General features: G+C 39.0%; 1 protein-coding gene and 1 pseudogene across 6 annotated transcripts; one reads left to right on the top strand and one right to left on the bottom strand.

The window, feature by feature from the left end:
• Positions 1–25,818: 25,818 nt before the first annotated feature.
• Positions 25,819–123,216, top strand: epha3 (eph receptor A3). 6 transcript variants are annotated; one of them, XM_063499593.1, is made up of 19 exons: positions 25,819–25,963; positions 33,384–33,448; positions 42,684–43,344; positions 76,810–76,965; positions 87,872–88,231; positions 92,203–92,327; positions 97,177–97,339; positions 98,012–98,117; positions 98,870–98,934; positions 100,140–100,265; positions 103,299–103,484; positions 107,072–107,133; positions 108,997–109,206; positions 110,249–110,260; positions 111,997–112,146; positions 112,384–112,577; positions 116,906–117,061; positions 119,107–119,222; positions 120,577–120,685. In XM_063499593.1, exons 1-18 carry the CDS (start codon positions 25,870–25,872, stop codon positions 119,183–119,185), a joined length of 2,970 nt encoding a protein of 989 aa, XP_063355663.1. In that variant the 5' UTR covers positions 25,819–25,869; the 3' UTR covers positions 119,186–119,222; positions 120,577–120,685. The 6 variants fall into 6 exon arrangements, with proteins under 6 accessions (XP_063355663.1, XP_063355661.1, XP_063355658.1 ...); XM_063499591.1 differs by having other exon boundaries at positions 119,104–119,222; XM_063499588.1 differs by lacking the exon at positions 119,107–119,222 and having other exon boundaries at positions 98,015–98,117; positions 120,577–123,216.
• On the bottom strand, positions 81,461–86,089 carry LOC134646316 (uncharacterized; annotated as a pseudogene).
• Positions 123,217–144,179: the final 20,963 nt, after the last annotated feature.

The following is a 144,179-nucleotide window of genomic DNA, read 5'->3' as shown; positions in this document are numbered from 1 at the left end:
AACAGCCCTTTATGGTATAGGTGTTTACTGTCATCCTTCATTTTCTCTGGCCTGGGGATGTCATTGAGGAACGCCTGAGTAAAATGTTCACGTCCTGCTCCCCTCTCAGCACTTAACCCACGTTTTGGCATTTTACAAATCAATGAAATAGGTGGATACAAGTATGACAGAAATAGCTGTGTACAAGTATGACAGTATGTCACAGAGAGAAACAGGTAGCAGTGTATTGAGTATTATGAAGCTATTAGTTCTAACAGATCTGCAATGAAATCTATGAAGTTGGTGTCCCTCAATCAAGATTTATCACTGTGAGGCTTATTAAATAATTTTATCTAATATTCTAAGATGTGATAAGATCCTTCCAAGATTGCATGCCTCTGTCTTTCAGGCAGTCCGCTTGTGTCTCTGCCAGGTCCTACAGCATCCACCCTGTGAAAGACCAGTCTGTCATTGCTCTCTCAAGCACTTTGTGCCAGACATGTGGTTCCTATTTTGCAGCCAGCGCAGCAGATTAACATAAAAGAGGGTGTGTAACAGTTCTTGCATTGAAAACCCTGCCTGAGGCAAGAGGAGGAGAGGCCACAGCTGGATTACCTCATTTAGAATCCTTTAGAACACTGTTTACCTTGCAAAGTGTGCATCTCAATGAGGTATTGCAGTGGCAGCAAGCATAACAGGGTCAGTGGTATTAACAAACAATCTTCTTGAGCGAATGATTTTACTTGGCACCAGGAGACACGGATATAAGGCTGAGAGTCACTGGATAACTCGTGAAATGATACTATGACAACATTTAGTCCTCAGTATAGGCCATACTGAAACAAACTGTATTTCAAAACAATTATGGTATTGCACTGCAACTTTAAGTGGAAAGATACACAGAACCCTATAAAAAAAGTTGGCTTTAGCAAGAATTGAACTGGACATTTCATTTTATTTGAGAGTAGATCATTAATTAAAGCATCCATCAATCCATTCATTTCTTATCAACTTATCCAGGATTGCACAATCCAGGATTGCTGGAGGGCTGGGGCCTGTCCCAGCTGCCGAGGGGTGAGAGGTGGGTTACACCCTGGACAGGTCACCAGTCTATTGAAGGGACAGCACACAAACAACCATTCATACATACAAGCAAAGTCAAACAAGCAAAAGTTTCAATTATATCATTACACCAAGATGTTAGGGATTAAGTTAGCATGTAGTTATAAGTTTTAGGTTATTATTAATATATTGGGTATTTGTAACTTTCGTATTGTTTTTCACCCACAAAGCACAGACCATAGGCTGGAGTTGATGGGAAAAGTAAAATAAAACAAGTTTTTTTTTTAAAGAAACAAATAACGACATCACATTAATAGAGGTGTTGGTTAGTAATTATTATATTAATAGTGTAAAAGAAAATGGTAATAAAGTCTCATGTAATTAATCATCAAACTAAATTTTAGTTATTGTATAGAGCAACTAATTCTACTACCAAATGTGAACTATATTCACAGGTGAGTCCCATTTTCCTGCCATTTCCCTTTGTGTGCCCTGCTGACCTGTTCATGGAGCTACTGGGAAGCTAGATTCATGTTGTTCATGTCTATACATATCTAATGTAAGTCTGTGTGGCTGATTTAAAACAAAGCAGACATTGCTTATTCGATTTTGGCTTACAGCCAGGAGAGCTTTGACCAGTACTGGATTTTGAAAGCACCAGTTGTGCCAGAAGGGTGAGAGGATCTTTCTTACATGCTTGTGTAAGTCAGATCAAAAAGAAAGTGAAAGATTTCATATGCAACACCCTATTTAATATTTTGACATTTATGTCTGTATGTAACAGTCAACAGATTTGAAGGGAAAGAAAACAAGGGTATAGAGACAAAAATAAAAATGGCAACAAGGATCTCTGGGTCAGGAATCAAACTGTTGACGCTGCATTGTGGAATGTGCAGGGCTGGCTCTAGACAACACAGGACCCAAAGCAAGTTTTTCTTTGAGGCTCTCATCACTTTTCCTGGAGCCGAGAACTATGATTATATCGAAAGATGGATTGAGAGCAGGAAATACACAAAGATACAAACTCCTGATCTCTTTCACTGTAAATTCTCAAAACAGTTCTCAGAATAGAGTGTTTTTCAACATTAATGTGACCACCTTTTAAGCAGAAAAAGACAACTCCTTTAAAAAAATGTTGGTTTTTTTTCACCTAAAAATGAAAATGGATGTAATATTATAAATTTGGTGCTTGCATACAGCGGTGTGTAAAATTTATGATCCACCCCTCATTTCTTTATGCTTTGATCTGAAAGACCCAGGTGTTCTTGTGCATAAAAATAGATTAAGAGTATCTGAAAGTAATGTCCTTAAGAAATAGGAAAAATCTTATTTAAAACTTTTACACTCAGGACCTGATACAGGACGCAAGAGACCCATCTGGTCCTTCAGTTGATCCATTTACTGTTTACTGAATGGAATGGTTGTGTACACACACACATACAGAAAAGGGTGGAGAATCCAATCCCGATCAGAGACAAATTTCTACCCTAAGTAGAGGTGTTTAAGTGTCTGGGGGTCTTGGTCAGGAGTGAGGGGAGCAGCAGATCAACAGACAGATTGGGGCTGCTCTGCAGTGATGTTGATGCTATACCGGTCCATCTTGGGGAAGAGAGAGGTGAGCATGAAAGCGAAACTCTCGATTTACCGGTTGATCTATGTCTCTATCTCCACCTATGGTCACGAGCTCTGGGTAGTGACTGAAAGAATGAGACTGTAGAAATAGGGGTTGAGGAGCTCAGCCATCCAGGAGGGGCTCAGAGTAGAGCCACTACTCCTCCATGTCAAAAGGAGACAGTTGAGGTGGTTGGGGCATCTGACAAGGGCGCCTCCTGGATGAGGTGTTCTGGGCATGTCGCATGAGAGGATCTCGGGGGGTAGACCCAGGACATGCTAGAGAGATTATATCTCTCTACTGGCCTGGAAACGCCTCAGTGTTCCCCTGGAAAAACTGGAAGTGGTGCCTAGGGAGAGGAAGGTGTGGGCTTCTGTGCTTAGGCTGCTGCTCCCACAACCTGGATACACATAGCAGAGGAAAATGGACAGTGATGGATGAATGGAATGAAAAAAAAAAACAACAACATTTTTTAGAAAAGGGAAACCAAAGGGATCTAAAAGATCTGGACTGGAAATCAGTGGAAACATTGTCAACAGCCATCTGTAAAATATGGTGTCAGCTTTGTTGTGGTTTGGGGCTACATTTCAGCCAAGGTGTTGGGGATCTTGTCAGAAAAATAGGTGGAATTATGAATGGTTCAGATTTAGATCCACCATACAATACTGTCTGGAAATTCTTTAGCATTTACTAAAAGAATACCTGGATAGAAAATCACACGGTGGAACACTGTCAGTCATGGATTCACCTCCCCAGACTGAGACCTTAACATTATTGAAGCATTGTGGGATTATCTTGACAGAGAACAGAACAACATTCAAAAACGTTGAAAAAAAAAAAGCCTATAGAACTGTTCCTGAAGACTACTTAAAGAAATTACAAGAATGCTTGTTTAAGAGAGTTCAGGCTGTGTTGAAGAGAATATCTGGTCTTATATTATACTACATAAATATTGACTTTCAAGCCTCATAACATTGTGCAGACTCTGTTTTTCTGCATATACTGTATTACCATGTGTGTTTGCACAAGTTTCAATAAATTGCTGCACATGTTTCCCATTGTCCTATCAAAATATAAAGAAATAAGGGATGGCTCAAGACTTCTGCAAAGCATTCGAATTTGTGTGACGGCAGTATAGTTTTTTTGAGGTATGCTTAGTTAAGTTAGGAGGTATGCTTTGCAGATGTATCTGATATTGCCATATTGAAGGTATTCGGAAAAAAAACCACGCACACACATTCTTAATGTTCCTGGAGAAACATTGTAATTAATGAGTCACAATTCTGGAAAAAAAAACAACCATAGTCAGGGGAGTTTCCCTTTAGTGCATAATGGTAAATGGCCTTCCTTCCAGAAAGGCTGCCTATGGTGGGTCTTTACACACTTGCATATTCAGCCTACTGGTGATGTATGCGTTTCAACCATAGGACTGCACATTATTACAACACATTATTCAATTATTAATTAAATTCTGCAGATTCGGTTAATTAAAGGGACCATTTAATATATTAAACAGCAAGTATCTTATCTGTAATGAAACTCTGGCAAAAAAATTTTTAAAAATTCGATCCTTTTATTTTCTTTACTGCTTGTGAAATTAAAAGATTTTTCTTCTTCTCTGCTGCAGACCTTAAGCTATAGGCCCAAGATTTCTCCTGTAAAACCACCTTCTTAATGCATGCACATGGGGGAAAGGCCACATATGAAGGAGCCCTTTGTGAGAGAAAAATGAAAATAATTCTATGCAGTTTGATTAAATCATAATGTGGCAGGTAATGAATCTTCACCTTTGCAGTTCCATTACTCATTGGAGTCATGTTATCAGGCCCTAAATATAACCTCATTACATATTCCATTTCTACCAGTTTGATTCAGAAAGAGAAAAAAAAGACAAAAAAAAAGCTCCTTTCTGAACGTCAGGTGTATATTTCACTTTACTGTTCACACTCCTTTCCTTTTCTCATTCCTTTCACTCCATCTCCTTGAGTTATGGCCAGCAATCGCATATACCAGCCAGATAAAGGCGACTTTTGCAACACGAATTGGAAATAGATGAGAGAACCAGGGTGAAGCTCTTCAATGGAAGGTTCAATTATTTTGATGGTTGGTCTCAGGACATTTTTTATGATGACACTCATTTATTCCCAGTAGTGCTCTGTGGAGACTCACTTACATTATCCTTACTCACTCAGCATAATATATTCAAAATCAGCACCTAATACTGGCCTATACAGCACCTATAATCTAATTCCTAAATTTCCCGTTATATGATGAAGTTTAACTTCAACTCTTAATCCATCTTCAAATGACCCTGTGTTCCTCAGCCACAAACATCCAATTAAGCAAGGTAAATCTGTAATTAGGATGGTGCATAATGAACTTGACCCCTGAGGTGGGGCAGATGATGTCCTAACTAAAGATGATGAGCTAATCTGTTTCGACAGAAGAGTCAAAGGTCACCGATGAAGCTCAGATACGAGACAGGCCTAATGAATAACAATTGCTGGATTAACTGGAAGCCAATCCTTGATGGGGGAGATTTGGCCAGTAATGACCCCTCAGATTTGCACATTGAAAATGGTGGTAATGATGTCATACAGACTGGAAGATGGCCTTATTTTTGAGTTTTTAACCAAACTGATTCTCTGGACTGATATCTCACACCTAAAAGTAATTTTGCAAAATAAAAAGAAGTATTGTTGGGACAATGGAAAACACACTTTCTTGTAAATCATGGCTTTTTTTGCTCTGTAACATAGCCACACACACAAATGGTCACATATAGTAGGCTAAGTCCAAAATTACATCCTTTCACTACCACAAGTTTAATTAAAATTTAATGCAGTTATGCACATCTGAGAACTGTTCAGTTGTGGAAGACTGAGACTGCACTATAATCTCTAACAAGGAAATCTCAAGTCTTATGTTTCACTGCTGAACAGAATGAACCATTAACTAGATGTCCAAGTAACCAAACAATAATAAACTGACTTATTTCTGAACATCAGCACATAACTTGGTGATGCACATAAGAGAATGATGCAGTTTGATCCTGTTCAGCTAAGAAGGGATGTGTTGGTTCAAAAATTACAGCTTGCAAGTGTCTCAGCATAAAAATATTTATTAGGCTTCTTTATTGTACTTTCTTTCTTCTTCTGTCCCAACCAGTCCATATGACAGGAACTTTACGACTATGGTTATCCTGTTATATATTTTTTATATCTTTATTTCACAGTATGAAGCGTGTGTGAAGTGTGTGTGCGTCTGTGTGCACGTGTGCATGTGTCCTTGCTGCAGAGCATCCCTGGGGGTCTCCTCAGCAAATCTCAACAAAGGTCATTGATTGTGGGGGAGGACACACACCCTGCTTTGACCCCTGAGGTCACAGGAGGCCTGTATGATGGAGATATCCGAGAGGGTCAGATAATAGAATAACAATATATATTATGTCTTGTGTTTTATATGCCCTTGTGCACAGCCTGCACACATGCATGAATTCTCCCATTCACTATGTTTGCCCATTTAAAGCATGCATGCAAGTAATTAGTAAGCTTACGTTTGCTTTGTCTGTTAGCTTGCATGAATCTTGCATTTAAAACTGAGCAGTTCTCCTGCGGCTGGATGGATGTGTCACAGATAATTGTGTTTGCATCCCTGATTCTGCACATAAGAGAGGAAATCCTTGTGTCCACAACCCAAATATTGCTTTCTGTTTATCCTATGGATTATAAACTGCAGATAATTAGAGATAACAAGCTTGCTTATAGAATCTGTCAGTGTTGCTTCTATCACCGGGCAATGGTGCCATTAACCTTTCCATTTCAAATGTGAATATTTGTTTTTGTCTTGGACAAAAATGGGAAACTCAAGAAAAATATTATATATATATTTTTTACTTAAGTGCTTACACCAATTCATTTTAAACAATATATTCTTTCGAATTCTCTTTGGTTTGCCTGCTGATTAAAAGTCTCAGCGGTGTCTCTAAAGAATAAAGAAAGACAAGTGGACACACATACTTACTCGGATGTGCAATCTCCTGTTAAAGAAGTAGTTAGACAGGCGTAAAGTATCAACAACAATAATAAAATATGAAATTAAACTGCAATATTCAGCATGGATGTAAAGACCATTTACATGAACTTTAAGGGTTTGCACAAAGTGCTTTTAAAAGTTAGAGAAGGACTTGGAAACCGGCAAAAAATAAAGCTAATTTATCTGTAATTTTCACTCTAAAAAAATGAGATTTATCACTTAAATCAAGTTTAGGTTGTATTTTGTTTAGATTTTAAAATAGCAAACAACGTGTTATTTACCATATTCAGTAGTATATGTTTGAACTGTCAAAAATACATGTAATTTCAACAGAATTCAGCCAACACAGGTTCTCATATTTGCAGCTGCATCAGACACAAGATGCTTTTATGTGTTAAACACTGAGCAGTGTTCTTCTCTCATGCTTCCCACTTGCCCCTCAGCAACAGATCCACATGCAGGCACGAAAGCTGGACTAATGTAGGTCTAATTGCAGCACTGGAGCCCTGAATCATCTCTTAGAATGTTTTTCAGAAAACCTAATCGTGTGGACAGGCAGAGTGAACTAATTATCTGCATGCTGTTTTCCCAGCCAAAGCTTGTAATTTAGCAGCAATTGACCTCCTGCAGTCTGCCAGCAAATGAAAACATGTAGGCCAGTCTGCTAACGAAGGGCCCGAAGACCCCAGGGTTTGTCCGGACCCTGCTCTGCACCGTGGACACAGAACCCCTCACTTCAGTTCCAATTTACTTCTTCACCACCTCCAGGGGAGACTTCATCGTCCTCACACTGTGTAATGACTTAACGTGTCTGGAGCAGAGGAAAGGCCTGTTGGGAGAACAACTCAATACTGTGATTGTCTGGAAAACAGGATGTACTCCTTTCCAAGGTGGTTCACTGATGGCATGTGGCCTTAATGACTTTAGCTGAAGCGAAGACTAGCCGGTTAGGATTTAAAGTTTTACAAATATTGATCCTTTTAGAGTAGCTTTGACTGGCTGTGTGAGAAGGTACAATTGTAAAATACAACCTAAGGTCAAGAAATCACAGCACTGCTTTTGATTTTTTGAAAAGTGTTCAAAGAAAAAGAAAGAAAAAGAAATATAAACACCTCAGTCATTGTTTATCCACTACTTTATATCTGCAGAAATTATTGGTTTGGTGCATGTTTGTCCATATGATTCTTATTGTGATATTTATCGAGTCTAAGAGGTTTTAGCTTTTTCAGTTAATTATTTCTTGAAATAAGTACAAAGGCAATAACATAAAAATCTGCAATAATGAAGTTGCACCGGGCATATGCCTTTGATGCACACACCAAAGTCTGCTTAAAACATGGCCTAAGGCTGTTACTGGGTGACATGAGTCATTGTTTCTTTCCTCACACAGCATTGTTGCTGTGCTTTGGCCATGTTGTGCAGACAACGTTGCATGATCCCTGTACTAACAACTGCCAAATTATGTAGAGTCAGCTAACTGGATACAGTACCAGCATTATAATATAGTGGGTGCTCTTCCAGCATAAAATCTAATGGGCTATTGAGAGGGCTAAGCAACAAGAATACTAATGAGCACAAGCAGGACATCACAACACAAAAGTAGGAATGAGGCCTGCGAAACTTGGCTCATACAAGCAAATACTCTCACTACTTATAATTTCACTTTAAAATTAAATTTAGAGGATAAAATATAGATTGGGACGAATTCTATAAGGCTTTAATATGTATAATAGCTAATCGAATTATTGTAATATATAGGAACAGGAAACATTTTTCTCATTAGCCTCTTTGGGTTGAGATCACATGATTTACTCAACCAGATTCCAACTCATCAGTCTGAAAAGTACTTTGATTGCATTGCAGGTATTTTTTTTTTTTTTACTGATGTACAGTGCTAAAGAAAGTTATAAGATCACCTGTCATAAAAACAAGAAGACACATTTTTTTTCAAAACTTTAAATTATTGAATTCACTAAACAGAAATCACATTTTTCACGATTTGAGCCAGCACACTGGAAATGTCAGAAATTAATCAAGCACAACATTTAATAAGTCCGTGTTAATTTAGGTTTGCACCCCTTACATTGGGCGGTGGTCTAATAAATTTTGTTAAGCACTGTATGCCTTTGAACTGCTGCCTGGTGAAATGTCTACAGCACAAATACGTTTTGATGCATTTATCTGCATTTGAGCACATAGACTATTCATGTAAATAGCCATAAATGCCAGTTACACTTCCACTGCCAGCAGTAAATGTCTAAGCCATAACAGAATCCAAACATGTTTGATTGATAAGGTTATGCTTTGGTTGAGTTGGTGATTTTTTTTGGTTTTACTATTTCTTCAAACATGTAAAGCTATGAGCCATGTGTTCCCATCTTGGAAATTTGAACAATTTGGGGTAAAACAAAATGCAATTTAAAGGTTTACATTAAAGCTGGGGCTTTTCATGTTAATATTTTCATTATTTTAATATAAATGTAATAGTAATAATAATTTAATATTTAATTAAATTTAATATTTAATATGTTTTTTTGTATGCTTGGAAGTAGAGTGAGCAGAACAAAACACTGTAACTCTACTATTGTCTGATAACTCAGTTAGGTGAGTTGATGGGTTACTCCTCATTTAAACTTGCATGCGGCAGTAAGACGTGGCTTTCTTCCAATTTTTTTCCTCCTGAGGTCCAAGATAAAGCCATAATAATTGTAAACCCTCCCCAAAAATAGCATCTCGTCGTACAAGTCATGTTTGTGTCTCCCTTGAAGTGATTTGTGCTTTTTCGTGCACTGTATGCCTTGTATGTAGAGTTTAACTTCATTACTTGTAGCGGTTGCTTAAGTAAACAAGGTTCTTTTTATTAAGAATGAATAACTGCACCACCGTTATGTGCTAATGTGTTTATATATGTGTGTTTGCTGTGAGGGGTGAGTAAGTTCACCACAGACACGTGGTCAATGGTACAGTTACTGTTACTACATTTTATTACAGGCAGTTTCCAATGCCAGTAACTGGCTGACACGAGAGACATCTGTCATCAACATGCAGAACAATAATAACAATGAAAAAAGGATTCATGAATAACCTTCAGACTGGAGAAAGTCATTCAAAGTCAAAGTCATTAATATGGCTCCAATCCCCTGTTTCTAATTAAAATCAAAGGATTTCTGCAGTTTTGTGACTGTAATTCTGGCAACACTCAATTACTGTATTCTGTTCATTTCTTTGAAACCATTAAGAGATGCCCACCCTGTTTTATTGAAAATTTCTTTCTCGTTGTTTATCTATTATTTGTTGATTTCATACATTTCTGAGCTTTGAAGCCAATATACAGTCCCCCAGATGTTCCTTTTTGTGCACCAATAAAGTGGCTAAAACCCTTCCTGATCAAAAAGTAGGGAATTCTTTCTTTTTTATACATACACTTTTAACCATCTGCCTATTATTTTATTATGCTGAATTAAATGTAAGCAGGTTACAGATAAAGTAAGGGTCGAGCCTTGTGTCACTTTACATATTGGTGTAACTTCACACAAAATATGTAATGCAATGCGATAACACGCAAAGTGATTTTCCGATGTATGAATGCTTTCCATATGTTATTTCATGTTGCGTACAGTGAAAGAAATATCAGGTATCTTTTAATACCTTTTACATTTTTGAAATGAATTTCATGAATCCCTATATCCCGACAGCATCAGTGAATGCATGCGTTATAAAACTAAATAGCTGTTTTTTTGTTATTCAAAAAAAAAATATGGTAAGCCAGTTTAGGGATAGTTGTGAAATTGATTTAACATTTGCTTACAAAGCACCTGTGGAATAATGTTAGCATTTATGTTAGCATATGCTATGGTTTATGGGAGCAGTTTAATTTATTTTATTTTTCAACAGGTGCTTGTTTTATCTATAAAGGACACTCTAAAAGAATTGAAAAACCAAAACAGTGAAGTTATGCAGGACAGCAAAACACTGAGTTAGAGAAGGCCTCTACAAGATTCAAGTAACAATTCTAAATATATTGTAAAAACAGTGCTCATAATTGTAAGACTTTCAAGGATATTAGCATACATTGACAGTGCTGTACTGCAACCATTATCATACTATTTCCTTTTTAATTGCTTATCCCAAGGTCTTATCATAATAAACAATATGATGTACAGACCATTGTTCACATTTATAATTTAACAGTCTGGAGTTAAAAGCATCAAATGGCAGTTCGCATTCTACAGTTTTAATCTGCCTCCCTATAGCTTTGCAATGTGAGGACGAATGTGGATCGGTCTGTTTACTTCTGCACCGTCTCTGGCCAAAACACCTCTTGAATGTTGCAAGTAACTGTCAGTAAAACAATGTTTATTTGCAGCATTTCCCACGAAAGTCATTGTTCATCATCCACTGCTCAAAGTAAACATTTGTACACTGAAGTGAGACTCACGCTGAAGCAAACTGCACAAAGTACGGCATGCTGGTATTGTAATCAGAGGATGTAGCTGCATCCTTGTCAACCTGCGGACATATTCCTTATGTTTGCTCAGCTTCCGCTGTATAGAGCTGCCAGTCCTGATTAGTTCTGATTGGTTTCATTTGTTCCTCTGTGTTTAGACATCAATCACAGCACTTCCTTTCCTGAGATTCAGTAATCTCGGCTGCCTCCCAGAAGCAGAGATTCTGGTTATATTTTGTGTGTGAATCTGTTTGTGCATGTCTGTGTATATGCTTGGTTTGTAACCGCGCTGGTGGTCTGGTGTAAATCTATAGGTGATCAGAGAGAAACAAACAGAACATAAATGGCTATGAGGGGTGAAGGTGGGAGTCTGTGTGTTCCTAGTGGAAAGATGTCTAAATTTTGGCCCACTGTTCTGGCAGTATGCCTGCATATATTTGAGCCTGCAAGATTTCAGCCAGCATGTCAGTTTTTCCATATGTTAAGCTAAATACCAGCCAGCCGTATCTAAGAGGCTGTCATTGATTGGTATTACAGTGACTGTCATCTGTTGAGCTAAACAGGAATTGATTAAAAAATGTGTCTATAAACTTGTTAGACAATTATAATTGTTACTATAGTGGTGATGTGGAGTTGTAAATTGAGTATCAGATTTCTACTCTAACATCAATATAAGCAATGAAAATTACTCCTGCTGAAACTAAAAAATCAAACTAACATATTCAAGCATATTTTTTTGCAGAACTTCAAGTTTACTTGGATTGATCCAATATTTGTGTGAAACCCCAAGAAGATATCAGAGTAACTCTGTGGCTGTTTATCCTTGAACAGGCATCCTAACACTCTGACTGCCCTGGTTGCTGTTATTTTGGAATGGGAAAAAATGGCAATGCCCTTCCTTGGATGGCCCACAGTATGATTTATTACTTTGTTAAGAAGCAAAATAATCCTTCTTGAAGTTCTCGGCTCCCACTCAAATACCTTGAAAGAAAGAGGGATGGGGTGTTAGGATGCAACTTTTGGCAAAACAAAGGACGTGATTTTCCATGAAAGCCTGAGGAATGGTGAGGTGGGAGGCTGGCAGAAAAATAAAATAAATGGAGCAGTAGTGTATTAAAGTGAGATCTCTGACATGCAGCTGAATTCTTCAACCTGGCAAGGCTTGGAATGGCCTTGACTTTGAAGGATAGGAGGCAGTGAGGGAAGGAAGTGAAGAAAGACAGGACAAACCATGTGTGGAAAAAGGGGATGGTATTACCCTTCTTCGTTTAACCACGCAGGTCAACTGAGGACTTTTTTTTTCCCGCTCAGTGCAATTACAATGCTGTTCTCTGTGAAACTGCCCATGTGGATCTGGCCCTGGCATACTCTCCAATGGATGGGAGGAAATAAAGGATGGGAGGACAGTGGAAGTATAACACTGGGTTGGCAAATTGAGCAGAATCTAAGTGGTGCCTGAGTACTCTGGCAGACAGCATGGCACCTCTAATCACATTGAATCAATCCTCTGTAGAAAGCCCAAGCCAACATCACTACCAAACTCCACCAGTCTCTCACCAGTGTTGTGCATGAGAGGGCTAGTTGAAGCTAAATTTGAAGATAGCTGTGCTCTGACCCAAGACTATTTAGCAGAAACATCTTGACTCAGAGTGATGCTGAAAACCTAGCTCAAACATTTGTTACTTTTAGGCTAGGCAGTTGTAATTCTGTATTAACATGCAATTCTAAAATCTTTCTGAAAAGACATGGTGAAAGTAGTAGAGGGAACTGGAAGGAGAAATTATATTTCTCCCATACTGGGTATTCTTCAATCACTCCTTATTAATTCTAGAATTTAAATTTAAATTCTTCTTCTAACATTAAAAGTGCCGCTCCCCGTTTGGACAGACATCCTCTCGACTTTTAAGATTAGGTTTATAACAGCGCAAGGACTCAATCAGTTGACCTTGAATCATCCCTTGGTTCTGTTGCTATAGCTTCAGGCTGCTGTGGGAATTCCCATGATACAGTAAGGACCTCCCCATTTTTCACTCTCCATGCATTTATATGCCACTATTGCGTGCCATCTCTGCATTTTCTTCTCTCTCCTATAGTGTGCGTCTACTCTTTGTCTCTTTATGTCCTTCTTTTCTCTCTTCTCTTACTGCAGGCCCATCTAAAGTTGTGATCATCACAGCCTCCAAAGCTCAAAACTGGTTACTAATGTTTTGATTATGCTATAATGGTATTCAAATCTTTTCACTTTGTTAGAATAAGCACACTGTGTTCCATCTACAACAATGTTTTCAGTTGTTGTAGCGTTCACATTTTATAACGGATTTTATATTATATTTATATGGTAAGTAACACATTTTTGAATAGCAGACCTACTTTTATGGTTTCCTTTTATTGTGTGAATCCTATTTCTTTTTGCCAAAAATCAAGGTGTTTGGATTGTAAACCTTTCAGTTATAAACAAACCCTGGTAAGTGCGTCTCACAAATGACATCTCGCTGTAAGAATGTATCTCATACACTATTAGTCTATTAGTCCAGCTGATAGCAATCAGAGGACTATCTTAAGTTTTAAAAAAAATCTTGTCAGAGTAGTTGTAACTTTGTAAAACAACATCTTTGTTGGCATGTCAACTCATTTGAAATTAGCGAAACATTGCTTTATGTGTTAATGCCATCCCTTGTTAGACACTCCACTGACCTGAGATAATGACTAAAGAAAGGCACCAATAGTCATGTGGATTGTTGCACAGATTGCGAAAGAAAAGAGCACATTTGGCTTAAGGCCAGCCCCAATTAATGACAGCAGGTCTGCTGAGAAGTTACAAGAAAATAGTCATTTGGAAGCAAAGTAATGGATGCCATGATGCTAAGCTAAGCGTGTGTCAGAGAAATTGTGCCACTGGGCCTGTGTCACAACGCTTAAGTCTGTCTAACATGCATCCGTGTGTATATTAGCTTGTGTATACACGCAAGCCAGAGACATCATGCAAATTCAGTGCACTGTGTCCTGACACTGACACGAGATACATTCAGCATTCTGCATGTTTTTGTTTTAGTGCTTGCCCTTCTCTGTTGTTACCCTCTGAACCAACAGTGATGCAATGTTGCACTTTGGGATTATAACAGGATTTTTACCGTATGTTCACTTAAGCAGACTAGGTATGCTATACACAAGGAAGGTACTTGCACAATTTTCACATGGGAAACGTATGCAAATAATTTGTGTGATGGGAATAGTGCTATGATTATTGGGCCAAGTCCATAAAGACTTGCTGCTTGTCAAGCAAAATTGGAAGCACAAGTTGGAAGTACAATTACTTAAATTACTTTGACAAAGTAGATTTATTTGTGTGTACTGGGCACATAAGACTTAAACACAGGCCTTAATAAATCTTAATCTGAATCATTTAATGCTGAGGCTGAATTTTTATCCATATTTAAGTAAAGTTTATTTACCCACTAATGTTTATATAACCTCTTACCAAATCTAAGCATCTAACCTGTGCACTGATTTGGAGGTAAGCTAATTAACTGTAGCCACTGAATTTCAAGCCTACAACAAGCCTAACAAACATTACCTCACTAGTTCTGAATGTGTAAGGCCTCAGTCACACAGGCCTAGTGACCTATCTGCAACCCACTAACAACCAGGAATGTCTGTGCACTTTTGAGAGGTTGCTGGCAGTCACTATGAAATCAACTGCTAAAGCCTCATTCACACAGGCATAGTGACCCATGGTTATCATTAGTACCTAGGGAAAAGCGTCTAGCCCGTGAAAAGTTGGTGAGTGCTAGGAGTCACTAGCATGAAGCTAGTCGCAAAGAGATGTTTTGGTCACAAATAAAGCAATAATGAGAAGGTTTTTGATGTAACGCCTCTTTGCAGCTGATTCCACCATTCTTTGTAAGGTGACAGCAACCTCCAGCATCCATACACAAATGGTCAGGGAATGCACATTTTCCCCTAGCAAACTGAGGTTGCCGATCATTCTATAAGGTACATCCGTAGCAGAGACACTGTACCACTGTAGCTCAGTTAATGTTAGATGTATTTGAATCTGGACCTCACTCTAGATTGTGCTATTTAGGAGTAAATTGGTAATCTGCGTTGCAATGCAGCCATTTTTTCCTGTTACCCATTTGAGAGGATAAGAGAAAATGAGCCTTAGAGGTCCAAGAAGCAAGCTTACTGAAAAATAAAGCTTTTTTTTATTAGATTCATTTCAGTGTTGTCACGTTTTAATGACACAAATAGTTATTTATATTATTTTTGTGTTGCATAAAAAAACATCAAGATTTTAGTCACCATATTAAAATCTGTGGAAAGCTGTCAGAGTGTTTTTTATATATTCATAATTGATTATTTTTTACAGGGCAAATACTGGGCAGTTGTGGCTCAGGAGGTTGCCTACTAAAGCTGGTGGGTTGATCCCCAGTTCCTCTAGTCCACTTGCTAAAGTGTCCTTGGGCAAGATACTGAATCCAAAGTTGCCCCTAATGCATCCATCGGAGTTTGAATGTGTGAGTGTTGAGTTAAAAAATGGCTTGGGCATAGAAAGGTGGGTGTATGAATGTGTGTGTGTGAATGAGGCTTGTGCTAAAAAAGTGCTTAGACTTCTTAAAGCGCTACATCAGTAGCAATTTATTGGTCAAAGGCGTACGCAGCAAAGATCCAAATACCTTTTACACTGAAGTTGTTCTTAATTTAATGTAATTTAATTTACTGTGGACACCAGTAGTGCTTGGTTTTGACCATCACAAAAAGGGATCAAATTCTAAAATTTTGAGTCACTAAACAAATCACTTGTGATATTTTTCCAAAGAAGAAGAGGAGTGGAAAGCTGTCTTCCAACGGAAACCACCTTTAGTCATTGTCAGTTTCCTATCCCTGTGCATCTTCAGTAAGACATTTGGACAAGAGAAAACAAGTATGATACAACACAATTAACTTGTGTGCACAGAAAAGATAATCCTCACATTTCAACTAACAATTAAGTATAATTAACATGCCAAGAATACATCATGGTATAGCACAACTCCCAAAATTCACAGCAAATTTTGGCTCCTCACTTCTGACCTGACTATTCGCATTTCAGCAGCACTCCTTTTTAACTGTTTACCTGAACAGGCATCTAATCATCCATAGAACCATAGAATGCAAAGCAAAAAATATCTCCTAATTGGGCACAGTTGCTTCATTTTTCATGTTTGTTTGTGCCTTGCAATTAGGAGCATTTCAGCTGCCAGTTGGACTGTATACTGTGTTTTTGAGGATGAATACATGCTTCATAATTTGAATCACAGTGTATTGCAATCATCCATATATTAGAATGGATCAAACACCCTCTCCTCCCTAGAATTTCAGATATGCAAGAATAATTCATTTATGCATTCATCCGAATGAAATGAAAACTCAAAATACCCATGATAAGCAGCTAGCTCTCAAGAAAGAGAGAGAAAGTTGTATGATTATTCTTTTCACAGAAATATTTGTAGCACCATAGGAGGTTGGAGCCAGAAATATGCGTGTTGATAAATTCCTATGATGAGATTCAGAAACAGCTGGCTGCTCAGGGTAATTTTCTGGTTTGTTGTCTTCTCAATACTTCCCCACTCTCTCACATGAGGTGAACACGCACACACTCACTCTTAGATAGATAGATATGTTGCAGAAGAGAGGCGAACAAGACAAGACAGGCAAGTTGAAGTTCTCCAAAGTCCATACATGGATTCCTTCAGTGGTTTAGCTTGAAACTATCTTGAAGCAATGTCCTGCAAAATACTCTAATCCAGGCAAATTGATGTAATCTCAGTTTTTTCTTTGTAGAGGAAAAGATGAGCCGGAGACACTTAGTCAGAGAAGCGGTGTAGGCTAAAGACAGTCAGGCCACACCTCAAGCCAGGCCAGAAACCAGACACTAAATCACAAAGACTTGCTCAAACTCATATTCAGCCACTGAGTGTGCTTGTTAGCAAAAGCTTGCGAATCCTTCCCCAGAATCATTTCAAAATGACTTAAACAAGACAGGAAGAGCATCAGACACGTTGTACATTAAAGAGTCGCTGTGATGACTGATGAAGGTTTTCCCACTCAGTGCTCTGGTTAAATGTGCTACAAATACATTGCGCTGTTTCGTGTGTGTCATAAAGCAAAGGAGCATAATGACACAGAGTCCATTACACACGGTATTTAGAGATTAGACTAACACTGTGGTTTTGGGGTTTGAGTTGTGCTGATGGTAACCATGTGTTTCCAGAGGACATACATACTTTGACTGTGCTGACAAATAATACACTAATGCTTGCCAGCATACCTGTTCCATGATGAAGTGCCATGTGGGTTTTACGGGAACAGGCTCGGTTATGATCAGCAAAGCTAAGAGCCTTTGCCTATACTTTACTGTAGCTTTCAATAATTCCTAAATGCTTTCATGTGTCAGAGCTTTTGGCAGATCATTTATTTCTTCAAAACACAAATCTGGCAAACAAATTGGTTCAAATTTCGAGAAAAGAAAATACAATGATTAGGCTTTCTTTTCGAGAGCTTAAGCTTAGAAAGACTTAGCACAGGCACATTGAACTGGTTGTACTTAATATCTTAGAAGTGTTATTGTATTCATTTGTATAGTTAGAAAAGCATGAATACATTCAACTCACTCACTGTGGGAAAGAGATACAATGTGTTATTATTCATACGTGGCTGTTTTTATCTGAGTGTGCAACTTAATTTGATGAGTAAGCATTTTGAGCGTCATCAGCAATGTGTAATCATGGATGTGACAACCTCTTATTATGAGTTGAGGTGATTATTTTCAACCGAACAAACACAATCACCCTCAGTCCGAGAAGCACACCAATTATTCACTTGCTCACATCAGCAGCTCAGCATCACTTTCCCTCAAACGTTTTACTTTTGAGTTCTGCGGCAGAGTTTTTGCTTGCTTACGCATGAACAACTGCAGTTTCTATAAAGCTTTTAATGATCCATAACTGCCCTGTAAATGTGTGTTTATAGCTGCATTCAAAGCCCCATCCAGTATGTAAAAGGTGGAGGTTTTGCACTTTTTCGGTCAACAGCGTAGCCAAAGGCAGTATTAAATCTCATAGCTTGTTAAAGTTGTTAGATGATAAGAAAAGTTTATCTTTGCTTCTGTGAAATACCATACATACTGATTCACTGTTAAAGTAGTTGAAATATATTGTGGTTGAGAAGTTTGACTAATGAATAACTATATTGTACGAAATGTCTAGCTGGGTTTCCAGTGGGCTTGTAATTTTCATTTTATGCATAGTAGCACACTCAAGAGTGTTGCCACAAACAAAACAACATTCCCGTGAGACCTCGAGTAAGAACTTAGCCCGGACATTCATAATGTTTCAACACAGGGTCTTAGTAACACAGTTGGGATTAAATTTGTAGCTGTGCACCACACCCATAGGCTTGGTTTTCACCAGGCGTGCCAAATTGTTACAGTTCCACAGGCAAGACTAGAAGCAGATGACAGAAACTAGGGTAGTTTAGGTCTACAATCTTGGAAAAAGATGTTATTATTAGGATTTTCACTTTACATTCTGTTCTGTTTTAGCTTTGGCTAGGCCTTGTTTTGCATCATCTGTCAAAGGGCACATTAATTTTGATGTCATTCTGTATCTGCAGCACTTTCTTCTGTGTCAGACCCCTATTCATTTTCTTTACACGGCTAAATCAACCTTCAGTGTAAATGTTCAGTCTGCAAGAGTCTGCAAAATTTGATGAATAAGTGCTGAAATAATCATATTAATGTGATGTAATTAGGACTCACGTGACACTGTTCAGTGTCACTCAGTGCTCCAGCTGTCTTGCTTTTTGGCTCAACAGCTTGAACTGTTGTTCAGGTAACCTTATAAGCAGCCATGATTAATTAGAAAGGAACACCTCGTTTTGTAGCTTTGGCAGGATTCAAGCAACAAGTGTGTGTGTGTGTATGTGAGTGCGTGTGTGTGCATGTGTGTATCTTCACAAGACTTAAACGCAACAGACTTGCACAATTCACCCATCTTTGTTTTTACTGATGTGAAATGTTTACTTTAACTGTGGATCACTGTGTCTTTTACATGTTTATGGTGTGCAAATATTCAGAGACACTTTGTGCCTTTGCATTTATATATACATACACGCACGTGTGAGTATCAAAAATAAAAAGTGCAGCAACAGTCTAGACAACAACAGCAACAAAGATGCACCAATGAAAGTGAGAAGTCTGTAGAGCCATTAGCCAATTAGCAGCTATTATGGAAGCTGTGCAATGCTGATACACACTCACGCACACAACTTCAGGGCCTGTACTCCATCATCTGTATAATTAAGGTGCTTTTCTCCTGAATATTTTAGTTAAGTGTCTCTGCAACAGTGCAGCAACAAGCCTTCTTTGAGCTGTCTTCCACTGAAGTATGCTGCTCTCAGAGTGAAACCATTAGAAATCACACAGAGTACACAGGCGTGATTACAATTATTCATTCGATGACATTATGTTGGTTAGACCTTCACATTGAACATTTTTACACTGAGATTTAAAATGCAATCTAACTACACTCTGAAAGAATAATCAGTGGAAATACAGAGTTTTATTACTGATTCCTTCTAAATAGTTATTGTTTATTAAAACTAAATAACAGAGATGCAAAATGCTAAACTTTTCAAGTAAAGAATTTAAAAAAGAGTGGATTTGTTTAGGAAGTGGAGTGCACTGCCGTCCAGGTCTCATTTGGCATAGTTATAAAACCTGTCTTGGGGGGGTGGGAGGCATGTGTGTTGGGGTGTGCAGAAGTTTAATCCTAGCAGATGGAGGAGGATTGGTATCCAAGACAATACTGGCAGAAGGAACGCTATAGGGAGTGAGATGGGAGTAAGGACGCTGTCCTTCAAAGGTTGAAGAAAACGGATTCTAATATGAACACATTGTTGTATCAGGACAGAGCCGTCTCCGCGTAGCCCACAAAACACAACCCTTTCATTCACTTGAGCTAATTATCTCAAGCAGAATTTGGCCTGGACTCTTATGTTGCAACACCATGAAATGAGTTTATTATTACAGTACAATTAGTGATCAAGTGCTTCACAGGAGGTTTTTCTTTCCTTTTTCCCCCCCTGTGGAAACAATAGATTTTTCACATATGAAGCCAAAACAGCTTTTCAGTTTGAGTTTAGTTGGAGATAACATGCATATGATCATTATTTTACATATTTATTTATTTTGCGTATTATAAAATCATAAAGGAGTGCAGAAGTAAATATAATTAGATTAGTTATGGATTCATATTCATTAAATTTCAAGTACATGAATCATCGGGGCAGTTTTAAACATTTACGGCCAACTCCTTGAATGTCTCCAAAACACAGTCGAGGCCGTGTGTGTGTGTGTGCATATGCATGTGTGTGTGAGAGAGGGAGCAGAAAGAAAAAAGCAAAAGGAGAGAGAGGAAACTTTCTTTCTGAGTTTCAGAAAGAAAGTTTCTGTCAGCATGTTTGGATTTTTGTGTCTCCTCGTGACAAAACCTCAATGCCATCAAGGAGACCACGTTGTTTCCTCGCTCTCTAATTACCGGCTCTTATGGTCTAGCCTTGTTTAGTTGTCCTACAGTAAATAAACCCTTATGTCAGACTGTTTAGTTTCGAGCAATTCTTTAGCTAAATATGCTGCCAGGTAGGACTGAGTTTTTGTGTACATTCTTTTAGAGGAAAAAAGTATCCACATCTATGTCAATGTGTTCCTTGTTGCTAACGTATACGGTAGACATACGTGAGTAAGGCTGTTAGCTGTAGCAAATTCATGACGGATTTGCTTTCCCAAGGGAGAATCCTCAGGCATGTGGGAAGTTATGTGTTTGTCATTTTGCTAGTTAATTAGTTTGAAATGGTCTGTACGCAACAGCAACACAAGCCGCTCTCTGACAGTTTACGTCTGTATAAAACTTAATTGCATCAGCAAATTATTTTGAGGGAAACCAATTACTTTTTTAATGAATCTAATAACAAAATGCTTTTAACTAACATTTTCATAAAGCCACACATATGCATCAGTAATATATTAATTGAAAATATCTCTTTTTACATTTGTAGCAACTTAAGAAAAACCGAATATATTTGAAATCTTTTGTCATCTTTTAGCTTGGTTAAACTGTGAGAAAGATGTTTATATTGATATTTAAGATTACATTTATTTTCTTAAACATAAAGTGTTTTTGTCTTGCAAACCTAACCACAGAGGGAACTCCCAGGTTTCCTTGTTTGGTGAGAGTTGTGCAACTTGTGCACACCTGACATCCACTCCTTATCACCCCCTGCTGACAACATAAGCCATGCCAATACATTCATTCACATAACAAGGTTAACCAGCCAGCAATTATGTTGCAACCAAATGTAATCATAAGTGAAAAAAAAAAGAAAACAAAAAGTAGGGAACAGGTTTGACCAACAATACCCACTTTGGCTAAGTAGTCAGAGAAAAGAGGCGAGAAAGAAGAGGAAAGACAGAGAGAGGCGGGGAATAAAAATAAACCATTTCCACACTGTTTCATTTACAAGTAACTGTTTTTTTAAATTAAAAAAGTTAAAAACTAGCAGAAATTCCTTGTCTCAATAAAAGGTAATTGAAATGTCATGTCTCAAAATACAGAAGGAAAGACAGAAAGAAAGGAAACTTTTGCACATGTTTACTTTATATGGGATTAAAAAATGCATAAGTGCTTCAGAGGGGGAAAGACGCCAGTTCTTTCTGTCTTCTTTCTGTTTTTTTTTTTTTGGCATCATTCTGTAACTGATCTCAAACCAGGAACATCCCCTGGACAGTCCAAAGCATTTGCTTGCAGCAATTTTACTAGAATGGGCTGGAAATTGTTTATATGTCTTAAGCAATACTTTGAATAGAGCAACATAGCGTTGCACTGCAGTATTGGTCCTTTGATTTTAGTTAAAGACTTTTTGTCTAGCACTGGTTTTGTGCTACATGAGTGGACACAGATTTAACCGATACTTGTGCCATAGCAGAAACAAGCCAGTCAAGAGTCATGCAGGAAAACATAGGAAATTAATGATAAACTGAAGAGCATGCCGATTTCTGCAGCAGCTCCATACAGTTTGAGGTTTTGTTGATGGGAACCGTTTATTGACAGTGTTAACAGAGAACAATAGTCACATTTAACAACCAGTCTTATAAAACAACTGAAAAATCTGCCCCAACATGATTTATAAATTTGGCCTTGTCACCCCCACCCACTAAAGTGTGACAGTATGAGAGGACATGATCATGAGTGGATGTGGAAAGACGCCTTGCTCTGCTTCACTCTGTCATGGCTGGTCATTCAGACTTATCAGAGCCATCTCTCTCTAAGGGTAAGAGTGGGGGGATTTACCACATGAACCATAACCCAATTATTCATTGGTGCAAATCCAGGAAATGGAGGGGCAGTTGGGTTTTTGTTTAGTTGTGTAGTTAGACACACTCAACTGAACACATTCTTCATATGATAAGAGTGAATGCTCCATGTGTGATGCTGTAATTAACGTCTTTTCCCAGCATAAAGATTTCCTTTCCTTGATCTTAGATCACAGACGTTCACGGGGAATTGGTTGCATCTGTGAAAAACACGAAGGTTTTTGTAATCAGATGCTTCGACTCCCTTTAATCAACTTTTAATCAATTTGACACCATCAGCAAATTCAAGACAGGGAATATATAATCCTGTCTATACTACGTTGTTTTCAGTACATTCAAAGAAATATTGCACCTCCATTCAATTTCTGGTAGCAAGCTGACACATGGTACTGTCGAACAAATGTTACTTTAAAAAAGAATATTAGTATTTCTCTTTAATGGATGCATAAAAAATGTTAGTTGTGTTCTTCTAGTCCACATGAGTATAATATTGTGAATAATCCTTCTAAGAAAATAAAAGGATGGGGGGAAAGGGTGAAAAGTTGTGGTGCTGGCAATGGTAAGAAAGCCTCCGTGGTATGATGTTTGGTGTGGGGGGGATAGTGTTACATGCCAGCAGCCTGCTGGCTTCTCCTCCTGCTGTACGCTGTGCGTATGGAGGAATGTGCCGTCTGAGAACCACAGGGAGGAAGAGAGTACTGACAGCAAGCAATAATCACAGTCAGCTTTTCTGTTTGTTTGTTTGTTTGCATGTATGTTACTGCATAAGAAGGCCAAGTCTTGGAGGCTTCAAAGCTGCTTCTAAAAAACATCTGTTCTATGAGTTTGGAACGCTATAACAGTCTTGTCAGAACACATGATGACTTACAATTGCGGCTTTAAATCAATATTTTCCTCCATCTCATACTGGATTGTTCCACTGGCAAGAGTTCAAGATGGACAAGCGCTCATTGAGAAGAGGGGGGAAAAATGCTGGAGTGGATAGATGGGAGGCACCCATTGCATTCTTCCAATTCACCACAATCAGAAACAGATTTCCAGCAATTAGTCTGAACTAACTTGCAGGTTTATTGACTAAAAACATAGTGACAGTGCCTCTCAGACGACCAAATGAAAACGATAACTACTAATTATGTTTGACTGTCAGAATGAAGATCCTTTAAATGCCAAGTTATAATCTTAGTCACTTATATTGAGAACTTGAATTTGTTCACATTCTTTTCATTCTAATGGGAGTTTGCCATTTTTAATTGTGCTCTTTTGTGGCAGCAGTGACTTTGGTGTCTAAAAGAAATAAAATCCTTTCCAGATTTGAGTTTAATTCTTCTAATATTCTACAAACATGCAGAATGAAAAAAAATAAAAGGAGATTCTGCCGTGAAGCTAAAGCCTGTAAACTGTGAGCCCAGAATGACCATCCTTTGAATTGATTGCTAGCTGTGGGGCCTCTTGTATTAATCTCTTTCAGTGTGTAATAAGTGAATTAGTGGGATGTAGAAGATGATGTATGACAAAGGCTGGCATGTCTAAAACCTGCTGTAAATCCACATGCCACAGTCACTTAATAATGCAGTCAGAGACCTCCTGGCATCATTCTTCACTGTATCCATTGACAACCTGAAGCTCATAAATTTCTCTGGTGGTTTTTTAAGCTGACTGCTAACTTATTATTTTTTCTAATATTTAGGTTAAATATACTGGAAACTAACAACTGATTTACAGAAGGATGGTTTAACATCCTACAAGCTACATAACTCACTGAGCTCGACAGATGGCGAAATTAAAACTGCTTTCCTTGATTTGCAGGATTGTGTTATATATGCAATAACTGAATGGAGTAAATGTTATTCTAAAGCTGTGAAATCTATAGGTTTGTTCACATCACATTTAGCTGTGTGTTCAGTGGTTTGTTTTAAAGTTTAGTTTAATTCAGTGACTCCATATTATTATCATTACTTAAACTGGGTACTATATTCCTTAGCAGCCTTATTTATAAATTAAACCTTCAATAGAGGGTAAAACGATATTTATTTTTATTTGATTTAAGATGGTTGTATGACAGGATAAAAGATATTTCATCAGTAAACTGATAAAATGATTTATATTCAGGAGCAGATATTTCAAATCCAAGTGAAGCGGCATTGTTTCTCTGTGTGTGCTATGTCCTTTAACTTTTCCCATACATCACAAGCCTTCAACCCCCCACCACAACAGCTGGCGTCTCAGCAAGTGCCATGACGTTACACTGCCACCCCAGCCTTTCAGTATACATCAAGTATTGTGGTGTCAGGGGCCCCTAATGGCCTTCAAAGTAAAATGCAGACAGTAGAATGAAATACACGTACAACATATGTCCTTCAGCACAAAGATAAATAAAACTTCATCCTACTGTGGGTGAGTATTACAACATGGAAAACAGTATAAACAAATAGGTATTTTGGTTCTTCAGAATTATATGTTTATATAGTATGAATAATAGGTTAAACATCGCTATATAACATAAATTTGTCAATGTTATATTACAAAACAGCCGCATAATATGACAAAACTGTTGTTTTGGAACCTTATTTAATAATCCTGTGTGACTCACTGTTCTTTTGCACTTTTGCAGTGCTTTACAGTTTTTGCCAAAGCAGGATTGACACCATAACATCATACTGTTGTCTGCCCCAGTATCCAGTTTAAAAACAAGAGGTCACTAAAAGTCAAAGCTTAAACCAAAACGAATAAATAAATTAAAGTAGGGCCTTTAACCACAGACATTATGTTATGTTATGTTATTTATTTAATAAATAAAGTTTCTCATGGTGCTTATGTGGCTTTGTTTAAACACGGGCTCACGCTGAATTTTCATTCATAATAGTAACTGAGCCAAATGTAATCCATTATGACCAGATATTTTGGGAGAGCATAAACACTCTTTAAGTGTAAGGAAAGATTTGGTAAAAGAAAACATAGTGCAGACTGTTGTTTCTAGATAAACCCATAACGTTTATCTCAGCCCCTGCTCTCCATTCGAAGTGATTCATGTTACAGATTTCGGTGAAATAGACGATAAAATACGCTGAACTGCTGAATTCGTCATTCTCTTTTTTTCTTTTTTCTTTTTTTCTTTTTTAAAGACGCCTGTGGTAGAAATTCTAAAATGACCTGTGATGAACTTGAACGCTGTTTTGATGTCTGTTAAGACTCTGTAGGACCCAGCGGAAAACTCCTCCAACCGGAGGGAGACGGAGCAAGAGAGAGTGAGAAAGCTGAGTGGGGAGAAGACGTTCCCAGATTAGTCAGTGGCTTCATGGAGTTATGTGTCTCTGATCCGCCGCCATGGATTGCAATCCGCGATCACTCCTTTTCGTTTTACTTCTTTTGCTGTCCTGCGTTATCCCCGCGTTTCCCGTCTTCTATCCCCCCAATGAAGGTAAGGGAACTCAGGCTGCGGACATGTGTGTTTGTGTGTATGTGCGCACTTGTGTTTATGTATGAATGGTGCGCTACGGCACGTATCGCGGTCAGAGCTGTGCGCTCGTCGAGGGCTTACTGTCTAAATTATAGTCTCAAAAATCAAAGGACTATCTAGAGCGAATCACGGTGACACCGGACATCACCGACAAACTGGATCAGATCGCCAGCAGATAGTAATAATCAGAGAGTAAACTTGAATCCAAATCCGAACAAGCCAGACAAGGTAGCGCGATCTCCGATCATTTGGCTAAGAGGTCTTAATAGTTTTCAAATAGAGATGAATAAACTAAGTGATGTCGAGACAGCTCCCAAAGAAGCGTGAATATGGGACGAATGGATGTGAAGAAACTCCGATATTTGTATTTATATGAGATGTGCGTGTCTGTCTGTTTTACCCAAGAATCCATTTGGGGTAGACGCCCCAGTTACTGGGTAACTGTGAGCTTAACTCAGTTTTAAGGCAATAAATAGAATATGAGAATATTCGCATAGTGCGTAAAAACGTGGCTGCTTTTTTAAATGGTTTCGACTCGAATAAAGACTTAAAGTCTACCGTTGTGATCATGTAAATTTGCAGTTTCACGACTTTTTAAAAAGTTGCATTTAAAGCCGATTTCATGATAAATGAGCGACAAAGACGTTGCACTTTATCTCTCTTTAGGTCTTGGTCGCTTTCTAGGTGAATATAAGCTTGTGGCAGTATTTTGAAGCCGGGGCAGAAACAGGCTACGGTAGGCACGTCCACTCTCAGCACAGTCATTTATTTAAACATATGAAACTAAACTACAAACAATAAAGAAAGGGGAAAAAAACTTTACACAATAGAGGGAGGTTTGGTTTGAACTTTGTAAATTATTGGTTTACATCCTGACATCTTTAAAACTTTAACGTGTTCGGGTCAAAGTGTGTGCATGTGTGTGTGTTAAGCAGGGGCAGTAAATGCAAATGCACTCTGAGGATGAGCTCCAACCCTTAGCACTCCACAAGAGACAGAAAAAATGTAATTGAGTTTAGTTTTAATGTCCAGTTCTCTGTGGTTTATGTCACATCAAGTAAGGGATAATGTTTAAAGTTATTCTGGGTAAAAGTCCGAAAGAAAAAATGAAAAATGAGTCTGTAAATGTGAATAGAACCTATTAACACGATAGCCATCTAAATGGTGCTTTATGTGAATTATCAGCACACGCCAGCTCAAAGGTCTCAGTTTAGGATACCCAACAGTTTAAACCTTAATGGCGATAAAGTAATGGAATCCGTCCGTATACTGTAGATGTTGCAGTTTACACCACAGTAATTGAATGTTCAGAGACAAACCCACCCCGTGTAAACTTCCAGATTAAGGCTGATGTTGTTGGAGAAGTTTGGAAAGTTTTGGACGTTAGTTTGTAGGTCACGCCAAAGGATCTGTTTTATAATCCAACAATTATCAAACAAAAAGTTTCACTTGTCGCGCACTTAATAAATGAATTAATTAATCAGGCCAGTCACGTTTCAGTGGATTTTCTTCTGACCCTATAAGTTTTGTGATTTCTTTTAAGCCATCAAGCCTAAAATCGATGTTTTCTTAACGAAAAATGTTTGTGGAATGTAAACCATTCATTTAATGCTAAAAAAAAGACAGTGTCCCCCTTTTTTACGCACAGCATTTGGTGTCTGGGAAATATATCTCTTTAGTTGTTAACGCAATGCAAGAGAGCATACGATTTAATTTATGGTGTTTGACACGAAGGCATGGGTCGGGAAAATGTGCAGTTCTGTGGTGAAGCAAAAAAAATTAGAAAAGAGTCAAAGCCACCCAGGCCTAATGCAAATCCACATATAAGCATTTGATTGAAAAATAAGACTGGTGAAGTTTTAGTTTGGCTCACGATGGTAAAAAAATAAGCAAATACACATTGACCCTAAAAAAATACACAAAATTCCACTGGTACGAGTGTGCTAGTATTTTATTGTGCGTTTGGAGGAAAGGGAGAAAGTGAGACGACACAGAACGCGGAGTGAGTGGGGCGGGGGGATAGTTTAAGAGTTTAGGATAAACGTGTAATTTATACAAGTGAATATCAGAGAGAAAAGAAACGATGAGAAGACACACACACACACACATACACAAACAGATAAACTGACTAAACAGTTTGCATGTTAGTTGGAACAGGGAAAGTGTCAATACAATGAAGAAATCAGGCAATTACGTTCGCCCTCCAGAGTCATAAATCAGCCAGAGAGTGTCAGTATCGAGCTGCCTCGTCTATACAGCACATTGTATAGAAATTCATATAGACTTGTACACCACAAATATGAAGACGACAAAGACGTTTTGAATCACTTGAGCGCTGTTTCTCCGGTTCGGGTTAAAAGTTAAACAGATGGAAACACACGTCTGTTTTGGTCGACTTTGACAGTCCTCACGATGAAAGAGAACTCATATCGATCCTTCACCGGCATTAATTTCTACAAGTAACAAAGTAGAAAAAAACATAGTAATTTACTACAAACCTTAGAATGAGGTCCACACACATTTTTTTCCGTGACACAAAAGAAAATCAGAGGTATCATCACAGAGTATATATGCACTTAAAGGGCTTTCTTGGATCTTTCTTAATCTTTATTTAGATCATAAACTTTTTGCTTTAAAAATAAAGCAGACAATAAACACGCTGGAAAGCTGTACCAATTTTGAAAATACTGATTTTAATAAACATAATGTGACAAATCCGAAGACATTCTTTTTTCATCGTCTTTTACGTTGAACTGTAGGTCACTGTTTACACGACCGAAACATAACGTCACTTTTACTGGCTTTATTTTTTATTTCACGCCAATAAGTTGAAGGTGATAAAATCTACCCTGGCGCAGAGATTATAAAACAGTCCACTTGACCGTGGGGGGCTGTTTGTGCATTTAAAACTCGATGGCCATAAAAACATCTTCTGTGACTTCGTTGACGTCTTACTGTAGTTTATATAAGCTATCAGTAAATTAGGAAATGAATCAAGTGCGTTATAACAAGTAAAGAAAAAAAAAATCAGTAGAAAAGAAACCTCAAGTTTAAAAGGATTACGACAAACTTATGATGTTTTCCTCGCGTCTGTACTTCGTTGAATTTTCCGTCTCCGCACCGCACCTCAGCAAGCATTTTTATTTAATTTTACTGTGTGGTTTTCATTAGGTCTTAATGATCCCGTAAAACTTTAGGGAAAAGTTTAAGGAAATACAGAGAAACGCCTCAGTAATAGATTTCAGCGGAGAGGATTCATTTTCACTTTAAGAAGCCTTTGAGGAGACTTTGTGCTGATATTAGCTATCCGATATCGTTTAAATTCCCCATAATTAGAAGAAAAAATATCTAAAGTTTCGAAAGTCATTAGTTTCTATGCTGTGGTGCAGCATGTCCTTCTAGGTGGTGTAATGCTGGCTCGCTGCGGGACGTCCGGAGGCCTCTGGTATTTTTAGTCGGCGTTAGGGAGGCTTGGCCCGGAGAGCCCGGCTCAGCAGTCCCGCTGGGGCTGATGTGCGTCTCAGAGCGATAGTACTTTTCAGAGGGGATGGAAATGTGCGCAGACGCAAAATACCCCTCACTCCCGTCCCCATGTATTCTAAATGCCTATATTTATATGTGTATGCTGACCGAAGGGTGTCATCCTCATTTTAACGTTTCATCTTCAGAGTTAGGCGAAAAAATTCTGTATTTAGGGAGGCTACATGTGTAGAGATACAGTACGTGGTCATGGTGTGCAGGAGTGCTCTATGCCTTTATGTGTGTAAATTATATGAGAAAGAAAGAAAGAAAGAATGAAACGAAAGAAAGAAAGAGAGAAATGGGAGCAGAGGGGCTGGGCAAGCAGCAGCAACATCAGACAGAGCGACTCTGCTCTTGAATAATTCATAATGGGAGGTGAACACTTCACCCTTTAACACAGACACAAGTCGCCTTGCTTTGCCTGCACTGCGGCCTGCCAACCTTCAGATGCATGGAACCAGGCTGCAAAGCATCATCCACTCTGTCAAATGGCAGATATTGATAGATAAGGACATGTGTTCTATTCTATTCTATTATGGAGGAAGCTGATTCTTTGGTCATGCCCCTCTCTTTAGTCTCTGACTGACTGACTCTTCTTTCTCCCCTCTAACATCAGCTGTGAAATATGTGGCTGAAGTGGAGGACTATTTCATGAGATTTTGTGTTGTACAGTTATTATTTTCATCTGAGCCGTTACTCATGGTAACACTGGCATCAGAAAAAGTACCCTTTCTTGCTTTCTTTGCTACAGTGTTCAACACACAATATGCCAAGCGATATAGGTCACCAGCAAGTGAAAAAAGGATGTCTTCCATTCCTCGGGGCTAGGGTTATGAGTGTGGGCGTTTGATGGTGACCTTAGTTTGCTTTATATATTGATTCACCTGTTTCTACCTCTGTGATGTTTTGCTCCCTCCCAGACAGGCTGGCTGAGTTTGCTATTAATACTCGTAGTTCCCGTTTAGAGGCACTCCCTGTTGGGGCAGGGGCTATATGCTTGGCTGACGCTAGCTTGCTAACTGACTGTGTGTGTGTGTGTGTGAGAGAGAGAGAGAGATTGAGCGAGAGAGTAAAAAGACTGTCAGCAAATGTTGGTGTGTGCACTTGTGTTTGCTTGAATGCGCATGTGTGAGAAAAACTGCACGTTTTGGTCAGGTTCTACAAAAAATGAATGCATACAGTAGATGTGCATGTCCATGTCCAACTACATCATGTGCTTGCAAACGCTTTCCTTTGGAGGATTTCATGTGTTGGCATCATTTGACTACCTCTCAGTATATAGCTTTTTTTGTGTTTCAGAGTATCTCAGTTCTTCTTGCTTCTTAGTTGAGGATGCGTCCTTTGTGTTTGTTGTGCTTTGCATGTATTTGTGAGTGTACATGCATTTGTGCGCATGTGTGGGTTCTGATTTCTTCAGCCAAGTGCAGCTGGAGGGGGCTTTTTACTCCTGCGATACGAGAGCTGTCTAATTTTCTGCTCTCAAATTCCCTCACTCGGCTCAATTTGAGTGTTGGGCTCGGCTCGTTGAGAAATGTAAATTGGAAGCAATGGCCCTGGATGCTGAGCTGCTATTATCTGACATGAACAGATAGCTTCATTAGACTCTAATATGAATGTGTCCACTGCCACTCAACTGGCTCAGCAGTTTAGCATGACTGCAGCTCAGGTGAACATCTATTGTGTTTTGAGTCCAGAATAATAAATCTAGGTGTTTGTGTCTTCCTTTCTATGCTTCATTTTTAAGGTCCTTTTATGCCACATTGGCTGATGTTTACCTGATAAGTCTGAAACAAAGAATCACTTCCTTCTCAAACCTTTTCTGTAGTACAAAACAACGATTCATTCACAGAGAAGTGAGATCGCTTCTTCTTGCAAATTTAGATCCCGGTGCTTGACAGGGGTAGATTGTGTTTGACTTAAAAGGCTTCCCTGTGAGCCAGCGGTCCATCATGACTTGATACATACTTGATATGTGGACATTCTTGCTTACTGAAGCCTTGCACAGGAGAATGAAGGAAGAATGCATTCTTCATATTCTCACAGTGAATAGAGTTACAGCTGTAGGGCCTCTACTGCACTGCTGCTTCACTTTGCTGTATGTGTCCACTTGCATTGCTAAGTGTTTGCTACTTGTTTGAGTGTTCAGAGCTGTCGACTGCTTTGCTCTCAACGGGATAAGTAAAAAGAGGCTGAGTCAGTGTTGCTGGAACTGATGAAGTGTATTGCTCTTTTTTTCTTTATAATAAATGGTTGTCTGTCCTTTACTTTTTTACCCAATTCACATAATCCTAAGCTACATTTTCTATTGCGCAGTAACATATTAAAAGTATAATGTGTCCCAATTTAGCCCACTGTAGGTTTATGTGCTTTTTTTCTCCACCATACCATTGCTTGTCATAAACATTATATTTAAGCATCCTATTTTTCCTCGGTACTGTTTGAAAAACAGGACTAAAAGGGATTAACTGTAAATAATTTACGTCATGAACAACACCAAAATCTTTTTGTGTATTTTATTCTAACTACATAAATCGTTGTTTGAGGTGAGAGCACTCAAAAGCTTTATTAGCTATTGTCTGAGCTTTGTGTCGCTAGACAGAATCTATTGCCAAATTGCTCGTGACAGTTTGGTTGCTGAAGTGGGGCATCCTTTGAGCATAAAGCTGCCTTCACATTCCTCACTCCATGTGTCATGACCCATGCTGACAGTTGTATTCAATGACAATTATTCACTCCACAGCCAAGTGTATACACTAAGAATAGAAAATGCTTCAGCTCCTTTTAAGATACTCTGTGTCAGAGTCAATTTGGCCATCACATCTACTATTCGCAAGTGTACTTCTAATTATGGTCTGTGGAGGTAGGCAATGAAAGCGCTTTCACAAGTAATTTGTGACTTCAAAACTGCTGCACAACTGACATAGTTATTAGTTCGGTCCCTTAAATTCCATAATTTGAATCCTGTTTTGCTAAGCCAGAGCCTGCACTTGCATGATTAAACCACTGAAGCTCCTTGTCTTATTTGTCCTCAGTCATATTTCCTCTATTAGACATGGATCCCCTTCTGCTGCTTGATGTCTGTTTGAAAAGAACAAATTTCTGGCAGTAGACACACTTAAAACTGTTTTTTCCATTCATTCTGGATTGGATTTATATTTTGATTTCAGTGTGGCCAATTGAATTTCGGACCACCTCTGAAACCGGTGATTGCATTTGAATTTAGATCCAATAGAGTTTTGCTTCACCTGGTTACACTCTATTTTCCATGGATATGTGTGTGGGTCGGTAGAATGGGGGTCAGACGGGTCAAAAGAAAAGTCTTTAAAAAAAGAAAGGGAAAAAAAGGAAAAAAGACATCTGGTGCTTTTTGAAAAACTGACTGTACTTTAGTTCAGTACCTTTTCAGGATATTTTCATTGTTTGCCCAGTGAAGTTTTGCTTTGATGCCATACAAAGCAAGGATACAAAGCCTACTTTATTCACTTACCTTCAGAACAAGGATGTGTTGGAAAAGTGAGGGCATTTTGACCAGTCTTTACTTTCTCCTCTCTTCCAAGAGCCCCTTAAGTGTTAAGACTTAGTTTTAGAGTTAAACCGGTGTAGGGACGGGTAGGCTAAGGGTCTGGGGAATGGGTTATATCAATGAATGTCCTCACAAAGACATCAGTACAAGTACTTGTGGTTGTGTGTATGTGCATATGTCTGTGTGTGCGTGGGGGGGCAGCTGAGTAAATAGAGTCATGATCAGTGCTTGAGGTTGGTGAATCCTCCTGTGGGATTAGATAAAGGCTAATTGGGGCTAACAAGGGCTAGACACTCATGTGTTTTCTTTGTTTTTTCTCTCTCTTCCTCACCACAGTCAACCTGTTAGACTCAAAAGCAAGCCAAGGGGAGTTAGGATGGATTTCCTACCCATCGCATGGGGTGAGTATCTTCCATCTCTATATTTACCCACATCATGCCTGAATATGTTTGCATTTAGGAGACAGATCCAATAACATGAATTGAATGTCAGCTTCAACCGTGAAATCAGCTTTTTCAGATTTTTGTGGTTCTCACTATGCCATGTTGAAACAATCATCCAATGAAGATTAACCCACTTTTTAGGCATTTTGTTCATTTTTTTATCTAGCAGGTTAAAGTATTCAGAGCTTACCATACAATCATACTGCCTGTATATGTGTTTGTGTTTTTGAATATATGTATGTATAAGTAAAGATTAAACATAAAAAAGCATACATTTTGGACTTTTGGTCCAAAAACATCTGCATAAGAATTCCAGATTTACTTCCAGCTTCCCATTAACAACTCAGATAGCGTTTAACAGGAAATTCCATCAAAAGTTGACTTGTTGCACAATGTGATATTGCCATGTTAGTATTGTTCCTACAGTATCTTAAATAATGGTGTTAAATGGCCATCACTGACTAGACACACTGTTCTCATGTCATTCTTTTGTTACCTTTGTTCCAGAAATCATTTATAACATTGGTTAACCTTGCAAAGGGGTTTATATTAACCCAAATCGTGTTTTTTGTTTCCTTAACCTCAAGTAGTTTTGGTGATTAAACCAAACAAATTATATCTCAGTTAGCAGGCCTAAACACTGGTCAATGACCCCATGATAACTAGCGGTCACTTGGAAAAAATGTTCATTCCCTGACTGACTGGCGAACGGTTGTGAGATGTAGCTTTGTGTTGTTTTGTGAAATTGGTCATGAACAGTGATGCACTGAAAAGGTTCTTGTGATTGCTTTGATCGCTACCACATTGGCGCGGATGCCAGTAGTTTCTTTGGAAGATGATGAGTTGTCTGCAAAAAATGCACCAATTGCTTGCTGAGAGGTTATGGAATTGTGAACAGTGCAACTTAATCGAAAATGGAGATGGTGTTCTCTGTTTCCAGTTTGTGTTGCACTTTTTTATGTCTCACTATCACTCTGTGGTTACTTAGTGAGTGTTTGCGGACAAGTTTCAAGTTTCGTTGCAAACGATGGGCAGTTGTGTCATACTGCTAGTCACTAAAGCAATCGCAAGGAAGTTTTTAGAGCACCCTTTTTGCGACCGATTTCAATCAGTCAGCAACTGCTTGCCATCCGGTCGGGGAATATATATTTATCCATAGTGACCTGCAGGTTGACAAAGGGGTCATGTATCAACCTCTAGGCCTGTGTTGCTGAAGCCTACACAAGTATTGTGTAAAATTAACAGAATGTGACTGAAAACAAGCAAAAACATTAACTTTATCTAAAAATATTAACTCAACTTTGACTTTCATAAACACATCTAGTGATAGTCCTGTGTTTTCATCTATTCATTTACCACAATGTCAACTCTATGTATTTTCTTCTATTGATAATACTTCTGCCCCACATGGCTAATGGTGCTAGTGTTTTATGGCCTTATTCTCAGAGTAGCACAGCTAGGAAATCACAGCAAGCTGATAGGTCAGTTCAATCAGTCGCCATGGACCAACATTAATTTATAGTCGTATAAACAACACCCACCCACATGGCAATATCAAGTAAACCTTTGATTTGCTAATCCATAATATGCAACACTTCATTTTGTCTGTCTTTCATTATATTACAGAAACTACTGTAACCTTTTATCAAGCATTTTTCCAAGTTTGTTTTATCCATTAATGCAATTGAAATTAACAGGAGCACAAAGAGGAATCATATTAATATTGTTTTTAGTATTAGTATTATTTCATTGGATGTAAAAAAAAAGCTCATATATCAGTCTCTGCTTCTAAAATCCTCCAATGGGCTCTCGTTCAGTGTTTATTTCTCCAACTAGTTAGACTTCTGTGCCTCTGAGCAAGCCCACTGTCTCTCTCACACACACACACACACACTCATTCACACATGCACACACACACTTCCTTCTTTCTCCTTTATTAAGTGTTAGAATTACTCCTTGGCAGTGGCTTAAGGTAATCCAGTCATTTGTTCCATTGAGCTGCCAAACCTTGTTTCTCTCGGCCATATACAGAGCTGGCACCAACAGAGCACTCGGTTTTTTCACGAGGTTCAACCACAATGAAAAAATTACCCAAAGGAAAAACTTAAGGTCCTTAAAATGTGTTTAGTCGAAAGACAATTGCAACCTACACAACAACTGCATGACCAGCTGACAGGCCAGATTGATGTTGTGTTGATAGAAATTATTCACATGTGAGCAGCTAGGGAAATACTCATTGATACGGCTATTTGATCCAGCGCTGGACACCAGAATTTTTGACAGAGGTTAGGCAATTTGTGCAACCATGTCTGTTTTACTTCAAGTTTTTTGCTTTGACCAAGTTCAGATGAAGAGCGTGTGGTTATATAATTCATAAAAATGCTGCAGGAATGTGAGTCAATGTCATTGTTAAATGAGAATAACTCCAGAGAGATAGAGAAGGGAATGGGGGGAGGATCAAAAAGAAGGAGACTGATAGAGGCAAAAGGGATGAAGAGCGAGGGGTGGGGAGAGGGAGACGGAAGCAGGGAGAGGAAAGGACAGGAAGGAATGAGGGAGAGAGAGTCACACACAGAGAGATATTGCTGATGATCAAGTCCTCAAGGTGAATCATCTGTAATTACTCACGTCATCCACTGACTGCGCTCCGATAAGCAGAGTGCCCTGAGAGACTCCTGCTCACAAATGATTTCTCATAATGTGGCAGTGGCACTGAGCCCTCACTCCCTCCCTTTCTCACGCACACACACATACACAGACAAACACTCATTCACATTGATGGAGAGGCCGTGGCTATTGGCCTACCGAGACACAACGTGCTCCGGTCAGAACAAATTAAGAGCTTAGCCTCCCCAGGATGTTCACTCCAGAGCCACCGACTGGACTGATGAGTGCATGAGTGTGTGTGTGCAAGTGTGTCTGTGTGCGTGTGATCCAGATATACAGTTATCTGTCTTGGAAGCTGGCTGATTGCTTAGCAGTGTCCAGGGGGCTTAGCCCATCACTAAAGAGTGTTAAAGATTACATTCTTGCATGCTTTGAAAGCATTCTTCAGCAACAAACCAACACCCTAGACACTGGCTGTGCATACAAAATAGAATTAATGGATAATTACAAACTAAAGTCCATTCTTCATAAGAAGGAAGAATACAATGTCCTTTCTGGTTGTACTTGGAACTTAGATTCATTGTTTTTCAAATAAATAAAGTCGCTGCAGCATTTAGACCCAAAGTGTTTACTACAAGTTATAGCTTAACTCTAGTTTGATTTTTTTCGGATCAAATGCCAAGTTTATGTCAGTTATTTGCTACATACTACATTTTTTATTATCAATGTGATATGAAACTAATCAGCAAAAAATAAAAAAGTTTAAAAACTATCTTTACAGTAAAACCGTTGCCTTGTAATTGTTTTTACATGGGTTCAACAGTCTACATTACTGTGTCAGACTTTAGTAAAAGCGCAGTAACATTTGTATTGTTGACGATAAAGAAGCTTGACATCTGTAGAATAAAAAGCCAGTGCTCACAGTATGTGAACTTTGCTTATAGTGTCTGGACTTGCACAAAAATTGAACCAAAACCCATTCACACCTCACATTCCAATTCTCAGGTCTGGAATGAGAGGGTGAGGTGACAGGCAAATAATAGCAGGGCTGATTATGCTTTGGGATCAGGCCCACCAGTCAGCCTACTCTTTCTCTCTCTCTATCTGTCTTCTTTCGTTTTTTGACAACTGCTGTTTCAGCTTCTTTAATCATCCAAGTGCTTAAAAGCCCCCGCGAACTGCGTCTACTTCATGTGCAAAATCAGCCTGACCAGATAAACTGCTTTAAAGAGAGAAAGAGAGCGAACCTATCCCTAAACAAGGATTAGTTTGGTAATGCAAGAGACCAGAGGTGAGGAGGAAGGGGGAGGGTAAAATGAGTTATTGTTACTTTCGTGTTCCTGAGATAAGTTGGCACAAATCCTGAGGAGTTTATGTTATTACATCCTATTAAAAATTGTATGCATTATACAACTGTACTGATAAGCACAGTCAAATTTTGTACTAAAGCTCCCTAAACTATGAAAATCTTAGACCTCAGTGTTACGAAAAAGCATTAGTAACAAGTAAACATATATTTTACCAGTGCAGTGAAGATCATGACATTTTTAAGACAAGCGTGTCTTAAAAAATGAAAAAAGTAAAGAAAAAGAACATTAAGAACTTTGAGAATTACAGTACTTGCATTTTTCTTTCTTGAGTACTGTTTAAATATAAATGAACAGCATTTGTGATTCAAGCATCCCCAAACAATTGCCATCAGCTAGTCTGTCCTTGAACAAAAAACAAACAATGATTAGTCAGGCAAAGCTCAGGGTTGCACATAAACAAGAGATGGGATGAAGACAAGGAGGGATAACATAAACATTCAGGTTTTCCTTTGGCCGGACAGAGTGATGAAATATCCTCTATTTGATCTGTTGCAGTTGTTGAGCCTGTAACCCCAAAGACCTCTGTGCTCTAAGCTTCTGGCCCAGCATTTGTTGCAGACACTCCGGCTTTTAGGATCACCCTCTCCAGCTGTAGAGATTTAACAGAACGTTGTAATTATTATTGTTTTTTTTTCCGTTCAGTAATCCAATATTACAAAATCACAAATAGCCAATTTTGGCAGATGAATAAATAAAGAGCTTATTTTAAAAGTAAAAACCAAAATGTGAACCATTCTGGTTTTGATTTTAACACCAAGTAATCGTTTTTCTCTCCCAAATTAAGTTGAAATAATTATCAAAATCTTTAAATAAAAAAATGTATTTTACATAACTTGATTAAACTGAATTCTGCACTATGTTATAAATTATCTAAACTATAACATAATGAAACATTTGCTATGTTAAGCTCTTGTTGAGCAAGTTAGACTTGTGATAAGAGCATGATTGAGCTTGTTTTCTTACACTTAACAAGACTTGCTTTTAATGTATTGCTGCCCTTTACAAGTCCATATACTGGCCCATTAACTACCATTGACTTGAGTGTCTTTGAAGTGGATAAACTGGTGTGCTGAGTCTGTGACTCAGAGATGTGCCTGTTGCTGTAGGTATGTCCAGAGCAGATCAAGTTACCACACTTCATTTTACTGTCCCTTTAGCTACTTCACCTACAGCACAGATCAGAGAAACCAGGGGCAAGATTACACTGAACTTTGTCCCAGCTGTGACCATCAGGGGTCAGGGTCAAAGGTCACGTGGACTGCTGTAGGGTCCTAGTGTTGTTATATATCAATTAGAGGGCAGGGGGATGGGAGTTACACCCTCAACCACTTGGAGAGAAACAAGGGTATAGCTGCTGACTTTAGATCTTTTTTTATCCTGACTGACATTCAGCGTTTCTTGTGTAGGTGGAAGAGCTTTCATGTATTGCAATGAGTGATTAATAGCAATATTAGTGGAAATGTTGGGTCTAGAAAAAAATTTAAGTAAATAATCTCAAGTTCTGCTTATTCATCCAAGATTGGAGTCTTGAACTTTGATCATCTGTCTCTGGTTTGCAACTTCCTTCTGGTCACTGTTGAAACTCATGGGTGCTGTGGTACACCTCCACTGAACCACACAGAATGTAACAATCAACTAAATACGGATAATGATGTTAACATATTCTCTATTTCTTCTTATTTCTTTTTTACTTCTGGTCTAAAGGACAGAGAGTTGTAACTTAGAAATAAAGTGAAGTGATTTAAGGTTAGACAAGTTAACTCCTATGATGTAATGATTAGGGACAATGATGGGGAGACATTTTTATCCCTCTCATTTACTTTGGCAGAAAGTTGCTGAAGCTGAGTCATATTCTCATATAGCCTACTTAATGCACACATGCGCAGGCACATACAGATATATACTGGATTTGATTTGAAAACCTTTCTGTGTTTGTGTTTGGCAAGCTTCTCAGTAAGACAGCTTACAGACTGCCATCAGTCATAGTTGCTTTAGATTAAGCCCAGTTTGGAGCATACTGGTCGAGTATAAAAAGGAATGACACAAAGCTAGTAGCTCACACTGAGATCTGCACTATTGAGAATAAACAGGATTCACACAAAGGCTGTCTCACTCCAAACTCATTACACAAAGAACTGATAGTTGAACAGGGCAGTCTGTTACCTCATTGTAAAGTACAGTAGGTAGTACCCCTACCTGAAGGGGTACTCTATGAGCCTAACTTGAAGAAGAAGTACAATGTCTCACTGGACTTGTCACCTGTTAAAAAAAAAGGAAAATGGAGGAGAAGGCTGTTTGCAGAATGGTAGAAGTTCATAAACTGCTATATTTCATTCCTGTTAAGTTCAATTTTATTTATATTAATGCCAAACCACAACAACAGTCACCCCAAGGGACTTTATATTGTAGGGTAAAGACCCTCCATTAATAGAAAGGAAACCCCAACAATTAGACGACCCCCTATGAGCAAGAAGTTGACGACAGTGGGAAGGCAAAACTCCCTTTTAACAGGAACAAACCTCTGGCAGAACCAGACTCAGGGAGGGATTGCCATCTGCTGCAACCTGTTAGGTGCGATGGGAGGGAGGACAAAAGACCCACTGAGAAAGAAATCCTGAGATTAATAGTAACCAATCTGGTATATTAAGTTGTGATAAAGACATAGTGAGTGAAAATAGGTGAGTAAAGAACAAACACTAGGCCTATTGCAGCGTAACATAGAACATTCAGGGTCACCTGATACAGCCCGAACTATAACCTTTATCCACAGTATGATCCTTTGTTAATCCTAAAAAAATGTATTTAAGGTATAAAAATTGAATAAACAACAACTGAAAAAATGTTGATGTTTTACATGACAAAACTGTAGTTTTTCATCCAATTTTTGGAAAATAACTGTTCTTCCACTGTAATATTGAATGATATATGCTGTATTATGGGATTAATATGCTACAATTTACTCATATGCAGTATGGTTCTATCCTCAGCTTTAATCTTTTTTGTTGCCGTTCTTAGCACCTTCACTAGCACAAGTCACCCAATTTCATGTATTTTTAGACAGAACGCAAACATCTGTCACTTCTCTTTAAAGCAGGTCGCCACAAAAAAAAGTTAAATTACTGGTTGAACTCTCCTGGCAGAAACACGTTGCTTTAACCATGACAAAAAGCACACATCTATATAAAGGACAAGCATAATAGGATATATTATTATTCTTATGTTCACGGAAGTCTATTATCTTGTAAAATTTAATGTCAGCAAAATCATTAATCAAAGTGGCAGTCCTTGCCTTCACTTTACTTTTTGTTATGTCAAAGTCTTTCAACATAGCTTTTTGCATGTCATCACATCATTTTTATGCTTCTGTTTAAAGTCGTGCTCTTACACCTTTGAGTAAAGCAAGGTGAAATGTTAAGTTTAGCTTTACCTCTCTATATTTAGTCCCACTCACTCCTGCAGACATTTCCCTGTTATTGTTAGACCTCCAAAGAGCTAGGACTACTGGCTGATGAATGACGTGATACCAAAGACAGGGTGATGGGGGAGACTAAACACCAAAGGAGTATCGGCCCTCAGTTTTCATTTCACTTTATCTCCTGCTTTCTTCTTTTTCCTTTTTTTTAGCGCTTTCCTTTATTTCCTCTTGTTTTCTCTCCCCTGTCCTCCTCATTCTCTCGCTCTCAGGGGTGTTTCATTAACTTTGCCGTGAGATGAAAAGTGAGTGGCTATCCCTCAGCCTGAGAGCCTCTTGAACATCAGACATTCATACATATGCTTTACACCCGCAAACCCCCACACACAGGCAGACAAAAACATGTAACAGAGAACCAACTCCTTCTTAGCTCGTCATTAATTTCTGAGTTCAGCTGAAGGCACCTGCTGTGTTTGCCTGCTATGAGACTTTAAACACTTCACATGAACTTTATGTGAGTGCGTGTGTGGGTTTATGTTACCATTAATGCTTGTGTGTGAAAGGAGCAATAATTTAGGTTCCAGTTACCACAAAATTCTTTCTCTGTATATCTCTCTGTCTCTGAAGAAAGTGCTGCTCATTTAGACACACATGCATTCTGGATTTCACCATGAGAAAATATACACAAAAGCATCCATTTACGCCCATTTGTTCTAATGACTGCCATTTCAGCCACTATGAGCCCGCTATTTCAGGTGTTTGTCCATTCATCATCACTCCGATTCAGCGTTGATTTGCCGGGACAGCAAAGCCAAAGCACATGATCAATGAGTCTACCCGCTGTGTTGAATTCAAAAGGAATGACCCCACTTTCTTTTTCTCCTCTCCTCTCTCTTTGCTTTCTCCCAGTGGAGGGAAAATGTAAGATAGACACAAACGTTCCTGGTATACACTCTCATCTGTCTATACGTCGTAGCTCCTTTTGTTTCATAGTGGATTCAGCACGTTTCCTTTAGTAGAAGTAGTACTGTGATGCAAATAACCAAGACTGCAGCTTGAAAGTCCTCACTTTTAGAGAAAAACATTTTAGTATAAGGGTGGAAAAAAGAAACACTATGAGATTTTGTTAATATTTAACATTTATTAAGCTGCCTCACACAAATTTAAAAAAGATTGAAGATCACATTTTCTAGCTTTTTTTCTTGACGATATTTTCAGAGCCTTCTAATGTAGAAAATTTGGCAAAGCCAGCAAGTTTGCTTTTAATTAATTTCAACAATTTACAAGAGATCTGGTAGTGTGATTTTTCACCCTTAAGTGTTTATTAGATGCTTAGTATTCAGCAAGAATGTTTCTGGATCTAAATAATTCATCCCTAAATGCTTACAGGGTGGAGATAACTTTATTTTTTCTCTGCTATCTTCCCCTCCTTTCCTCTTATTCCTCCTTCTTTGACTGCAAATTCTCACTTTCCTCATTTGTTCTGTCTTTAACTCACCCCATTCCCTTTACTCCCTTTGCTTCTCTTTTGACCCCAAACTTCCCAATCCCCTTGCTTTCCTTTTTTAAATCTAATATATTTTCACTTGATCCTTTTCATTCCTCATAAAAAAAAATCTGTCTTTCCTGTATCTACGCTTCTTCTACTTTTCCTTCTGTTGCATCCATTCCTTGTTATTTATCGCGCTCAATCTTTAAATCTACCTCCTCCCCTTTTTTCTGTATTTGGTCTCTCTTGTCTATTACTCTTCCTTGTCTTCCTCTGTTTCTCCCTTCGACCTTTCCTTGTCTCTATTTTTTCCAGTGGGAGGAGATCAGTGGGGTGGATGAGCACTACACTCCCATCAGGACCTTTCAGGTCTGCAATGTGATGGACTACAGCCAGAACAACTGGCTTCGGACCAACTGGATCCCTCGCCAATCTGCTCAGAAGATCTATGTGGAGCTGAAGTTCACACTGAGGGACTGCAACTCAATCCCGTTGGTACTGGGCACCTGCAAGGAGACATTCAACCTCCTCTACCTAGAGGCAGATGATGACCAGGGCAGCCACTTCCAAGAGCATCAGTTCTCCAAGATTGATACCATTGCTGCTGATGAGAGTTTTACTCAAACTGACCTTGGAGATCGCATTCTCAAGCTCAATACTGAGGTACGCGAGGTGGGTCCCATGACCAAGAAGGGTTTCTACCTCGCATTCCAGGACGTGGGCGCCTGTGTAGCTTTAGTGTCAGTAAGGGTTTACTTCAAGAAGTGCCCACACACTGTGAGGAATCTTGCCTCTTTCCCTGATACTGTGCCCATGGACTCCCAGTCACTGGTGGAAGTCAAAGGCTCATGCGTCAATCACTCCAAAGAGGAAGAGCCTCCTCGAATGTACTGTAGCACAGAAGGGGAGTGGCTTGTGCCTATTGGGAAGTGTCTGTGTAACCCAGGATATGAGGAGAGAAGCAGCACCTGCCAAAGTAAGAAACATATTTTTTTTGCAACTATTTCTCAACAGTACTCTCACACATGCCTTGCCATGCATTGATTCTGCATGTATAAATGCACGTGTCACTTCTCTTGTACACATATCCCTTATTTGAACCTTTGGCCTAAACAAGCAGATTTTTTTAAAGCTGTAAAAGTAAACAGTGTGGTATCAGGACTCTCACGCTTCATATCTGTCAGCCCAGAAGGTTTAATGTCAAATGCACTCTCTGTGTGCATGTGTGTATGCATTGTTTATGTGAGCTCTTCAAACTAACCCCAAATTCCCAGGGTGCTAGGTGATTGGTCGGTAGTTATACGTGCATATTCCCATACATGTGAGTAGAGTGTTGTCCAGGTCCAGGGTGCAGCATATAGAGGTTCAATAGTAATTTTCTCTGTGACACATCATTAGCTATGGGAAGATTTTAACCAGAGCAGAAAGATGGGACTGATAACACAGAAGAAAGGAGTGGGCTGGAGTGGATGGTGAATGATGGGATAGCTGCGGTGATGGTTGTGGGTGTTGGTGAAGGTAGCAATGAGTAGTCATTTGATGTGGTTTCAAAAGTATGCAAATCCGCATGCCTAAAATTGCCTTTCATGTCCTGACCAACAGGACTGGTCTTCCGTACTATCGTCACACATGTTATGCAGGGGACTATTTTTTGTTGCTGCTGGATGGTTTTTAAAGTGAGCTTGTCAGAATGATTGCAGTGATACTTTGGCTGCTAGAGTTAAAGAGCTGTGCTTGGCCAGTGGGGTGACACCTTGCTCTGCAACACATCTCTACATGAGAGTTTAAAGTATAGTAGACAACATGTAAAATGCCTCTGATTGTTGTCGTTCCTCCTCACATCATTTTGCCTAAACAACTTTGTCAAAAGAAGTAAAGTTATCCATTTTGGGATAAAAAGGGATTAGCATAAAAAAATGAAAATAACAAAGTCTTCAATATCCATGGTGTAATGCATCATAAACTTCCCAAACATATATATTTGGATCTGGGTTTTAAATCTCGTAGACATGTACACAGATAGGACATCATTACACCACTTTACACAAAATTAAATTTCCTCTGTTTTGCTTCTGTGGCTGCTATAACAGCTTTCATCAATTACACTCACAGTACTTCATCGGTGTTTCCATGCATAAAAAAAAGAAGAAGTAGAAAGTGGTCTCTGGTGTGAACAATACAATGCAGATGTGTTCAGTTCATATAAATGTAAATGCCACTATGGATATGATTACATTATATTACATTTATACATTTTTGTTTGACCATACAAAATATAAAACTGTTCATAGTGGCAAACAAGACCAAAGTTAGCTGAAGGTTGCTCTATGATGCTCTATATCTGCTCCTCTTTACTTATTTTCTGTGAGATCTTCTCTGCTTAAGAAGCCAGACACAGCATCCATCTGAAAGCAGCCACCCCTGCACTGCGGCTGTCCCAGAATGACTTTAAAGTTAAAACGGTGTTGAAGTTTCTGAAAAGGAAATCCGTCTTTAGCATTCTAGGTTATTATAGCGGGTCCCAAATGGTCCCTTGTTCATCAGTTCTCTCTTTTCCAGAGCCATGCCCAGTGTTAATTAAAGATCAAAGATGGTCTCCCAGGTCAAGCCCCTGCTGTCAGGGCCAGGGGGAAGTGCTTTTTTTTTTCTGTTGCTGTGAACTCCAGGCCAACCTGTCTAACTGTACAGATAGGAGGGAAAACTTTTTCCACACTTGTCAGTATATTTTTCTGAATTTACTAGTTAAAAGCCAATGGTATCTACTGCTGAACCCCTTTGTCCCCAGTGATTAACATCTTCAGAGTGATTAGAATTTCTCCCAAGTGTCACCTGTGATTTTCATTTTTGCATTCCATTTATTTTGGTTTTGTTTTTCCAGCTGTCATTTTTAAATTACACGGAAAAAGTGTAATTTTTCATTTATACCTTTCTTATTTTTCTGCTTCTTGTCCCTATATTTGAAAGAGTACGACATGTCATTTCAAGAATGGGACATTGTACAGACAAATGGCTCACCCCCCCCCCCCCCGCTCCCCCCTCCCCCCTCCCCCCGCTCCCCCCTCCTCTCACTTCCTGCCTCTGTGAATTGTGTGAATGTTTAGATGTATTTGACAATCTCTTATTAGTTTCAGAGTGGTCTAATGGACTCTAATAAGGTCTTATGTTACCATGGAGTGGGACAGCTGCACCAACAGGCCCCCACAATCCCTGCATGCAGCCGTTGGGGGCCCCATCATGCAGCTTGCTCTCCAGGCCTTCTGTGTTAACAGATAGATGGCTGAATGGGGTTAGGTCATCCCAAACTGATAGCAAAAAGAAAAAAAGACATATTTACAGTGCTACGAACAACAAGCCACAACATTTTCTGGGAAAAAGAAAATGGAGAAGTGGAGAATAAGTAGCACTGTATATTGTAGAGAGATACTTCAGTGATATTAATTATAGACAAAGAAAACTCTTCTGTTGGTAAACTCTTCAGAGGCACCCCAGTGTCCTGAGAAATTTCCGTTGCTATTTGACAAAAATAAACAAATATGTTATTAAGATGCTTAAAAACACAGACAAACATTGAACTGATGAAACATTTATTTTTTCTGGCAGGAATAATAAGGTGGATTTAAAGACAAAAATGCTTGGACTAAGTATTGTTGACTTTGACAGTGAAGATTAAGCACCTTTACTGAATACTTTATGCTTTGTTTTCTTTGATGAGATGCCTTGTTGCAGCACCTCCTCTCCTCCTTCTCTACTTTGTTAGTCTGTCTGTCTGTTTTTGATCGAGCGAAGGGGGAAGAGAAAGAGTTCGCAAGCAGTTGCTTTTGTTTACACAGACTCCAAAGTGTGTTTAAGGGCTTTAATAGAGTAGACTCTAGCATTAAACCATCATTATCTTTCTGGACTGTGTATGTGTGTATGTGCGTGTTTGTGTCCATAGTCAGCGATGTTTGTCAAAGCAAGGATGTTGTTTCAGTGGCGCCTTCAAAGGAGCATGTGAATTCTGTCTGGCTTAAGCAAAGGGACATGGCAGTTATGCAAGCATGTGCATGCTCTTTTGTGCATCTGAGTCAGACTGTGTGTCAATATAAACTTTACAATATTCCGCTATATATATATTTATATGTCTATGGTTTGAATCCATGTCAGAGCAGCGACTTTTATCCAATTTTTGTTACGATGAAACTCTGTGAAAAGATAAGATGAAGATTATAATACAGTACAATGCGAATGGATGTGTCGCTGATCGCCCGGATTACTGTATGTTTTGTGAGCAGCCTTCAGCCTTTCCACACAGAGAATGTGAGGCCAGATTTAATCTCGCTAAGTCAGTCTTTCATCTGTCATTAGAACAGACTGGAGCAGGTGAACCAACTCCTATCTACCATCAGTGTGAAATTCCTGCAACCTTAATTTGATCCTAAAACAGCAAACGCATGCCAGTTTGTGTACGCGTGTGTGACTGTGTGTTTGCGCGTGCACGTTGCAAATGCAAGCAGCTGTTCGCTCATACGTTGACGAGAGACCTAAGTTTACATTCTTGCTGGATTTATCAAGACACACAATCCTGAAACCTTCCAGTAACGTAAAGCTTATTACAATTACACAGACAAAGTGTCACACATAAGCCTCAGTTGTTACTCGCCAGCATTGCTTACCATATGCTTTCACGATAAGAGGAGGAAGGCGAGCTGTTTTAAAAGTGGTTTTAACTTCTCTTTTTAAAATCATTTGCCACTGGCGACTGGACCAACACCAAATAAAAGTTCATTTTCCCTTTCTGTTTCCTTCCTCTCCATTCATCCCAGCGCCCGATCGACTTGGCTGCCGGATCAAAGCCCGTCGTCCATCTCATGTCAAATGTTTTATTTCACTCTCCACTCTTTCACTTAAGTGATTTAGCTGCTGCCCTCGTGCACTGAACTGCATGGCTTTCAAGCAGACATTCTGGACTCACATTATACATCTTTCACTGACACTGTCACGCAAACCTGCAACAGCTTGGTCAAAGAAATACTCAAGTTTAGCCTGAAGATATTCAACACCGACTTTAGCCTCTTATAAGACGATTATGTATAGAAAGACAAGAAATTAACTTCTTCCCTGAAACACTTATTTGTTGTTTATTCCCAATCTACTGACTCGCTATCATGCAATTTGGATGGCCCATATATTATCACCATAACAGGAAAATATATGGCCAATCCAATTTGCATGAAGCTGGTTGTAAGAGCTAAATGCCAGCATGGATTCACTGTTGTTCTTTTTGTGACAAATGTGCATCTATTTTTGTTTTGGAGTCTCCCTGCCCCCTAGTGATCAGAAATCCTTTAATGCAACTACATGTTTCATATAAAAACCCTGGATTTATAAAAAAAAATATTAAATTGTCAATGGCCCATGTATTTTATGCACACACACGTGAGAAAAATACTCTTAATATCACTGCAGAGCTCCTACAGTTATGCTTAATATTTTTCGTGTGTGTGTGTGTTTTTTCCATGCTGTTGCTGTAGTGTCTTTGTTGTATACTTTTCTGTCAGACTGTTAAAGTTGAGTGCTGTGAATTCATGGAGCTGCTGGCTCTCCTCTGGTGCTTTGGAAGGACTCTGTTTGTTTGTGTTGGCCATTATATAACTGCCCAGCTCTCACAAAACTTGTCACTTGTACCCGCAAATTTACACAAACCCACAAACCAATTGAAATGCACATATACGTAGCACTGCATTCAAAACTGCATTTATTATTTCTAATCCACGACAAAACTAAAATTTATCATGCCTTCTTTTCTGTATTCAGGTACATTTTTACACATCTGTCTGTTGTAGCACTTATGTGTCCAGTTCACTGAGTGGTGTGGTGGGACATTATTCAGTTTTCCAGCAGCATCCTCCTGCACTTCATATACCGTCCTGCCCACATTCATAATGAAGAAAGCAGCCTAGCTCAGTATAGCAATAGCCTGTACTATTCCGCATTCGGTTCTTTGATGAAGGGCACCTCTGCTCTTTGTGGTTGAGAATGGAGGTCTTTTTTAGACTATTGCCACACACAAATTTAAAAATCTAATCCAGGCAATCACATCAGTTAAATCTGTCCCATGTGTCACTGTGTGTGTTTGCGTGTGTGTGTTTGGATGGGTGAATTGAGCATTATACAGTACACGGCTCTGTTCTAACACTGGTGTTCCATTGCATCGGTCTCCTCATCTCTTGTCAGTTTAGCTTAGTGGGGATGCTTTTTCTGCTGCAGCGTTTTGGCTGTGTGCTGCCTGGCGTGTAGCCGCTTTGGAGCTGAAAAGAAGAAAAGAGGCTAGAGAAGAAAGACAAGGGGTGGATTGAGTGCTTCGGAGAGAAAGGTTCAAGATCATGATGCTAACTCTACATTATATGTAGTTACACAAAATTTACACCCCACCCTGATGTAGATCAAAATTCATTTTACACAGTCTTTGTTAAAAATAGGTTAAAAAAAATATCGGGGGGATTCATATCAACCACCCTGCCACCCTTATACTAACTCTCATTTCACAGCAGCTAGGAGACTATACTGTATGTGTGAATTATGTGTGTGTTTGTGTGTTCAAGCAGGTAAAAAGGAAAAACACAAAACAGCGATATAATTATAGATTTTATTGATCTGTAGTGTAAGTGGACGAAAAACCTCTTGAATATGCTTGATCTTGAATATGCTTATTTACAGTAGGGTGTATATGGTGTATATGAGACAAAGAGAGAGAGAGACCACATTCATCCACTGATCCATGTGCAGCCTGAAATATAGCAGTCTCAGTTCATCTTTAAATCACTGTGTACTTCCTTATCTCTTTGTGTAGTCTTATAGTATATTGATGCATCGTTTGTGTGTGTAGGTGTGTGTGTGTGCATATGTGGCTGGCATTCAGGAAGCAGTAGCCAAGGAAGCAGGAAAGGTTTGCTCATTCTTGGTATTATTGCCTGTTTACTTTTCTCTCTATGGGCCTTCCAGTGCAGGCTGGGGGTAGCGGGTAAGCCTGTCAACCCAGAGCACTGGTGCTGTTGGGACTTCAAAGCTTTTGGTAACCACAGGCTCAGGAATTCAAGTTAACACACAGTCACAGACAAATATACACAAATGCACACACAAAACCGTGCCTGTAGCAGAAACAAGAGGGATAGATAGATGGGCTGTTTATTTGTTGGAGAGGCCCCTGCCAGTTGACCGAACCTCTTCACAGCGACCAGTCTTTGTGTATGTGTGTAATGCATGTGGGTGTTTGTGCCTGATCTGTTCACAGAGATAGAGTGTACAGGCAGTATATGTGTCCAGACAGAAAACAAATACACAAAAGAAAAGAACAGCATATGTATAGATGGACATGCATAGCTGTGATTTTGGTGTTACGGCCATATCCACAGATGCAGCCCATGGGCGTAGCTTAATACTGATGGATGATAACAGTGGATTTAGCAATACATTTTAATCTCAGGGCATCTAGTACTCCCATTTTGCCAAAAGCTGCTCTATCATAGACATATGCTCAAAGTGTCTGTTTGGCTTCAGTGCCTTGATACATCAGCCAAAGTTTATCACTTTGTGAAAGTTTGGAAGTTTTGTGTTTTGTACTTTGCTTTGTTTGGCTTTCACCTGACAATAAATTTCATCTTCATTTGCTTTTAGTGCTTGTACAAGTATGTGGTTAAGTTTAGGAAAATAAGCTTTGGGGAAAAAAAGTTTTAGGCTACTTAGGCATAGACAAAACATTTAAATATGAAGCCGAGGGGGCCTAAACAACAGTTATATGTTGATTCATAATTAGGATCTTCCTTACCATTACCAAAAAAACCCCCATCATAATATTGTCACCAAATCCGCGACTGCAACAGGTTTGGCATCAGTATTTGACCACTCCAAGAATGCATGTGAGCATTTGTGTCATTGTTTCAGTGGAAAGTCAAGGACTGAAGGATGGACACCAGAGGAAACATCCTGTGTGATGAAGTAAATGTTTAGTATATATGTAATGTAACACAGGAGGGAAACGGTGCAGTACAACACGGCAGTCACTCCATCATTTCTGATAGATGAGAAGCAAGTAGTTGGAAAGAGCTGGAGGAGGAGATGGGGAGGTGAAGGCAAGGAAGAAAGAAAGCAGCTGTCACTGGGATGTAGACCCCCGCTGATAACTGGTACTGAATGTCGGTTTTATGATTTGTGATGTCACCGGCATTAATTTGACATCTGCGTCATTCTTTCTGCTTTGCTCCACAAATTGTTTTCCACTTGTGCTATTTTGAAATATTTCTGCATGTTAGCCCATGAGGTGATTATCCACGATAGTTTAAAACAGGCAGGTGTGTCACAAGATGAAATGACTATGTGTGACATTTACAAAGGTCAGTGCATATTTAGTTTTTCTTTGGAACTGCTTTACTTATTGTAATTTAACCTATCACCTTAACATATTCTACTCAGTTGTATGTTCACTTTTTATTTAAAAAAAGACGAATCAAAGGAAAACACAATATTATTACAAAATCTTTCTTGATAAGGAATTCCAGAAACACCATTAGTAAGCAAGCCTTTTATATATATATATATATATATATATATATATATATATATATATATATATATATATATATATATATATATATATATATATATAAATTCTTTCTTGGGAAACTGGATGCAACATAATCAGAAGCTCATTTGTATTTCAAATTATTTCTCCACTTTCTGCAATGACTTTTTTTTGTATATCTGTGCAACCATAACCAAGCCCCATTACCACTTTCAGTCGGTAATGGAGCTGACTGACTGCACAAAAGACATATTAGAGGACCATATAATGTCAGAAAATACTATAATGAAACATTCATTAGAATGCTACTACTACCAATAATATGGCTACTTATACTAGAAATTGATATTCAGCGTATGCTTATATCACATTCTTAATTAAAGTTATGAATAAAAGAGGCCTAATAATGTAAATCTATTTTATGTGATCTCTGCTGTCCTTGGTGCTGAAGCTGCAACCTCAGACACTTCTAGAGGCTGCGACTGTCAAGTGTCTCACTTATCTAAGCCCACACTGCAGGCATGTATAGTGACACTGAGTAGTTGTCAGAAGCATCATCTTATTGTATAGATGAGATGCGTTCAGTGGAGAGAGGCCTCTCAGTGTCATTTCAGTTGAAAAACCCTAGCGTCACCACATAAATGTCTGTCTTCGAGCAGCTGTCTGATCTTGCTGTGCTGCTGCATCACAGATGTCAGCATAACAACCTTTCCGTTTTAACAAACGCTACATTCTTTAATGTCAGCCAAGCAAAAAGGAAAAAAAGGAAAAAAGAAAACAAAAGGCAGTGTCTGTTTTAAAACTTCTGAAGGTTAGGGCACAGCATGGAAGTCTGGTGGTAATTCTGCAGTGAGGCCTGAGTCAGTTAATGTAGAGACAGTTACCGTTGATGTGATGGCACATTAGAACTGATGTACTTATTTGTCAGATACCTCTCTTGCTACAGAAGCCTCCTAGACATTCAGATGTTTTATTATAGCTGATATTTTTTTCTTTTCTGCATTCATATGCTGCTCTAGTGCTAAGTTATGTGACACATATCAATACATCATAATCAGTATTATCTAAAACCTTGTCAGACTGACTTTGTTGTGGAAGGTTGTTGTGTAAGATAACAGTATTTTAGACTTGGCTATAGCCAGTTTAAGTCAATTATTTGTACTGCGCAATATACAAACAGGGAAACTCTATATGCTATATATGGTAAAGCAGGTAAACATCATAGAGGTAAGACTTAATTAGCATACTATAATACAATTGACGGCTAATTTGACACAGCAGCCTACAGTCTGCAAAAGCAACCACAAATGATCTGCAAGGGCAACAAGGACGGCACAATGTCCACCTAGCCCAATTCCTTGTTACACAAAGTCAAATCAAGTTTATTGTTTTATTTAGCCCAGTTTTGATTTAACCCTGTGTATCCCATAGCACCTGAGGGCAGCTCTTCTAAATTCATACAATTCATTGTTTTTCTGTTGCGTAGTTTCTATGATTGTCTATGTATGAAAACGTTGTTATACAGACTGTTTTTTAATCTATGTGAATAATATCAATTCTCATATGTCAATTACATATTTTCGCAGTATTTTTCAGTTTTTCCTCCTGAGTCACCTCAAATGCCTTGATGGCATTCGTCTGTAGTAAGAATAGCCTGTCAGTGTGTCATGTCTATTTACTCTTCAAGAAGCTGAAAATCTTTGTGAAAGGAGTCCAAGGAAAGGCAATGAGTCAATGGAGCGTCAATTCTGTTCAGTGACAGTGATACTGAGGTGATACTTTACTGCCTTAGGTGCTTTTTTTTGTCAGTGTTAGCTAATGACTGCCATTGGTGTTAGGAATTGTTAGCCTCTGTTAGGTGGTGTTACTGAAGTGTTATTTGAAGTAAAGCTAATCCTCTCAGCAGCTGGTTTCTATGAAATTAAACTGTTCAGTGCAGGGAAAGTATGCTCTTTTTTTTAGGATACTTGAGTCCAAATTATGGTCCTGGTATAATTTTAGCTTATAAACTGGTGTTGTTGTTGTTGCTATAGTTGCTAATGGTCAGCTGTCCGGAGACGATTTACTTTCCTCTGCAGGAGAGTTTCACATCTCATCTGCTAACAATAACTTAGCTAAATGCAACAATGCTGTTTATGTATGGGGGTTTTTTTTATGCTAAAGTATTGATTGTAGTTCAGGACATGAGGCTTTAAGTAAGGAGGATGGAATGAGATGAGGGAGGAGAGTGCCTACATAGAGGAAGGAGGAGAAGATGACAGAGTGAGCAGGGACTATTCATCCCAGGGTCCAGTTGCCTAGGTAACCCTCTAATTTATTTACTACTCTGCCATTAGTCAGTCACCAACAGCTGCGCTGGATACTTAAATCACTCACTTCGAAGTTGAGAAAAGTTTAGTGGGACGTGCTCACAGTTTTTTTTTAAATGATATATATATAATTTTTTTTTTCACATTCAGTCCTCGAATGTCTATGGTCTCTGGTCCCTGTATATCTAAGCGTGGGGCTTTCTTTTATTCCTTCTTTACCCTCTTTTGTATATTTGAATGTGCTTGTTTCCTTCTACGTGTGTTTGCTTGTCAGTCATTGACCTTACTACGTTGACCTTGATGCTAATATTGTTTGCGTCTTCCATCTTAATCACTTCTGAAAGATGTGGGGCTTCACAGTTCCTCTGGGATCTATATGTGCTTATGTGAATAAGAGTGAGAATTAGCACGTGACGTACAGTAAGCCTTTTAGTGTTACAGCGATCATTAGAGAGAAGGTGCTTACTATGACAGCAACTACTGACACATGTCGATACACACACATATTCTGATACCAAATCTGAGTCTGTTTTTACTGGTGGAGTATTATTTATTTTTTGTGTCTATTCATTCTTTTATTACATCCTTTTTGTTTTTAAATGGATGCCATAAATGACTGTCCGCTTTATGTTTTAAATAAACCCCAGCAGAAGTTGTTTTAATACAGCACTTCTAGCCTTTAAAAAGATTTTGTTTTTGAGTTTCCAGATCCAATTTCTGTATTTCTATGCCTAAGGGGCAGTTAGTTGTATGTAATAACAGAATACGTTGCCTTTGAGAGTAGGATTAAGGCTTTGATAAAGACGTGCCTTACTTTTCTGTATGTTGAGCTGTGCTTTTAGTTAAAGAGGCCATGATTGGATTGGTTTCCATTTTGAGGCTGTACAGGAAATTGACTGAACCAGTGCCTGCTGCCCTGAATTTAGGTGTACTTTGATTTTGTTTACAAGTGTGGATGAAAAACATGATGGGAATATGTCTGTGGTTTTATATGTATATATATTGTGCATCTGTGGTTAAGAGAAAAAAATGACTTCCATGTGTTTTTGTTTTGACCCACAATCTTAAGTTTGCTCCTGGAAAATTATAGAATTATGACGACAAGCACTGTGGAGACAACAGTTGAAGTTGAACTTTAGGCTCCTTTAGTTGGTGTAAGAGCTCAATGAAGGTGGCAAACCTGGTAATAATGTCAGATATGTCACGACCAGGAGGTCGAACGCTGGAAAGTGGACTCAAATACAGACACCATACGGAGGCTTGGAGGTATAGTGAAAAAAAAACAAACATTTATTTTGGCACGTGAAAATGGCACATGCAAACAAAAATACTAAACATGAATTAAGGGCGAGAGGGAAAACACTAAACCTCTGAGTTTGCTCAATTACAATACTAACGTAAAGCTTCACACCAGGGGACTAAGAACCTGTAACAGACACTGACTGGCAAGAACTTCAAAATCACTAAATACTACACAAAAGTACTCTATGAGATGCTGTGATGTAAGCAAAACTACGAAGCACTAGTCTTGGCTAGAGCAATCTCAACGATAATCAAACATGTAAACAAGAATCACATCGCGAGTACGGCAGCAGAGTCCAAAAGAAAAGGTCGCTCTTAATGAACTGGGGAAAAACAGCCTGGGCTCGATACTGGGTATTTTCCGGAGCAGGCACACTTAGGTGGAAGATTACAGGGCAACACTCACAGAGTCACTGAAACAAAGGAGAGCAAAGTCGAAGCGAGCCCCAGCAGCAGTCCGGGGAGTGAAGGCTAAAATGCATTAGTCTTACTTTTCTAGGTGGAGGTGAGGCTTGGGGGGGAAGAAAGGTCCGGGTGAGGCTAAAACAGTTCACGTCACTCACGATGAGGTGCTGGGCAGGGAGGCAGGCATGTGAGTACGCCAAGAACAGAAAACAAACCAGCGACTGAGAGTTGAGCAGGTTTATGATGGCAAGATCCAAATTTCCCTGAAGCTGCAGAGGGCGAGAAGACAAGATAGCTCCAGAAGACACACTAAAACAGGATTTACATGACTGTGACTTTCACTGATGAGGGTTAGCTGACATTCCCACAACGAATGTTTGAGAACGCTGGTCTTAAGAGCCTGCCAGCTGATTACACACAAGTGCAACAAACGAGGAGGTGTGGTGACCCCTGCCCACTGATGGATTCACTGGCATGCTGGAAAATCCCGCACTCACCCGGACCATGACAAAATTGGCCGAAATGAGTGGTACTTCAAGGTAGATCTGAAATTTACCTGAAAAGGTTTATTTTATCTCTTTATTTTTGGTTTTTATTTAGTTTTTCTGACAGTCCATTTTGCTGAAAAAAATCAGCGAATGTCACAGACAAATAAGTGTACTTTACTTACTCATTCCTCTGTGCATTGCCTTCTTCTTTATGTAAATAAAGTAAGCAGAGGATAATATATATCTGTTTTGGTGCCCCTGCAGAAGTTTCTGATGTCCCAGACATTACTGTCTTCCTGAAATGATCCATAGACTCAGACGCCACGCATCCTTGCTTCTTCCTCCTCCAACAGTTGATAGAGATAAAGTAAAAGGTCTCTGCACTCATTTAATGCATACTCTAGCCATCCCCATCCATGCGCACGAAGAAGAGTGGTGACATTTTACCTTCATCAGTGGCGGTTAAGTTAAAAATGGTGTCAAATGGAACGACATGCCCTGCGGTGTAAATGTGCATGCATCTGTGTGTGTGGAAAAGTGTTCATCTGTGAGAGAGGAATGGGTCATTTGTGTGTGAGAAATATGCTGCTGCTGTGTATGCATGTGAGTGCATGCACAGTTTTTGGTGCTGATTAAAGGCAGTCAGGCCTCAGTGATCAGGCCTTCTGCTTGCACTTCGAATGCCAAACACAACCAAGGATTCCCAGTGCAGTCAAGCATAGAGTTTGCAATGCTAGACCACACTGGACAACCTTAAAGGCCTGCAGCTGTGTGCATGTTTTTCATCTTTTTATTCTCCTTTATGCTCTTCACAGACAACATAAAGCTATATAGATGGGGAAAAAAAGTTTTCAAAAAGCCATTTTTTCTCCATCTTCCAATTTTTGGCATCTAAACAAAGCACTACTGAGTGTGCGAGTCTTAGTGTATATGTATTTCTTCCTAAGCTTTAACTCTGATTTGTCAAGCAAACTTTTAAGCCATTCATGCTGTACGAGCAAAAGTTAGACTATGGGAGTTTCGACGCCACAATTCATCACCCTGACATTTAAAGGAAACGTCTGTTCCAAGAACTTGGTCAATATTAATGTTTTTGTGTTGCAAGTTCTTGCAGACTTATTGAGCCATCACAATAATATCATGATAAGATGCATGATGCAACACCTATTTCAAAATCATTCGTACAGACCTTTCTTTTTTCTTTTTTTTCAGCATAGCCCCATAATGCTGTCTTTTATTAATCCAGGATTTGTGTGCCAGGAAGTGTTTGCACTGCCAAAAATGTTAAACGCCACTTCCCTCAAAACAGAGGTGTCTCTGTGTGCCTTTCTCTCAGCCTCTCCTCTTCTAGAGGCTTGAGTGAAGTGTCACTTATACCAGGACAAAGAATCCAACCTTTAAAGGTTGAGGGATATTGCAGAGATGACCTTTCTTACAATTACACACACTCACTACACACACACACGCACAAATATGCATGGAAGGTTGGGGGGGCAGTGTGAAGATGAGCAAAGTAAAATGGCAGACAGCAATGTCCAACAAGATTACTGTACTCATCATCCACAGATTTCCAACCTCCACCAATTCATTTCCTTCCGCCTCTGTCTGTTCAAATGGATGGCACCAGACATTTGTCAAGGTGAAGGTAGAGCGCCCCATGCCTAGCAATACAACCAACCAATTTTTCCATTCTTCCGCTCTGCTAGTCTTTTGCTATTAAGTGTTCAATTTCAGCACCTGGAGGCAATGCCAAAGAGCAAAGCCTCCAGGAATGTTAGAGAAATCTCACTGATTAATGCAACACCCCTGCACTCACTCCTGCCTGTTTCTAGTGGCTTTGTACTGCTGTTGATGCAAATGCCTACAGTGATGTGCACTGTGCTGATACTTGTGTTGCACAAAAATCTGTTTTGTTTTGTCCTGTCCATCTAATACATAAATTTCATAAACACATAAACAGGAAAGCTGATTCCCTAAATTGAGTTAGAAATTAATTATGCAGTGTGACACTGCAATATTTTTCTTGTGTATGTGTGTGTGTGCATTTAGTATTATCAGATGTCAATACAATATGACAGAAAAGCTCTCCAGTGAGCATGTGACAAATATGAATTAGTAGAATAATAGCAGCATTCAGATAATGGACAATAATAGAACAATAATGATAATAATAAGAAGAAGATATTAAAGAAATTTCCACTTTTCAGACTATTTATTTTCATTCTTGGTGAATTGCAATTTCCTGGTCAAAGAGCCTCACTCGTTGCTATGCATGTGTGTGTGTGTCAGTGGGGGTGGGCTGAGGATGACAGCTCAGTGCCAGAGGTAATTTAGGTGTATTGTATTGATGAGACCTCAACTCTAATGAGCTTTAGCCAATTAATCCATCGATTTACATGTAAATGGCTCCTGAAAGGTTACTGGCTGTGGCTGCCATCTGCATGTACTTACCATGCTAATGTTGTGCTGAGTGACACTCAACGCGAATGCAGAAATTTAGGAGCTGAGAGACTAAAAGTGTCTCAGGGAGAGAGAGAGACATGACTGCTTGATCTTTGATAGATTGCGCCACATCCCATTATCTGCAAAATAGGGTGTTAATTGCAATGCCATACATCAACTATGGGTGCACACACCTTTTAATTAAGAAACAAACATCTTTGATCTGTCAATCTCCCACTAGACCCATGCACATGAGTCTGTAGGAGGTTTTTTTTATGTAGGGTCAATATTTTTTTTACTTCATTGATATTCATAATTTGAGTTTGAGCAATGTAATTCAAAAAAGAAAACAAATTAAAACTCTTTTCCTCTTGAGATTGATATATTTATAAGGAAAATGGTCAGTTATTTGTGTTTTTGTCTCAAAAGCTAGAAATAGTCATAAAATTTATAATGATAAGAAATAATCTTACCATTCTGTACTCTGTTATATCTGTGATCATGAAAGTGTCATTTGGGTACGACATGATAAACAATTATTCTGCATTCCTCTCTTGCAAACCTATTCTAGTTTTACAGTAATTGATATTTCAAGTATCATTTTTAAGTTTCCTTCAAGTGTGAAGAATAGCTCATCCTAGCTGGCAGAAAATGCGATCTGGAAGTCTTTCACCTCAAATGCTGTGCTCTTCCCGAGTCTTGCTATCAGCTAGCTTACTGGCTGAGGTTCAGTGTTAATTACGAATGTGCTCAGCTTAACTGAGATACTCAGTAAATTGTCCCCAGGTGGGGAAAGAATAGGCTCTATCGTCATTTCTCATAACTGCAGTTGAGCTAATTATGATGGTGAGTGTGTGCAAGCGGGTTGTGCTGGCAAAGCCTTTTCTGTCATCTGTGTATGTTTAGGGCCACTTGAGAGTGGTAGCTTCTACATGCATTTGTATGTGTATGATTTGGTGTGCACTGTGTGTGTGTATGTCTGTGTATATGTTTATGTATATCTGTTTGGAGGGTGTGTGTGCGAGTGGATATGATGCTTTGAAGCACTTTGTCTTTCTGTGTGTGTGTGTGTGTGTGTGTGTGTGGGTGGGTGGGTGTGTTTGTACATTCAAGCATGGCGAGACTACAATTGGCACATGCTAAAACACGAAACTTCCAAAGCCAACAGTTCTGTTAAGTGAGATGTGCTGTGTTATAATGATGCCATCTATCATTCCTTTCATCTCTCCATTCCTTTATCCCCTCACTCCTCCATCACTGTCTCTGTGGCCTCATTAATTTAGCCCGGACTATTTATGGACCTATAAAAACAATAAGGAAAGAGAGTAAGGGTTTTACTGGCAAAAAAAGATACTTCCAAAGCATGGGAAAGATGAGGAAGCCTGTCAAATTAGATGGAGCATACCACATAATTTTCAGTTAATTGCACTTGACCCTTAACATCTGGTTAACATTGGACAATGGTTACAAATACCCAGTATTCATTTGAAAAATTAAAAGTACTTTAGTCAATATTTCATACAAAAACTAAAATAAATAAATGGGAATTTACTCTGGCTATGCAGACAGATTTTTAGAAAACCAAACACAGACTACAATGCAATAATTTGAGGTTAGAATTCATTAATATTGAAGGTAGCATTGTAGGACAATTAGAGCACATTCTTAAACTTTCACAAACTGTTGAACTGTAAAACTTCATATCAATTTTAATATGAGCAGCCATGCCTCAGGTGGTAGAGCAGGTTATCCTGACATTAGTGGTTTGATCCATGACACTCCACTTAAATGTCTTTGATCAAAACCCTCAACCCCAAATAGCTCATGATGGCAGGAAAGCTCAATCATCTTTAGCATGTCCGTGAAACAAAGTAATTGAGAAGCTATTTTTTACTGTTTGTAAAAAGCACATATTTAAATTGTGTTACTGTGGTCATTTGTGTATGTTTACCCTTACATATACAAGTTTGTACTGGGTGCACTTACTTCACCTCTGTCACAAGTATGATGTAAGTTTAACATGCTATAATTTGTCTTTAGAAGCTGATGCCTCACTTTGTATATTTGCTGCACCCATAACCATATCAACCCAATAGGCCTCTATTGTTTCTTCATGTCTCAAGTTCAATAAACTTCAGCAGTGAGATGTAGAACATCTGCAGCAGCCTTATCTCTGTTTTCCAGCTGAAAAAATAAAGGATTGTTTCAAGAGAACTGTCAACAACAACAGATAGACAAAAGTCTGGTACTGTGCTTCTTGATGATGCCAATCTGGAATTGTGTGATCAAAATAAAAGACATTAGTGTGCGAGTAAGACAGTGTTTAAAATACATCTGGGTTTCTGATTACATGAACATGACTGTTGCTTATTTTTATTTGTAATCTGTCAGTGGAAAGCTGATTGACAGCTGAATTAAATTATATTATAACTCACTGTTAAAAACACAGTATGATCAGAATTAGATATGTGGGGACAAAAATAAGGTCATAGTTAGCCTGGCTGACAACTGTGCAGTTATTCCTTACCCATACCCTGTAGTCCTGGGAATGTTCTCCCTACCATTTGAGGTCCAGTGTCTTTAAACTGCAAGACTTTCTGTCAGCCAGTGAACCTGGGTAACCTGTAGTGACTAACAATGAAGTGTAAAATGCACTAAAGATTAGTCTGTGAGGGATTGTAACATGCTTGCTGGGTCTTTTAAAGCTTAAAAAAATGGGCTTACATGAGAATACATAGAACTAAGGGTAGGCCTAACAGGAGGCCGCTCACATGTACTGTTGTCAGATACACTGGAAGGATGATTTTATGTTTGCTTAAGCAGCAGAGTACTCTGAAGGTTTGAAAGGAGATCTGAGAATATCATCATAACTCAGAAAATCCCTCGTTGGTGCAACTAATCAATTATCTAAAACGAAATAAAGAGTGTGATGAGTTCAGGAGATAACGTGTAAAGATCCTGAAGTTGTTTTCATGTTTCTATGCATTCTGCATCTGCCTGAGATGACAATCGTTTACCAAGTTTCTTTTTAATGATGGATTACCCTGAGTAGCTGTTTTTGGGAAGAGTGGGGTTATCACCCTGCTGTAGAGTGAAATACCATGTGCTCGCCCAGCAGGATAACATTCCTGCTGGCCCCACGATTTCCTCAGGTCATTCATGCAGTTCTCATCCCCACTGTAATGGCATTGTACTGGGGCTCATCTGCCCCACTAGGCCCCCCACGCTTCCCCCTTTGGCCTCCCTGACAGCACTGCCCTTCAGCTGCGTGTCAACCACACCAAGTCCACGATGGTTGATGGGAGATCATTGGGAGAATGGGGTCAAGGATGGGGTTAATATAGCTTTTAGTTAGCTTGAATTATTTTTTTTAAATGTTGTTTACATGCATTTTTTTTTCACCACAAGTATTACTTTCATAAGTTTCTGGCAAAATTTGAATTGCTTATCACAAGTGCATATGAGGCGTGAAGTATAATTCATAAACTAAAACGTGAGGGGAAAAGTTAGTGGCAAAGAAGAAAATCAATTGCCTTAAACTACACTTCGCTCTCGATTTGTCTCTTGATTTCATCTCTGTCTCAGCTTAACATGAAATATATGTATTAAAGTGGCAGGCACATAATAAAGGAAATCCAAACCGCCTGGTATTTTCTGAGTTAAATGCTATTTGATCTCTTTACATACAAAAGATAATTTCATGACGTTGCCTGAGCAAAGCAGAAGAATTCACAGCATCTGCTGCATTGACAAAGTGGATGTGTGGAGTGAAAGCAGAGCAAGAAGAACAACATCTGCCACTACTTATAAATTCAACAACGAGTATGCGTCACACATCTTTTCTCAAAGATTCTCCTTTTTTCCGGCATTGTGTGTGTACAAAGAGGGCTGTTCATCATTATTCAAGGACAGAGCTGATTAAAGGTGATTAAGCCCTTCCCATCCATCACTCTTGCCTTTCAGCCTGTCACTAGCCCCAGTATTAAGGGGGGACACCAGCGTATGTATGTGTGATTGTCTCTGGGTGTGTGAAATGGGGGAAACAGACAATGTCCATCCAGCTATGTGTTTTCCTAAATATTCGCCATTACCCTAATTGCAGGCCATTTCTCAAGTAGAAAGAAACAATATACATGGATCCTTAATAATGTTGCTTAATGCTAAAATAATACACAAAAGGTTTCAAATTGTGGTTTCAGCTTAAATGGCCCATGGAAGCACATTCTTTACAAGACTCTTTAGCAACCCTATGATGAATGTCCTCTTTCTCCCTTGATGAATGATGCCAGTGAGAACCTTTCTGGCTCCTGCCATTCCTCATAATAACAACTTTAAGTAATGCTAACTAATATTTTTAAGAAGGGAAATTTTCAGGAGGAAGGATTAATTAATTGATTTACTGTTGTGGTTTCTGGTTCCTATGGAAAATACAAGAGAATTAGTAATGCCGTCAATTAAATGTTCCACAAACAGTATAGACTGTGGGAAAAGAGGAGCTTAACTAAGTTGATGCTGTCCTTGGCAGATTGTCATTGTATTCATTAATTTCACATAAGGCACTCGGGATAAGACCTTAAAACTGGATTTATTTGTGTCTGCAACATGTAACTGTTCCCATGGCAGGTAAAACTTCTGAAACAGTTTTTAGACTATCATAACGTACTATAAGTTTCGAGCTTTTTGAGATAGAGTGAGGGAAGTTTTACACAGTGTGAAGTTCATTGTTGATTGTGTATATGCATTCATGTACAATATGTTTGTGTCACTAGATTGTATTTGTAGGGATGCAAAAATGATATAAGTGGTGTCTGGAAATGTTGTATTTCTTGTCTCAGTTTCCAGTTCCATCAGCGTGACTAACTGGCGACACAATATACATGATTGAGTTTATCAGTTAGTGTGCAAGGTTTGTATGAATGCCTGTAAGAATGTAGGACCCAGAGCAGAGCATATTTTGTAATTGTCATTTAACATTTGTTTCCCACTGCAATGTGCTGGAGCTTCACAATCTCCCACTAACATTAGCTCTGCAGGGCGCCACATTAGAAATACACTTTTGCTGAACCTGCACTTCTCCAAGTATCTCAGCCTCACTATCACCAAACATCATCTTCTCTGCATCCCAAGGCCACAGAAAGTCACAGAAATAAAAGTTTAGGAAGGCATGATTGTGTCAGTTCTGAATAAATGAAGGTGATAAGCTTTTCAGATTTTTGATTTATTAGCATTGTTTAGGATAACTCTTTAGTCTTGGATACTTTTATACCCATATAAAGCACACATTAATTACATTTGATATAATAATGCTCTATGATACAGCTTACAGTTTTTTTCATTCTGCTTTATCTTCAGTAATCTATGGCTCCGCCTTGGTAATTAAGTCCACATTCCCCATGAACCTACCAGGTATTGCAGCTATATGACAATGACATCATAGTTAAAATATGCTAGTGTAGCTCTTCTTTCATATTTATAAACTGCATATATTGTTCCTCATCCTAAACAGTCTTTGCACGTTTAATAATTAAGGTTTTGCCATTATTTCAATTTATCTTAATTTGTTTCCAGTGCATTGTTTCACAGGGCTTTTATTCATTCCCACAGCAACTGTGATTGTGTGCGGTTTTTCTGTATGCGTGTTCAAGGAGTTTGTTTTAAATGGACTCATGTGAATTCTATCTATGAGTCAGTGCTGACTCATTATCCCAAACCCACTTTGCACACAACATCTTGTTTACACACTCAGCAGGATTTTGTGTCTGTCGTTGTATGTTTGGACATGTGCCTTTAATTTGATTAAAGTGGGTGTGCGCTCATCTGAATACACATGCGCTCATAGGGATTAAATGTCACACACAGTAACACATAGGATGTCGTGTAATCACACCTGAAAATAATTACAAATGTATAAAAATAAGCATTACTCGCTGACATTAACTCACCTTACATGTGTGTACGCTGCGTCAGCCGAGGGTGATGGGAGACTGAGAGTAGGGGCAGAGAGAAGAGCTGGGAAGAAGAGGGTAAGACGAGAGTCCTGATGTGTATTTTGATCGTGCCAGGATGTCTGGCCCTGTCTGTGGTTCACCTGCGCTGGTCTGTCACTCACACAAGCCCACACACGCACACGTAACCTCATAACACTGATAGGAATAGTCAAAGCATAACATAAATACACACATCTCAATCAAAAGTTTCTGTTTCATAGGAAGGTTTTAGAGAGGTTTCTCCTCATTCTGTCTCTCTGTCTTTCTCTCTGTGTGACCCAGTAACCATTGCCCATGAGTTTTTCTCTCTGCCTCCCTCCCGCCGTCTCTCTCTCCCTCTCTCCTCTTTCCTAGCAGCAACACATGGTGGGACACCCGTGGTGAGGTGTGTCATTTGAGGAGTGATTTAGTGCTGTTCTACCCCAACCACTGCTGAGCCACCTGCCCCAGGAATCCTGCTGCATACACACACAGAGACACACATTTATACACAGAAACAAGCATATGATGGACATGTACTAACAAAGTGGTTAAGCACTACCAAAACCTCTAAATGCTCTGGTCTCTACAGCCTGATTAGACCCCATTGTGCTATTTTCACAAATTCTTACATACCAGCTCTGAGTGGATCATGAACTGAGGCATTCTTCTGTGTATTCCCCATTTTTCACTAACTAATTAATCTTTTACAAGGGGACCTGTAAGTGGCCACTGTCCAGTTTCAAAGATGTTGAAACACTGTTCACTAATTATATGGCAACAATTTATTCAAGCTCCTCTAAAAGTAATCCAAAATATGCAACAGCATTAGTATTTGACATTATTTCCTTGAGGAGATGTGTTTTTTTCCATTACAGCAGTATAATACAGTTACTGGCTGTAATGGACAGCATTAAAAAAAGCTGGATTTTGCACATTGTAGGACAGCAGATGTGTTTCTGTTTAGTTACGGTATATAATGGAATAAAGCATAAAACAACACTAATCTGAATGGTCAACACTGTAAGTAGAATGGGCTTCAACGTTGGTATAAAGCTGACAATTTCATTATTATTATGTTTATATGAAACCTTGATTAAATTGCCTGTTATATTCCCTGCTACATATGGGGAATCTTATTGGCCCCCTCACGCCTGCACTGTACAAATACATTCTGACCTTCCTGTCTCTGTCAGAAATTTATGTTGTGTTGTTCACTTTCAAGGTGAGAGCTAATGAGGTATGTGCAACATATCTGATTTAATGTGATTTTGTGAGATAACATTGCAATGCACTAGGGTAATTAAGTCTTTAAAATCAGGTGCATCCTAGCTTTAGATGAAGAACCTTTTTTTTTTACCATCTCTAAATACGTGAAAGCAACAGTTTTCTACTGAATTTAAATTTCAACACACATGGATGTTCATTTTCCTTCCAAAGTCCAAGACATGGCAAAACACACTCTTAGGAAGCATGATCTAAGAAGGCTCTCACTGAAGCCCAAGTGAAAAAACATTTTTAGCTTTACACAGTGGAAACTAAAAGTGGATAAAATTGCTTGAATTATATCCCTGTTTTTACAGTAGTTTATGTTGTTTCTCTTAGTAACAAATGAAAACCAGATGTTGGTGTGTCAGATTACAGAACGCCAGTGTTGTCGCTATTTGTTTTCAGAATGAAAGACTGCATAATTGACACATTATTAAAACAAGAAAGAGTGAATCGACACTAAGTGCTGATCAGTTTTTAAACTTATATGTGTTAATTCGGCAATGAAGCATATCAAAACTGAGAAAGCAACCCCCAGGATTTACCAGTTTCCAATAAATATTTCTCTCTTCTATTTAAATCGTTTCCCAACAACCCCTCGTCAGTACTGGTTACATAGATCCCATTGAGAGTAACACTGTGGGCTATATGAAAACCAGAGTGTCATATTGTCTGAAGTGAGAGGAGCCCAGGGGCTCTTTAGCATATGGCAGCAGCTACATTCTGAGGCTTGTGCCTGAGGTGCCTGTCAGCATAGTCATATGCGATGTGTGTTTATGTGCGTGTATTAGTATGCATCTGTCTGCATGTTTCCTTCAGCTGTTCTCAGGTGTTCTAGCAGTAAAGTGGTCTTTCCTCTAATTCCCCACACACGCACCTCAGCAGGCAGAGTAACATGTCCCCGACTGAGGCTCAGTGTCAGCAATCACATGGATGCCTATTAATCTGAATTACAGTACTGAGGGGACTTCAAACTGGAGTGAGAACGCATGAGCCATATTTATAAGACATCAAATAAATATAGATATAGATGTAATGTTGGGGAAGCCTTTAAAATAAAATTTGTATCATCATGAACAGAATGCCTCTTTGTAATCACTTCCAGTATACAGTGTTATAGTGTAATATGCATCATTATTGTAGTATTTCAATATTGTAGTCTTGTGTGCAGGCAATCATCACATCAATTACTACTAGTTGTTAAAGTATTGCCGACTGAGTGCATTCGGTGAAGTGGGTCACTGTCATTGCACTTTCATTGTGTGTGTGTGTCCAGCAGCAGTGCAGCTGACCTATTTTCTTTTAAAGAAGAGAGCATGTCCTCTGCGGCAATGGTCAATAAAACTGCCCTGTTGGAGCTTAACTCTAAAAACGGGGGGGGGGGCAAACAAGGATTTCTTCCCCTATACACACACACGCATACGCACACACATTATCCATTCTTTGTTATTGTCTTTATCTGTCTGCATCTTAAAAAATAAATTTTTCCTGTTAAGAACCCCCAATACGCATAAAACATACGAAAAAAAATTATCGTTCATTAAAAACAGTTTCCAGTTCTCGTATTCGCTCTTACAGTAAACGATTTCAAATGATAAATATGTTTGGCTTTGAAGTATTTCTTCAGAGAATAACAGCGACACAGAATGTTTGACATGCACTTAAAGAGAGGATGTTGTGAGTTTCATCATCTCGAATAATGGATTGCTTATGCTCAGTACTGTTATTATGAAGTTTTTTTCAATAGCGATATAAAAAAAAACTTTCTGGAAAAATAAACTAGAAAATAAAGCAAGAGATGGGAATCTGTCAACTACAGATCAGTTTCTCATAAACAAGCTTGCAAATAGTAATGCAGTTGCCATTTGTTACTATTGCCATAAATGGGTTTAGGGTACTATAGCCTGGCCAGCTAAATCAACAAGATGACGACATGTGTACATGACTGGTTATCGCTAGTGTTAACAGAAGCACAATAGCCCTGTAAAGGATGAGGGGAGGCAAATGGGTTTAAATGCTGATTGGGTTGACTGCTGTGTTGCCAGGGACTGTAAAAGTGGAATGTCTATATATGTGTGTGCACTTGCATTTGGGCAAGTACGAGGGCAATAACAATCAAACACAGTGACTGCATACAAACAGATAAACACCCCACATGTGTTGAATTTAAAAACAAGGACTGCTTTTTTTGTCTTGTGTGGTGGATAAAGGCAGAAAAGTTAATATGATGATAAAGAGTATGATATCTAGAAATGAGTTACTCACTTTTTATTGACAAGCAACATTTCTGCAGACATCGGGACAATGAAAAAAAAGGGCTTATGTAAAGTGTAGAAATTTCTTTTATGGGATCATTACAAATATAAGACCTAAAATCCATCTGTTAAATGTACACACTTAGTAGGTACACACTTTTTATTATTTGCAGCGAGCAAACTCAGTGATGTAGCATGTAGTTAAATAAATGGTGCACTGAATATAACCTGTATCATAAACGTGTAAACAAGAATTGAATCCAGGTTTTGGGGGGACGCTCAGCACTTTAGCAAAAGTCAACCCCTAAGAAATATTTTGAAAAGGTTTTCTAGAAACAAGCATTAACTATAAAGTAAAATGCCTATATTGTCTGGTAAATGCTCATAAAATGAGCTCAAAAGAGGTAAAAAAAAAAAAAAAAGGGGGGAGTAATTTGCTAATAACATTGTTACCCTAAGTTGTTCAGCTGATATCTGTCCACTCATTTTCAATAATTAGGGAAGGTGAAATCATTCGTGTCTTTGGAAATAGGTTAACCATAATTCATTGTTTATTGATATATAACAAGCATTTCCTTCCTTTAATGCTAGAGATGGAAAATTTAGTCCCCAGGGTCTATGTCTCTCACACTTTTATGCCTCGTAGTATGCGTGGCAGGTACAAATTAAAATCCTGAGCCAGTCGCAGAATAGAGACATCGCAAAATTTTTTCTTGGCAGAAAAACCAAAGTATATAGCAACGAAAAAAAGTGAGCAGAAAACTTGTTTCTTTCTTTCTATCTCTCCTCCTCTTTCTATTTTCTCCACTATCACTCCATCAAGTGCAAGGTTAAACTTCTGCCTCCTTACAGTCACATCACCCCTTTATTATTGAAATTAACATAACCTCACTGTGTGTGTGTGTGTGTGTGTGTGTGTGTGTGTGTGTGTGTGTGTGTGTGTGTGTGTGTGTGTGTGTGTGTGTGGGTGGGTGGGTGTGTGTGTGTGGGTGGGTGGGTGGGTGTGTAGGGGTGTGGGTGTATGAGGGTATGTGTGTGTATGTTTCTGAAGTTTGTTCCGGCTGGTGTGCCGGTTGCCCTGGATTTTCTTACTGACCTGGCTAATCTCTGGAGTGTGGAGTGTGTAGGAAACAGTTATTGCATCCTTGATGGATACAGCAGGGAGTTGATCCATGCCTCTGCATGTGTGGGGTTAGTAGAGTCCTTGCCCTGTTTTGTCCCAGTTTATTGTCCTTCACAGCAGCTTTGCACACATACATACGCACACATGCTATTTTAATAAAAGTGCCCTTGTCAAATCAAATGCAATGTGAAGTAATGTGACTTAGAGTAGCATTCATTGTATTTGCTAATAATAAAATGGAAAAAATAAATTAGCAAGACATTTTAAATTCCTGATGATGGGGAGATTTTTTTGACCTATAAAATTTGCGCAGATATAAACTGTGTTATGATTGTTTGCTAAAAAAGGATAAATTGAATATACAGTGCAAATGTATGAAAAGAACGACAAAAATGTGAAATTTACTATAAATATGAGATTCAAAACATGTCATGTTTTCATCTCAGTGCTTTTCTGATTTAAAAATGCTACGCTGATTTCACCGTGTAGCATCTCAGTAAACAATATATTCTAATTGGCATCTGTTCTGTTGATTTTGATCATTTTCTCTCAAACTGAAGCTTTTGTGAATTTGAATGGGAGAGGGGGGGAAAAAGGCTTGAGTTTCCTCTTTTTATTAAATCAAGAAGATTAGACTGATATATGAAGACCGATACTTGCTCCAATTAAAATCTAATATAGTGCAGTTAGCACACTGCTTGTTTTATGATTACATTACACTAATTAACATGATTTTAATTTGCTGGAATTAATGAAGTTTTATTTCAAAGGCTACATCTGGTGAATCTGCTTTTAGAAAACGCAAAGAATGATCCGTTACTTCACATAAACCCTGTATCATATAATTCGCTTTTATATATATTTAAAACAAGCACATATATAGTATTTGGTTTGTTACTATGATAATGTGCCTTTGAGTATCTAACTTCAAAAATATATGCTTTTTTTGCTTGTGTGTCAAAGTATCAGTAGTATAAACCGTCCCCCTCCTCTTCATCCTTTCTTCAACTCATCCTATCCTCCTCCTCCTCTTCCTCCTTTCATCCTCCTCTATTTCCTTTTGTCCTCCACTTACCCTCTCATCAGGCTGCTTTATTATGCAAATCAGTGTTGGACCGCATCACTTAATTAAGCTTTACTATGCCAGTTTGCGTGTGAAATCTAACACACATGTACAAAGCACACTCTCACGCACAATAACACATACTCATCCTAACTTTTAAACAAACATTAAAGGAACTGGTGGCGGTTGGGAGGTTTAATGATTGGTATTCGGACTCTGAAATCATGCTCACAAACACACAAGCAGTCCCTCTATGCAGCAGAAGCACCTCTTTGAGTGAGCGCAGATAAAAAGACTTGAATAGCAGGGTTTTCCCAAGTCATTAGCCTGCAGTTAGTATCTATACTCCAATCTGGCCCTCTGCTGCTCACCTTGCAATGCCAACTGCTTCATTCCTATTGCTCCTAAAAGTGCTACTTATGAGATTGTGGTGGTAAAACTAAATAGCATGGTCTGAAACTGATGTACCATGTATAGGTGCTCGTGACAGAGCTAGCTCATTAATTAATTTTAGTGAGGAATTTGAACTTAGTCTTAATTAAATACAGCAATACCAAAGTTTTTAGATACAGATTGGTTTATTTACTGGTATTAAAAAGTAGCAAACAAGTATTTATAGTTTAAATCTACAAACTAGCAAAAAAAAAAAAAAAGAGAGAAAATAAGAAACTGTAATAAACTTGTTGTCACTTCTACATCCCCTCTTCTTCTTGCAAGCTATTCTGTGCAAACAAGTGACCCAAACAAAAACAATAAAATGATCAAAAAATATGACCCTGAAAGTTTAGAGCCTAATAAAACCCTTCTTGTTATTTAATTTGCTTCAGTAGCTTTCATCCCATTTACAAAAAACCTGAATTGGAGGCACTGTTAAAATGAATTCTTGCTCCTGACCTTCTGGAGGATTGAAAATGTAGAGAATAACTTCTGCATTGGTCCACAATACTGACTACTGACATCTGAATATATTCTCATATGTCCCTGTAGTGATTAGCAGGGTAAATGACATGATAATTGAACATAAAAGAGATAAAAATGTGTAGTAATTTGCCTTGAGACACAGCCTATCAATTCTGATGATTGTTTTCATTTATATTTCTGACAAAATGAATTAGTTTTATTGGGTTACAGACATATTAACTTCAGCAAATTGATTGCAATTCAGCGTACTGGATATCCATGCTACTCTGTATATCAGAATTCTGAGTTATATATTCATAAATTAGTCTTTCTTACCTCAATAAGACTTTCTAGGGTATATTTTGCAGGTTTTTTTAAGGTAATAAAAATGGCAATATTAGTGTATTGTAGCCGCTTATATCTAACATTTCATGCCAAACTGAAGTGCATTGAAAAAACTTAAGATGGGAAATCATAAAATAACTGCAAAACTGCACTTTGAATATAAAAAAAAGCATGTGTATTTTTATGTGTTAGTCAACAGTTTGCTTAACATGTTTCTACATCAACACCATTATTAGGAAGACAAAAAAATCCCACCAAAATATGCCATGCTTTCATAAAAGACTTTGACCTTTCTGAGATTTCTGTAACTTGTTACTGGTTCTGCCTGAAGCAGGATTTCATGGCAGGGGGCAAGATGTTTACTGTTGCCATGTCTCCAGTAACATTACAAGTGGCTCCGGATAAGACCGCCAGCCAAATGCCTAAGCTGTCAAAGTAAATAACTTTTCTATTTCAAAGAGAGCTATTCCAATTAAGGAAAGAAAGTTGGAGCAAAAGAATGAGAAGGAAAAGCCGCAGAAAAGAACTCAAGGAGGGAGTGCAAGATGAAGGGGAGGCGGACATGGAGGGAAATGGAAGAGGAGGAGAGAAAGAGTGAAAGTCATTGCAATCTTATTGGAGTGAAAAAGAGAGGTGGTTTGGAAACAGGAAATCAATTGTTGGGCCTGCGTTTTGGTTTGGCTCTGTTTGCAGCTAGACTTAACCTTGAAGTGTGTGAATGGGAGAAAGCACTAGGCTGGGATCAAGACTGAAGCCTGATGAAATGATAGGGAGTCAAGGGCAGAGCACTTTCCCACTTTCCCACTGTAAATTGATTGGTGTAACACCAATCAATTTGCAAGTTATGTTCAGGGGTTAAGACACTGATCATGTGACAAGTAACATTCTGAATGTCATCACATTTTGATAAAATTATCACAAGGTAGTTTAATAAAATGAGCTTAATATCTTTTAATAGTGTAGTGATTTGGATTTTCCCAGTTCTTTACCTTGTTGCTGAGTTTTGGCAACCTTTCACAAACAGACTGCAGGTTCCACTTGAAAGCTGTATATCACAGATTTTCTACAAAAAAAAGTGAAACAGTATCAGCGTAACAGGATTTTTCTTCTCCTCGAGTGTCTTTAATGAAAGGTGATAAAAACATTGACCGGAAGTCTTGTACAAAATGAGACCTTCCATCCTAAACAGCAGTCAAATCATGTAGAATTGTTGAAGTACTGGACTGGACACCAAATTGTTGTTAATAATGATCACTACTGGTAATGGTCACTACAAGTAAAAAACAAGGAACTAGACCCACAGTCCAAAGACATGTAGTTAGTGGGGATAGGTTAACTGGAAATTCTAAATTGCCCATAGGTGTGAATGTGGGAGTGAATGTGAGCGTGAATGGTTGTCTGTGTCTATGTGTTAGCCCTGTGACAGACTGGCGACCTGTCCAGGGTGTAGCGGAAGTGGATGGATGGATGATGGCTAAACCATCTAGTACAGCAGTCCCCAACCTTTTTTCACGGACCAGTTTATGTCCGGCAATATTTTCACGGACCGGCCTTGCGGATAAATACAACAAAATAAAACCAATACTTGTACCAAATAAAAAGAAGATCTAACACACAGGAAAAGACCCAGGGAAACCGAGTTAACGATGAAAACGATAAAAAAAAAATAACACTAAAAACAGATAAAAACCCTGAAAACCATAAATTTCACACCCGAGCCTCACCCCAGGGGTTGGGGACCGCTGATCTAGCACTTATGCTAATTATTGGAAAGGAAGCCCCTTCTTGTTTGCAGTGGTCATGGATATGTTGATAAATGAGGTCAGGCAGGAGACTCCATGGACTGTGATGTTCGCAGACAACACTATGACCTGTAGTGAGTGTGAAGCGCAGGTGAAAGGGAGCCTGAACAGGTGGAGGTATGCTCTGGAATGAAAGTCAGTAGAAGTAATGCAGAAATCATGTGTGTGAATGAGATGAAGAGTGGTGTAACAGTGAAGATCCAAGAAATAGAGGTATTAAATGTACAGAAGATGAGATTAGATACCCAATGTCAACCAAATTTAAAGCAATGGACAATGCACAAGAAAGGTGAAGAAGAGAGTGGAATGGCTGGAGGTGAGTGTCAGAGGAAGTTTGTGTCAGAAGAACACCTGCAAGAGTGAAAGGGAAGGTTTACAAGATAATAGTTAGACCTGCTGTGATGTATGGTTTGGAAATGATGGCTTTAACAAGAAGACAGGAGGCTGAATCGTAGGGTAGCTGAGTTAAAAATGTTAAGGTTTTCATTGGAAGAGACCGGGATGGAAAAAAATTAGAAATGAGCATGTCAGAGGCACAGCTCAGGTTGAGCATTTTGAGACAGAGTTAGACAGGAAAGGCTGAGATGATATATTCGACAAACGATGTTGAAGATGTAGGCAGGACAAAAAGAGGAAGACCACAGAGAAGATTCATGGATTTAGTGAAGGAGGACATGCAGAGGGTTTGTATTACAGAGGAGGATGCTAGGGATAGGGTGAGATGGAGGCAGATGATCCGCTGTGGCGACCCCTAAAGGGACCAACTGAAACAAGAAGAGGAATATTGATTGAGCAGAATGCATTCCCAGTTATTTTTCAACCACCGTGTCATGTGGCTTCTGCAGCTGTGTATGTGTACATGTGTGTACATGTGTGTACTTCTGTGCGTGTATAACTGCTGTTTCAAAGTGTGTAAAAGGATTGTTCCATCTGCTGATATGTAGAAAGTAAAAAGACATCATGTTATACCTTTATGTGTGTGTGAGCATTTAAGACCATCAGTTGAATGGCTGTTTATATGGTTAAAGAAACGAGTACTTGTAGGAATAGTGACAGAGCCTTTGCATGCTATTGACTGCGAATAAATAAAAGATAATTAATGGTGGAAAACCTTCATATTTTTCTCTGAATGTCAGTGTAACACTTCCTGATTGGATGAGGAGTTAATCCCCTGGGTACAAATATGATTTTACCATCAGTCTCTTTTAGAGCGGCTTTTTATTCTGGCAGACCTGTATTATCCGTTTCCAGCAGTTGTAAAAATATGGTTGTGGTCATGAAAAAATCTGTACACTGACACATGAAAAATCTCATACTGTAAGTAGAGCTTTAGTTCTCTAAGATTCTCTCTGTATCCAATAAGTTTCATAGATGTGTTGAAAAGTCTTCAGTGTTGACTCGCCAGAGTCATTTAGTATGCCCTGCAATGGACTGGCCACCTTTACACGCTATGCCCCGCCTCTGGCCCTGTGACGAATGGGATAATGACACTGTAGCAGTTAAGAAAATGAATAAATGGATGGAAGATGTGAAGTTCATTTAGTAGGTGCAGAGGTTAATAAAGCTACTCAGTAATTTAATTTTAGTTCCACAAATTTATGAAATTTATAAATGAGCTCAAGTACTTAAGATGTGTATTAATCTATAGCTGGAAATAGTCCAAGCTAATTTGCAATGGCTTATTGTGCGAGCAAGCTTTGCTTAAAAAAAAATAATAAATACATGTATATATACATGCCTTTTTCGTCTATTTCTAACATGTATGCAGGGGGAAAAACAACTTGATTTACATTCTCTGGCAATATCCATGCAAAACTCTAAGCTATGATATAAATGACTTGGAAAAAAATCTGCCACATGTGAAAAATAACTTCTCCTATGAATATGCATGTGTCTGCATAAGTGATTTGTTTCTACCCTTGAGTGAAGTTGGTATAATACAGTACCTAAAAGAAAACAGATCTACTTGGACTTGAGCCCAGTGACTTAGCTGGCCAGTATATATGGTAAATGCATCTTTGTTTGGTGTTATCCAGTGGTGAATTGTTAGTGGCATACATACTCTATCAAAGTCTGCTCATGGCTAGACTAATCAGTCTCTCCCGCTAGTATGAGACTAATGCATTTTAACTCTTGCCTATTATCTATAATTCTCTTTTATATTCCACAATTCTGTTAACCCAGCAATTTCCTCTGCTTCTGTTATACGATTGGCTGTCAGGTGTAATTTCCTGGCGTGTCTTCCAATCAGGGTGGTCTGTTTTCTGTGTGTCAGCAAGTGTTGGGGTTGCCCTTCCATCAGTAGGATCATACTGGGGTGTTTGAATCAGCTTCACATTATATTACTCTCTCACACAAGCATGCATGTACCCTCTCTTACAGACTACCACATTGTGGAGGAGAGGTAGTATTTAGTGCAGCACAGGGACCTTGGTGTGGCAGTGTCAGTGATGGATATGGCAGTAGGATCAGCAGTGTTGGCTTTTGCAGAAGTGTGTTGTCCACCACTGGGATCTGTCAGATCTGTTCTGCTGAGCCCACACATTCTGCTGGCTGGCTGCTATTGCTGCTAGCTATTTCTTTAATCGTTTGTGTGTGTGTGTGTGTGTGTGTGTGTGTGTGTGTGTGTGTGTGTGTGTGTGTGAGAGAGAGAGAGAGAGAGACAGAGAGAGAGAGAGAGAGAGACAGAGCGCAAGCTTGTCTGAGTATGTGCACAACACTGGGTTTACAAGGAGCATATATTACAACTGCAATTGGTTATAAATCCAGCAGAAAATAAAAAAGGTCATCAAATACACCTTAATGGCCATAAAAAGACAAACACAGTAGCTGTTGGTTTAAACTTTTTCATAAAAAGTGAAAAATGCACAAAATAAACATTTAAACCTGATTACTTCCTTGCCTCGATCTTTCTGCACATGGACTCAGTCTTGGAATACATTATGCTCTTTTTTTCCTTCTAAACAAAGAAGACTTGCAAACTGAAATTGTCCTCTGAGACCTTGTTTTTTTATTTTTAATTTATAAGCTGTAAGAGATGAAGAATTAAAAGCAGTACTACGCTAAACAGACGATAAATATCTGTCTTCAAAGAGCTGGTGAAACACACGCCTAAGAGATCCATCCATAAAAGCATGCCATAAAGACACACCTATGAGCTGCCATAAGTAAAAATCGTACTATATTAACATTATATTAGACACATCCCAGCTAGACAGCTTATGCACACTTAGCTGAATTGATTTAATAATCACTTTGACTTTGACTTGCATATGTTTAAGAAAATGGATAGATGGATAGGACATTCATACAGTATTCCAATTCTAAGATATAAAATTTCTGCCATTTTTGTGGCAGGAACTGGAGGAATGGTTATAGGAGCTTGAATTTCCAGTTACTGTGTTTCGGCAGTGGAGATACCGCTCATGCTTGGAAATACAGTACTGTTGATGGTGAACTCTAAATGCAGTTGACCATCATGGAAAGAGACAGTTTGTATGCCTAAATGCTTTTTATCTCACTATAACTCTGGATAAGTTGACAGAGGTTTGAACCTTTGGTGGTGGGAGAAAAAGGGAGCACTGAATAAAGTAGAGTGGAACTAAATATGTAGAGAAAGGAAGAAGAACAGAAAAACACAAGGGAAAGTCTTTTTTTTAATCTTCCCCCCTTGATCTTCCATCCTACACAGAGAAACAGACACACATACAGTCTACTTTCACATGCAATATACTTTACACAGGTAGAGTGTCACCCTACTTGCACAGATTGCAACAGATTAGTGGTGAGTAGGAGTTAAAAGAGCTGCTGAGTGCACATTTAATACCACAGATATTTAAAGAGAACATCCCTTTTATCTGAGGGGACAATCTGCATTATTCATGTTGTGCCCTCTGAGAGTTGAAGGGAGGAGGAAATAGATGCAAAGACATTTCAGAGAATTATTGTTTTTACTAGCAACCAATGGATTCCTGTTACATTAACAGCAGATATACATTCTGTCTCCTTCCAGCACTTTGTTGGTGTCAGTGTGTCTGTGTGTTTGTGTGTGTGTGTGAGAGAGACAAAGAGAGTGCATTAAACATGTCCAATCTTTCATTTTTTGACTTGCAATTGTTGAAGGTGCTCTGAAGAAGAATGCAGCTATTACATAGCTGCCAATGTGCTGGTTCAGCACGATGCTCATGTATCTGTCTGTGTTGTTTTTGTTTTCAGTGTGCAGGGCAGGCTTCTACAAATCTACTCTCGGGAATATGGAGTGCTCAAAGTGTCCACCTCATAGTTTCTCTCACCATGAGGGGTCTCTGCACTGTGGCTGTGAGAAAAACTACTTCCGTGCTGAGGGAGACCCTGCTTCTATGGCCTGTACTCGTAAGTGTGCATTTTTCCCCTCAGTGTAAATAGCACTAATATTTCCTGGTGACCTATCACATAGTGAGTCAGTGAGTCTCATATGTTGCAGTGTGTATTTTGTGTCACTAATATAAAGGTTTCCAGACATTTTAAACAACTTATTGTTTTGCAGTCGTCTATGTTTGCCCATGAAAATAAACACCTTCAGCACAACATTGGAATTCCACAGATAACACACTGGGAAAACAGTGAATAAGTGGACACAGGAAGATAAAAATCCCTCATTTTTTTAAAAGGTCACATTTTCTACCACCTTTTGCACTTCCTGTGTGAATCTCTTTGCCTCCATCTCATGCAAATGGATTGCAGATGGAGACGACTCCTGCAAGTATTCAAAAATGCATTCTCTCTAAACCAATAAATCACTGCATTCCCTGATGTTAGGTTATTGATACATCCGTTACTAACGGGGCTAGGAAGAAAAAAAAACTGTGTGGGGAATGGTGGAAAATATAAATCAACGCCCGCAGCCACAGACAGAATGCTAATTAGAACGACAATCACAGCAGGTCCCTGTTGTGATTATCTCAACATCATCTTGTCAACTACGCAAATTTCATCTCATTGGGACAAACTGAGCAACGCTAGAGCTGAAAATGAATAGATAAGTTGTTAGGAGATAATGATCGTGATTATCTCAGGAGAGGTCTTTTACTGTTAGCGGTGTGATAAAGGTTGTTTCAAGCTGACTTTGGAAATTTGTTGGCAAGAAAATTTCAAAGGTCAGAGGGAAGGTTGAAGAAAAGGAGAAAATGTTTCTATTTTGTTCTTCATTCAGTATGAAACATTGCATTATTGCTATTATTAAAATGTAACAATGCAGTCCCTCCATGTCGCACAGTACCACTTACATATGACATTAAAAAATTACAGTACGTTGCTGTTCATCTTGCTGGTTATTGCAGTTAACTTGACTTTTCCACAACCGTGTTGTAATGTTGACCGACTAATAATTAAAGATTAGGGCCACTTTTTCCTGCTTTAGCTGGCCACTTCACACATTAGGGTTAGGCGTTTTGTACATGATCATGACCGTGCCATTGCCGATGACCGATAGCATTGCTGCAGGGCAGCAGAGGAAGTTAAACTGCACAATTATGGTAGCACCGTTCATGACACACAAAGTGTGGCCCAAATGTAAAAGGCGCAGAGATGAGAGCTGACCATAATTAGACAGATATCAGCTGAACAGCTAAAACTGTATTAATTCATCACATTTTCTGGCTTGTTACTTTTTTAAATTAGACCTATAGTATAGCTGTTCTACAGTTCTGTTTTTTTTTTGTTTGCTTGTTTGTTTAGGTGTTAAATATTTCATCTGTCTTCCCTTTGGTCTTCACCATGCGCTGCATACAAACAGTGGAGAAAAAAAAAGTTAACAAGATAAGCGAGCATCTGCAAATGAAAGTCACATAATGGGGTTATTTAAAAATCCATCCAGCAGTCAAAAGTATCTTCTTCTGTTTTCTCTCACTTGATGCTGATGATGGATTAGTGTAGCTGCTCCACGCTCATTAACTTCAAAGCATACAGAATTCTGGGTGTAAACTTGTGTTTGCATGCCCCTGCATGCCCAGACATGTCTTTTTTTACAAATATTGCTTATACAGTGGCTTGCAAAAGTATTCGGCCCCCTTGAACTTTTCCACATTTTGTCACATTACAGCCGCAAACATGAATCAATTTTATTGGAATTCCACATGAAAGACCAATACAAAGTGGTGTACACGTGAGAAGTGGAACGAAAATCATACATGATTCCAAACATTTTTTACAAATAAATAACTGCAAAGTGGGGTGTGCGTAATTATTCAGCCCCCTTTGGTCTGAGTGCAGTCAGTTGCCCATAGACATTGCCTGATGAGTGCTAATGACTAAATAGAGTGCACCTGTGTGTAATCTAATGTCAGTACAAATACAGCTGCTCTGTGACGGCCTCAGAGGTTGTCTAAGAGAATACTGGGAGCAACAACACCATGAAGTCCAAAGAACACACCACACAGGTCAGGGATAAAGTTATTGAGAAATTTAAAGCAGGCTTAGGCTACAAAAAGATTTCCCAAGCCTTGAACATCCCACGGAGCACTGTTCAAGCGATCATTCAGAAATGGAAGGAGTATGGCACAACTGTAAACCTACCAAGACAAGGCCGTCCACCTAAACTCACAGGCCGAACAAGGAGAGCGCTGATCAGAAATGCAGCTAAGAGGCCCATGGTGACTCTGGACGAGCTGCAGAGATCTACAGCTCAGGTGGGGGAATCTGTCCATAGGACAACTATTAGTCGTGCACTGCACAAAGTTGGCCTTTATGGAAGAGTGGCAAGAAGAAAGCCATTGTTAACAGAAAACCATAAGACGTCCTGTTTGCAGTTTGCCACAAGCCATGTGGGGGACACAGCAAACATGTGGAAGAAGGTGCTCTGGTCAGATGAGACCAAAATGGAACTTTTTGGGCAAAATGCAAAACGCTATGTGTGGCAGAAAACTAACACTGCACATCACTCTGAACACACCATCCCCACTGTCAAATATGGTGGTGGCAGCATCATGCTCTGGGGGTGCTTCTCTTCAGCAGGGACAGGGAAGCTGGTCAGAGTTGATGGGAAGATGGATGGAGCCAAATACAGGGCAATCTTAGAAGAAAACCTCTTGGAGTCTGCAAAAGACTTGAGACTGGGGCGGAGGTTCACCTTCCAGCAGGACAACGACCCTAAACATAAAGCCAGGGCAACAATGGAATGGTTTAAAACAAAACATATCCATGTGTTAGAATGGCCCAGTCAAAGTCCAGATCTAAATCCAATCGAGAATCTGTGGCAAGATATGAAAACTGCTGTTCACAAACGCTGTCCATCTAATCTGACTGAGCTGGAGCTGTTTTGCAAAGAAGAATGGGCAAGAATTTCAGTCTCTAGCTGTGCAAGCTGGTAGAGACATACCCTAAAAGACTGGCAGCTGTAATTGCAGCAAAAGGTGGTTCTACAAAGTATTGACTCAGGGGGCTGAATAATTACGCACACCCCACTTTGCAGTTATTTATTTGTAAAAAATGTTTGGAATCATGTATGATTTTCATTCCACTTCTCACGTGTACACCACTTTGTATTGGTCTTTCACGTGGAATTCCAATAAGATTGATTCATGTTTGCGGCTGTAATGTGACAAAATGTGGAAAAGTTCAAGGGGGCCGAATACTTTTGCAAGCCACTGTATGTGGAGGTGCTATTTGAAGTTTATTATGAACCTTATAATAATGATATTGACTGCATGCACCAATTGGTAAATGAAATAAAATTCACGTTGAGTTATGAGCTATTGCGCTTACTTCGATCATTGTTGATCCACGACATCGTCGCTCATCAGCACAACCCTATCACGCAGCACAGTTGCAGACAGGCAGGTACGCAGCCCCTCCCCTTGCTAGCAGGTAAGGTAGCTGACCTTCAGAATGATGAACAACACTTTGAGGGATTTGGAGAGGTCACTGATGCTCCAGTTTATACATCACGGAAGCATTAAATAGCACATGATAACATTTGTCATTTAACTAAGGTGTTTACTGCCTAGCAGCTATATATATAATAAAACAATAATGTTAATGGCACAGCCCAGTGCATCTGTAACATTAATAAACAGTGTTAGTTTAGTAGGATAACAAAATAATTTGTGTTGAAAAGCAGAGGCACCACTGTTACTGTATTTGTGCACAACTCTGAGTATTGATCTGAGTATTTGAGTATTGAGTATTTTCATGGGTGTTAATTCTGAGTTTGAAGTTCTAACTTGCAGTACATGCAGTACACAGCAAAAATGTACATTGCTGAAAGTAAATTGAGTTAACTGACTGTGGTGGGGCGTGGCCTTCGGTGCCGTGCAGGGAGGGGGGACGCACCTGCACGGCATCCTTAATCACGCCCGCCCAGTTAAAAACACGGGGACTCAGGTGTGTTGTGGTGTGGTGTGTTGTGGTGTGATGTAAATAAAATGGCTCAAAACACTGATCCCTGGACCCGCCGTGCCTTAATCACACCACACTGACTTCTTGGAGGAATTTAATTTTCAATGACGAATCCAAACTGTTAAAGTTAAAGAAAGTATAAGTGACTGAAACTTCTTCCACAGTAGTGTTACACCTTTAGCTTTAACACATTATGTTTGATTTCACGTGCCAGTCAAGATGTGTTCAATCATTTTGACTTTTACTTTAGCTTCCCTGTATGCATGCGCATACAAGCAGTGCAGTGCATATACATGTATGCACATATGTAAAAGCTAAGCTGAAATGCAGACTCAAAACTCTGATGTGGTCAGTGGATGTTATGTTAGTTGTACATTTTTTTACTGATGTTTCAGACCTGTTTTTACCATTTAGATATTTAAATGACTGACTTTTAGAAACTTCTTGTGTGCAACTGTATTTAGAGTTGAAAAGTTTGAATCATGTTTATTCTGCCCTCGCACTTAACTAGGCAGACAGACAACCATCATCCCATGTAGAAAAACCACACGGTTGTTCCTTTCTGGCGGATTTATTTGATTGGACGCATAGCATGGCTTTGTTGAAATACATGAACGGATGAATGGTAAAACTGTAAACAAACACAAAATATCACGTGTGAGCTGACATAAGCAAACACTCTTACAATTGGAAGATGCTAAGATCTGTTACTATGCAAAGCAAAGCAGAACGAAACAAGCTAACAAGCTAACGTTAGCGGTTAGCTAGCGCTAATTAGCGTCTAGGCTAATGACTAATAAATAACATCATTGAGTGAACTTACTCTGTCAAAATATCACAAACAACTCACGGCAGTTAGTGCTAAACATTCACTCGTAAAACACAACATTACTGCCAACTTACAGACTGTGCTGGCTTAAGAGGCAGCATAGGCAGGCACAGGAGTAGCAAACCGTCCTTCTCCCGTTAGACAGGAAGTAATGAGAAGTAGCACTTCCGGGAGGATGTCAAAATAAAATGAACAGTGTGCCAGAAACAAATAAACACTGCGTGAACTTATATAAGATTACATAACATGAGGGGCGACTCATAAGGAGCCAGAACACTCCCCGCCTGACATCAGTAAGATGTCACACTTGGACCCAAACTAAACTTGTTGCACAGCATCTGATACAAGAAGAACAACGTCCATGACTGGCCTAAAATAAACTTTTGCTTTACCATCTTTCACCACCTTGACTTCTACCTTCATTTAAAAAACCATTCAACTGCTGGCTTCGCGAGAGGCCGAACAGGAAGCTGGTGGCGTTCTCCATGCTCCCGCTCCGGTGCAAGTGGTGGGAGCAGTTGGTTGGAGCAGCGGGTGGCTTAGCGAAGCCGCTGGAGGCAGATGACACTGCTGGCTGCGGGCTGCCTGTCTCCTCCTTATCAGGGCTCTGCTCAGGTGAAACCTCCTTCACCGGAGAGAACTGGCAGGGTTTACCTGTTGCCTTTTGAAGGATGGCGGCTTGTAGAAGTCATTGCTGTCCCCCGACCCACTGTGAGGCACGAAAACTCGATGGGTGGCGCCCCCACCAGGCTCACCATATGACTTGATGTCCAAAGAGAAGGAGCGTTTCAACCGCATGCTGCCTTCTGAGCCGTCGGCGAGCTGCAGGCCACTCAGAGCCTGAGCCAGCAGGCACTCCTCGGGGGCATTGGCTAAAACGCACGGCAGGGTCAAAGGTTCCAGCAGTGTCATGCCAGGCGTTGGGACCGCATCTTCCGGCTGAGCACAGGCCTCGCTGCTGGGCTCCGGAGGATGGGGACACTTGGGTTTGGCGTCCGTACCAGGAGGACTTTTTATCTTCTTCTCAAAATCCAGCAGCTGACCCAGGAAGTTAAAGTTGGGCGAGATGGTCAGCCGCTTTTTCTTCACAAACCTGTACACCTCGTCCAGTGATATGTCCATCCTCTTCATGATGTAGGCGATGGCGATGGTGGCTGAGCGGGAGATTCCTGCCGGGCGGTGGACAAGGACTCGGGCGTTGGAGGCTTTGACCTTCTCTATGAACTCCACCAAGCGATCCAGCCACGGCAGGATCTTCTCACAGAACGAATTGTTGACGGGGACTCGGAGGAAGTGGGAGTCTGGGATCAAGTCCGGTTTGGGGCAGGTGTTGCTGGCGTTCAGGACGTAAGCAATGTCGTTCTGCTGCATCAGGTCCTTGTTGAGGACGTCCCTCTGGCAGCCCAGGTACAGGTGAGGCAGAATGCGCGTCGGCCCAATGTTGGTGACGGGCAGGCAGGGTTGAGAGATGCAGGAAGGAACCAGGGTGGACTTCCCCTCACAGGGACCAGGAAAAAGGTGAGAGAACTCGGAGAACCCACCTGAGAGCAGGTGTACAGAGGGGAAGCTCCTCTCCATCTCAGGGCGTTTATTTAATGTGCGGCGCAATGACTCTAAGCGGCTGAGTGCTTGGTTTCTGTTGTTTGGGAGGCGGGTTCTCGGTGTACGGAAAGGAAGTGGAGCTGTCCAGCTATTTGCATCGTCTTGGTAAAAGTCTCTTTCCATAATTTCCAGAAAGGCTTGGTCCTCATAGGAAGGGGCCAGCTCATCATCCTTTTCACTTTGCTGGAATATGTGTTTCCCTACTTGACATGAACTGTGAGTGTCCCAGGGTTTGTTGTGTGACTGTGGCTGCTCTTTGACATGAAAACTGTTCTGACAGGGTGTTAGGAGACTTGGACGCCCGTTCTCTAGAACACTCGTTCTGTATGTGCCTATGATGGCTGGCTTATGGGCTCCTCCTAGGCATACATCCCCTACAATAACCCACCCAAGTGCAAGTCTCTGGGCAAATGGAGCATTGACTGGTCCGTTTACTCGTTCATACACTTTGTGCACTTGTATTATGTCTCGGCCTAACAGCAACATAATCTCGGCCTCAGGGTCTAGGGGCTGCATATGACCTGCTAGGTGTTTGAGGTGCGGATGGGCTAGAGCAATCTCTTGCGTTGGGATTTCATTTTTATTGTCTGGGAGTGAGTCACACTCGAGCAAAGAAGGCAGAGGAGAGCTGAACTGGCCATCAACGGACTGTATAAAGAGGTTCTCAGCTAAGCAGCCATTTGTGGTGGAAACCCCTGTACATGTCTTAAGTGTATATGGCGCTAGGTTGCTCATTGGGATGCCAAAGGTGTCGAAAAGATTTGACTTCGCTAATGACCGATTGCTCTGGTCATCTATGATAGCGTAAACCTTGACTTTTTTGTCTGGATGCCTCTTTGGATAAATGTAGGCTTGACATATTTTTGAGCAGGAACGCCCCCCACCTAAGTCCCCACAAACTTGAGTGCATGCTGAGCTAGTCTCCAAGTCTAGGCTACTCTCCCCGCCATGCTCCTCCCTGTCCTGGTCTGGGGCAATGTTTTGAGCTTTTGTGTTTTGTGTCCATGGAGCTGGACCTGCATGCAGCGCTGCAACATGTTTGTTGCTGTTGCACTCTAGGCAAGTAATCTCTTCCTTACAGTCTTTAGCTTGGTGAGCTGAGGAATCGCAGCACCTAAAACAGATGTTGTGTTCTCTGAGGTATGCCTTACGCTCATCTAGTGTCTTTTCTCTGAAACCTCTACACTTCTTTAATGGGTGTGGTTTCTTGTGGATGGGACACAGTTTGTTTGTGAACTCACTCGTGCTTCCTAAGCTTGGTTTGTGAGTTTTGTTTACCTCTGTTTTGTGGACGGCAACAGGCGGTCTTGACTTGACAAATCTTGTATAGTGGTTGTCGTGAGTTGTTGGATAGGACGTGGGACCTGATACAATAGACTTAAAACTGGGGTCATTTCTCATTTTCGCTTCATCTTGTATGAAGCGACAGAAGAATGAGAATGGAGGGAAATATACATTATGTCTCTGCTTGTATTTAGTCCCCTCTGACATCCACCTGTCTTGAAGATTTGTTGGCAACTTATCAACTATCGGGGCAATGCCACGTGATGTGTCCAAATACACTAGCCCAAGTAAAGAGCCGTCTGATTTGGCTGCATCAATTTCAGAAAGTAGGTCGCCAAGTTCTCTGAGATTCTGGGGGTCTTTGTTTGACACTCTAGGAAAGCGTTCAAGTCTGTCAAGGAGCGACTTCTCAATAGCCTCAGAAGTGCCATAACATTCTTCTAGCCGTATCCAAACTCGACGTAGGCCCTCTGCTGGATTGTTGAGATGGACAGAGCGTATACGTTTGGCATGCTTAGACGACTCTTCTCCAAGCCACCGGGAGAGCAAATCTAACTGTTCGCTAGGCTTTAAGCTTAACCCTTCAATAGCGTTACAGAAAGAAGCTCTCCATGCCCAGTAGTCCTCTGCTCTGTCTGTAAACTTTGTCAGACCATCTGCCACCAATTCTCTTTTTGCCAGAAACTTAGCGAGATTAGCAAAGTCACTGTTCCCGTTGTTGAATTGCGTTGGCTGGAAAGGTGGAGTGTAAGGGGAAAAGCTCGTAGGTTGAGCTGTAGTACTTACATACCTTTGGCCACATTTTCCTTGGGTATCAGCAGCTGTTGTCAGATGGCTGCCAATCTCATCTTTGATGTCCTGTTGATTTACCTGCGGGATGTATTGAGGTGAAGTGGCTGGATCAGGAATTGGACTGATGTCACATTGTTTTATGGGCGTAAAGTGTTTAGGGTCCGGCAAGTCTTCTCTGCGATGCTCTGGTGAAGAATATCCAAGATAACTCTGCAGTCTGTATGACTGGGTTGAAGCTGGAAGCTGGCGTAGAGCGTGAGAGTTCAGCGCTGGTTGTGAGTTCTCTTGACTTGATTCCCCATATTGTTTTTCTGACACACGAGATGACCACTTTTCCCCGCTTACCTCCTCTGCTATTGCTGCTTCAAATACATTGGCTTCAGCAAGCGCAGCTTCTGCTTCCTTTTCTTCTTTTAGTGCTTCTAATGTAGCACTTAACTCTGCTTGCCTCATTTTCACCTCAATCTCCCGTCGTGTAAACTCTGCTCTGGCGCGTGCTGCTTCGGCCTTTGCCCGTGCTTCGACTGCTGCTTTGGCGAGTGAGCTGCGGGATCTGGATGTTGATCCAGAGCAGGTGGACCGGACCTCGAGCTGCTCCTCCTCTGCTGACAGCATAGTCACGTCTGGGTCAGATGTCTGGTAGACTGTGCCTCCTGAAGTAGCCGTTTCGCTAGTCTTTTTACTATTCTGCCCTCGCACTTAACTAGGCAGACAGACAACCATCATCCCATGTAGAAAAACCACACGGTTGTTCCTTTCTGGCGGATTTATTTGATTGGACGCATAGCATGGCTTTGTTGAAATACATGAACGGATGAATGGTAAAACTGTAAACAAACACAAAATATCACGTGTGAGCTGACATAAGCAAACACTCTTACAATTGGAAGATGCTAAGATCTGTTACTATGCAAAGCAAAGCAGAACGAAACAAGCTAACAAGCTAACGTTAGCGGTTAGCTAGCGCTAATTAGCGTCTAGGCTAATGACTAATAAATAACATCATTGAGTGAACTTACTCTGTCAAAATATCACAAACAACTCACGGCAGTTAGTGCTAAACATTCACTCGTAAAACACAACATTACTGCCAACTTACAGACTGTGCTGGCTTAAGAGGCAGCATAGGCAGGCACAGGAGTAGCAAACCGTCCTTCTCCCGTTAGACAGGAAGTAATGAGAAGTAGCACTTCCGGGAGGATGTCAAAATAAAATGAACAGTGTGCCAGAAACAAATAAACACTGCGTGAACTTATATAAGATTACATAACATGAGGGGCGACTCATAAGGAGCCAGAACAATGTTTTTTTTTGTAACTTGACATGTAATTTGACATGTCTTTCAAAGTTAGATTTATGAGACTTGCAGATATCCAAGTTATCAGAACTTCTTTGCAGTCAAATCGTGTGTGTATTTTTCTTTTGATTTCTCTGGCTCAAGCACATAAATATCTGCGATGCAGATAACTGAGACAGCCGCTGCGCATAGTTTGGGAGTGAAGTAAATTCAGCAAAACAAACTAAACAAAGCGTTTTATCTCAAGACACAATCCAGTAAGCCCATTTGAATCTTTTTTTTTCCTTCCTCTGCCCTCTCAGTTTCCCCCACTGAGCTATTTGGCAGTTTTGCTATGTCCCCCATGTAATTAGTCATAGTTTTTCATATGAGTATCTGGAAATCTGTTTGTAATAAGACAGATTTTATGTTAGTCTGAGTGAGTCAGACTCACTTGCTCCGACTGTGCCATACTCCTCTTATTTCTTACGGAATTTGAAAGTGAGATGTAAACACATACATACTGTAGTAGATTCACTGATTTATATGAACATAACCCTAGTATTACGACAACTCATTTATTGTATAGCACTCATAGTAAGAATTTTCTTCCATGAAGCTGTCCAAGTAGGCAAATAATGCATTGTGAAATATATATATTTTTGTCTTTTTGCCTTTTTGTGAATTGTCTTCCTTATGAAAGAAAAAGGAAAAACTTTGGGAAATTTAAGGAAGAATAAACACCAAATCCAGCTATAAATGGGTGATTTTTCACAACCCTGCTCCAATTCTCAAAGAGAAAGACATAACAGCAAAGAAGTAAAATGACCATATAGTTGGATTTAAAGTTCATGTTACATGTTCTGTGTACTATACTTAGCATATGACTTTGCTGTTAAATGTAATTCAATTTAATGCCAGTCTACTGACTGATGTTAATATTGCTTTTCATCTGTTATGCTGCTGCACTTTTCCTTTCTTTGTGTTCTTTCCTTTCAATCTGCCTTTTTATACTATACTAATCTTTTTTTTGTTTGTTTTTTATACTAATAAGCATTCTCTCCTTCTGTAAATCCAGTGACCTCCCTCTCGATCTCACCTCATCTCCTTCTGTCTACCAGGACCTCCTTCAGCTCCCCGGAACGTAATCTCTTCCATCAATGAGACTTCTGTTATCCTGGAATGGAGCTGGCCTGAGGACACCGGAGGGCGCAGGGATATCACCTTCACTGTCCTCTGCAAACGTTGCCGTGCTGTTGCTGCTAATGGCAGCAGCAGTGGGACCCAGCGCTGTGAACCTTGCCGGAGCAATGTTCGCTTTCTGCCAAGAGCCATGGGACTGCACAACACCACAGTGACAGTTGGCGACTTGTTAGCCCACACTAACTACACATTTGAGATTGAAGCACAGAACGGTGTGTCATCGCTGGCGCCAAAGATGAGACAGTACGCTGCCGTCACCATCACCACCAACCAAGCTGGTGAGATGTCATGATGTATGGGTGGCTAGCTAAAGATATGAGCTGAGATGATTGACTATACACAATCACAGCAATCATTTTGAATCATTTTGGATATTGATTGAAAGTTGTCTGCATATAATCAATAAAAAAAGATAGATCACTGATGTAAAAACATAGGCCCATTCTCCAACGACAAAGAAAAAATAGCCTCTGGCAGATCTTAGGTTAAGGAGGTTGGTCATCTCCTGCTGGTTGCAAGATTTTGCTTATCTCTATTTTTAGCTGGTCTGAGGACTGGGAACTATGGAGTGGCTGATTCATGCATGAAGAAAAGTGCATTTAATACAAGTGTATTATATATGTAATAACAAGTACTGTGTGTAAATTAAAAAAATAGCTACCATGTTGATAACATACACGAGCTTCTCCCCCTCCTCCCCCTGTGCTTCTGAATATTCTCATAACATAATACCCTAGCCTATGGTTTATATACCTCAAACATATGTACTACAACCATCAACCCTGGACATTTACAAGGCGATCCCAGGCCGCTATTCTCTTGTTTAACGACCAGGATCGAATGTCCTCCTCCTTTTCCAAAATATAACTCCTCCTTTTAACATACTCTCTTAACGTGAGGATGGGCTCCTAAAACTCCCATCAATCTTTTTATACAAATATCTCTCCACACATCCAGTTCTTACAAGAAAAAGACGGCAAAGGAAAGCAGTGCCGTGAAATTCCAAGGGTAAAATAAATCTAGCTGCAGCAGAAAGTGCCAAACCTCAGAAATCCATGACTCTAGCAAGGAATGCGCAAAGGTCCCAGTCTAGTTCATCAGCTTATTTTCTTCTTTTTGCCATTCCTTCAGTGTTCCCCTACACATTTTGCCTTTGTGTTTGGAAGCTCAGCATTTTTTTTCTCAAGCAGTGTGGTTCCCTACATCCCCCCCACCACCCTACCGACCTCCTTACTTCTACCTGTCATGTCCCAAACCAACCCCACACCCAGTTTTCTAATGTGTTCCTCTATTTTTCTGTATGGCTCTTCTTCTAAACCTTGAAGGTTGATTTAGCACCTGGAAGGGTGGTTTTTTTTTTTTTTTACAGACCAAACAGATGTGAATTTCTCTCATAAGCTGTCATACAGCAAGGTCAGACTCCATCACATCGATGATGATAGGCAGATGGCAAGAGCTATGAATTTAAACAGAGTCAGAGTAGAGATGCCTTCAAGCAAAATGCAATGAAACCTTTAGTACTTCAAGCCTTTTGCTTGTTTTAAAAGTTATATGCAAATATCGAGTCTTGGTGCCTCTGCTTTATGAATGAAAGAGACGCTTTCTCTCATATGTTACAGGGTGTACTGATTATTCTTAGTATCAGTATCAGTAATGTAGTCCCCTTGGAATTCACATGCCTGTAAATCAGGAAAGCTGTGTGGAGAAAAATGAAAATCAAGTAATGTAAAATGTTAAATATTATAACAACAGATCCAAAATTGTAAAAACAGCCTCACACCTGTGGGTACGCTCAACGGGAAATACCATGAGGGTTGGATTGTATTGGATAACTGATTCAGATCTTGCTACTTGCAGCAGTCTTTGTGAAATGTCGTGTTGGGCTGACTTGGTGACAGGCTGATTTTCTTGTGATAGAAAACATGCATGTACTACAGCATGTAGTTTAAGCTTCAGAGAGTTCCAGGAGGGAGACTCAAAAGAGGCACTGCATAGAGTAAACAGTGTACTTATGGAAACTTTTAAACTAGACACACAAATACAAACGCAGGAGCTTTGGTATATATAAATCACATACCATATAAAGAGTCTGCTGTGTGTGTGCCTTTTAAGTGACAAAATAGGGATAAGCGTTAAATGTAGATTTTAAGTGTCTTTCTGGGTGCTCGTATGTTTAAGTGCACATGCATCGAAAGTTCAGATTAAAGCAAAATTAAAAATACAAATTTGGATAAAAAGATAAAAAATAAGCACATTTTTAGTAAGCATTATAATGTAAGTGTGTGGTTAGTTAGTGGGATTCTCTCTGCAATCTGAATATATATTAGATTTGAAGAGGGCTTATCAACACTAAGAGGTCTGTGTGTGCACAGAATATCAAAAGCCATCTTAGTGCCTAAGTGATAATCAGATGAAATGAAACTCATCTTTACTTACCATTTATCAGTGTGCTCACATAGATGCAAGCAGATTTACACACCGAGAAGGACAACATACACACCTCAGTACTATACCCTCTGTCCCGGCTATACACACTTACAATCCCCTCTCTCTTTAACAAATATCTCAGCCTGCAGCTGCACACTCTCCATCAGCCCTCAGAGTTTACAAGGATTAAGTATGTCAGTGCACTTGCCCCACCCGTCTATATACTTTCCCTCGAATAAACACACATACTTACACACCAGCACACACGTATAGATGCCAAAGCTGTTAAAAGCTGGATTAAGTGTTTCCCTGGAAGGAGCAGTGTGTCCTGGTTGTGCTGTCAAGGTGCTGTCAGACAGTTCTCCTCCTCTCGCCTCCTTTGCCCTCCACTTATTTCATAACTATGCTAAGAACAGAGTAACTGTGATTCAGATGCAGAGTAATCTCTAGTTGCATATCTCTAGTGATATGATAATATGGTTGGTGATGATGGCCTTTAAATAATGAGAAAGTAAAGGCAAAGTTGTATATTTTCTCTCATTTGGGCAATGATTTTTGCCATTGAATAGCATCTTGTTTAATTTAATTTCCGATAATAATTACTTCTAACTGTGTGCCAGTGTTGTAGAGGTCACTGGTTCAACATCTGCAGCATGGCCCTCAAATTACAAGTGAATGACAAAGAAGGACAGTTTTTAACACCAGTACAGGCCTGGTATACTGTATCAGTTATGCCTCAGACAAAAAACAGAGTGACAGCAAATTAAGTGCTTAGCAGTAGACATGCCGAGGAAGATAGAAAGGGAAGCAAGGCAAAGGAAACAGAGGAGTAGAGGAACTTGAAGCTGCCTCTAAGCGACCCAGACACAGTAAATCATTACCACCATAAACCACAGAGCCAATAAAAAGCACAGCCTCACCCCACTATCAGAACCAGAGGGAGAGGAGAAGAGGAGGAGCAGGGGGTATAGAAACAGATTCTCCCCATCTGGATTCATTACAGGAGAAAAAATAACTTCCCGTGGAAATACACACGAGTAAATGTACACACACACTCAGACGCATTCTGCAGCCATATAATCACAATCAAGAAAGGCTTGAACATTTCAAAGACAAACATGTTTTTTCCTGTGGTCTAATAAAATTAAAAGTCGATGCCTCAGATGCCGAGCTGGCCCTGGAGCTGCCTGGCAATTAGAGAGCAGTAAAAAAGGGAAATGAGAAAGGGAGTGAAGAGAGAGACACAGAACGAGAGAGGGGTGCGAGTCTTGATAGAAGGAGAGATGTGCTGAATTACTAGATTGGGACCATGTGAACTCCCTGAGGCAAAGCGGTGCATGGGCGAAGGATTGGCGAGGAAGATTGGCGAGAGAGAAAGCGACTAACCAAAATGGATGAGGACAGCAGAGAGGAAATTGTTTATAGTGTTTTAAATATAAGTGATGGAGGACAAACTACTATACTCCGATCAGAAATAGCAGAAATTATCGTGCTTTTGCTTGTTTTTGGTAAACATGTAAATCTTACTGGTCCTAATCTTTACTTAAAATGACAAATATCGATACACATTTTGATAAATTTAAAACCAGTAGAAATTTCCGATATGTTGATCCAGTGCAGTTTCTTGTACATTACTTCACACGGTCTTGTTCCACTCACCACCCTGGGCCTTTGCCTTAGAACGCCACCCCACCAAGCAGCAAACTGAATTAGGCTAACAGGAACTATAGACAATTGCCAGGATTCAACACTGTGGACTGAACTTCCACTGAACCTTACACTAACGGAACTCACTCTCTGACTGTCTATGTCTCCTGCCCAGCTCCCTCTCCAGTAGCAGTGATCAAAAAGGAGAAGACAACTCGAAGCAGTGTCTCCCTGTCCTGGCAGGAGCCAGAAAGACCCAACGGTATCATCCTTGACTATGAGATCAAATACTACGAAAAGGTTGGTACAGCATATATCACTGTTAAAGTTTTCCTTGTGTGCATTTGCATCATAAAATGTGCCTCTCTAAGAGAAAAATATCTAACCCTAACTCATTTGGGGGAGTACACCTAAGATGGGAAGATTGTAAGCATTCTCTAAAGAAGAATGATGCTAAATTCAGAAGATAAAAGCATATGGCATGGTAATTCGTGAGCTGCTTGTGAATAGATTCTAGTATTTTATTATTTCAATCCAGCTGTGTCTCCAATTTAGGCATCAAAGAGAAATAAATACCCCGAAAACTGGTCACTTGAATTTCCTGAAAATATTTCTCACCAGGGGTATAGACTGAAAAGGTTTACTTACATTTCCACCTTTTTAGGCCCATGTAGTATATCCATCAGTCTTTCTCTAACATTTGGAAGCACATGCAGGACTTATTCTCTGGCCTAGTAGACTGAATTTCTGTGAAAATAATAAAATTTAACTCAACTCTAACCCTTATAGTCTTTGTAAATGTTATTCAAACTAATGCAAGTTGTAGTGCTGATTTTCTTTGACCCTTTTTCTAATATTTGTGCTAACCTAAGCTAATTGCTAAGTTGATGCTATTTCCTGTGTGTTTTCATACGCGCACTATTCCAAAAAAAAAAATATGTACTAAATATTTGGAGTTTTGGGTTTTCAGGTACAATTTAAGTTAATATAAATTGAAATGAAATGAAAATGTAGTTGTTGTTATGTTGTGCATAATGTTTTATTTTTACAATAAAAGAAATCTCTTCATCAGAAGACCTCCCTTTCCACCAAGTTTTCTTTTTCATGTGACAATTTTTACATTCTTGCTTGTCTTCCTTTCTTTTTGCTTCTCATCTCCTCTTTCTATCTATCCTTCCATCTCTCATGCTGTCCTCCTCTCTAGTCCACTCCTTAATGGAGACAAGTTTTATGGCAGACAGTAAATGCATCTGTGGGGTCCCTCATTCTTCTGTGAGGGAAATTAGTGCAGAACGAATTACACTGGCTTTCAGCACCAATGCTGGGCTATGGCTGACATTTGATGGTGAAATTAGCCGTGGATGCAAGTTTAATCACTCTGGCAGATTCAGTGTGTGTGTCTGTGTGTTTGTGTGTGTATATGTGTGCGTGTGTGCCCCAGATCAGTTTGCTTGAATGCCAACAGTGGCCCCTAATCTCTTGATTAGTAGGCTGACAGAAGCTGTTTCCTCTCTAAACTCTGGTCTCTGCTCAGCCATCCCTACCTAAGATGTTAAAACAAGGCCGGAAAACAGTGAGAGGAAAAGTTAATGAGTGATGCTGGGTCAGAGCTCACTGCAGGTCTTATTCTCAGCTGTGGTTTTCCAATTGCACACACATGCTCACTTATCACCAATGCACGCTCGTTCAAAAAGGACAGGAAAAATATGAGGGTGGAGCTAAAGTAAAGCATTTTGTAATAAAGCCTTCTGGGTATTTTGCTTGGTAACCGCATTATCTTTCAGGAAGTGCTGGAGACACAAACACGCATACCCACAAAGCAAGTTCCCATAGGATTCTCCTCACTAGACATACATACCCAGGGATTTTAAACCCCTGACAAAAGGCTCTTCCACGCAGAAGAGCAAACTTGGAGAACCATGGTAGATCCCAAGACGAATGCCAGACAGAGGCCTCTTCTTGTTGTAGGCACAGGGACACTGAGGGCAACTAGCATGCCAAGGATAAAGGCCACAGAAGGAGAAACACTGGAACACGAATTCCCCACACCAAGACCACACCATGACTCACTTATGAGACAGAAAGAGGCTTTTAGAGACACATGCACAGACACACAGATATAATTGCATATAGACATAAACAGGATGGTGAAACAGAACACAAAAACAGACTAAGATTAAAGAGATTAAAAGAGAGAGCTTTTACCAAGAAAGTGATGTTCAGGTTTACATCAACAGCCAGATTTTTTTTTCTTTTGCTGTGGTTTCCTGTCTGGATTTAAACAAGTTTAAAACAGACATTTGCAGTGAGAAGAATCCAGTAATCCAGTAGAAATTTACCAGTGACTCCAGCCTAGCATCTGTCACTGTAGAAACTGCAGTCATACCAAAATATGCCTAGCATATAGTGCATAGAGTAATCAATCCTCAGTGGACCAACATATTTGGGGGGGCTGAACCCACTGAAACCAAAAAGGAAAGTTATAAAATTACAGCCTTGTTGTTTTTGTTGGGTGATAAAATCAAATACTGTTTTATATAAACACTTCATAGTTTAATTTTGGACCATAACATATTTCACTGGTAAAATTTGGATAAACAGGAGTTCTCTACTGGGATGTTAATGTGAGGCAAAACAAAAATGTTATTTGTCACAAGTCATTTCATCTCATATTGTGGGCTACCGCTCTAAATCCTGTGATTATTGGCCTTCCTAATGCACCAAATTGCAGCATATTTTCTGCTAACTGATAAAAATGTGTATTTTCCAGACATCTGTGTAAACTTAATAGACCACGTCACTTCAGTTCTAGATGAAACCATGTGAAACTAAGGCACTAAGTAAAGTGTTAGCTGCTTGTTTAAAAATAATCATATTCCTTTGATATCCAGTATTCAAGAGATGTGAAATTTTATATAGCATAAGTGAAAAAAAAAAGCACTGGATACAAAAAAGTGTTTTATTGCAGAATGGCAGGAATAATAATAAAAAGAGAGATACTTTTTTTTAATCCCAAAAGTTGAGGTTACTGTGCTACAGCAACCAAACCTAAAAAAACAAACAAAATAAAAAAAACAGAGCTGTAAAAAATATCGCAAATATTGTGTCAACATAGAACTGTTCTGAAAAGTTAAAAAAAAAAAACATTAAAGAGAGACCTCAATAAATCACTATACATTGAGGAGCTTAAATCTAAAATGAATACTACCTGGGAAGGGTTATACCAGACAAACAAGCCAACTCATTATAATTAAATGAACCACAGCTAACCAGTTTTCTACCTCTGGCTTTGCTCACTTTGCTCTCGCTAGCACACTTGTAAAACTGATGGGTCAGAATGTCTGAATTGGAAGGGCTGCACATTTTATGTCCCATATTTGGGAATGGGGAGGTTTCGTAATAATCTTGGGAATTCCCAACTAGAAGGCTTCCCAGAAGAAGAGAGGTGTTTCATCTTTTGGAAATCCCATGGTAGCTCCATGCTCTCCGTGTCCGTTAAACAAGCTAAAGGGCAGACCGATAAGACGGTTCCTAGTGCACTTTGTGGAAATCGAATTTGTGCGAATACACTTTGCTAATTATTTTTGCGTGTTTTATCACTATAATCTAAAGAGCCGAGAGAGAACTCCAGGTCCAAATTAATTTAGGCTGTTTATTTAGTCTTAGACAAAAGGGATTTTTACTAAAACAATTCACAAGACTTCTGCTGTACATCACCCATTTTAGGATCTGTATGTTTTTGCCTCTGTGTCTTGTGTGTGTGTGTTTTAAGTTATAATTTACTGCAGCTTTGTTTATGTTATCAAAGCATAATTCAGCACTGAGACCATATTAAATCCTTACAGCATTCTGGTGTCCAACACACAAAAAAGTACATGGAGGCTCATGCAGAGAACAGAAAGTCCACAGTCACACACATACACACTCACACATACATACACATACACACACACACATATATGTATCTATCTATCTATCTATATATATATATATATATATATATATATATATATATATATATATATATATATATATACATATATATATATATATATATATATATATATATATATATGTATGTATGTATATATATATACACACACACACACACACACACAAAGATACTTGTGCCACACCTGTGTATGATTTTCAGGGGATGACATGCTGTCCTGAACAATGACAAGCTGTAAGAGATTTATAGCCGTGATGAAGCGTTGTTCCAGTGCAGGTCTGGTGTATCAGTTACTGCCTCACACACATGCCCGTTTTAAAAAGCTTTGTGCACCATAAAACTCTGATCTAGTCCATTAATAAGCATTAAGTTTCTTTTGGGGACTGAATTTTTACATGCCAGGGTCTTTGAAAAAAGAGAATATGACAGTGTCAGGAATTTTATAACATTGGGTACATTGCAAAACATGTAGCTCATTTTTAGGATTGCTGAAGTCATCCCTAATAGGTTGTCATTAATATTAACAAGTGGCCTTGTGCGGTTTTCCTCTTAATCCAAAGTTTGTTTTATACCAGAACTGGGTCAGCAATAATGTGCCTGCAGTCCTCTGTGGGCATGGACAAGTCTAGCAAATTTTACCCAGGACAGTTGAAGGCTATAAAATACAGAACCGTGTGCGTGTGTATTCTGTTATACAATGAGATCTTGTTTTGTACCTCTGTAAGATGTACTCAGTGTTAATTAATTTCATAGAGTGCTACTTTCTACCTTCCCACTTTTTCTTTGCCCTCTCTTTTCTTTCTGTTTGTTTTTTTTCTCTCTTTTTTCTTTTCCTTCCACATCTGGAAACAATCTGCTGAATACAGACCTGGTGTGTAAATCCTCTTGTTGTTTTATCAGTGGAGATCAGTAGGAGAGAAGTCATAAAACGTAAAGGGCATAATTTATCAGATTTGCAAGAATGCTATCAAACTGTCTGGGATGTTTACGCATTTGCATCAGTACAAAAACAGAGATACATGATATACTATGGAAAACTTTATATATATATATATACATTGTATTCATTATTAGTTCACACTACTGCATTTATAAATTACATAGTATTAAATCAGTATGTTAAATGAATATTTAATTCCTCAAAATGATTTGATTTCTCATCTGTCATCCTGTTTCTTTGTTCTCTTTTTTCTACAGGAGGAGCAGGAGACCAGCTACACAATCCTCCGTGCTCGAGGTTGTAATGTGACCCTGAATGGTTTGAAGCCCAACACTGCCTACTTGCTTCAAATCAGAGCCCGTACCGCAGCAGGATATGGAGCCAGCAGCCCCACTTTCCAGTTCGAGACCAGCCCTGACTGTAAGCTCAGTAGAGGTTAAAATGAAATTAAATTATATGATAGTCCATTAGCCTTTTACATACAATTTTTTATTTTGAATTGTGGGGTTATGAAACCTCTCTGGCAGGATGTGTGCATGTTAATTTTTTTTGTTAGGAGACTTTATGTCCAGTTGTGTAGCAGCTGTTTCAAACATGTTCGCTGACAAGAACAATTTTCTTTCCTTTCTTGCTGTTGGTGAAATTTAGATATTCATGCAGTAACTTTGGCAGAATTTCAGAAGTGAATTCAACCATCACATTTTTTATTGTAGCAAACATGCAAGTGCTTTGGAGAAAATGTGAAAATACTGCCCAAGATTTTTGCTTTACTTTGTCTCTGTTACACGCCTAAGTTGTTTCATTTAGCTGTTACTGTTCCATGGGATAAAAGCTGTGAAAGCACATTATTGTTTATATCAATTTTGCTGCCATATATGTGTAAGTGTCTCTAGAGTGAGCTGAATCACCTTTATCTGCTCTTGTGGGAACTAAATAGAATATCTTATTGAATCAAAGGTATATTTATTCTTGATGTGCATGCAGTACGTTGGAATAGGACTAGCAGGTAATTGAAGTTTGTGTTGTGATGTGCTGTAATGTTAACAAAACAAAGTTAGCACTGCTTATTAGTTGTTTCTTTCTGTCTTTCAGCAGCCTTCTCTATCTCAAGTGAAAGCAGCCAGGTTGTTTTGATTGCCATTTCTTCTGCCGTAGCCATCATCCTGCTCACTGTGCTTCTCTACGTCCTTATTAACAGGTCTGTCCACCAATCACTTGCCTGGATTCTCGCCTTGAGCATTGTCTCCTTTAGTCACGCCATCTGTACTCTCTCCTTTCAGCACTATGTGATCAGTTGATTCTGTGTGCACTTTTCAAAAATGTACTTTCAAAATCTTAGAAGAAACAACTTAAATAATGTGCCATAAAAGAGGGCAAATTAAAAAACACCAATTAATAACCAAAGGAACTTTTACCGCTGTGGTTTACAAGGTGTTTTAACCTTGTTGATGATTCCTTGTAATTGTGATGCTATCATTATTCATTAAATATTTGAGAACGTGTTCTAAATTTGTTCAAAGAAGTTCTTTTTAGAACAGCTTCGTCAGCTTTCTCAAGAAGTACACATTCTGATAGCCTGTATGGTCCTTTAAAGTCCAGATCTATACACACTTCAGTTGAAGTTGCTCTTGGCTTAGTTGCCACTCAATCAAAAAACATGAGCATCTTCAATAAATGGAATCTTTTCAGTGCGTTCATGCACAACACGGGTGTTTGAATGCCAATGTGAGCGCGGCTGAAGTTGGTGGTCAGCAGGTTTCGGAAAGAGTATAAATCCACATCACATTATAAGACTTACTGATACTCTTTTGGGTTATAAGAGCCAGAAGTATATACACACAGACATAAGTATGCACACATGGATCTTGGTAGCGTTTGGGCTGGGCTTGTGGGCGAATTTTTATTGGAGATGTGGCACTACTTCTGGTCTTTCTCTGTTTGCATTGGCAGGTTTTGTTGCCGGAGCAAATCCAAACATCCTGATGAAAAAAGACTGCATTTTGGCAATGGACACTGTAAGTACTGGACTTTGTTTATCTGAGAATTGGCTCTGTCTCTCCTTGCCGTACTTTACTAGTCACTGAATACAGATAGAACTAGCTAGTTACATAACAGATAATTTGAGGGATGTTATTTGAATATGCATGTCCTTCTGAGAACCTTTTGACCAATAGCGGTTGTTTTAGAGTAGATATGTCAAAGCTTGAAGTGGATTTCCCCTTTAAGTTTAGATATATCTTTGTTTTTTCATACGAGAAGACAATAATCAAACAAGACCATGTTATGACCATGTTTTTTAGCCCATTTAGAAACGAGTACTTGAGGCTTCATTTAAAAGGAGAACAAAATAACACTGTTTTCCAAACCAGCCAAATGAAGTGGCTAAATCTGCACTTTAGTTTCTACTTTCCAAATAAAAAAGTTTCTTGATATTATTTCTACTATTAGAGTCAGTACTAAATAAATAGTAATTTAAATTTCTTTTCATGCTACTTCCTCATCCCTTTATTCCTTGTTTCTTCTCTCTTTCTGTCTTTACGAGGTGTTATTTATTTGAAATAGTCCTACCTTTAAATTTGACCTAGGCCTCTAGAATTCCTCAGGTACTGAAGAGCATCTGCCCACTGCTTCATGAGTAGTTTTGGATGGGTCAAACCCAGAGCATAAATTTTAACACACAGGGACTACTAAAATACAGCTGTGTTACATATCTTCCCTTTGTTTTCAAGTTTATCATAAAATAAAACATATCTCTGAAACATAGTGTTTCTTAAACTTGATGTGTTATGAAGGGTATAATTCCTCTTTGTGTTATTGTTCCTCCATCAAATCTCAATAGGAGAGACTCTCTGGGGAAAGAGAAAAGAGGGAATTGTAAAAACAAAAAAACAAAAAAAAACCCTCTTTCCATTAAAACAGCTAAAAGTGTCTTCATATCCATTTGATAAGTGACTGTTGCTTTAATGCATAATATATTAAGTGAGAAAATCTCAGCCTTGCCTGCTCCTTGAGGGAAATTCTTCCCTAAAATTCAATCATTGAAATACTCAGGACTATATTGTCTTCATGGTTTTGGTTTCATTGTGCAGGGTTAGTTGGATCTTTTTGCCACCCTGTGTGTTTCCTAGACTCCTCTGAAAGTGCAATTTTACTGTAAGCTGTGCTATTTTGGAGTTTTTAACTAGTTGGTAACTAATGCAACTTTCCTGTGCTGCTGCAGTGCGTCTGCCAGGGATCAGAACCTATGTGGACCCCCACACATATGAGGACCCGAGCCAGGCTGTGCACGAATTTGCCAAGGAACTGGATGCCTCCTGCATTGCCATAGATAAAGTGGTGGGAGCAGGTGAGAATAGGCAAAGGAAAATGTATGGCCAGATGCTGCTGCTTATATAGATTCCATATAGGTTTGGCAACATTGCAAAAAATTCATGTCAATTCTAACATTTTCAAAACAATTATCAAAAATGAGCTTGGTGGGATATAAAAAAAAGGAAATCAAAAAAGTTTTTCCCACTTACGTATCACAGTTACTTCCTTTTACTTTTGCACTCTTTCATGCTCTATTTAAATGACAAAGACAAACCAAGTGCACAACCACTTTAAGGAAAAATGGAGTATATACAGAGCTCCTATACATCTATATTTTCATAGCAGTGAGCTAGTTATCTATGCGTCATGCTGCACAGCTGGGAATGAGAAAGCATTCTATGCCCCAGCTTGACATCTCTTCTTTCCAGCCCTCACCTAGGATGGAGGGAAAGGTGGTGAAATGAGAAAACCTTCAGTTGGTTCATGTCTCCTTTAACCCTTTCTTTCCTTCCTTTATTTTTTCTTTCCATTTTCCGTAGCTTATGCTCCAGTTCGTAACTCCCGATGTACAGTAATTGCAATAGTAATTGAAGCCTTGTCTCCTCTTTTCCTCTCCACTCATGTACTCCCTGATAACTTGAGCAGGAGTGCAGACGGGAGGGTAATGCATTATGATTCATGTCGAGTGCAGTCAGAATAGATGGAGACTAAAGCACACAGCACATAACAGCAGACTGGTCTCCAGAGTCCCACCAGCCCTTCACACTGTAAAACTGTCAGGACAGCCTGAGAGTCTATTACCTGAGTATACACTGGACTCACACTCTGCAGTGCTAACCACAATATATTTTTCATACATAGCAGACACAAAGCACAATGAATTTCACAGGGCTGCAATGATACATAGGAGATAACTGTTTATATATTAAAACCACATATAAGAAGCAAAATCAGCTGTTCTCTTTTAATATAATAAAAAATGTGGTACACGTTTGTGCACAGTTCATTGTGGCTGTCATTTTGATTTTACACAAGCATTAACTTCTTCAAATCTGCATGACCATTTGCAAGAAATGCACACAAACTAATGTCCATACTTCATTAAATATTATTAAATACATTCAATTTGATGTTTGAGGCATGAAAAGTGAAACAGCAGTGAAACATGATCTATCGAAAATGCAAATAGATGAAGAGTAGCTCCAATTTATCATCATTCTAAACCAGTATTAGCTGAGTAATACCTTAACCCATAGTCGATTTACAGCAGAAAAGTCTATACTGTACTATACATTTTTAATGTGTACAGTGCATAGCTGATTCAAAGTGTATTTATTTTAGTGTTCTTCCATAGTAACACAAAGAAGGGAGAGTGCAACTTTGAGAACATGTTCTGGACAATATAAATAAAATGACAAGTTGACAGGGTGATTACTTTTGAAAAGCAACTTAGTAGTTCAGAGCAGTTTAATTTTAGAAAGATGGACAGAAAATCCCTGAACGATTTTCAGATAAAAGCCAGAAACCTTATATGAGAAAACCATAAATTTGCAGATCCAAATGTGAGATGAGAGGAGAAGAAAGGGGACTTTGGCCTGCTCTTGCTAATCTATTTTAACTTCATAAAATGTGAACCGAACACCAGAGGTGAACATTAAAGCTCCAGCCATGATGTAAACATTTTTGTCCGTCAGCTTCAATGCACCCTGCCACCCATCTGTGTGATTTTTATAAAGCCACATAAGCACTCTGAACAATATACAACATACCTTCTCTTTCTCCATTCCTGCCTCAACTCCATCTGTCTTCATTAAACACGTTAAAGGGACTTTGATCCTCTTGCCAATCGGTGATTGTGTGTTAAAAGACATGAAACACATGCTCCACTCTGCTTACATGGGTTAGACTTTAACATCAAAGTGAGATACCTAGCTCTACTCATAACAGGAAAGGAACGAGTGTCCCTAATCAAGCTTTAATAGACGAAGATCTTCTTTCTCTGAGTGACCACATAAAAAGGTGCCTTGGCTTGACCTGCCTGTCCGCTGCTCAGGACCAGAGGTGCAAAGCAGAGAAGGAAAGAACAGGGATGGTCTGGGTATTTAGACAGGTTATAATTATTCAGGCTTAAGTCCTTCCAGACGCCATTGCTTCAAGTCCAGGATTTGACCCATGCTCTCTGATCCAGAGCAGCAATGGGATATGATTGTACTGGATGAAGAGTGAGATCTGCATATCTTAGTTCTGACATCACCATTCTTGAGCACACTCAGCATGCATGTACGTTATGTTCAAACACCCACTCACATTCAGTACACACACACATATATATACACACATATACACACATCCCTCATCTTCTGCAGTCCAGCCAAAACTCTGTCTCCAGGACTGCCTTTGAAGTGGCCAGCATACCTACAAAACTTACAGTACCTTCTGGATAGCTCCCCATTGCATGCACACACTTACAAGTAGTAACTGAAATTCATGCATCCCCTCACCAGCGAAGAATGCTAATTGAGCTCTCCCCGAGTGGATGTTAAGTCATTTTGTGTTTTAATTCGACATATAAATGAAGCTGAAAAGTTGTATTGCTGTCTATTCACTTTGTTATTTTGGCTATGGTTACACGCAATGCATTAATCAGGAAATGCTGTTTTTTGTCCAACATCAACCAAAGCATTTCCTGATTAATTGGAGTTAAGTTATTACAGATGGATATTTTAAGATCCTTCATGATCTGCAGCTTTGTCTGAATGAATCACTGACAGGCAGCTGTAAAAATCATATGTTGTAACACCTTAAACAACATCTGAACCCCTGTTGTACATCAGAGCAGTCAGGATTTTCTGCCTCATGCTATGCTAGATGCTGGGCTCTCAGTGGTGAAGCTGACCTAGCCGTAGGTTTAAGGAGTATCAGCATGCAACCTGTCTTTGTGGTTTTACTGCTGATCATGTACTCTGGTCCAAGAGAGCTAGTTAAGTTAGCCATATTCACTCCAAAATGCTTTTCATGGCGATGTCATAGACGTCATACAGAAAACTTGCCTTTATTTTATCTTTAGGTGAATTTGGAGAAGTCTGCAGTGGTCGCCTGAAGTTGCCCAGCAAAAAGGAGATCTGCGTGGCCATCAAAACTCTTAAAGGTGGATATACAGACAAACAGAGGCGGGACTTCCTTTCTGAGGCATCAATCATGGGACAGTTTGACCACCCTAACATCATCAGGCTGGAGGGGGTGGTAACACGCAGTAAGTTCCACGACAAACTGAAGAGAATTGAATTACCAGGTGCTATTTTGATAATTATATGTTATCCTGGTTCTTAGAGAATATTAATCTATGAAGCACTTACTTTTTCAGAAGCATGATGTTTCACAGAACACAACAATTTTTAGTCACATTCCATAAGAGAGCAGGCTTCTCCTGAGAGTCTTTTTACCGATTCCGGATTTGCAGTTGTCTTTGACAAATGGCTCGAAAGTGGCTGACACTTCTGTGAAAGAGCAAAGGAGTTTTATTGAGTTGCCGTGGTGTAAATCTCTGCAGATCAATGTGCTCTGATCAAAGCCTGTGTCCAAAGCAGGCATAAATCCATAAATCCATATCTCTGACTAGCTTCCCTCTGGGCCTCTTTATAAGACTATCATTAGCACACAGAAGGCCTCTTTAAAATGGAATGACTGCAGAAAAGGGAAATAATGAGTCTGAACTTTGTCGCAAAGAAACAGTCCTGGCCTCTATATTTCCCTGCGGCACTTGGCTTGTTAAGTAGTTCTGCCAGTATTGTTATTCTAAAGAGTAGAATAAAATACCAAGTGAACTTGCCTTCTCTTTATTATTCTGGATTTTAGGTTCTTCTGTTCCGTCTCATTTGTTCTTTGCTTCCTCGTCTCCACCTTGTCTTACATCAACTTGTTTTACCTGCTTCCCTAACTTATCTTCTTAGCAACTTACTGCCGTGACTTGTAATCAAAAACAGCCCAGTCTTACAATGTAACGTAATTTCCAAACAGCAATGAACTGGGCATGTAAACCATATTGTTCTGATTATGCTTCATCTCTACAAAGAAAGAAGAAAAAAAAGAAAAAAGAAAGGAGGGAAGGAAAGGAGGGAGGGAAGGAATGAAGGATGGAAGGAAAGTAGAAAAAAGAAAGGAGGGACGGAACGCCAAAAGAAACAAAGGAAGCAAGGAAAGAATGATAGAAGGCAGGAAACAGGAGGGAAGGAGGGAAGCAAAAGAAAGAAGAAGCAAAAAAGAAGTTAAGAAAGGAACAAGAGAAGGAACAAAGGGAGAAAGAAAGTAATGACAGTAGAATGAAATAAATAAACAAACAAACAATAGAAAGATAGAAAGGATGGAAGGAAGGGAGGAAGGATGGAAAAATTGAAAAACACGAAGAAATAACACAAAGGAAGCAGGAAGGAAGGAGGGATGAAGGACAAAACAATAGAAGGAAGACAGAACAACACCAGTTAATATCTTATAACGTATCATTTTGAGTCAACAGTAACACAAATTATGTTACTAAACTGTCACTTATGCAGTTTTTGTAGGAGAAACTTGTTAAACATGCTAATACGCATGTATTTGTAAAATAATGTCAGTAAATAAGGTCAAATAATAGAAAACAGTAACCAGAACAACAGAAGCTAATCATACTCCTTCATCCAGTTTTGTCTCTTTTAGAATAATTTTTCAGTTAGAACGTACGGCATGGTTCTGCACTGTACTGATGAATGAAATCAGTCCACTCTGAAAGTGAAAGTCTGTGTGTGTGTGTGTGTGTGTGTGTGTGTGTGTGTGTGTGTGTGTGTGTGTGTGTGTGTGTGTGTGCATGTGTGTGATCCCTCATCACACATTGTTTGCCTAATACATCTTAAACCACTCTTCCTGTTAACGTCCGACCTGTGAGAAATGCTGCAATAACACAAGACTGCGGTTTCATTTTCTGGTTTGAGACTAATAGGGGAGGCCCCAAATTCACTACTTCGCACATGACATTTGGAGAGATGCCCTGAGCACATGTGCATAAGTAGGAGCAGCATGAGTGCAGGGCATAGTTTTAGGAGGTCCATTTGATATGCTCCCACACACAGACACACGCCTACACACACACAAACACACACACAAATGCACACTGCTGTCGGGTGATTTATTAAGCTGCTCCTGTTAATTCTTAATAATCCTGAGACTTTCACACCCCATTTACCTTGCTGGTGCTTTTGGCTGATCCACAGGCTGCATATTTGCAGGAGCACACACACACGCACACGTGCACACTTCTTGCTCAAGCTCATACATCCACACTTGCACACATACAAGTACACTCACACTTGGGTCCGCAGAACAAAGGGGCTTGGGGGCCTTTATCTTTGTTGCCAATGTTGAAAGTAGAGAGAAAGAGGGGAAAGGAAGGGGCGGAGGACAGGAGGGAGGACCGGGTGCGTGCATTCCCGTCTGCAACTATAAAAGCAGTTCTCTGTTAAACTGAACAATCCATCACAGCCTTTTTGGGACAGGGTGTGGGTGGAGGGTGTTGTACTGGTCCTGTGACGGTGTTTAAATGATGAGAGATTTTTGCTCTAATTGTAAGTGAAATTGGTGCAACTTTCCTGAGACATGCTGTTCTGTGAGTTTACTCTCCCTTTTTAAAAAAAGGCTATGTCTTACTGAGAAACTCCTTTTTTTTTCCAGGTAAAAAGTTGGAAGAAACAATTGCTAGCATAAATTATCGTGTGCATACCTCATAACACAGTGGGAGTCAGTTTATTTTTATTTTGTCAACTTCACTTATGTAGCTACGCTTACTCTGGTAAGATGTAAATAAACAGAATCAGTTGAAATAGATTCAAAATCTTTCAGAGTCATTTCAAGCTGAAATTCACAACATCTCTTTTGTTTAAATGTGCTCTGATAAAGAAAATGAATTACCAGTACAATGCAGATTCATGAAAAGGCCCCTTTCTTAAAATTTCCATTGAGTTTAATAGATTGCTTCTTTTCACAACTACTTCCGTCACCCTCTCCCTTCAGCCTGCGCGATTCCTGAAAAAAAAGTCCCTTTCTTTCCAGATGTGGGGTTGGTTCACATTAATACATGCAAGAGGGATGGAGATGAGAGGGAGGGATGGGGTGATGGGGAAAGAGAGGCAGGTATGATAGAGAAAAGGTAGGTCAGGAATGAAAGAGGAGGGAGCAGGGCACATTAATCAGAATAAAAAATGGAAAAGAAGAATATGGCTGGTGGTAAGTCAAGAGTGAAGCTGAGAGAACAAAGCCATCTGGGGCACAAACAAGTCCTGACATGGATGCTGTTCATTTAACCATGGCTGATTTAAAGCTTTCTTAAAGAGTTTTTTCCCCCCTTTCCCCCCTCTGTAATAAACTTTGTGCTGGCCACAGTCTGATCAGGTACAGATGATAGCAGGCAGCATGGATTTACAGCCAGATCTTCCACAGAAATAAAGATGTCACACTCTGACAGGTGACCTGCTGGGACCCTAAAACTATGACTAGGATCATTTCATTCTGGTGTGAGTGGGCGTGTGTGTATGTAGGCGTGCATGTGAGTGTAACTGAGAGAACAGAGAGTACGTTCAGCCTGGTCACTCTCAGGGTCTGTGTACATCTGTTTAATGTCGAGGTACAGCTCTTAATGTTGACTCATTATTATTTTGCTTGTTTCAGAGAATAAATCTAAAATCAATACAATACTGGCACAAAAGAGGGTTTTCTTTCATTGTTTGTTGTTTTTTTTAAAGTATTCAGGATGTTATTGCACTAAATGTTTTTAGTCCTATGATATGGGAATTTATTGAAATCTTCCTGTTGTAGGTAAACCTGTCATGATCGTCACCGAGTACATGGAAAATGGATCTCTTGACAGCTTCTTAAGAGTGAGTAATAATTAAAAACACACTTATGGAATTTTAATGCACTGAAGAGGTACAAACCCAAACCAGTTTTGCAACGAACAATTAATGGCTAGCTGAAAATTAAGAAACATTCAATGTCAGCTTTGTCATAGGTTCTTGTTTTATAATTTATGTAAGTATTATTTATATTTTATATATGAAACGAATTAGGACAGTCAGCTAATATAGTACGTTTTAACACTACACTATAACACATTGCACTGTAGACACTATAAAGTACCTGAGATATGCTGGTTTTAGCAGATTTCTTTCAGCTGTACTCTTCTTACACCTTGTCAGCGAACAAAATATTTTGAACTGCTCTTTCAGCCAGGACTGAATGTGATTCTTGCCATGCCTCTGTCTCTTACAGAGAAATTGACCTGCCTTACTGAAATTAGCCAAAGCACGGCAGCCAAGCCGCAACACTGGCATGAAAGCATGTGTACTAATGCCTGTTTTAGCCTTTTTCCACATGCGTCTGCAACACACGTAGACAAATCCAGGACGTGTAGCTGTTGTCTGCCGACGTTTTTACAGAGGCCTGCACTTCATCATTGAAAATGTGTCATAAACACACACGCACGCACACGGAAATTCATAGCTTTGCGCTTTAGCTTATGTCTGTGTTATGAATCTACAAAGCTTTGAAGTGACTAAACCAGGTGTCCTGGCCACTAATGGTTCAAAATGAAGTGGAAGGTCTGGTTGATTTTTAGAGAAAAACATACTTATTATACACTCAGAATAAGCCATTTCATGTGAAAATAAATCTTTATCAATGTATACAGACAAGCCATACTAGCTACAAAGAGCCTAATGAAAGCCTATTGATAGATAGTTTTGAAAGAAAAATGTAAAAGTTACTTCAAAAACTGTCACCATGCAAAATTTACATAACTTGCAGTTACTTGGAAGAGATGATAATTTAAATTGAATTTAAAAACATAGAGAAGAATGGATGATTGCCTTAAACAGACAACACAGACACATAAACCATAGGATAACAGTATTTATGCTCAAATTCTAAATGGAATGAATTTGACAATGCAGGGCAGCAGAAGATACAAAGAGCAGCAAGAACAGACAAAATGAAAGCAGTATGGATACTGAGCACAAAAGGACAGATCTTCCTAAAAGAAAAAAAAATTCATATGGCTTTCCTCATGTTTCCTCAGTTTATATTTATCTCATATCCAGATAGTAGCAGCAGATCACAGAACATATATGCCTAGTTATGAACTCTTGCCAGTTTGAATCAGTGTAAACACCGCTGCTTGCCAGTGCAAACAATAAAATGTGCTTTGTGTTTACATCTCACCCACTATATGTTTGACTGCTGCAACTCAACACCTGGCAAACATTTGGCTATAAAAATCCATTGGATAATGTGCCATGGAAATGCATTATATCCCTTTTTTCCACATTATATGATTTTCTGATGAATATACAGCGTTCAAACATATATATATGTGGATGCCAGTTTTCATATTGTCTATGTGTGTCATCACATATGTAGCATATGAAAACTGCTCCACAATAACAGCAGTGATTTATTTAAAAAAGAAATTCATTTTTATGGTCTAATCCTTATTTCCATACATTACTCTGTATTTGGCTCTGGGATTTCATAGTTGAAACGAAAGATGAGGTACATAATGTCAAAGGTGATTTTTAAAGGTTAATGAAAATCCTGTGGACAGTAATGCAGAAAAGTTTCATTTTATGCAAATACCCCAAAAGGTCAGATTCCCTTTGTGTACTATATAATGTATGTTAACGTGTAACATAAAGGGAAAAGCACGCTTTTCTTTCTTTAATTATTTCTTTTATCTGTCTTTTTAGAAACATGATGCCCAGTTCACAGGAATCCAGTTGGTTGGCATGCTGCGCGGTATTGCTTCAGGCATGAAGTATCTGTCAGACATGGGTTACGTTCACAGAGACTTGGCCGCTCGAAACATTTTGGTCAACAGCAATCTGGTGTGTAAAGTGTCAGACTTTGGCTTGTCCCGGGTGCTGGAGGATGACCCGGAGGCTGCTTACACAACTAGGGTGAGTTGGAATACAAATACAAATAAAACATTTAAAGACAACACTGTTTTATATAAATTCTATATACATCCTCTCCAGCAAAAATAATCCCCCCACCAAAAAACACACACAGTCAGGTTTTAATTTTTTGGGGGGGATGTCAATACAAATGGACAACACACTCCATCCTCTTCCGGTCTTTGTCTTTGTCTTTGTCATCACACATACACAGACACAGATACTGTGCACCTGTTCCCCTCACATATCACAGCAAGGGTGAACGACACTTAAAAAACTAGTTGTTAAAGGGCAGACATAAATCCACATATCCCAAACTGGAAGGTCATAGGGAAGACCATTAAAGCCCCATGTGCCATAAGACGATGCGTCTCATTGAGAAGAATATAGTTGGGCTTTGCCACTGTCATTTGCTTTCATAATGTGACAGAGGTTTTTACTTCTTAGATTTAACTTTTTTCAGATAACTTTTTGAGGTATCCTGCATAATCTGTTGGTGTCTGTATACAACAATGGCAGGAACTGCCTCTTGAGGCTGCAGCTAGTAGAGAAGGCATCTACTGGCCAGATCTATTGGGCTGATTGCAACTTATAAAAGCCGTTTGACAGGCTAATAAATTCTGAATTGGTTGCTTTTTGGTGATACACAGTAGTTGATAAAGTTCATCCTTTAGGAGGAAAAGCACCGATACTTTCAAAAAGTATCATGTCTCGCTTTTAGAGGCATATTTAAAAGGGTAAGTGCCAAGAAGACAATTTCAGACATTTACAGTGCTTCTTACGATGATGGAAAATATGTGTTTCAACTTACCTTGGAAATCCACTTAGGATACTTCCCATAACGATGTAATAATAGCACATAGGCAATGGAAAATTAGTATTATGAGAAAGATCATAAAAATGGAATCCTACAGATGGTCTCCCAGTAAGTTTGGGCAATTCAATTTTTCAGAAAGAAGTGTATGCATGTAATTAGATTTGCACACCTGTGGTGAGAGAAGCTCTAATTGCTCTGTTTGTGTCTTTGCATCTCTACATCCTGAAGAAGCATAACCTGGTATGCATTCATGTATTTTTAATGTCATTAGACCTGTGAAATAAAGGCCTTTGATTGCTTTTTTAAACCTACCTTGAGTACCAGAACCTGGATGTTTTATGCCATTTATTGATTTATTGATTTCTTTCCACTATTTCCATTATATTTAAAAAACAAATTATCGTAAAAGCATTTCTTATTCGCCTTAGCATTAGATGCTCGAATTGAAACACACCCAGTAGGCAAATTATGATCCAGACACTGATCTTAACCTTTGGAAGTGTCTGCGTGTGTGGCCATTCTCAACTGAGGAATCTGTGGTCTTAACCATGCGTGCAGCCTTTTAGACAGAGTATAATTTTCTGGCTGAGAATGGCTTGTCAAATAAACAGTCAGTGTGCCGTTTGCCTTTCTCCCAGAAATTCATAATCTGAAATAATGAGACAGAATAATAAACTCTGCCGCATTAAAGTAACTGACAATGCTAGCACATGTGGGCTTCAGTGGATTTTTTTTCTCTCCACTTCTTTAGTCATTGTTTTTTAGGAAAAATCAAAAGTTTGTGGTCATACGTGCATGTTTACATGCATGTGCGTCCCACGTTTAAGGGTATTTCTGCACATTTTAGACTTTAATATCTTTGTGCAGCAGCTGGGTATGGTATAGGTGCAAGAGCAGAGTGTATTTTCTTGTTTATATTTATAAAGTGTTTCTTTGTAAACTGCTTTATGTGTGCCGCCATTTGTTGGCTGTCTGCATTTCATTCTCACATACATTCCCCATTATTTCCATAACCTTCAGTATGGAAATAGTAATAGAAGAATGTAAAGTTTAGAGTGCAGCATGTGTGACTGCACAGCATTAGGCAAAACCCAGCTGATTGGGCCAAGGTTTCTGTTAACTTTGGCTACCATCAGCCTCCTATCCTATGATCCATTTTGTTCATCTGTCTTGATTTTTAGCTAAAATGACAAATACAGCTACACACTCTAGTAAGGGGTTATCCAGGGCACCTTGGATTATAATTTGATGAATGGGTTTTTCTTTCTGGCTTTAACTTTCTTTAAGACTGATGATAATCCATTTTGATTAAATCTTAATATAATGTGTTTTGTTACAATAAAGTTCAATGTCCCCTTATGTGACAGTTTAAAGTCTTTTTTAGAAGTCTTAGACTTTTTTTTTTTTTGCCAGTCTGGGAAAACAAATTAATTAAAGACAATGAAATGAAAGTAGAAGGTAAAAAAAAGCTTATGCATGGCCCACCTTTCTGTGAGGAAACATGAACTTTAGACTCTTCCAGACCACACTGGAAAAAAATAATAAAAATATTATTTTTACAATTGTTACAGTTTTGAATCTGAAGCTGTGATCTCCACACTTAAATCCAAACCACAAAGCCCACCAGGATTTAGGGGTTTCAGAACAGCCTAAATAATATTCATAAGAAATATTCTTGCATCGGACACAAACCTGCACCTCAGATCCAAATTCTGGTTTTCAGAAATTTTGCTCAAGAATGCATCCAGTTTTAAATATTTATATCCACGAGCAGTACTAAACTTTGAAATACTATTTTTAAAAACTTTTTAAAGATTTTAAGATGTAATATCAAAATTATCCAAAAAAAAAAAAAAACACAATTTCAGGTAGAAAATTAGTTATGCTCAAGAATTATTGATGTTTTTCAATGACAGATTGAATGACTGAAACTCAAAATGAGCTCAATGAATGACCTCTCATTGTCTGCATTTCAGGGAGGTAAAATCCCTATTCGGTGGACTGCTCCAGAGGCTATCGCCTACAGGAAGTTTACATCTGCCAGTGATGCTTGGAGTTATGGCATTGTGCTATGGGAGGTGATGTCATATGGGGAACGACCATACTGGGAGATGTCCAATCAGGATGTAAGTTCTATTTATTTGCAAAAATTGCATTCCTTTAATAGGTACACATCCACATCTGCAGGGCTACCACCTTTGCACATTTGACAAATTTCTGTATCTCAGACGAGATACAGAAAGACGTACTCTAGTAAAGTATTCTTATAAAACTGAGAAAAAAATCACTTACTATTACAATGCATTTTGTTCTGAATATTATCTGCCTTTTTTCAAATGCTGTCCGTGTTGTTCCTCATAAAGGTAATAAAGGCTGTAGATGAAGGTTACCGACTGCCCCCACCCATGGACTGCCCTGCCACCCTCTATCAGCTCATGTTGGACTGCTGGCAAAAAGAGAGGAACAATCGGCCCAAGTTTGAGCAGATAGTTAGCATCCTGGATAAACTCATCCGCAACCCCGGTAGCCTCAAAATCACAGCGAACACCACATCCAGGTATCAAAGCCATCTTACGTGTATTTGTTTTCATTATCATTTTTAGGTGCTTGTCACTTGCATATATAAAACTTTACACTTAAGAAAATACGAAAAAAAAAACCCCAGAACTGCTGGTCAAGACCATGCAAGGCTGGTGAATGTCTCTTAGTCTTGAATGGTTTCTAAGTTGCTCTTTTTTTCTCTTCTTCTTTTAATTTTATTGCCATGTACTAGACAATCCAGTACTCTATTTTAGGTCATATAAAGTTCTGGCTGGTGATCACTAGACATATTATCAGCATATTTGTGAAAGCTCTACTTCTCAATAACATAATTTAACATTTTTAATGTCATGAAAATTTGGGATGGGGAAGTTTCTTTCACTCGTCTTACCACCTGTACACAAAGGAGCTCAATATAAACACCGCCTATTTCTTCTGCTTGTAAGATTTAAACGCAAATTAGCACCACTAGAAAATGTATCAGATATCTTTTCTGATATTTTCAAAAATGTTATCTTATTTGTTTCTCACATTACTTTCTTTTTTGCCCTTGTTAATGCTTTGTTCCTTGCCTTTATTGAATCAGTCATTTTCTCCCAGGGGTGTGTGGGTAAGCAGGGCAACATACACTTGTCAGTCCTGGGCAAGAAGGGATACAGGCATTGGGTCTGCAGCAGACGGCCATGGTATTATGTAGACGTCAAAGCTAGTAACATTGACTAATGATTTCTTAAGAAAGTGAAAATAGGTCCCTTGGAGTTTGCATGTAATTTTCCTGATTGGCTTTTAACACTGGGTGAGCACAGGCTGGCCGACAGAGGCTGGTGCGTTGATTTATGAGAACTCTCTGTGCGTATGTGTGTATGTGTGTGGTGGCGGCGGCAGTTGCACAGCGGGAGCAGCTGCACTCAGCTCCACACACCTCGTTTGTCTCAGGGCTGTCCTGGCTGGCTAATGCAATACCCCCTCCTCCACAAAGCCCAGAACAAAGCCTGTGAACCAAGTAGAGCATCTGGAAACTTCGAGGGTGGGACCTGGTCAGTTTACTCTTCCTGCATATGGATGATGAGAGAGTCAGAAGGCCAAGGTTGACTGTCAGGGGCTAATTATGGGCCAACTGGAGTCCAGTAGAGGTTAGAAGCCATTGTGTATCTGACTTAACTTTCAGGGTGTCTAAATTACACGAGATTGCTGCAATCGCACTTTCTAAATCAAACGTAGGTTTTTTTCTGCACAACAAAGCATGCCAATGGCTGCTTACAGTATTACCTTTAAATACATAACACTCAAAATTTTATCAAATCTAAAATATTTATATAGAGAATATCTCAAATATCAACCTTTATCCAAAGAGGCCAGGAACATAGGTTGGATAAAAGGACTTGGGAAGCAACAAGGATTGGTGCCTGGACTATGCTTGGCAATTGAAATGGGCAAACATTCAACTGTGAATGGAAACCTGATAGTAGAAAAGAACACAGGCATTTATCACAGAGAGGTATATGTTGATGAGAATATCTAAAAAGTCACAAGTATGAAAAACTGGATAGAAGTTAAATAGAATAGTTGCCATTACATATGATGAACAATACTTCAATTCAGTTACCAAAAATTCTTAAACTGTTAGCACAGACACTACCAAAACGCCACAGTGAAAATAAATTGAACAAAGAATTCGAAGCACAGTCACGTATTGTTGCTGAAATCAAATCAAAATGTCAGTTTAGCTTTCCTCAGCCCACCAGAGTACTGGTTAAAACTACATGATATCATCCAATTTGGCAGTGGCAGCAAAGGGCTGCAACTGAAAGGGCTAATATTACCCCTAAATATCAGTCTAAACTGTCCTTGAATTGCCTTGGAGCTGTCACGGTTAAAGGTAATTTCATTCCCTTTTTTGTGAGCTCAAAAATCAGAAGATGGCATAGTGCTGATTATTTGGAGATTAAAACAAGGAGAACTACAGAACAAAAAGGGAAGCTTAATGACAGCGAAAAAAGGGAATATGTAACCCGACTCCCTTTCTCTCTGATGTAGTCATATTTTCGTCTATATTTTCAAGTGGGTGTTTTGTGCTTTGATATATAGTATTAAGTAGACATTACCCCCCCGCCCCAAACCCCAAGTCTCAGACAGATGCTTTTTTTATGATTTTCCAATTCATCACATATCTCTGTTTCCTCACCAATCATTGTGTCTCTTGAGCTGCAACAAGATGTTGCTGAAAATGTAACAACAAAGGAAACATTGAAAATGATAAGGGAAACGAATCAAGGTCATCTGCAGTTTACCTCTCAGTGGAGACAGCAGAAGGGAAAAAATGAGACAAAAAGAGGAAAAAAGATCAAAGATACAAAGAAAAAGGGGTGTAGGAGGGGAGGGAAGAAGATCAATAATCCTGAAAAAAAGAATTTTTTTTTATAGCCCAAAACTTTAAATGGAAGATAGTTATCTTTTCTATATCTTAATTGATTTTTCCTGATTTGTTTTCCAGCAAATATCAGCAAAAATCTCTATTGATTCCTCTTTCTCTTTTTTCAAAAAGAAGTAACACATATGTAAAATATTTTTTTAATGGGTTTCTACTGTCAGAAGATTCACATATTACTTTCTTTTTGTGCTCATGCAAACCACCCCCTCCATCTAGCCCTCAATTCCCTCCTTTGCAGACAAACCATCTTTCCAGGGGGTCCTGGGGGCCCTCAGCATTTTGACAACCCTCTGATCTGGCAGGAAAAGACTCAATCACTGTAACAGCACCCACTCCACCACCTCAAGTGCATCTTTTTTTCTCCTTCTTTTTCTTCTTTTCTCCTGTCACCACTTGGGATACCATCTCAATAATCTCAATGTGCCTAATATTTTGTTGGCTTAGTGTGCTGTTTCTGACACCATTGCTCAGTGGGAGCTATATGATTTTTGGTTCTGGCATCATTGTGATTATAGTTTAATTATATTATATTGATTTAATTAAAGAAAATTAAATCAATAAAATACATTTTAATTAGAGCAGGTGAAGAAAGCACGTAACATATCTTATGAAATTATACCTTTTTTTCTGTAGGTACACAAACCCTGGCACATTTAGAGTGGCTTTAAACTTCCTTGCCAATTTCCAAGTCAATTAGGCAGAGGTGGACTTTCTGGTATTCTAATGAGTTTGTTTACAGTGCTATGAATAGTTTTCCCCAAGGGAGCACTATCTGTTTTTTGTTGTTCTTTTTTTTTTGTCCTGCTTTGCTGTATTCCCTTGAGCGCCATACATATCTTGGCACAGGTGTATTTATCTGATCTTTGTGACAAATGCAGTGTGTCCTTAGTTTCTGGAACCCAGTTTTAGATGATACTCAGAAAATCAAAATGAAAATGCACAATGTGCTACTACTGGATTGATTATTGTGTTATGAGCTGTAGTTTGACCTGATATGGTTTGGCTTTGTTTCCCGTTTGCTGCACTAATGTGCTCAGGTTTCACAGTAGCTGAGGGAATCACATTTGTATAAACATGAGTTGCGGTATCTGAAAGTCGACATTAATAAAGCACATTGTTTCCTTGGGCCCTCTGCACTCTCCAGCTCTAATGTACCTTTCTTACTCTCTGTGAGTCTTTTTACCCGTCATTGTTCCTCAGCCCCCCTCTCTTTGGCAAACATCAATCAGAGCTAGTCACAACAGTGCCTGCAGTTTTTCCTTCACCCTCTACTGTTGACTGAGCATTTTAAAGCCCAACGCAGTGCATTTAATATGATTTGATCCAATTGAAACCATCAAGTCTAATCAAATCTAATGTTACGTTCTGCTGCATGGTACATCTGCTACAGGAAATAATGACGGAATTAGCCAGAAACATTGCTAGCTCAAAATAATAAAAAAGGACAGTGAAGCAATGACTGCTGATGATAGCATGAACAATGAACAAAGGCTGATGTCTGTTGTGAAAATGCAGTTGCCAAACTGTTTCTCAGACTGCTAAGCATGCAGACCATTTTGCACACACACTCTGACATGTCTGACATGCTCCAGACTCTGTAAATGGTGCAATAGTGTATGCTTGAAAAGACAATATAAGAGCATACACCCCAAAAAAATATACTTTATATATGCTTTGTATATATGTTATATATACATAGTTGTAGGACTAGTTCACTGTGACATCAGCTGGCTGTAGATAAAACAGAAACTGTGATACCTGGTGGTGTTTATTCTCCTGTTTTCCTTAAACTACAGTATGATGTGAACTCTAATGACATCTAGGACATGGAAATCTTACAAGTGGTTCATCATCACTTATTGATATGTTTGCTTCTCCCTTGACCGCTTGTTTATTCTTCTCCTCTCTGTCAGGCCAGCCAACTTGCTGTTGGACAGAAGCAGTTCAGAGGTCCCCTCAGTGGGAACGATGGGCGACTGGATGGATGGAATGAGGACCTTGCCCTGCAAGGAGGCCTTCTCTGGGGTCAGCTACAGCTCCTGTGACACACTGGCCAAAACCTCCACAGAGTAAGGCAACAACACACACAGACACACACATTAGGCTTCTTTGCCTATTCATGTCAGCAGTGTTTACAGGGCCCAAGTATCAGAGGTAAGGCCCAGGAATTTGAAGAGACTCTTGGTGAAGAACAAGCACACACATTCTCTTGTTCTCACTAAGTAAAGAAAGCTATAGAGCCATTACTAAAGGTGTCCAGATGAGACTCATGGTAACTCATAAAGACAGGTCTTTAGCTATGCTTTCAAGGCTGCAAGTATGACCAGAGGGGAAGGTGAGAGCATTGAAAGAAAGAGAAAAAAAAAAGAGAAATCAAAAAAAAGAGAAAGAGAGAGAGAGAGGGTAGAAGAGTTGTGAGTTCCATGAGGGAATGGGAATAAGAGAGAAGCTATTGAGAGAGAGAATGAAAGGGGAGATTTGACAAGATAAAAGAGTAGCGAGAGGGGCCTTTGAAAGAGAAAATGAAGGCATAGCTGTCAAGTAGGTGTGCAAAGACATGGCACTCTCTGTGCTGTAAAGCATTAAAATGCAAAGAATAGAGCAAGGATAGATTGCTCGAAAATTATTTGGCAGCCACATCCAGAGAAATCACAACTGGCGAGCACACAATATAGGACCTACAGTATGTTCACTTGGTAAGAAAGTAGGTCCTACAGTGTGTATTGTTGTTCGGTCCCTTTCTTTCCCTCTCCCTGTCCTCCTTTTTCCTCGCTCTGTTGGCCTGCTGCTAGTTTAATTGATGTGGAATGTGACAGAGTAAATAATTGGACATTTCTAATCACTGTGATCAAAGCAGCCATTCTCTGCGTTGATAGCAGTTGTGGGGGCAATTGGGGACTGGTGGTCAGTACTACAAGCAGTTGTAACTCAATAACTGTACAAAGCAGGGAGTCATTAACTGTGTTGGGCTTAATATGCTGGAAAGAAGGATTGTGTGTTGTGCATGAGTTTAAACTATGTTAAATTGGTTGGAGCTGATATTAAAAAAAGCTGTTGTTTAGCAGACCTCCTCACAATGCCAACTGTAGACTTCATTGACTTGTAACTGGAACAGAATAGCTTTTCCTGGAAATATTATACGTAATGCTCTGTACTACCTTAAGACAAGCTCAAGTGTGTTTATTTTCCACACAGAGCGCTTAATTCTTGCTGTAGAGGAAATATATACTTTCAGCTTCCTGTAATTTTTATTATGGTTCTTTTCTTGTGTAGGAGTACTACACAAAATGTTTTTTTCTCTTCTCTTATAAGTCACTATCCAATGTGATAAATAAATGTGTTTAATCTATGAAAAAGTTATCTTAAGATGTTATATTTAGTGCACAGACTAGGTGGAAATCCACAATCAGTATTGACAAAATACATCAAAGACAAATTGCACTGAAGGAATCGTGCACTAAACATATTATATTGGTCTACAATGCCTTTTCAGTGGCTAGATGCTAAATTGGATCACTGCAGTATTAATCCACTGAAGGCTTCATCTAAGGCACCTAAGCTCAGCTACAAGGCAGAAGCCTTGGCTCAGACTATGAATTGCACTGTATAGATTTCTGTATTGATCTGTACAGTCTTAATCTAGTCCTTGATATTCAGCACAAGGCCTGGCAATGCTCTGACCTCAGAGGAACAGTTATCATACTCGGCCGCAGTGTGCTGAGTCATCTGTTGGAGTAATTGATTAATCCTTTTTCAAGAAGAGAAGATGGACTGACATATAAATACTGCATCATTTGGAGTATTTTTTTCACCTGTACACTGTCGATGTCAAAATGTTTTCAAATCATTTTAGGATCTTTTTTTTTTTTTACAATGTGATAGACACACAAAAAAATAAATCAGTATACAATATAATCACAATCTATACACTTTATTTTTATTACCCATTAAAGAAAACATTCTCATGGCAGACAAGTCATCATTGATGTCTTGTCTGCCACAGAGGTGAGATAAGCAGTTTGTGTTTATTCTTACAAAATGTGCTAATACCACCCATAACAATAATATCTAGTTTAATGTGTTAACATTGCTGGGCCTGGCTGTTTCTCAGTAGAGTGGTTCTGACGGAGGTCCACGTCACACAAGCCACTTGCCCAGAATGGGAGCCATCCATGGGGATCACCACTCTCTAACACCCAGCTCCTCTCCACCCTACTCAAGCTCTGGATGGTGGGTGGAGGACCAAGGCCTAGGTCTAAGATCAATAACCTCCAGAACCACTGATGGGCTTTCACTTGTCTGACCTTTGAAGGGATAGTTAGTTTTTATTGAGTGGTAACTTCATCCCATTTTAGGCTGTAATTATAAAAAAGAGTAAAATGCAACATGTTCTAAAACAGGACTACTGATTTGGTGCTCAAAATACTAATACAGTGTAAATGTTGATTAGTATTTCACACATAATCAGCAGTAGATGCTGGTTTCAGCCTCTTTTGCATGCTAATGACCAGAAAACAGACAAAATGAAAAACTTATAAATTACAGATTATTTATTTATCTTTTTTGTTGCAAAGGTAGATAGTTGTAAACCCAAGTATTGTGTCAACTTGACAACAGAAAATAATTTGTATAATCAACACTGAAGCAACTATCCCTTAAAATCGTCACACAAAGTAAGGCAGAATCTGTAATTTGGATCACTGTCAGTTTCTGGGTTTTCAAATTGTATCTATATTTTTTAACTCTATTTCAAACTAAACTTTCTGCTTGCATATGGAAAATAAAAGCATTGTTTTGATTTTTTTAAAAAGCTCTAAAATGGCTGAAAGAGTTTCTTGCAGTAATGCCATAATCCCACTGCTTCTACTAATACAATACAATATTTAGGAGAAAAGAGTCCTAACATGTGCTGTGATTGCTGTGTACTGTAAAATCAATACTCTGTGTACTGCTTTGTATGTATTTTAAAGCTTTTGGTAGTGTATGTTTATTTTTGAAGAAATGGTGCAATATTTAAATTAAGCTGACTAACTGCTTTGTCTATTTCAGGTTTACACTGTATAACACTCTTAACAACTGTATTCTAGTTAACTCAAGTGGTCTTTTCTTTGAATGCATGTAAAGTAACCAACCTTCTAAGAGCTTTTAAGAGTATTAACGCTTTAACAGAACCAGTTTATGAACCAGTGTCGTGTTCAACACATGTCCCTGTGCTGCTCCTCTTCACAAAATTATGTGTACCTGTCAAAGAAATCCAGCTTAATGCAATGCAGAAGAGTAGTTCTGTTCTGCCACTGTGGCCCTCGCATTTTATTGTTTTCTACCCTGACAGGGTCATAATGGCAGCTGTCAGTGAAGCCTTCTGGGAAATGCAGTCCTTTGCAAATGACAGGCGCACAGGGAAGCGAAGGGAGCAACACTGGGAGCATGCCACTATTGTCACACGGATGTCACATTTACTATCACTAACGCACACGTTTCAATTTTTTTCCTTCCCATCTTTCTCTCTGTCTGATTTTGTCCCATTTTTTTTCAACCACACTCTGCCCCTCTCTCCCCTTTTCTCACTTTTCTTGCAAACCAGGGATCTAAAAAAGGTTGGAGTGACTATTGTAGGACCGCAGAAGAAGATAGTGAGCAGCTTGAAAGCCCTAGATTCTCACAACAAGAATGGCCCAGTACCTGTTTAAAAAAATGGACCCGACAAATGAAAACCACCAGAGACCTATCTGTTGGTCTGTGTTGACAGACTGTGTTTGCTAATTGCACTCTAACACAGTGGCTGCATATTCAGACTGAAAATGGCGGAAAAATATGGCATGATTCAAATGATGTCTTTCATTGTTTCATTTGAAAGATGTCCTGGCAGAGAAGTGGAGAAGAGCTCAGTTCAGTTCTACCTGCTAGGTAACTGGCTGACTCAACCCTCTGCCCCTCTGTGCCCATGTTGAGTTGCCTTACAGACTAAGAGGGGGGTAGAGAGCAGAGAAAAGAGAAGAAGGTCAGAGAGACCTGATCAGGAAGACAAAGGAGAACTGTACTGGGATGCAGGGCAAGGACTGCATTAACATATAGCCGGACGTCTCCATGATTATGGCTTACCCACAGCACGCCCGAGAATCAGCCTGTAGTCCAAGGCAGTGAAACAACTGAAACACCTTGCAAAGAAGAGTACGACGGACAGCAGCAGCTGTCCCACTTGTGGAGCCCTCCTGGAGTGAGGAAGTCTGAAGCGTGAGATTTTGTTGCAACTACCTTCATTTACCGTCTCTATCCATACGAGATCTCAGCTGGAATGGACACACCGAGATGCTAACCGAGCCATTTTACTCTGTAGCTCTGATCTATAGCATTTGCATTCAGTAGACATGTCACTTAAAAGCAATAATGATATAATCAGTGGAATAATTTCATTGTATGGAAGCCATGAGTCTATCACATGTAAAATGTATTGAATGCTGTGCTTTAAAAATAACAGGGGCCATAAATCACTTCACCCACAGATTTTTCTTTATGGTGACATCTGTGTTCTTTGTGCTTATGAACAGATATTGTACAGTTTTAGTGCAGTTCTCCCTGTAACCCCTTTGTGTGAAATCTCAGGATGTATACTTCCTTATGTTTTCTCAAGCAAGGACAAACTGATGGGAAAAATGGAGCAAACTAGAACTGAGAATTCAGGTTAAGAAACATGTGCAAGAAAAGGGGAAACAGAGGGATGATGATGAGAGAAAACAAGTAAAATCAATGTCAGCCCTCTGCTTCTGCTGTTGATGTATTGCAGAAGTGTAATATACTCAGAGCTCATGTTTCTTCTTTAGGGAAGACAAGTTAGCATCATCAAACTCCCACAACTCTCATTTTCTTTCTAAAGAGTGGAATTTTTGCCTGTGTAAGATCAGTTTAGTAGGTTGAGATTAACACTGCCTATCTGAGGTTATAGTCCAGTAACTTAGGTTTGAATTCATAATTTATTAATAAAAGCCATTTAGGAGTCGTCATTTTGTTTGATTGGAAAAATTTGTGTAAAAAATAGTTTGTTATATTGTAAAATTAACTTTAACCGATTATTTTTGGTGTGTTTAATGCAAAAAAAAAGTTGAGTGCCTCTTGTAGTTGGACTTGGTTTTGGTTTGACGTCAAGAAAGTCTTGGCCTTCTTTCTCTGTTCTCTTTGGGATATAGAGTTGGTTATTACCTAAACTAACTAGATTTTGCCCTGAAAGAGATGCAGCATATCTAATAGATGATTGCTTTCTGAGATAGTATCCAAGTACGTCATATCTCCAGTATGGGCTTTCCTAAAAGCACCTTAGAAGACCTTTGTACAGTGAAGTACTTTACGATGCTAGTCTCCTGCTTTGATGTCACCCAGTCAATCCCTCAGTGCAACATGTACCCAGATTTTTTTGAACTGGCACTTTGGTACTTTGTGCTTTTGGTTGGGTAATATGTAACAAGAAGGATGCAATATTTAAGTTTCTTCAAGCACTTAGTACGCAGTATTGCAGCACTTTGAAATGAAATGTTATTGCCTTGGCGCTAGATTAAACTTGTCTAACAGATGGGGTGATTTTGGTGCTTTTGGGAAACCCAGCCTTGGTCAGTCTGTCAGTCCTGTCTTCTTTTCTTTGGTCTACCTGTGGATGCTACTGTTGCTGCTATGTGTTTTAATTAGCATGTACATAATGTAAACCATTGTTATTATGGCAACTAGCACTACAGATCCCACTATATGTACATGTCCATCCCTTTTTTGTACAAATGTTTGTATGTATAAACGCCTGAATAAAAATTGTGCAACATTTTTAATTAAAAAAACAGAGAAAAAGCATTTGTATTTTATTTTATCTTGTTTTGAATTATATTTGTCAGCTTTGTTTTTTTTCTACAATAAAAAGGCAATTATGATTACGTTATTTATTTGTTAACATTATACAGTGCATTGTTCGTTTTTTGGGGGGGGTGGGGGGAGGGGCGTAGAGTAAATACTGTGTCAATGCTGTCTGTGTTTTGGTTCTAGACTTACTTTATAAAAATGACACAGCTGAGAGAGCAATACTGTTATGAGCCCTATATCCAGATTCCTAAATTTATGTTTCAAGTCTGATTCGAGTGTCTGTGTGAGAGTTTATGTGTGGAAATGTAGATCGCCTTGTCTACTAATGTAAAATGATTTGTAGTGGAAACATTTATATTTTTATAATAAATATTCTCAAAATATTTTCCAAAAAACGGATGATGACAGACCTGCTCCTGTGTTTTTTTTATTTGATCATGTCATAGTCATGCAGGCCGACATTTTTTTATTATGAGCGCATGATTCACATGTTAAATAGATCACAAGTGGAAGTTTTTTAAATCTAAAACATTATTAAATGTCTTTTTTTCTTTTTTATAATTTTACACCCAAGAGAATTTTTAAATCAGAATTCAAGCAATCCCAAAATTAACATTTGAAGTATACAGTCTAAATGATCACTGATAGACACCATCAAAAACCGCACTCATGGAACTGGTAATAACAATCTAGGGTACTTTACAATAAGAAAATAACTGAACCTTTCCTTTATTTTAAACTCAGTAGGTTTGTGAAATGTAAATAAAAATCAGGTAATTTATAATGTAATTAAAATACACAGAATCAAAATTCCAAATTAAAGAAATTATTAGATCTTAGAGTTTAATTAGAGTTGAGAAAATGTTATTATATTTAACTTGGTTTAGCTTGTTAGTTAAATAACCATTTCAATTTAGTTCTTATAACCATGATGTCCTATCTATCTCCCCTCACCCCAACTGGTCATGGTCCATAGCTGCCTGTCCCTGATCCTGGTTGTGCTGGAGGTTTCTTCCTGTTAAAAGGGAGTTTTTCCCTCCCACTGTTGTCAAAGCACTTTCTGAAAGGGGGTCATGATTGTTTGGGTTTTTTCTGTCCATTGTTCTTTGTATTATTGTAGGATCTTTACCTTACAACATAAAACGCCTTGAGACAACTATTGTTGTGATTTGGTGCAACATAAATAAAACAGAATTAAAGAGAGTACACGTGTGTCACATTAATTTTCAAGAAACTTTAACTGCTGGAATGAGTTCAACATGATGTTATAAGAACATATTTTACCAGCAGGTGGGGTATCAGGATGAATCATACCTTTATTGGAATGGTTAACGAAGAAATCAGTTTCAAAACTATGATTGATTGATTGCAATTGATTTAAAAAAAGACACACAGATATATGCAAACATGACTCTGCCACTTAAATAGGAATCTCAGATTGATAAAACAAGCCAGCAATTTTGTAATTATTCATATTCTGTCTTTGATATCTACCTATAAACACTTACTGGGATAAAAGAATAATTCCATGTGTGTATATTAAACAAAGTATTAAGATTCCAAAATTCCCCAAACCAAACCAAATGATGTATTTTTCCCATTGTATCAATGCACACCAACTTTTTAAATAAACAACTTTTAAAAAGCTTACATTTAACATTGAAACATTTTGTCATTAATTTGTAGTAATCTGTCTTTTACTAACATCCTGTCTGTTATAGGTTTGTCACAAGACACATTCCAAACCACTTATTACTCTACTCATCCATGCTGGACCCACCTCTTCCACATCCTCCACATCTGTTAACCAGCTTCCCACCTCTGCCTCTGTTTTTAATCTCTTCCACTCTCTTCCTTGTGTCCACAGCCACATCTAATAAAGCATTTTGCTTCCGATCAACCATGGTTAAAGTTGATTTGTTTCATGACTTTAATGCGGAAGATCTGTATTTTCTCTCTATTTTTTTGCTGACTGGGAGGAGATGAGATGTGTCAGAGAGGGGAAAGAGTGATGGTTGCTCTGCTCAGTGTTGAATGCTGACACTATCCAGATGGTCCCAGGCAGATGTGCACAGTGAAATAAGAGGACATTGCCCTCCTCAAACAATGAACACAGTATGCTTGACACCGCCACCAATTTTTCTCGTTTTTTATCTGGAAGACCTTTGTGGCACTGAAATCGCAAGGGTGATGAGAAAAAACAGAGGGAGAATGAAAGTGGGGGAGGTACAGAGAGTGAATGTTAACAGATTACGAAGCTACAGACCAGAGGATAGAAGGCAGGTGTGCTAAACATATGATGCCGGTGGTAGTTCTGCCTAAGCAGATAAGAACTTTTCAAACAACGGCATACTATAACGGAATAATGCAAGAGAAGCCAACAGTATTCATCACCCTGCTTGGCAGATACAGAAAGCACGGTTCCAGTTGGAGAGTAATGATAATGAGAAAACAGAGTCATGATGTGTAAAATTAATTTCTCACTTTGAGCAGGGGTAACATGCAATCATGAAAAATACAGCTTTGCAGTAACATGCTGGTCCTCTTTCTAGGATCTGCCAAACACCACTGTTTCCATTTGGCCTCAGACATTTCAGAACAGTCAATGAAACTGTTATTGCTGTGGTTTTCAAATCATCTCCCCAACCCTGTGTGTTAGACACCAGGACAATGAAGAACAATAAAAAAAAATGTTTTATGTTGACTTGAGGCCAGTGTTTTTAATCTGGTGTCAGTCATTTTTCCATCATCTTCATGGGTCCGTAGTTTGTGTTTACATTTTCTGCTGAAGTTGTGGTTAATTCTTGAAACTTTTTGGTGTACACATCCTGTGGAGCTTTTGTAGCCACATAAATACAGCTGATGGAAATTAACCTGATTCTTATGGAGAAAGAGTCCTATCCTCCCCATGTAGAGATATCTCCTTCCTTTGAACCCTGTTCTGTGGCCTACCCTCATCGCTCTGTCTCCCCTATCTTCCCTTTTGGTCTTTGGTAAAAACAGGTCTCCAGCTGTGTGCAGCTGCTTTACAGGGCCTGACGACATGTTGCAAACTTCTGTTGCTCTGGTGAGCCAGTTCTCCGGCCTGCTGTGAGGATGACATCCTTGTAACTTTACTTCCCGGATTTAAACTTCACTGAAAAGGAACCAGGGTGTCATGTGTTAATTATCTTTGTTTCACACCAGGTTTATCTGTCTGCAGTAGCATATTATGAATAAATACAAGCTGTGTACCTCCAGTGTTCTTCAAAATGTGCAAGAGCACACACAGAGCGGGGCAGTGCTGACACAACGGAAATCTTATATGAAAACATATACACTGCAGGGACCACTAAGCTGTCACACACGTACCGGTGCACACATTCAAAGGTACTGTAGATGGATGTTTGTTGGTGGCTTTGTAATGTCTGTGTTCTCTATGGAACCTAAACACATCCTAACTCTTCAATCATTTTATTACCACATACTGCGTTATCATCACAGCACACACTAACACACAGGTCCCAGGACTACAGTGCTCAGACTGCTTCTGTCATTTTAACAAATGGCACCATCACAAAGGGAAGTGAAGCTATCATCACAGCCTCTACACCACTACTGGATATTTGTCTTTCTAAGTGGAAACTACAAGTAGGTGTGCTTTTTGATCAACTTGGGCCCCAGGTGGAATCACTGTCACTGAGTCGTCTCAAATGAAATGACCTTGAAAAACTTTTTGTTGTGTTGTTTGGTTGAGTGCATTCTCAGCGCAAAACCTGTGTTGTGATTTCTTTTTGGATTAACGTTAACATTTTAGTGTTTGTACATGGTTTGATTTTTTGATTTCAAATGTTAGTAGTTCTCCAAAAGGATTATGTATGTGCGTGAAAGCCAATTTAAAAATGTGTTCTTTATAGACCTTAAAAGTGTATTTAAACTACTGTTTTTGTGAATAACTGCATGGATACGCTTACCAGTTACTTTGTTAGGTATGGCTGTTCAGCTGCCCGTTAACACAGGTATTTGATTAGCCAGTCACATGGCAGCAGCTCAATGCATGTTCAAAACAACCTCCTGAAGTTTATATTACACATCAGAATGGGGAAGTAAGATTATTTAAGTGACTTTGAATTGGACATGGTTGTTGGTGCAGGGCAAGCTGGTATTTCAGAAACTACTGATCAGCTGGGATTTTCTCACCCTACCATCTCTAGGGTTTAGAGAGAACAGTCTGAGAAAGACAAAATGTGTAGTGAGGGCAGTTCTCTGGGTGAAAATGCCCTGTTGAAAGTAAAAGTCAGAGGAGAATGTCCTGCCTGCTTTGAACACATAGGAAGGCAACAATATCTCAAATGACTCATTACAATAAAGGTATTCAGCAGAACACCTGGCAACTTGTTAAACCTTGAAGAAGATGAGCTACAGAGAAGACCACACCTGGTGCCAGTCTTGTCAGCTAAGAACAGGAAGGCTATAATTTGCACAGGCTCACAAAAAATTGGTCAAAATGATTATTTGAACATGAGAATGAGTTCACTGCACATAAATGGCCTCCACAGTCTTCAAATCTCAATCCAACAGAGCACGTCTGTTTTGTGATGGAATGGGAGATATGCACATGAAGAAAAACAAAAGCCTGCAGCAACTGTGTGATGCTATCATGTCAGTATGGGACAGCATTTCTTTCCAGCACCTTGTTAATTAATGCAGTTCTGAGGGAACTGTACTAGCAAGGCGTACTTAATGCCTATGCAAATTTTTGTGTTTAATTTATTTATCCCAGCCTGTCACCCTTAGCCTCTGTCGTATAGAGGGATGAACTAGTTTTTTTTTGCAGTACCATTGGTTGTTGCTTATAGAGATTATTTAGAATGAGGTGTTCCATGCCTGCTAAATAATAGGATATGCTAGACTACACAGTTGTATCGCTTTTGCTTACAGGACCTCAATTGTCGCTAGAACCCTGCCATATTTATATTCATATTCACAGTCTATTATGAAATAATCACACTATATAATTTTGATTACTGATTTGGGATATTTAACAAATCAGTATGGGGTTAACCTCTAGAGAAGGTGTTATTACCACTCTGTCTTTTAGTGTTAATGGCAGAACGAAGGCCACAGAGTGGCTGGTCTTGCCGCCTGCTGACACCATTGTCCATACCAGGGAGAATTGATTTTCCATGAAAGCTGAATGATGTGAAGGGACTGCTGGCCCTCTGATGTCAGCACTCTGTCATCTCTCTCTCACTCTGCATTTTCTTTGTCATTCACCATTCTCCTTTCAGCTTTTCTTCTCCCCCATCTTTTTACCCTCCCTCTCTTTTCCTCACTCTTCTCCTCCCTGCCAGTTTTCCTCATGTTTTTCCTCTGCTTTACTCTTTCCTGCTCTCTTGCCTTTCCTCAGCTCCTTGCTTCTCTCCCATCACTTAGTAAGTTCCATAGTCAATTTATACATGAACAGCTCATTAGTAATAATTTTATTATAAAGGAATCAGCTATAGTAATGCCTTTCATGCCTTTTCCTTCGCTGTGTGATATTACAGAGCTGCTTTTTGAATGCCATGATGTGGTGTTAAATGGCACTCCAAATCTTTAAGGCTGGGCTAAGGGTCCAGTCTGAGTTGTCCTTAGTTGACACTACACTGTGTAAACTGGCAAGTAAAAGACAAAAACACACAATTTCATCATACTATGCTGGCCTCATCTCTTTTTCTTTCCATAGCAACAGGAAGGGTGATTACATGACAAGATCATTATCCTAAGAAAAGAGTCAGATTTCCACTGTTGTTGTATTTTTGCATCATTCGCTTAATTTCACACAGTTGAGTATGGTAGTCAGTTTGGAACAACATGGATTTTATCTAGTTCATATTCTCCTTCGACCTTCTCCTTTATTGTCCTAATTAAAAAACATTTGTTGATTTAACAGTAAGTAGTTTGCATTTTGTTGGACTAAAATGAAAGTATCTGTTATGTCAATAATGGCTGAAATGTGGCTATAATGATTATACTGGTGTTTGCTATAAGTAGCTTAATAAATTTTTTCTTTAATAATCAAACTAAAATGTAATGACAAAGGAGGAGCACATTTTTTTAAATTCTATTAAGATTTCCTCTGATGTACGAGCACTTTTGAAAAAAACAAAAAAACAAAAACAAATAAAACAATTAGTGTGCTCTCTTTCTCTCTCTTCCTGTCTACTTTTATTCTCTTCATTGCACCATGCTTCCATAAACATATTAAAGGCATATATCACCAGGATCAAAATCAGTGTGTGAGAGGCAGCAAAGGGCTGATTTACTGCTGGGTTTCCTCTGTGTCTGCTAGTTTTATGACTGGGGTCGAGGGCCATGGACACAGGGATACATTTCTGACAAGGTCTCTCTATGACTACTGGTATTCTCGCCACTTTTCATGCCTTTTCACTGTGTTTGACCTCGGTGAATTGCAAGGCCACATGTTAATGCTACTATTGACTTAAACAGCTGAGTTTCAGAAGATATTGGATCCAAGGATCACCAGCTGCTACTGTGGTTAAGGGATGGCCATATTTATTCTTTAGTGGGTTGCCATAATGTTGCAACATTATTTCCAAATGTACTTGAGAGAAAACATGTAATGTACCAAAGAGTATGGGTCAACATCATGACAATTTCAAGATCTATCAAATTTGTATTTTTACAGTACTTTTTTTTATATAAGTGGTGACCTGTTTTCAGCTATTGACATCACTAAATTGTTTCTGCAATATTATGTTATTTTTAGTTTCACCATTTCTTATATTATCTAATTATTCTTTTTCTACTGCACAAAGATCAAAGGGCATGTTTTCATTTATATACAAAATCTGGAAATGATTTGTGAAAAAGCTGGAGAAATACAGTACATATACAGTACAAATACAATACATGCAGTATAAGAGCGATAGCACACTCGTGGTTAAGTAATAAATAATGAACTTGATGATAACAATCCAATCTTCTAACTTGTTTAAAAACACGTTATTTGTTGATGACACAATTTATTTTAGCTCTCTGAAAAATTTGGAAAACATTCTGAATGCAGTGGAAATTGAATTGAAAGTTTTAATAAAAGTGTTTGACATACACCAACTACCAACACCAGTGTTTTTTTTAACCAGAACTTATCTTGGAAGGCTCATATAAACCATGTAAAAACATAAATGCCCATAGAAAAGATCTTGAATCAAAAAACATTATCCATACTCTATTGTTCCCTAACAGCTCCATATATGTATGGGGAAACATACAAAGTAAGCAGTAATCCAGTTTATATCCTACAGAAGAAAGCTATGCATACTCTATATTGATCAGATTAATAACAAGCCAATCCACATATGAGTCATTAAACTACCCATCTTAAAATGTAATGATTTACTTGATTTCACTGCACCAATAATGTAAAGCACAAAATAATTGCCTTCCAAATTGTATTGTGAGGTTTTTTGAAATTAGATCGATAAAGTTTGAACATAACCTTCCACAGGAAACCTCATGTTCAAAAAAGCATTCAAAAGAAATTTAAAATATAAAAAAGATGTGTATCTGTAAAAGGGTCAAACTTAGAGCAACTGTGATGGGGAATTAATACTCACAATGTAAATTTAGAAAATAAGCTAAAACTTATTACAGCCATTTTTAACTTAAGTTTTCCCATCTAAATTAATTATTTGTTGTCATCATCATTATTATTTCTTTTTTTTTAGTTAATAATGACCCCAAATTTAAAAATTACCTAAGTCCCTAAGCACAAACAGTCACAGGCTAATCATGACTACCCCAGAAGGACTAATCCCTGAATCACGATCTAACCAGTGAACCGAACAATAGATCTGTGCTTGCACACACGATAGAAGCAGTACGTAAAGAGCTTTCTATCCATGTGATTTATTGTCTTTTTTATTCTTTCTTTCCTTCATTCAATTTTTCCTCTAACATGTTTCCATGTTTGGTAAAACCATATGAAGTTCTCCCCTGTCTTTCCTCAAAGTAAGTCAGTTTAACACACTCCATCCGTCAACTCTCAGTTAGTCCTTTAAACATCAGCCATATCATTCACAGTGTGATCACAGTGAAAAAGAAATTGTGGAAACTTAGATATAAGTGTAATGGCATGCTGAATGTATTTTGTTGAAAAGCCATAAATGTTACACGGTTCACATGTGCGTAATCTGTTTATATAGTCAAAAAGTGTAATTGTGAGTAATTTATGTGTAATGTTTGTGAGTATGGATCATATTTCATTTACAATCTGAATTATACAGACTTGATGCTATGAAACTAGCTGATGACTGACTTGCAGAAAGCTGTGTCTTCTGGCTCTGCTATAATGTTTTTCCCTTGTCCCTGCTCACATATACATGTAAGGGAGGTTAAGCTATTTATTTTTGTGTTAATTCTGCCTGACATTTACAATTACCACTGTGTTTGGTTGCAGCCAGGCCTGCTTGAATAGGGCTGTTGACTGTCAAACTTGGTTAGATCTCCTTAGATCTCAGCCCTTCTTTCATGGGGACCTTATTGTTTTTGTGTGCGGAGGAGGGAAGTACGTGTGCGGAAATCCTTGCTCCTAAGTGTGCTCTTTATTCTATTCTATTTTAGTTCTAAACGAATGTGTAGGGGCAAGTCTGGCCAAGCTAGATTTGCTTGTCAGTACAACTATAGGGGTCATTGTATACCTAAATCTACCAGTGGGCAAAATTTAGTCACTATTCCCAAGATTTCAAGGTGCTTCATGCTAAAAGAAGTAAAAATTAAAGAAAAGTAGAAAAACAACATAGAATATAATAAAAAAAATATTGAGGTAAAAAATAAAAGCTTAAATGTACCTTCTTCTTGTAAGTCAGAATCAAGTTCGACTATAACTTGTGAGATGGATCTATTATGGACAGATAAACCCAAATAAAAGAGGTTAATTTTACCTGCCATGATCTATCAGTATAAATGTTGTAATAAAGCACATTTTTATACTATAACAACAAGAGCTGCAAAACAAATTTAACCAGAGGCATTTTATGTTTAGTGGGACATTCAGTGGACCTTTTGTCAGTCATGTCAACATATGCACCTGTATGTTTGTAGTCCCAGTGAGGACCTGCAAAAGACCGGATGCTTCTCATGGCTTCAATGAGAAATGATAAAACCTTCCCTCTTCCGATGATTGTCATAAAAGGAAAAAGACATTAACAAGCTAGGCAGTATCAGCTGGCTTGTCATGCTCTCTGATTCTGACTTCCTCTCCAGTTACAGCCATTCGTGCAGTTCAGGGAAGTGGCTGCCATAATCCACTAATGACATGAACAGTTAGCTGAAGGACAGATAGACAGACAGACAGACTCTTGGGGACTGTCAGAAATGTCTGTATTGATTTGGTAATATGAAACTTTTTCCTAATGGAGGCATTATAATATTATTATGCTATTATTGCAGGCCACTGGAAGAGCAAGCTTAACATTTAGGGGTAAAGAAAGACTCTTTTTGCTTTAGTGATCCCCTATCTCTCTTTCTCTGTGTGTGTGTATATGTAGACGTTTATAGGTCATATAGCCCTGACTCATTTTATTTTTGATTTCTATTTCAAATTCCCAAGAAATAGTTGACTTGGGATTGCCTTGGGGTTCCCACAGAAGAGCTGCAGACAGTGGCTAGGGAGAAGAAGTTCTGGACAAATTTGCTTTGACCTAGTCCCCCCATCAGTGGCACAAAATGACAAAATGAATGCATGGAATAGACATTGTGTTCTGCTTCATTTAAAGGTATTAATAAGTAATAAGCAGAAAAACCATCATTTGAAGAGTGAAACAGAAGTGTTAAGAAGCACAAATGTCAGATAAAACTGTAAAACTTAAATACTGAAAGGGGCCAAACTGGCAGATGAGTCACAGACATACAGAGATGCACACACACTCGGGGCACTTTGCCTACTTTCCCATATACCAGCGCTATGGTTATCAAGGCTCTTGTAATGATGTGATGGTCTGCTAGCACCCCAGCCACTTTAGATGGAAAATATGAAGCGAGCCTCCAAAAGGTCCAGCTTGATCAAACGCACGCATAAACTCTACCTCCTAGTCTCTCACTGCCTTCTATCCAAAATGAAAGGTGGCAACATCAGGAGGAATATTTTCATTGTATTAAGAGGATTCATTTAGATACCCTGGTCCTCATCAAGCCTGTAAGCTCTAGGAACAAAATATCTAAAGGGATGATCACTTCATCCCACTGGAAAGCCCTTCCTCCTTCCTCATAAGATGGAAGAATACTGTCAGTGGTGAGGAATGTGAATCAAGGTGGACAGTATGAGCAAAGGTCATCAACATTTGGTTGTCATTAAGGCTGCACCCAGCTCTCCATGACAACATAATAAGCTTTTGTTGCAGAGAAGATACAGTATATAGTGTAAGTAAGATGGATGCTTAGAACCGTGCTATAGGTCACTATGTAAATGTGAGGTGCTGCAACACTAAATGGAACAGGAAAAAATATTTGATGAATTTATTTCTATGAGATTTCATTATTTAAAGTCACAATATTTGGAAGAAATCTTTGAAACTAGTCATACTTTTACATAATTATAGACTTAAAGCTCTGTCTGTAGAAGGGTTGAAGTTGACATTTTAATTTTAAGGTATTGAAAAAAAATGTGCTCAACAGGTTTCTTCTACACTAAAAAAATACATATTAAATTGTATCAAAATGTATTCATACTGTACATTCTTGTATTTTTAACATTCTGCTTTAGGAGATTTCCACAATGTTTCAACCAGTCATGAAGTTAGGGTTCATGCAGCAAGGGATTGCTGTAGGAAAAACAATTTGCTGTAAAAAACCATGAAGTCTACATTACAGCTTGTCACTCTTCACAGTACAATTGTGATTATCTAAATAAAGCTTCTCTCAGGAAATCGGACCTGGGCTTTTATTTAACGCCAACAATTTCAAACTGTTTCAGTCATCTCACCTCTGCAGAAGTTGGGAATGTCATCTGACAGCCTCCATCCTTATCTGGGTGAGATCAGAAAGTAGTCATCACATCCCAGACCATCTGTTTACACCAAGACAAGCCGCAGAGCTCTGACTCAGGGATACCTAACACCGCCAGACAACGCAGCTGAGTCCCAGTGAAAAAAGCAGACATTGTGGGGTGGCTGCCACAGCTTTTTAGAATTCTGATTGCACATAGTCTAAACAATACATATGGAGAGGGGCGCTGTGGAGGCAATAGTTATGGATAAGCTGTTCCAGTTTGCCTTACTGAGACAGCTTTTCCCTTTTTTAAGGAGTATGTAATACAGTTTTGTTATTATTATTATTATTATTATTATTATTATTATTATTATTGCCACCTTATCATGGTGGACAGGTATGTGTTTCTGCATGGCTGCAGGAGCTATAGTGTAATTAGCCCCTAGTAGAGTCTCTCAAGGCAAATTGGTCCTTGGTGCCTCTGTGAAGGGCCAGACTAAGAGCCATTCAGAAAAAAACTCCCATGATGAAGAAGAAATCGAGGGACATAGCTACTCTGTATGGGATAGAGTTACTGGGGCCCCACCCTAGAGCCAGGTCCAGGGGGGAAGTGTTTGTGGGAGAGTGCCTGGTGCCTGAATGGTTGGGCTTTAGCCTATGAAGCCTGGCTGGGCACAACCCAAAAGCATACACATACACTGTCTGGAGGGGCCAAAGGGGTCCGGTGTTTAGTGGATCAGATACCAGGAGCATGCCTGTAGACCTCCTAGGTTTCAAGCATGTCCTATCAGGAGAAGGCCCTGGAGCAGACCCAGGACATGCTGGGGAAATTTTATCTCTTAGCTGACTTGAGCCTCTGTTTCACTGTGGATGAGCTAGAGGAGGAGCTGGGCATATCTGCTCTGACTTAGACTCCTAACCCAGATGTGCAGCAGAAAATGCATGAATGGATGAGTGGATTGTTCCTCTTCTTGTTTGCATTATTATTATCATTATTATCAATATTATTATTGTTGTCTTTGTTGTTGTTGTTGTTGTTGTTGTTAGTTACGACACAGGTCAGAATTTTGTGTGTTGTTTTCACTCCTCCACACCTGGGGGTGGCATCGTACATTATTCATGTTGCCTATGTGAGTTCCAGGTGGAGGCTAACCATTGGTTGAAGAATGAATGAGACCCGTCAAGACCGGCTTGCCCCGCCTACATCCAGCTTTTGTATTCAGTTGCGTACAGTGTGTGATTAAGTTTCTGTATCTATAAGAGCTTGACGAGTATATATTGTAAATGTTGTAAATAGTCTCTTTTGTTGATTGATCTGGTAGCTGTAGGGTGTGTTTAGGTAGGGAGACAGGTAAGAGGCCTGTATTTTCTTTTGGATCTTTATAATAGGTAAGCTAGTTCTGTTTCCTTTCTCGAATGTTTTGTTTGTTATTTTGACTGTGCCCACCCTTGCGATTTCTACCTCAAAAGTTTGAAAGTCCTGCTGTATCAGTAGTCATTCCTTGGGAGCAGGGGAGTGATTTTTGTGTTGCGGTCTGGTTTCCTCTAGGCCAGGGTGTAAAATATCACAAACTTAAATAAAATTACAGCTTACTTGAGCATTCACAACATGTGCTGCAATCAATAATAGTGATAAGACAAGAATATTGTGCATAAAGTTGGGAAGAGAAATCAAAACTTGAAAGAAGAATAATTTCAATCTGGTTTTTGTAAAGTAAAAAAACAAAATAGAGATTGCAGCTGAAACTTAGATGTATTGGAGACTGCTTAATATTTTAACCACCTTTACTATGGAACAGTGACTATAAGAGTTTTAGTTTTGGGGGGTTTGTTTTTTGTTTGTTTTTATTTTCAGTCACAGTTTTTCCTGCTCTGTGCTTGCGAGTATCTCATGTGATATTGCTCAGGGAGTACCCAGTTTTGTATTATATTGTAGGTATTGCTGTAAAAGGGTGCGTAGAACACCCACAAGGACAACTATGATGTTGTTAACTGTGTTCCATTCAGCTGGAAATATTGGCCAGCTGAGTGAGACTTTTATCTCTGGTAGAAAGACTCATTGCTCTTTTTATTGTAGAGTCTCACCCAATGGTGCTTAAGGAAACCCAGGAAATCAAGTTAAGTCGTGAGAATGTCACTTTCAAGAAAGATGTATGTTCCTGGACAGGATTTTCCAAGAACAATATTACTACAGCAAGGGATTTATTGTTTTTGTTTGTTTTTTTGCAGCGGTTTGTGTGTTTCCCCCTATTTTTCCAGCACATCTCTCTTCCAGACACACTCCTCCATATTATCCGAATGGTGAGGTCATGTTCTCATTTTCTTGCTCAAATCAACTGCATGCTTTCAATCTGTACTGGCACATTGTCCATGTACAGTTTATGGTAATTTCCAGTAAATGTTTTACTTTGAAAAGAAAGTCTTACATTAGTTGGGATATTTCTTGTTTATTACATTTATTTCTAAATTTTCCAACACATTTATTCATTTTAATATAGCTGCTGTGTGCCTTCCTACAACTGGTTGCATCTGTGAGTGTTTGTTGGCTCAATGAAAAATGTTTGTATCAACTCTCAACTGCATTGTCTCTACTAAAAATACTTAAAATCTGTCTTTAAATGAATGAAAAGAAATAACATATTTCATGATTGATCATCACATGACTTACTGCAGACATAGCTTGTCTGAATATAAAACCTTATAATAAACTAATTTCCACTGGGTCAGCCAACAAAAACAGACATTAGCAAGCTATTGTCTCATTCTCTAGCTACATTATTCCCATATACTGGGTAAATCCCCCTTTGGTGTAATTGCATGTAAAAGCCATTATCATCTGGGTCCATGCTAATCATATTTTGAGGCTGGGCTCTGGGGTAATTGTTGAACTTTCTGTCAATGTGTGGAGATAGAAATGCAATCCTGGCACTGGCATAGCTGCAGCTGCTTCCCTTTTCTGGTCTGAACCCCTAAACCACTACAGATTGCCTTTCATTCTGCCCTACAGCAGACAATGGAGTAGAGTTAGGTTCTTCAGATCATTTGGCGTTTTATTCTTGTTACTGTACCTTGAGAGTTGGCACCTCATTCCTTGGGATGAAAGATTGACTCCATCATGTCTCAGCCGCAGTGGAAAGAGAAAGAAAGAAAGAAAGGCCAGCAAGAGGAGAATGAAGGGAGAGAGAACAAAGGGAGTGGAGAGCGAGATGGAGAGTTTCAAGTTAACGCTGTGTATGGAGACAGCTGTCTCGGAGCAACTCACTCTTTGGAAACACTTACAGACTCATCAGTTAAAAGAGCTGCACCTGCAGCTATGCTTGTCTTTGACTGTGTGAGAGAGATGTACTCATGCACATGTGTCACTGTTAAAGTGTGTGGAGCCAAATTTGTACATAGGATAAATTACATTTTTGGAAACACTGACTAATCTGTATTTACATTTCTGCATGCACAGTTTACATCTGTTGCATGAGTACTATTGTATACTTTAGATTTCCTTTCACTCAGCCTCAACTGGCTGTTTCCAGAATGCTTTTACTGATCATGTTATAGGCTGATATAGTAAAGGCCCATACAAACAATGAAATGTTTGACTGATAATGCCATTTCCTGACATTTGTTCAAATATTCTTTGGACTTAAATGTTAACCAGGAACTCAATGTTTTGTTCTCAACATCATTTTTGGTAGGGTTACAAAAGCAGCAGCAACATTAATCATAAAATGCACATAAGTGAATGTAAATGAAAACATAGTTATAAAAAATTGTTTTATATTACTTTTTTTTCTTTTGGTTAACATAAGAATACAGGTGTTACCACTGGCTGGACAGCAACTCAAATGTAAATGGTTACAAAGAATCCCTGTAGAACTTTCAATAATTTTAATATGTACATACAAAATGTGAACAAATATATTCATAACCACCAAGTCTCATGAAACATTCATCACAGGGAAAGGCGGTAATGATTCTGGCATCGCATTGCTTGGGAAAATATATGGCTCCTAATTACTATGCCATCAAGCATATTTGGTCTCTCAATTTTTCATACATAATATGGGCTTGAATCACAATCAGAGGCAGGTTTGTGCTTTGTCACTTTCTCTGCTGATCCCAGAAAAATATTTAAACCAGACATTTAAGAGGAAAAAAAAATCATTGGATATTCTGAGATTTATTGATATATGTCAGCACTATATTCACAGCTACAGAGGGTGATATTGTTTAATGATTTATAGGTATACTAACCCTTGCTAAATGTTTGCTTTAATGTATGTATCTAGTGACTAACCTTCCACACAGGCTCACAGTCATTATCTACATACATATATGGTCAAGTAGTAATTGGGCGATTAATCAAGACTGAAACATAAAGTAAACTTAGCACAAGAAGTAAGGAAATTTATGTTTGGTTGATTATTTTTATGCTTCTTGGCAATAAATCTTTTACTGCTGGAAGCCCTGTGTATTTCCACTTAAATGGTGCCATGTTTGTAGAAAAATGCATTTGTGGGTTGACCAGCAGAGTTGAGTATATGGGTTGCACCTAGAAAAACTTGCCAAATCTTCTCTCTCAATGCCAAACAGTTTATTCTGCTTTTTAGTCTTGTTTTGAGTTTCTTGGTGCTGACAGTCAGGTGCCTGATTAGCAGCACTACTCCAAGCATGTCACGTTTGATTGATCTGGATAGAGGCTGTGCATAAAGGGAATTTTGAGCTGGTGGTCCTTAAAACCAAACTGCAGCATTATTTGGAGTGAGCCCTAGCCCAAATTCAATGCCAAGTTCATTGTCAGAGACAAAGTGGGGATCCCATGAAGATTCAACTTAAATTAAATTTTATTTATATAGCACCAAATCACAACAACAGTTGCCTCAAGGCACTTTATATTGTAAGATAAAGACCCTACAATAAGACAAGATGACACCACAAGAAAACTATTTCTTCACCCTGCTAGCAGAGACTGCACACAGTTAATCTCTGGTCTCTTAGGGCTGCCAGGAATCCTGAAATGACTGCCCTTAGCAATCAGTTTTGTTTGCGCTGGTGTCAGCGCAAACAAAACTGAATGTAGAGAAATGTTATGTTGAACAATGAGTCCTGATTCTGCCTACGGTACTTGGTTCATAGTAGAGATGGACCGATCCGATATTAAGTATCGGTATCGGTCCGATACTGACGTAAATTACTGGATCGGATATCGGCGAGAAATAAAAAATGTAATCCGATCCATTAAATATCAAAAAAGCACCTCACAAAACTTGCGACATGGCGTAACTCGGCTCATAACCGTAGCACATCGGAGCAGTGTGCATCACGTGATAGAGCGGCTGTGTGTATTTGTAGCCTCCCTAGCAAACCAGCATTTCATCTCCGAGGAAGTTATCCCAGAGAGAAGTAAAGCAAGTGTGTAAGTTCATCTCTGAATGTTTGTAAAGCATTCCCACGTTAAGCTTAACAACCGATATATGGAGCGACTGCCTCTCTCTCTCCCTCACCTTCCTGCCACTACTTCACGAAACTGATTAATGATCAGCTGATCAGCTTTTCTGTCGCGAGTCCGTCTCTCTTCTTTGTTTTTGGCCCACTTTGCGCCAGAAAGAGGAAACCAGCGGCTGAACAACAGCAGCACGTTTAACCTTGATAAGCTGTTGTTAGAATTTATTTAATATTACTTTCTACACCAGGATCCTTTTCTACGTAGCTGACGGCTGGTAGCTGTGCAGGGGCGGATCTAGCAAAGTTTAGCCAGGGGGGCCGATAGGGCATGAACAGGGAAAAGGGGGCACAAAGACATACTTTTCTTTCTTATTGTCATTTAAAATATCTAGCTTTTAATAAATAATTATCTGAATCTTACACCCAAAGTTTTAATCTGATGTAAAATGTATAGAAGTCCATTACTGTATATAGTAACTGTTAAGTCTAATATACCCTAGTAAGCTATAGTACTTTTTCCTTTGGGAAGATACCATCTGTGCAGTCTGCAATTCTGTTGAAGAAAGATGTTGAATCTATTTAATTATTCTTGAAAAATAATTTAATTCTGTGCATTTTTTTTCACCCTGCATCAAATTAAAGTTGATTACATCGATTAAGCATCATGAGGTGGAGGGTGGGGGGGTGGTTCCCTATTTTTTTTTGCTGGGAGTTTGCAACCCTATTTGTTAGTTTGCTTAATATTTCTGCTAAGTACTCTTTAAAATACCAGAATAGGGGGGATGGAGTAGGTTTAAGTTTATTAGATTGATCAGTGTTGCTGACCTATGAAATATTTTGGGCGCAGTGTATTTTTTACATACAGGTATAACAGAATAGCTTTAGTGTTGTTGTTTATTTAAACTTGAGTATGAACTTATACAAAATGCAGCAATATATTAAAAAACAGTTTTATTGATTAAAAAACACACTATATCGGATTCATATCGGTATCGGCAGATATCCAAATTTATGATATCGGTATCGGTATCGGACATAAAAAAATGGTATCGTGCCATCTCTAGTTCATAGGGTTAAATTGTGGAAAAATCATGGAAAATGCTGCACCCATAGGGTAACAACTTTTGGCAGAAGGAGTATGACGGTATGGAGTGGCATCTAACTCACTGGAAAAACAAGGCTTGGCATTGGAGGCAATCTTAATGCAGAGATGAGATTTTGGAATCAGCGGAATATCTCAAAGATGATGCTCATTCCCACAAAGCGGGATTTTTCAGACACTACCTCCAGAAATTGGGAGTGGAAAGGATGGAATGGCCTACCTGTAGTTCCTCCAGAACAATTTATGTCAGAGTGACCAACACAAGCCCAGTGGCTGAAGAATGGGATGCCACAGCAGTGTGTGACCAAGCTGATGACCAGCATGAGGAGGAGGTACTATGCTGTTGTAGCTATGCGTGGTTCTTCTACATGCTGGGACCTACTTTTGCTAAATGAATACATTTTTAAATTACCAATATGTCATATTTCCTCAGATTTCAATTATCCAATCCAATAAACAACACCAAACAAGAGTCAATAGCAAAATAAGCTACTTGGCATTGGCTGAGAAGATCTGGCCAGTTCTTCATGAGCACAATTCACAAATAGGAAATAAACAGGCTTTCCAAATGTATATGATTTTTTTGCCAAGAAGTTACTGCAAATGAATAATGTACCATATATGAATTTATTTACTTTTTGTGCTAAGTTTATTTTTTAAGATTTTAACATCTATTTACATATCATATCTTACACAAATAAAAGACAAGAATAAAATACAACTCTGTGTGTGTGTGTGTTTAGGTGTATGTTTATGTGCATGTGTGAGTGCCATTTCTGTGAACTGTTGCAGATGCAGCAATCAAGTGATTTGCAACAATAGCATTAACCTCCCTGTGCTGTAAATGTAGCAAAATGGTACTGTAAGTTGTTTTACCAGTTTAACCCATGAAATTACACCAACTGTCAAATAAAACTCAAATTGGAACTTGGAATTATAATTTATATATATATATATATATATATATATATATATATATATATATTAGGGGTGCAACGATACACAAAATTCACGGTTCGGTTCGATACTTTGGTGTCACGGTTCGATATTTTTTCGATACAAAAAAATGTTCATGCTTTTTTTGAATTTGTCATTTATTAAAATTATAAATATATATTTTAACTCAAAAGTACAGTTTTTAAATTTAATGTTGCTGAAACAACAAAGTAATAAAAAAAATTAATCTGATGGAGAAATCCCTCATCTTTGGAAAAGAGAGTTTATTACAGAGAAATGGCTCTTTCCAAAATAAAAGCTATACTATACGCTTCTTCTGGGGTATACTCTCAGCAGCATATTAAACATATCAGGTCCCCATAAGGAGAATCATGTGCTAACGGCTGTCTAAATGACTCGGGTAAAGTTTGTAGCATGCGTGCTTGTTGTTTTTGTCTGCTTCCACTTGTCTTTGCACTAGGATGATGTCAGCGTAAATGTGCAGTCATATTCATTGTGTTCCCACTAGTGCTGTCAGCGTTAATCTGAAATGACGTTAACGCCACAACACGGCAAATCTCCGTTAACGAGCTACCGCGGATCGCCCCGTGCATGGAGCTGGACAGCGTCAACACATTAACGAGCAAACTGCGCTAATGCAGTAGTTCCCACCCATGTAATTGAGCATTGCGTGGCACATCCGACATACTGTTTTACTTTTGTCCATGACGCGCTTACCTTCAGGGTCATACTTCACATGAAGACCAAAATAGTTCCAAAGGCCAGATCTGAATGAGGGTGGTGGAGGTTCAATTTGCCATGTTGCAACGAGCTTAGCTTCTGTCTTGCTAGCTTGGGCTGCGCTCAGTGGATCTGTGCTCGACAGTGCAGCCTAGGCGGAGTAGTCGAAAGCAGATCCACTGAGCGCTCAGCACAGACAGCATCGTCAGAAGAAAAGTTGATGAAATAAATTAAAAATTTTGTATTGTTCGATACACATGCGTACCGAACCGAAAGCACTGTATCGAACGGTTCAATATCGATACGAGTATCGTTGCACCCCTAATATATATATATATATATATATATACATACACACACACATTGTACTGAAGTATTTGTGTGTATATTTAAACCCAAAGAAATGCCAACCACCTGGTAAGGTTTGTTCCCTTCTGAGTTGGTTCCCTCTTTGACCTAGTGGAAGGAACATTGCACATACTGGCAGTGGTGTAATAAAGCATAAAAATAATATAGGGTGAATTTAAATTTCAATATAGATGCCTCAGTATTAATAATCAGAAGGCTTTAGAGTTTATGTCTTCCTACACATGCACAAAAATCCCCCCAACTTGAGGGCAAGAAAGAGAAAAATAAACCAAAACAAAATACATGGTATGAATATTTTCAGATTGGTTACATATGGTTAATGTCTGCTATATGAGTCCATTATGATTAGATGCACTGCATGCATTTATTTAGGCAGCCTCAGACATTATTTGACAGTTAAAAACTCAAACAACTGTAAGCTTTTCAATGTGCAGTAAGTCACTCAAAGAACTCCAAAGGAACTTCAATTTAAACTTCTATTTAAGTCCCCGGTGCACGGACACACACACACACACACACACACACACAAAAAAAAAACCCTGAAAAACAAGGGGTAGTCACAAAAATCAAAACAATGTTGGGTACCTCTTTTTTTACTTTGTCATGCAAAGGTCAATTTGGAACCCTATAAAAGAAAATCTACATCACATGAACTTTGCAATCTGCCTCTGATAATTCAAATTAGCCAACTCTCAATTAATACCAGAGTTGAGCTACAAACTATTGAGCAGTGCAGTCTAATTCTTTACTTTTAAAAAGATGATGACTTGATGTATGTACTTGTCTGTGTGTGTGTGTGTGTGTGTGTGTGTGTGTGTGTGTGTGTGTGTGTGTGTGTGTGCGTGCGTGTGTGTGTGTGTGCCTGAATCTAAGTTTTGGTGAGGGCTCACTGGAAGTCTCTTTTTTTGACATGTTTAGATTCTGTCACCAGGGTGGGGTTGTATGAAAGTCATAATATCTTAAAGCTAGTCTGCCGAGGTTAGTACGCTCAACAGGATACACAAAGACCCACAAACATACTCATACATTTAAATAATAGGCTGGTCATCAAGAGGCTCCAGGAAGCTTCCACAAAAGTTACACAGCACTGACAGACAAAGTCTAACCAGATGACTGGAAATGAGGCTGCATGAATAGCTGTTTTCTAAATACTGCATTCCCATACAACAAAACGTTCCTTTAACTAATCCTAACAAAACACTGACTGGAAAATGTATAATAAAAGTTCTGCAATTCCAAATCCATTAGGGGAAAGTGTAACATATGATATGAAGACTATTAGTGATGCTACATCAAACTGAAAAAAAAAAGTCATACTGCTGCTACATTTGTAGCTGAAATGACACTAATTTGAAAAAAAGGTTTTCATAGACTGTATGCACTCACCTCAAAACACAAGGATACTTCATCATTTGCTAGCTTGTAGAACCACTTTTGGACTTTATCAGTCTCTCACATAAATTTTGGCCCACTCTTATTTACAATGTTGCTTCAGTTCATTGAGGTTTGTGGGCATTCATTTGTGCAGAGCTTGTTTAAGGACCTGTCACAGTATTTCAGCATTTCAGGGCCATTGCAACAGCTTGATTCTTTTGTTTTTCAGCTGTACTGTTATAGATTTGCTCTTGTGCTTTGAATTATTGTCCTTTACCCAATTTCACCCAAATTTAAGCTTATTCTCTATTGGCCCTTACATTTGACTCTAGAATATTTTGGTAGACAGAGGAGTTCATGGTTGACTGCATGATGTCCTGGTCCTTTTGGCTGCAAATCAAACCAAACTACAGAAC

Source organism: Pelmatolapia mariae, linkage group LG16_19, assembly GCF_036321145.2.
Source record: "Pelmatolapia mariae isolate MD_Pm_ZW linkage group LG16_19, Pm_UMD_F_2, whole genome shotgun sequence".
NCBI lineage: Eukaryota > Metazoa > Chordata > Actinopteri > Cichliformes > Cichlidae > Pelmatolapia > Pelmatolapia mariae.
Note: the sequence above shows the minus strand (reverse complement) of the source record. Positions and strands in the feature narration are given on the sequence as shown.

Excerpts from the sequence above, each read along its gene's own strand:
- epha3 (XM_063499587.1), top strand. The coding sequence starts at position 25,870 with ATGGATTGCAATCCGCGATCACTCCTTTTCGTTTTACTTCTTTTGCTG. Across the intron at positions 107,134-108,996 it reads CTCTTGACAGCTTCTTAAGA|AAACATGATGCCCAGTTCAC; the intron begins GTGAGTAATAAT and ends CTGTCTTTTTAG. Across the intron at positions 112,147-112,383 it reads GGGAGATGTCCAATCAGGAT|GTAATAAAGGCTGTAGATGA; the intron begins GTAAGTTCTATT and ends TTCCTCATAAAG.